Source organism: Chanodichthys erythropterus, chromosome 15 (assembly GCF_024489055.1).
Source record: "Chanodichthys erythropterus isolate Z2021 chromosome 15, ASM2448905v1, whole genome shotgun sequence".
Classification (NCBI taxonomy): domain Eukaryota; kingdom Metazoa; phylum Chordata; class Actinopteri; order Cypriniformes; family Xenocyprididae; genus Chanodichthys; species Chanodichthys erythropterus.
In genome coordinates, this window is record NC_090235.1 from 34,961,015 (window position 1) to 35,105,193 (window position 144,179).

The following is a 144,179-nucleotide window of genomic DNA, read 5'->3' on the forward strand; positions in this document are numbered from 1 at the left end:
TAATTGTTAAAATAATTGCGACTGCTGGTTTCTTGAATATCCTGAAAAAAACAAAAAACAAAGTTTGAACATGTGACACTGATTTCAAACAACTAGTTAAATAAACTGTAAAAAGTAGTTAAAATCAAATCACTTACATTTTAGACACAATATTGACTGTTTTTGTTCTGATTTGGCAGTGAAAATAGTTCCAAACAAAGACCACCGCAGAACCACAGTGCATTTCACGACAACACAATCATGTTTTCATTAGTCTAAATGATTCAGCGTTTTGAATGAATCAGTTGAGTCAAAGATTCAATGACCCATTCATAAACAACTGCTTCATTCTTTAATGAATCATCCGTTTGAACTAATCGTTTGAATGAATGATCCAATGACTCCCTCATTAAGATGGTCACCTGCCGCCACCTACTGGTGGTTTAGTTTTATGTTTAAACTTTAAACGTTTCTTTCCAACATTTCTTATTTATATATTCAAAAAATATTTTAAAACAATCGCATACAATTAATGTTATAGTTGTGGTGCTCCTAAATTTTTGCTGGTGCTTCTAACTTTTTTTGAAGTATATATATATATGTATTACACATTTATTTTTATACAAAATATTTTTATTTTTGACATCTCACATCACTATAGTATACAGGCAAACCTTCACAAGAATAAACAAATTGGCGTCAATGAGTTTGACTTCAGGTGCTTAAAAAGCAGTTCAAATGGAAAGAGAAAAGGTGATAAATTTTATAATGTTTTATACTACTATTTCATATAAAATTCCAGCTTTTCTTTGGGGAAATGACTCAGTGTTTGTTTTCTCCTTTGTAATCAAACAAAGTTCAGCTAAAAATACAGCTGGAAATTGACCTTATCCAACCTCAGCTCCCACAGCAACCAGCGGTCTTAACTGCAAGCCTGAATGGTTCTGTGAACCCAGATAGCCTGAGGCTTGTGCTTTGGCTGCAGAGAGATAGCCACAATGGCAAATGGCATGTGTTGTTTCTATTTTATTTGATACATTTTATGCACTAATTTTATTTAAGTATAATCTTTCTCTCCAGAGTGCTTATTTTTAGCAAAAAGGAAACAATGTCAACATGAAATGACATCTGTGAATGTCATTTATAAATGCTGCTAGGCAAACAGTATAACGCCCAGGGTTAGAGTTTGATTTAGGGTTAGTTGCATGTAATTATGTATAATTTACTTTTAATACTACAGTAAATACATGTAACACAAGAACACTGTAAAATAATGTCTTACCTCTTGTTACAACTATCCCCAGTGGTTAATTTGCAGAACCTGATTTTACAAAGTGCAAAATGTTCCTGGATATATCTTTGTTGATCCTGGAACAACATTCCAATAAAATAAATTTGAGGGACAAGTTTACAGTTTATGTCAAGTTTAGCCTTACAACCAGGGTTAGGTGCTTCTGCATCAGTGTTATTTACCATATGTTGACGCCAAAAGGTGCAATGACGTTGCTGCCTATATGTAGATCGGATACCCTTGGATTTCATCAAAAATATCTTAATTTGTGTCCCGAAGATGAACAAAGGTCTTACGGGTGTCGAACGACATGAGAGTGAGTACTTAATGACAGAAATTTAATTTCTTGGTGAATTAACCCTTTACATTTTTTTTTTTTTGATTGCTAAACGACAGTGGGCACAACTGGAGTCACATGTGCAAAACTCTAACTACAGTCTGCACAGCAGCAGTTCATGTGGACCAAACTCTAGTTCGTTTTTCATTGCTTGAACACAGTTTTCAAAACTCTACACACTTATCCCATGACTTTAACTAAACCTGTGGATTTACAGCACTTTGTTCAAATTCTGACAGCACTGCTGTCAAAACTGTGAACCACACATTCAAAACAGAATAGATTTTACGTACTTTTAGTTTCTACCTTTTTTTTCTCATTACTGTAATTCCGTAAATTACTACAGACTATTGAAGCAATAGACTGCTCATTTTCATTTACCTTAAAGAACTGTTATGTTCTAAAAATTTAAATAAATCATGTGAAAGAATGTGACTCTTTTCTTTGAAGAAAATATTACTTTGTATGAAGTCACTGAAATTGTTCAAACTGTAAAGATGAAAAGTTTTTATTTTCTGTGTTGGTGTTTGATGCTAGTGTTTTTACTCAGCGTGTTCTGAGTGACAGTGTGTGTTATCTCAGTGAGGGTTGTGCATAGTGTTTGGCTGCACTGAGCCTGTTTTGAGCCATGTGTTAAGAGTTGTGTTGCTTGGAATGAGTTTTGCAGGTGATGTGAACTGTTTAGCTCAGGTTGGTAGTGCAGGCTGTAGTTAGAGTTTTGCACATGTAGCTCCAGTTGTGCTCACTGTCGTTTAGCAATCGAAAATAAATGTAACTTGTTTATAACCTGGAAATGTCCTAAAAGCTCCACTGACCATCTTCTTGTTTTTAGGCATTTTTCAGAGCGGCCTATTGTTTTTGTCCTGCGGCATTATGAGGAATGGACATATTAGTTTAGAGTAGTGATGCAATTGAGATGTAACAGTATGAGTATCAATGGCTGGGTGAAAAAGGAAAGAAAGAGTAAAACTGAGTGTGTGTGTGTGTGTGTGTGTGTGTGTGTGTGTGTGTGTGTGTGTGTGTGTGTGTGTGTGTGTGTGTGTGTGTGTGTGTGTGTGTGTGTGTGTGTGAGAGAGAGAGAGAGAGTAATAGCATATAGAGTAAGGCCACTGCAAGCTGTCACACTTTTGACTTGAAGAGGCAGCCTGCAGTCTGGAAACACAACACTCACTGGATAAAAGATCTATTGTGAGCTCCAGCACTCTGTAGGAGACAAAGCAGCATTGTTACACACACACACAGTCTAAGATGCGGTCCATCATTACAATGCCAAAAGAACCGTAGAACAACAGGAGTAAAGTAAAAGAATGAATAAGACGTTTAAACAGAGAATATGAGGGACTAACTGTCTGCATTACTCTATTCATGCTCCATAGCCATTGGCTATTCTGAGTGTTCTCCCAGTAGGGTTCCCAATGGCATTACACAAGGAGACACTGGTATTCCAGAAGTAACCAGAGGCCCGTTTTATCTGTACAGAAACAGGGATGTCCCTGGACAAATCCAATAATAATACAAGTGAATAACAGTATATAGCATGTGACAGAAGAAATGGCTGTTGGTAGGATTTTGCTATAGTGTATATACCACAGTTGATACAGTCTATTTATAAGAAAAAAACAATGATCACTAGATTTGATCCATACCATGTCCCACAATATCTCAAGTTAGCACAGACCCAACCAAATCTAACATTCAGGGACTTCCATCTATCTATCCAATGACTCTATCCTATCTCTAAGGGCCTGGAGATGTTGGCACCTATCCCAGCATCACGGGTCGCATGTGGGGGAACACTCTCTGTAAATGTATACATAGGACACAGAATAGAATGCCCCAGGGATGGCGCGTTTTTGTAGTCGAACCCGGAAGTTAGCGGCGCACGGGTTCCCTCGACTAAAAGCCTATTCATTTTTCCCATAGACTTTTGGAAAATCTGAGAAAATAAGCTCTGTGTTTAACAAAGGGTTATGACACTTACACGTTTTGTCTATCAAGATAATCTTTACAAGTTAACACAACATTTATAGATTTTGAAGCCTAAATAAAGTCGTCAGATATAAAAGGCTAACAGTAGGATATAAACGGACTACAGCACACCATGGTCGCGGAACAGCGTCGTCACCACCAAGCGTACTCAAACTTTATTTAGAAAACAACTCTATTTAAAAACATGCTCGCTGATTATGATCTGCGCTGTGTATGAGTACTTATCCACTTTTTCATGAGAAATGCTGTCCAAATGTCCCGTTTTTAATGATGACGTCTAAAGTCCCTGCCAAAGGAAGTAGTCCCTTTTAGCAATTTGTTAGCAACCACCGATTTGAAGACACAGTAAAAAAATTTAAAAATCACACGTGGGTTATAACTGGTGTGTTTTATGTCATAGATCAAAACGTGAAAGTATTTAGAGGCTTTGTTAACCACAGACCTTATTTCAGGCGATTTAGCAAAAACCCATTAAAAAAACCCATAGACTTTACGGCGTTGGAACCGGAAGTCCTAAAATGCTAACTTGCTTCCGGGTTTTGCCTACAAAAACGCGTCATCCCTGGGGCACTCTATTGCAATTCACATTTAAATATAAGAAAACAGAATTGAACTGAAATGTAAAGAGATTCATATGACTCATTTTAATTAGAAAAACAACCAATTTTGTCTAAAAAGCTAACAAAAGATAAATACATTGATCCAGTAAAACACTGCTTCAAAGCTTTACTAATATTTTGTTTAGAATCAGTGGTCCGGAGCACCAAAGTCACGTGATTTCAGTAAACGAGGCTTCGTTTACGTGATCCGAACCACTGATTCGAAACAAAAGATTTGTAAAGCTTCGAAACAGTGTTTTAAAATCGGCCGTCACTAGATATTGTTGAAAAGTCGTTATTTTGTTGTTGTTTTTTGGTGCACAAAAAGTATTCTCGTCGCTTTATAATATTATGGTAGAACCACTGAAGTCACATGAACTGAGTTAAATATGTCTTTAGTACCTTTCTGGATCAGTGACATTGCTGGCAAGGTCTTACGGGTGTAGAACGACATGAGGGTGAGTAATAAATTACATAATTTTAATTTTGGGGGGAACTAACCCTTTAAAGGTGCAATATGTAAGATTTATGTCCACTAGAGGTCGCTAGAGGCCTATTCAAAACAAAGGCATAGCTTGATGAGCAGAACAAGTTTGAGCGCCGAATCTTGGGAGTCTTCACATCACAGCCAGTGGAAACAATCGGTACAGTACTCAGGAAGAAATCGTGTTCATGGATGTGATTGTTAACGTTACTATAGTATGAAGCAGAGCAGGACCGAGTGTTGTGGGAGCAGAACGAGGCTGATGGAGCGATTGTGCAACACACGCCTCACAAGCAGCGGAACTTTTATTATGCCACAGTCGCCGGCGCAACTTCCACTTTTCCGGTCATGAATATGAGGTAATGCAGCTCTGTTTATCATTTTAGATACATTTGAGAGTGTTGAAAATAATGTTATAAAGTTACTCTGTGCATTCGCTTGGCGGCTGCTGTGAGACACTTGTTTGAGACACACTGCAGTAAGATAGATCAATTTTAGAATATCATATTAAATACTGGAAGGCTTGTGTTGAGAAATGGCATTCAATTAATTTTAAAACATATTGTATCATGGATTCTGTATTACTGTTATTAAAATAAATCTGCATCTGATAATGCTATGTTAGCTACAAAATAGTGTTTTTCTCTGAGGCATGGTAAAGCGTGGTACTCACAAAAAATCAAGAAATTTAGATTTAAACAATAAGACGTGTTGAGCTATATAACAACAATTAGTTTTCTGTCTATAAACGTAACCAAACAGTTGTTCCCTTGTCTTTTAAAACATGTAATATATTAAAGCGGCTTTGGTGTTTCCATGGTTTTTACAAAATAAAACTGGAAACCGAGGGTAACGCGTGTATGACGCAATTGACAGGCGACTCCTCACACGTCCCGGAGCCTTGGTTAAAATTGCAATTTTCTCACAATGTACAAATAGTTGGAAACATTTGGGATATCGTAAGTACTCAAGTGAACAAAATATATAACACCGTCCTAGTGGTTTTTGGATATTTTATTGAAAATTTTACATATTGCACCTTTAAGTCCCCGATATAATTCAAGTGAAGTCGGAGAACAGGTGTGATGTCATTTCGAACAAAATCAGATCAAAAGGAAGTTAATTTGCTGTTTGTTTCAGGAGTTTGAAACAGCTTGCCAAAGCAAACATTCCGGAAATATGTAGATGTGCTCCACCAGTTTAACTCTTCTGTTCAGTCCATCAGACATCCACTGGTCTTCTTGTTGTGTTTTTCATCTAAATGCCGCTCGCAGCAGCATGGGCGGCATCGGAATGATTGCTAACAGTATACCGCTGGTCACGCATTTTGAACTTATTTTTACCCCTAAGCAAAGCGTGAAAAAGAATTTTGCTGTGAGTATATCAGGGCCTTTAGAATTAGGTTAGTTAACACTCTTCATTTATTACATTTAGCTTTTAATGCTAAGATCGTGTGATGCTCCACTACCGCACATGCGTTTATGGCTTCATCAAAATACACCACAGTACATGCATGCTACATCCACTACATATTGGTTTTAATCCAGTACATCATTGCGCTACAGGCTGCAGTGAGGACAGTCTCAAAAATTTAGTATAAATCAGCAAGAATTCCTTTACCATGAATTGCTGGTATAGTGCTGCACTTTAAAAACACCAATTAATAAAATGTTGGAAGAGCAAAAATATCTAAGCTGAACTAATATTCTTGCTTTGGTATATTCTTATGTCGACTGTGCCAAAACAGTATTTTCAGTTTAGTTTAGATTTAATTCTATCATTCTTAGTTTTAGTGCAGTTTTAGAGCTTTTCTTTTAAGGTACAATCATATGCATACATATATCCATATGGTGAACGTGATTCCACCAAGTACAACATGTTCCTGGATCAACATCTTTGTTGATCCTGGAACAACATTCCAATCAACCAAACAGATTTGAGGGACAAGTTTACCATTTATGTCAAGTTTAGGCTTACAACCTGGGTTAGGTGCTTCCACAACAGTGTTATTCAACTATCATTTCCCTCTGATTTTAGGGATAAGTTATGGGTAGGGTTAGGTTTTGGGGTTGGGTAAAGGTTTGGACTAAATTTTCGGTTAGGAATGTTGTTCCAGGATCAACAAAATATGTTGATCCAGGAACATGTCTTACTTGGCAAAATCACAGTGACCATATATCTACACATATATAGTGAGTGTAGTACACATATACATATAGTGAGTGTAGACAATGGACTGATAACGGAGTGCCTCTGGGGTATATGCTTGGCCCATCTTCCTTTTTGTTTTGTTTGTTTGTTTGTTTTTCTGTTAAACCATTAACTGGTGAAATTCCGTAACTCATTTACTACCAGAAAAAAAGAAACACACACAAAAATACTGTACACAAATCTTACCACTTCAGTTGCATGTATATGTTTAATTCTACCTTCATGTATTAGATGCTGATTGGGTGAATCATTTGAAAACGTAATGTTGTCATAAGACAGTGACAGGAAAATGGATAACACTTGGGCTATTTACAGTTCCACACACAGTCTGTCTTTCCATTCCCACACACACACACCCATATGCACAGATTTTCCCAGGATGCAACAGCAAGACCTGGCACGCTTAGGCTTCTAGGCTCAATCCACTTACGTAATATTTCTCTGAGCTGTAAAACACGGGCCATCTACACCTCATGCAATTCTCCTGACTACGCTCTTGATTACTTTTCCCTCAGATGTTCAACACAGGGTCTAGCCAAAAAAGAAAAGCACACAATCTCCACTTAACCAATGCTAAAGATCTGCATCCCTCACCTCACACTCTGCCTGTCCCAGCATGCATCATTAGCATCTGATTGATTAAAGCTCTTATTGGCCTGGTTCTACTCACCTGCTGTTCGAGGCTTAATGAGGTGATGATAGAGAATAACACACACACACACACACACACACACACACACACACACACACACACACACACACACACACACACACACACACACACACACACACACACCTACACACACACACACACACACACAATTGTGGGGACATTCAATAGGCGTAATGGTTTTTATACTGTACAAACCGTATTTTCTATCACCCTACACCTAAACCTACCCATCATAGGAAACTGTGCACACTTTTACTCTCTCAAAAAAACTCATTCTGTATGATTTATCAGCCTTTTGAAAAATGGACACATGGGGTAGTGTCCTCATAAGTCACCCTGTCCTTGTACTACCTATGTCATACACATGTTATTATACAAATTTGTGTCCTGATGTGTCACAAAAACATGCGCGCACACACACACCCACAGCAGTCCTGTCGTAACATAGGAACTTAAGGGAAAGTGTTTGTAAGTTAAAACAACACTCAAAATCTATTTTATAAATGTTTTTAGCAATAACAAACCTTTTAAGATGACCCTTTAAGATTATGCAATATATACTTTTGTATAGGATATTGTCAACTTGATTTTAATTTAATTTATACAAAAATATAGTATAAATTGCCAAATTCACAGTAAAATGCTACACTGCCCCACAATCAAGTGAAATTCACCTGTAAAAACACCTGTTATTGTAGCGATCGTGTGGCATTAGTGAGATTTGCAGGCAAATATAGGAGACAAGTAACATGACCTAATGTTAACTAACTTTGCTAGCTAGATAACACTGTACCTAGGCAGTTTTAGTTAATGTGGAATGTTGAACCATTACAAGTCATAAAATTTTGAAGTGAAAAAAAAATTAAAATGTATTAGTTTAGATGAATTATTTCACAATGCTTTATGGGATGAGTAGTTAATTCATTCAAAATTAATTGCAATAATTATTAATGTGATAATCACAATAGCTGTCAACTGAGCCTAACTTGTACTAAACCTGCAATATTCTTTAAAAAAGTGGGCAGTCAGTGTTGAACTCTATTGCTACCATGATACAACAAATTGTATGTATCTACACTGCTGTCTCACCTTGTGGTTTAGTCATTAAAAGGAAATGCAAACATATTCAGTTTTGTTTGTCCATCGTAATAGAGTTTTTCATAAACACAGGAGTGTTCCTGACATTACATAACAAAACTAAGCCCAGGTGGAAGTAACCCTTATTTGACTACATTTGCTTGTGTTTAAATAGTGTTGTGTAAGGATGCAGTCAGCATTTTCCAACTTGGTTTGATTGAGGAACCTGCATGGAATTCCCTTTCCAGTCAAAATTTGCCTGCCACAGTGACACACTCCTGGGTTTCCCTCAAGGAATTAATGAAAATTTAGCCAAATTCTGTCAGCGGAAACCCAATGACATCTCTTCTCTTCTGTGCTGGCACAAGTGTGGAATATGGGGTTCCTTTATTCCAAATAAATAGATTATGATCCACAAATAAATGTAGAGAGATTCACAAAAATGACACATGTTTACAAATAAATAGAATGAGATCCATAAATATGTTAAGAGTTTCACAAAAATGAATTAAATTCATTTTTGTGAAACTCTTAAATGTTCATTTGAAAGTGAACTAATTATTTAATTCATTTTTGTGAATCGCTTTACATTTATTTGTGGAACAAAATCTATTTATTTGGAATAAAGGAACAATTCTAAGCTCATATCGGAACAATCATGAAATAATAACAAAAGCAAACCACAACAATCTAATCCAATGGACAAAGTCTCGTCCTACTTTTTTTTTTTCTCTCTTGGATATACATTACAATAGGGAAGTCTATTTCGCAACTTCTATTTCATTCCAACTTTAAGGACTGTAAAAGATTAAAGATTATAATAGATGTGAAAGCTGTTGATTAAGGTCCACTATCATTGCTCAAAGCTCACTCTACCTCAAAAACACTTCAAACAGAAGCGCTGCATGTGGCAGAGTGCAGGTTTGATTTCTGAGGGGGGTCGTGACCCCGTCTGGCCATGTTCTGGTGCTGCCACCACAAGCTGCTATGTCTGCCTGTGATGGCAACAGAGCCGCCTGTCTCTCCCAACTGCTGGAGTCCTTATCAAAAGAGCACTCATTGAAAACAGAAGGACAAAATGGCGTCTTTTTCAAACAATGCCAAAAATAAAAAAATACAAAAAAGAAACTGAGAAAGAAGAACAGAAGATCAATGGCTGTGTATCAACTAAAATCTGTTATCTCTGCACAAACAGGCATATTTGCAAACAGTGCAATTATACATTCATCAATAATACAATTTTATGAGCTAATAATAGTAATGGTTATGCTTGCTTTACCTAACATTGTGGAATTTTAAGACACTCAATGTCATGATTTTGCAAAGCACTTACTTGATACATGTTTAAAGATCCCAATTTACATTTAATTTGTTATCAGATCTCTTTCTTTTGCAATGTCAGAACAGTCACAATATTTACTAAGGAATGTGCTTTCAGGTGGAATAATTGGTTTCAAGGGAGCTTTCACCATTGAGCTTGATCTAACTTGTCTCTTTCAATAAAATCAGGAGTCAAACATTCACACATTTCATCTTTATCACTTTCCAGGTTATTAAGCAGTACTGAAATTACATGGACATGTAAATAACTGTAGTATTTGTGCTTCACTGAGCTTCTTTATGTAACAGTCATAAACTACATTTCCCAGAGCAGCCATTAATGTCATTGCATTATGGGACAACAGCATGAGAATAAAAGACGTACATGGCATAGAAGTTCAACTTTAAACCACTTTACATTTTACTATAAGTGAGCAATTACACGATTGTAGAACACAAAAGCATATAGCATCGCTTTACAACTTCAGAGCTATATGTAAGCTTGCACAATATTGTTGAAGCCAAAATTTTTAGAAGAACAGTAGAAAAGAGACTAATGTACAAGACTATGAACTGTCTTTTATAAAGAAATGTATTAATCACTCAACTAAATGATAACCAAATTAATCTCCAAATGGGTGAAACCATGGGTGAAACCATTTGTTCCATTTCAGAGTACCTTTAAACTGTCACTTTATAATAAGAATTTATAATAAGTCAATGTCTATCCATTTAGGATGAACCATTTCATGGAATGAATCAGATTTTCCAAAGCTATACACATGCAAAAGAGAGCTGTTTAAGACAAACAGGACAGACAGCTTAGTTTTATTTCCAGACCACCAGCTCGTTTGACCAGTTATCTATAGGGGCTTTCGTGCCAAAAAGTTCTAGGAACTCAGTTCCCATTCAGTCGGTCACGTTCGACGTACGTCGGACAGACCGACGAATAGGAATCTCGCTAGAGAGGCCAATCTACTTCGAGTGTAACTAAACGAGCCAATGCACATTGGCATGCAATCATATGCATCAGCTGCTTGCCTCGCAGCGCGGGTATATAATGAGCAGCAGGTGCGTTGCATCTTCAGCTTTTCGCTTCGGAGCCAAACCTTCTCAACACTGAAGAAGATAGCTACTGAAACCACGAGTGTGAACGAGTCTGCTCTTCGAGACGTCTCTTGGTTGCGGTGCAGGCGGACAGCGCAGCAGCGGGGCCGATTTCTCCTTTGTTTTTCTTTGCCTTTTTTATTTGAGCAAAAGCTGTAATCAGCGTGAAGGCCGTTCTCACGGCTGGTGAAACGGTGCGCCTAGAGCGCTAAAAAGCTGTTATTACAGCTGGTAAGAGAGCGCCTTCAAGGAGAGTGCACACGACAGGCTGCACATTTCCCTGTCTGTGCTGCAGCGGCTTTTCCCCTGCGTGCTTCAGCACCTAAAAGAGTCAGTCCTTGAAAGAGCTTACACGAGTAGTTCGCGTCTTTTTAAAGATGTCGTTCTACTTGTGTGTTTCTGGATGCGGTCGTTACCTGGCGCCTCGGGATGGTCACCAGCGCTGTATCGCGTGCTTGGGCTTAAGGCACGCTGAGGCGGCGTTTGTGGACGAGTCATGTACCCATTGTGGGAAGATGACCGTCGCGGAGCTGCGGTCGAGACTCCACTTTCTGCAAAGGGGTGGAGTCCCGGTCCCGACGCCTCGTTCCAATCCTCCTCAGAGGGTTGCTTCGGGCGCGGGGCTGGTGACTTGAGGATCACAGTGAGCGCGTTTCCTTCGGGGAACCAACCCCCTAGGAACCCTCACCCCTCTTGCGCTCCGCAGCCAGTAGAGCTGCCGGGGGAACGCGGTGGACCACCCCAGAGGTGTGTACCATCCGTATCCTTCGGAGCTCCCCAAGACGACCGGATGTCGATCGCTGCATCGGAGGGTGAGCCTGACGCTTCTGGGGATGACGATTCGGCGCAGCTGCCTCCCTCGGGAGTGACGACTGTGCCCGATTCAGACCCGGAAATGATGGCTATGCTTTCCCGGGCCGCCAACAGGGTCGGGCTCGTGTGGAACCCTCCACCGTGTCCCGAGCCCCTCGAGGTTGGATGATTGGTATCTCGGGGTGGCAAGGGCTGGTTCTCAGCCCCCCACCCCAGTGCCTTTCTTCCCGGAGGTGCATGAAGAGCTCACTGGCACGTGGACGGCACCTTTTACTGCCCGAAGCCGTGTCGGTGGGTCCTCCTCCCTCACCACCCTTGATGGTGGAGCGGCTAAGGGTTATACGCGCATACCCCCTGTGGAACGGGCCGTTGCTATGCAACTGTGCCCTAACTCCACCTGGCGGGGGGAGCCGTCTCTCCCTTCCCGGGCCTGTAAGTACTCGTCGGATCTTACCGGCAGGGCTTATCAGGCCTGTGGGGAAGCCGCTTCCGCCTTACACGCTATGGCGTTGTTGCAGGTCCATCAGGCCAAGGCACTGAAGGACCTGCACGAGGGTGGTCACGATCCGCAAGTTCTACAAGAACTTCGTGCCGCGACGGACCTCGCGCTCCGAGCGACGAAGGTTACGGCGCGGTCAGTGGGTCGTGCGATGTCCACCATGGTGGTCCAGGAACGCCATCTCTGGCTGTGTCTTGCGGACATGAGGGATACCGACAAAGTCAGGTTTCTTAATTCCCCCGTGTCCCAGACCGGCCTCTTCGGCGACGCGGTCGAGAACTTTGCCCAACAGTTCTCGGCTGTACAAAAGCAGTCAGAGGCGATCAGCATCCTGCCGAGGCGGTCAGCTGCTGCACCTCCACCGCCGGCGGCACCTCAGACTGCCCGTCGCCGAGGGCGCCCCCCTGCAGCCGCCCCCGCTCCGACGCCCCAGCAGCAGCAGCCTCCATCCAAGCGGCGTCGTGGAGCCGGTCGCGGGCGGGGTGCCCAGCCCGTCCAGCCACCCCCTAAGAAGAAGGGTGGCAAGGCCAAGTCCAAGCGGCCCTAGGACGGGCGACCCGGAGATGGACGGGACTGCTCTTCAGGAGATGGTGACCGCACCGCTCCTTCCCCCGGAGGAGGGCCGGGTGGAGAATCTTTTGTTTCCCCTTTTTGTTCCGCCGCTGGCTCAACGGCCAGCGGTACCCAAATTTTCAATAAAAGAGCAGTTTCCTCTATCTCCGGGTCCGAAGAGGGCTCGGAGAGCAGTGGGAGGGCTAGAACCTCACCACTCTCATCCACCTCTTCTGTCGCCAGCGGACAGCAGCGAGCAGCAGGTAGGCAAAACCTCGACTGCTCCCTCTGTCCACCCGTGGAAGCAGGTAAGTGTTGCACAGCACACTGTGACCCCGCTTCGGGCCGCCTCACACAGAGAGCCTCCCGGGCCGCGTCCCTGCGTTCCACCTCGCTGCCCCGCGGCGGGTACGCCGGTGGTCCCCTTGGTGCCGCTTGCGCGGTCTCTGGGAGCCTGGCTAGCGCTCCCCAGTCCGTCTCGCTGGCTCCTTCGGACCATCAGGCTCGGCTATGCGATTCAGTTCGCCCGGCGCCCCCCAAGTTCAGGGGCATCCTCTTCACTACAGTGAAAGATGCCGATGCCCCTGTTCTGCGTGCGGAGATCGCAGTCCTACTGGCGAAGGACGCGATAGAGCCGGTCCCTCCAGCCGATTTGAGGTCGGGGTTCTACAGCCCCTACTTCATTGTACCCAAGAAAAGCGGCGGGTTACGACCGATCTTGGACCTGCGAGTTTTGAATCGGAGCCTTCACAAGCTACCGTTCAAAATGCTCACGCAGAAACGCATTTTCGAGTGCATCCGTCCCCAAGATTGGTTTGCAGCGATCGACCTGAAGGACGCGTACTTCCATGTTTCGATTCTTCCGCGACACAGGCCATTCCTGAGATTCGCGTTCGAAGGTCGAGCATATCAGTACAGAGTCCTACCCTTCGGGCTGGCCCTGTCTCCCCGCGTCTTCACGAAAGTCGTGGAGGGAGCCCTTGTTCCCATGAGAGAACAGGGTGTTCGCATTCTCAACTATCTAGACGACTGGCTTATCCTAGCACAGTCTCGGGATCAGTTGTGCGAACACAGGGATTTGGTGCTCAGTCACCTCAGCCAGTTGGGGCTTCGGGTCAACTGGGAAAAGAGCAAACTCGCCCCAGTGCAGAGGATCTCTTTTCTCTGTATGGAGTTGGATTCGGTCGAACAGATAGCACGCCTCACAGAGGAACGTGCTCGGTCGGTGTTGAACTGCCTGAATACGTTCAATGGCAGGACAGCGGTCCCACTGAAGTTCTTTCAGAGGCTCCTGGGGCATATGGCGGCTGCAGCGGCTGTAACACCGCTCGGTCTGCTTCATATGAGACCGCTTCAGCACTGGCTTCACGGCCGAGTCCCGAGATGGGCGTGGCAACGCGGCACGTTCCGGGTGCCAATCACTCAGGAGTGCCACCGAACCTTCAGTCCGTGGTCAGACCCTTTGTTTCTTCGGGCACGAGTGCCCCTAGAACAAGTGTCCCGGCATGCTGTGGTTTTCACAGATGCTTCTGCCACCGGCTGGGGTGCCACGTACAACGGGCATGCAGTCTCAGGGGTTTGGACGGGACCCCATCTGCATTGGCACATCAATTGCCTCGAGTTGCTGGCAGTACGCCTTGCTCTGAGCCGCCTCAAAGGCCTGCTTCAGGGCAAGCATGTACTGGTCCGTACGGACAACACTGCGACCGTTGCGTACATCAACCGTCAAGGTGGTCTACGCTCCCGCCGCATGTCGCAACTCGCCCGCCATCTCCTCCTGTGGAGTCGGAAGCATCTGAGGTCGCTTCGCGCCATTCATGTCCCCGGTGTGCTCAACCGTGTGGCCGACGAGCTATCACGAGCTGCGCTGCCCGGAGAGTGGCGACTCCACCCCCAGGTGGTTCAGCTGATCTGGAGAGAGTTCGGAGAGGCTCAGGTAGACCTGTTTGCCTCACCAGAAACCTCCCACTGCCAGTTGTTTTACTCTCTGACCGAGGGAACACTCGGGACAGATGCACTGGCTCACAGCTGGCCCCGGGGCCTGCGCAAATATGCGTTTCCCCCAGTGAGCCTACTTGCACAGACCCTGTGCAAAGTCAGGGAGGACGAGGAGCAGGTCTTGTTAGTTGCGCCTTACTGGCCCAACCGGACCTGGTTCCCAGAACTCTCACTCCTCGCGACAGCCCCTCCCTGGCCCATCCCTCTGAGGAAGGACCTCCTCTCTCAGAGACGGGGCACTCTTTGGCACCCGCGTCCAGACCTCTGGAAACTCCATGTCTGGTCCCTGGACGGGACACGGAGGTTCTAGGTGACTTACCCCCTGAGGTACTTAACACCATCACTTCGGCACGTGCACTGTCTACGAGACGTGCTTACGCCTCGAAGTGGAACCTGTTCGTCGAGTGGTGTTCTTCTCGTCGAGAAGACCCCCGAAGATGCTCGATCGGAGTCGTGCTTTCCTTCTTGCAGCAAGGGTTGGAGCGTAGGCTGTCCCCCTCCACCCTCAAAGTCCACACTGCTGCCATATCCGCTTACCACGACCACATAGATGGCAAATCTGTTGGTCAGCACGACCTGGTCATCAGGTTCCTTAGGGGGGCGAGACGGTTAAATCCTCCTCGTCCCCCCTCCATACCCTCTTGGGACCTTACTCTGGTGCTCAGAGCACTCCAGATTGCTCCCTTTGAGCCTTTGCTGTCAGCAGACTTAAAGATTCTCTCTATGAAGACTTTGCTGCTGGTGGCATTGGCCTCCATCAAGAGGGTAGGGGACCTGCAGTCATTTTCGGTCGACGAATCGTGCCTAGAGTTCGGGCCGGGTGACAGCCACGTGGTACTGAGACCCCGGCCTGGCTACGTGCCCAAGGTTCCTACCACTCCCTTCAGGGACCAGGTAGTGAGCCTGCAAGCGCTGCCCTCGGAGGAGGCAGACCCAGCCCTGGCTTTGCTCTGTCCAGTTCGCGCCTTGCGACTGTACTTAGACAGAACTCGAAGCTTCAGGACCTCAGACCAGCTCTTTGTCTGTTACGGAGGCCAGCAGAAGGGAAAGGCTGTCTCCAAGCAGAGGATGGCCCACTGGATAGTGGATGCCATCGCCCTGGCTTACCAAGCTCAGGGCGTGCCCTGCCCGCTCAGGTTGCATGCCCACTCCACGAGAGGTGTGGCATCCTCCTGGGCGCTGGCTCGTGGCGCCTCGCTAACAGACATTTGTAGAGCTGCGGGCTGGGCGACACCTAACACGTTCGCTAGATACTATAGCCTTCGTGTCGAGCCGGTCTCCTCCCGTGTTCTCGCCTCAGGTCAGAGGCACGGAGAGGCCCCGGCTTAGTGTCGGCTTGCTGCGCTACATGCGCATTCTATTCTCCAGAGAGTCCCTACGGGCAGACCCTGTTGAGTCCTCCGGTTACCCTTCGGCAGCCGACGTGGCGGAGCGTCTGGCGCCAGGCCTATACTCCGTTGTATCCTTGAGAACCGGATTTAGGCTGGGTTCCATTTGTGTGACCCTACGGGGATCCCATATGGCTTTTTCCACGGCTGCTCCTAAACGAAGCCCGTGTCTTTCCCTCTGGGAGAACCCATCTCTCATCGAGTGGAGTCACCCCAGTTCTTCCATATGTTGTACAACCTACAAGGTTAGTCCATATGTACTTATCCATATAACTCCTTCGGGGAAGGATATGGCTTCCGCAGCGTTCCTTATCGCATGTAAGGCTACGCTTTCCCAGCGTTATCCAATTGTCGCACTGAGTGGGTTTTGGGAACAACAGTGATCGACCCTCTCTGCGTGAGCCTGGTCCCACCGTCCTTAGGCAAGGGGGTTCAGGTGGCTCACGTCAGAGCGCTGGAAGAGGGCAGCTCCTGTGGCGCTTTGGTAGGGATTCCTATTCGTCGGTCTGTCCGACGTACATCGAACGTGACCGACTGAATGGGAACGTCTCGGTTACATAGGTAACCCTCGTTCCCTGAAGGAGGGAACGGAGACGTACGTCCCGTCGCCACAGGCGTTGTCCTGCTGATGCTGCCGCCTGCTCGGTTCGGCTCCTCAGCGAAAACCTGAAGATGCAACGCACCTGCTGCTCATTATATACCCGCGCTGCGAGGCAAGCAGCTGATGCATATGATTGCATGCCAATGTGCATTGGCTCGTTTAGTTACACTCGAAGTAGATTGGCCTCTCTAGCGAGATTCCTATTCGTCGGTCTGTCCGACGTACGTCTCCGTTCCCTCCTTCAGGGAACGAGGGTTACCTATGTAACCGAGACGTTATAAGAACTAGCCACTAGGATAGCTCCCCGAGAACTAATTTCTCCCGGGCCATGTTCCTGGTTGCATTCGCACAGGGAATAGGAACTGTGAAGCAGTCAATAGCGGCATCTTTAAAGGGATAGTTCACCCAAAAATGAAAATTTGATGTTTATCTGCTTACCCCCAGGGCATCCAAGATGTAGGTGACTTTATTTCTCAGAAGAACACAAATGATGATTTTTAACTCCAACCGTTGCCGTCTGTCAGTCGTATAATGCATGGCAACTCAATCTATAGGAGTCAAAAAAAAAAAAAAAAACATATACAGACAAATCCAAATTAAACCCTGTGGCTCGTGACGACACATTGATGTCCTAAGACATGAAACGATCATTTACAAACACTAAAAACCAGTGGATGGAAGACGCCTTGATCGGAGCTGTGTTTGTTGTGTGTTGTGGGTTTCGAGATAACTAAGATGGAATATAAACACAATTTACGCGACTGAAAGAGCAAAAACTGGGGATAAGAGACAAAATCTCCATTGACAACTTTCAGTATTACATATCATCGAGGCGGAGAAAAGAACACAACCCTGCAGACAACAGGTACATGCTGTTATTGCTGTTTTCCATGTTTATTAAGTAAAAATGTTTACACAAGTTAAATGTTACACTGTTAAATGTTAAATGTTACAAAAATGCCGGGTGCCGGTGTTTGACATGCGTTTGACCAATTAACGTACATTTGCATCACCGGTAGTGCTGGTTTAGACCCTACTCTGAAGTAGGAGGTAATTTAGTTTCCCCAAAAAGAGTTTCAGTCCCACTTTATATTAAGTGGCCTTAACTACTATGTACTTATTCATAGTACATTTAAATTAATCATTTGATACAATGCTCTTATTGTGTACATGTTTTTACATTGTACTTATATTTTAAAAACACCTGCATGTAATTAATTTCACATATATGATTGTTGACCCATCCTTTACACCTTAACCCTACCCTTAAACCTACCCATACCACCAAAGCTTTCCCTAACCTTACCCGTATCCCCCTCAATAGCAGCAAAAGTGTTTTGCAATACAATATGAACCCAATAAGTACATTGTACTTGTCACGTTTCCAGCCATTTCCGGACTCCAATTCCCAGAATCCTCCCTGACAATCACTCACACTCACTCATCCAATCAGTAATCACTCACACCCAGCTGCAGCACATTACCCAGACTATATAAGCCAGTCACACACACTCACACATTGCGAAGTCTTGATTTGCCCCGGTGATCACTACTGAGCGTTTTCTTGTGGACCGTTTATTCCCTGATCTTTGCCTGTGTTCTGGACTGTGTTTGCCTGCCGCCTGCCCTGATCTCTGCCTGTGACCTGACTCTGTTTATCTGCCGCCTGCCTCGACCATTGCCTGTCCCAGTTTATGTCTTTGCCCCTGTCTGCATTGTTCATTATTTAAATAAAAGCTGCAAATGAATCTCCATTCTGTCGACCCATCATTACAGTACTTATTTTTTTATGTAAGTACAAAGTAAGGCCACCTAATATAAGAACTAAAATGATTCCTAGTTCCTGCGGTGCGAACACAACAAAATCCGGTCATATCTCACTGTGATTTTGCATTATGTTTTTACTCTGGGAGCCGTTGAGCTCTGTAGGCATTTTATGAAGCATTTGGTAGATAAGAGAGAGACTAAATTAAAAGTGAATTAAACATGAATAAAATGTATTTTCCTTAGGCTTTTGACTCTGGCAATGAGAGAAGAGTGACAGTAACACTCAGAGAGCAGGACAGATGATTATGTTTCCTGTTTTGTCAGTTCAGCTCTGAACAGCTGTGTCTTCACTTTAATCATGTTTCACCTGCAATCAGCGACATGAAGAGAGAAAGAGAGAGTTGAAGAAAGAGGGAGGAGAGACACATTCACCAGGGATGAGCTCAATCAAGCTTCTAAGGATCAAAACCAATCATGCCACATCATTAGCATAATGAATGAAAACAGTGTGAGATGGGGAAAGTGTGATTTTTCAGCTCCACATTAAAAATTATACATTTAGAATATTTAAAAGATGTTTCAGTCATTTTGTAGAATAAATCACTGTGTTCCAAGTTTTAATATGAAATTAGTGCAGGCTAGGTCCAGTTCTATCATACAACAAATTGCTGAAAACGGACAAAATAATCTAAGCTTAGAGTCGGCATGAAACAGAAGTAGCAATAGTCTATTGTGATGTATATCAGAGTGAAATGGCTTTTTTCAATTGGGAACTGATTGGATCATTTTGGTTTGCTTTTGCTGTGATCTCATGTGAGCGAGAGTTTGTCCCACCCTTGCGCCGTTGAACACGTCATCAAAAAAAGAGAAGAGATGTCATTGTAAGGGGGAGGGGAAGTTATTTTCATTAAAGATCATAAGAAAAAATGATGTCCATGGATTAATCATTTATAATAAATACTGCACTATTTCATTTTTAATTTCATTTCATGGTAACTTTAAAGGGATAAAATTGTGTATTCATTTAGTCACCATCATGCTATTCCAAAGCTGTATTTCTTCGATTCTTCTGTGGAACATATTTTGAAAACTGTTTTAGTGGTTTTTATATCTATATCTTTAAGTCAATGGTTTGGTTATCAGCATTTTTCAAATTTGTTTATTTTTTGTTCCAAAGAAATGCATACAAGTTTGGAACAACAGAAGTTAATGATGACATCATTTTTATTTTTGAGTGAACCATCCCTTTAACGATTGACTGTCAAGTTTGATAACTTGCAAATTTACCCTATATGTGACAATATTGTACACAAAGTACACAAACAATACAATCTTTTATAAATAGTTGCTCAATTATTAAACCCTTAAACCCTGAAGGGAATTAGCATTCTCAAACCATAAGTTCCCTTGAGAATTTCCTATGGTATGGTTGAACAATAATTTTGTGGTTATAACATAACTTGATGAGACTTTCCTGCTACAAGGAATACAGTGATATTGTACATGCAGGGATATTGCCCTACATACTATCACATTTGAAAATTACATTGCTACATGTGTATGTTTGTGATGTTTAGTGCTGCATAGCAGGGCTGTAGCTAGGGTATCTGGGTGCAGGTTGTTCTTTGGACCCCCCTCGGCTGAAATCGTGCTGTATAGTTTTAATTGTACAAATTAAGTGTTTGGAAACTGGCTCAGGACACAAGACACAAGTGCATATGAGTGTGGGTAATCCCTGTGCTCACAACATGAACTTCCCCCTATCACAGTCCTTTTTGTGTCCTTTAAAAGACATTCAGTCTCTTTGTTTGTATTGTGTGTAAGTGCTGCCTCCCCACTGATAAAGCCAATTCTTTTTGCATCTCCCTGTTTTCTCTTGCCCTGCCAGTGGTATGTCACAGGAAACAACATTCTCAACATTCCATGTCATCTGATTGGCAGATGTATGCAGCACCCATGGAAATGGCTTCAGTTCATTGGCAGTGCCTTCTTAATCTTCAATGTGTGCACTGCACCGGAAGATCAATGTTCCTCCTCTGGCATATGCTAACCATACTTCCATATGGACCACAGGGACATTTCCATTTGAACAAGATGGTGGCTGCTATGTTAAGATCACACAACTGGCTATGTCTTGCCATTTGAGTCAATACAGATAAAACTATAGATGAATTTACCTCAAACTCCCACATTTCCCAGATAATATCAGCTTGTTATGTTGTTCACTGTTCCACTTGCAATACCATCACATTAATGGTAAAGGTGCTCCAGAGCTGGTGGGGGCAGCAGAGAGTCTAATGTTGTTGTTTTGAAGTCTTATATTATTCCTATTTTATATACGAGAAAAGATATAGGAATATGGGGCTGAATTCGGAATTTCACATCTGGTAAAAATAGTAAGAGTACTATGCTAGTACACTCTAAAAATACTAAAAAAAAATACTACTAAAATACTGGGTTAAAAACAACCCAAGTTAGGTTGAAAATGGACAAACCCAGTGATTGTGTAAGGAAGACGGAGTTGAATCCATAATGCAGAGGTTGTTTATTGACAAAGGTCCATTGAACAACTGTCCATTGTTCTATCAGCCTTGTGCTACAATTTCTCCAACAAAGATTCTCAGATGGTTTAACTCCTTCAGCCTTGAAGGTCTATGTTGCAGCTATTTCAGCCTATCATGCTCCTCTGGGGGATTCCTCGGTGGATCGAGACCCCCTTGTTATACGCTTCCTCCGTGGTACCCTGAGGCTGAGGCCTTCAGTGCGTACAAGAACTCCGGCCTGAGACTTGGCCATGGTATTGAAAGGGTTAGCCGAGGCTCCCTTCGAACCACTAGAGGAAGTTTCAGGAAAATTCCTCACCCTAAAGACTATATTCCTGTTGGCTATTTCATCTCTTAAAAGGATAGGAGATCTTCAAGCACTTTCAGTTGCTCCCTCATGTCTGGAATTCGCACCTGGAATGGTCAAGGCGTTCCTTCTCACTAGACCAGGCTACGTGCCTAAGGTCCCTACCAATGTCCCAGGCCCTATTTTACTTCAGGCCTTCTATCCTCCTCCATTTGAAACTTCGGATCAGGAAAAACTCAATCTGCTTTGCCCAGTGAGGGCTTTGGATGCATATGTCCACAGAGCTGCCTTGTGGCGTAAAACAGATCAGTTATTTGTATGTTTTGGGTCTCCTTCAGTTCAACGAACCGAAGAGAGCACATGTCACTCCTCTCTTCATCAGTCTGCAATGGCTGCCAGTAGCTGCTCACATCCAATTCAAGGCTCTGATGTTTGCCTACAGAACAACCACTGGCTCTGCACCGCTATACCTTAAAGGAACACTCCACTTTTTTTGAAAATAGGCTCATTTTCCAACTCCCCTAGAGTTAAACAGTTGAGATTTACCGTTTTCAAATCCATTCAGCCGATCTCCGGTTCTGGCGGTACCACTTTTAGCATAGCTTAGCATTGTTCATTGAATCTGATTAGACCGTTAGCATTTTAAGCGCGAAGTAGGCTCCACTCCGGGATCTTCAGTTCTGTCTACAAGACAGCGTTCCCATAACGTCATATGACGTAGCGCCGACAGTTCCTATGAAAGGGAACGTCTCGGGTTACTTGTGTAACCCTGGTTCCCTGAATAGGGAATGAGACGCTACGTCGCGTTGCCGTACCCCCAGCATACCTGTGAGCGTCTTGCTTCAGCCATAATCCAGAAGCTAGCATTCTTTGTTCTGGGTATGCTTTATAGTTTCCTGGTCTGTGACGTCACCTGCCTTTAACGTTTCGTCTCATCATTGGTTAGATACAAGAGTGCTTCACGACACAATACGCAGAGGGTTCCCATAACGTCATATGACGTAGCATCGCGTTCCTTATTCAGGGAACCAGGGTTACACAAGTAACCCGAGATTATTTTTTTTTTTATATGTTTCTGGTGACAGACAGAAGCCAGAGAGGGCCGACATATTGACAGCAATTACTGAAACAAGTCATGTGCTGTGGCAAGCTGTATTTGTAAATTCATACACTCAGTGTTATTGGTTTATACTGTATGTGTAAATAAGAATGTTAACCAGGGATTACAAATGTGTGAAATCTCTAAACTTAATTCTCCATTGAAAGAAACAAAATCAATGTTCTTGTCCTCACAGTCATTTCTCACTTGGAACGACACATTTATTTATGAAAGACCAGTGAGAGAATCATAATAGGGGTATTTAACCTGCGAGAGAAAGGAAAGGAGAGAAGAGAGAGACTGATTCATGTTTCTCAGTATCTAAGCTCCAGGAAAAGCACCAGCTGTCTCTAAATCGCTGTGAAAAGAGAGAGAGAGAGAGAGAGATAGAGAGAGCACAAATGCAATTAGCTGATGTCTGAGTGGAGGAGAGGACTCTGTGCCCAGTGAGATGCCTAGAAAACATGGAGATAGCTCACAGTGTAGAACGCCTGTTCAAATGTCATCGGTTCTACATAATGAGATACATGTCAGCGATGGAGTGCAGGCAAGAGAGCAATAAAAGTACTAAAGACAAACAATGTACAAAGAGCAATGATGTGTTTGAGCTAATGAAACCCTCCAGAGTGTGCATCCATGTTGGCCAACACTGAAAAATAATGTATTTTAGTCTCATTTGAGCTAATTAAAAAAAAAAAAAAAGATCATTGTTTGTCTGATTAACTTTCGGTCTTTTCACATTCAAGTAAATAGGATTTGTATTTGCACAGCTGGAATATAGCTGCTTGGAAATGTTACCTAGATGACCAGCAAGTTAACTGACTTGTCTTGAAATGCCAGATACCAGATTTTTGTGAAGGTACAAAGTTAACCTGGAACTATTTTCCACAACAACAGTCAAGTGTTTTTGGAAAAGGCAAGAATAAATTTTAGTGCAGTCTATAATAATAGATTTTCTTCATTGCAAATTGGATGTACCAACAGTACCTGGCAGTAAGGACCCATGTGACTCTGCTAACTCAACAGCAGCTCTACTCTCTGAATTGATGGCATAAAGCCCAGAATAAGTTTTGTGAATTATTTTCATTATACATTGTTACTTACCATAAATAATATTTTGATAGTGGAAACGTTTCACAGTTTAGAAAGTAGCAGAGTTATAACAGAAGTGAAAAAAATCCTTGCATAATTCTATGTTATATGATCTGAAAACATTTTAAAGGGTTAGTTCACCCAAAAATTAAAATTATATCATTAATTACTCACACTCATGTAATTCCAAACCTGTAAGGCCTTTGTTTATCTGACGCAGGAGCCGAACGCAGCGCCAGATTCGTTTTTTTCTGTAAGTAGAATAGGGAAGGCGTAGAACAGTCAGCGTAAGCATTTTGAAGAATGTGGAAATGGAAAGTATGTTCAAGGCGATATTTTGTTTTTATAAAGCATAAACAGTTGTTTTATTATTTTTTTTTAATGACCAATCGTTTTGCTAGGTAAGACCCTTATTCCTCATCTCATATCGTTTAAAGCCCTTTGAAGCTGCACTGAAACTGCAATTTGGACCTTCAACCTGTTGGTAGCCATTGAAATCCACTATAAGGAGAAAAATCCTGGAATGTTTTCCTCAAAAACCTTAATTTTGACTGACAAAAGAAAGACATTAACATCTTGGATGACATGGGGGTGTGTAAATTATCAGGAAAAGTTTATTTAAAAGTGGACTAATACTTGAAGGGTTTGGGACGACAGGAGGGTGAGTACTTAAAGACAGAAATTTCATTTTTGGGTGAACTAACCCTTCAAGTATATCTTGATCAAAAGATTGAGTACAAATATAATTATTAAATATAAGTATTCTAAGTATGCTTGGGTTTAGTTGTGTTCACACTTTTGATTATGTATCTTATTAAATAATTTATTCACAGTTACATACTTTCTTATAATCTTACATTGCTTGAAAGTGGGCCAATTGAGTCCTAAGTAGTATTAAATAGTACACTTACATGTATACTACTAGTACATTGGTATTAGTATACTTATTACATAAAGTATACTTAAAATATACTTGAATTTTACTTAATAAAAGTAAAAGTATACTTAATAAAATGAAATTGGGTTACACCTTATTTCGACGATCCACTTTAGACACTCTACTAACTATAAGTATTTTGTCAACTACATGTCGACTCTCATTAGAGTATTAGTAGACTGTAGTAGACTTTTAGGTTAGGGTTAGGTGTTGGTTTAGTCCAAGTGCTTTGCAACGGTCGGTTTGACTCGTTCAGTGTAGACAGCTTTTAGCTTTTGCGGCACAGCCCGATGCGACGTGATAACTGTCACGTCTAGTGTAGACACGGTGTTAGAATAAGTATAATAAGTTGACATGTAGTTGTAAAGTTACTTGTAGTCAGTAGTCTGTTGGGGGACCATCAAAATAAAGTGTTAGCAACATGTAGTTGCAAAGTGACGTATAGTTAGAATGTCTGGGAAGTGGACAGTTGTGGACCATCGAAATAAAGTGTTACCTGAACTTGAAGTATACTAATTTTGTTTGCTTTTTTGAAAAGTTTTGCATACAGACGACAATGTTGTCAAAACCATCCCTGTTCACACAGATCCGCGAAAAACTAAAAACAATGTATTATGCATGCCAGTCCAGTAGTTGGGGATATCAGTTTGTAAAGAAACATTACACACCTACACTGCACACATACGCACTGAACACTTAATACGTATGCATATGATGTCATTGTTACACGGAGACGACAACGGTATCATTTTCAAAAACTTTAACATTGAAACCAGTTTTGAAATTTTGCGCTTTCAGGCTACCACAATGATATCATGTAAATGAATGGCCAAAATGCATAAAAAGTTTTCTGTTTATAGTTGAAAACGCTGCCATGTAAACGCCCCCCCTTAGATGGAGGCAACATTGCAGCCTACTTACTGTTTGGAACAGCTTTTGCGTCGAGAGCATGCCAATGATGCCTTAAAATGCTGTCAAAGTACAGGCAGCTCACTAGGTTTTGGGGTATTACCATGTGCATGACTGATGTAGTGTGGCAGATCTGTCTGACTGTACCTCTCCAAATATGGTTCCTCTGGTTGAGTTTTAATTAGAGGAAATGACTAGAGAGAGCTGCTGGTAGAGAAGCTTGAACCACAAGAGGGGAGGGGGGAGGGGGAGTTAATTAAATCAGCCTTTTTGTCGGAGATGGACTAAAAGAGTCTTATCCCTTACTCTGACTGTTCAGATCTGAGTGTGCTGACCATCTCCCCCATTTACAGTTAAGACCCTAACCCCAGTGTACATGTGTCACTCTAAAATTAAGTGTTTATCTAAGCACATGAACTGTCTGCCCCTTATATTTCTCTACATTTGACTTCCACCTCCACTAGAGTGCCTCTCTACATTGCAGGAGGAGATCAAAGCCTGTATAAATAAGTGAACCATCTGATGGGGGTTAAAGAGGACAATGTGTCCTCTACATGCAGGGCTACTGTGAAAATTAGCTCTGTAATATTAGGTTGAGTTCACTTGCACCATTACATATGACAGAAGATGATCTGGCTTTGTCCTCTAGTGATCTCACTCACTGCTGTGTTGGGATCTATATACAGTATGTGTTTATGCAGAAGTGGGTTGAAGTCAATATCATATCAAAACTGGCCTATTTACTTTCTTAATACATATTCTTGGTTGTATTGTGCACGATAAAATCAAGTTGTGCCATTTTCCCCAGTGAATTTTATTTTTTTTATTCAGGCATATTTGACATTATGGAATAAAAAACCATTTCAGGTTTACTTTGAGCCATTTTTATCCCATCTATTGAAATCCAGCCAATCAGACTCCCCCTTACCTCCCCCTTACCATGTCTTTAAGAACCAGTATTGATTGGTTTTAATTTTAAATGTGGACCTTTGTCTCTAAGTAGTGATAAACTGAATAGTTACTCCTGCTATTAAAACGAAAGTCTCATTAAGATGTTTTTAGATGTTTAGACAAACCTTATGGGTTGGGGTGAAGTTAGCTTAGATGATTATGAGTACTGTGCAGGCAGCACGTTTCAAGGTCAGTGGTACAGTGGTATAGTTGTGTAATAATGTGGGGAACACTGCCACCTGCCTATAAACACTGGAAAACAGGATTACATCATCAATTATATGGGAAAAAGGGCCAAACTTACAGTTTTAATCCCTAAATCAAACGCTATAGTTCTTATTACATGATAAAACTAAAGAAAAATTTAGAATATTGAGGTAATAAAAGATTGAATTATAGAAATTGCCTACAAGTCTAACATTCTGAGCCATCAAAAGGTCAATTTTAGGTAAACAGTTTTGAGGTTTAGGTGACATCTGCTGGTTTAGCCAGAAACTACAGACTCTTAGATTGAGAGTGTCTGTGGATTCCATGAAATATTATTGTGCCTTTACTGGACACTGAATGCTGCCTTTATGTAAAAAGTAAATAGTATTCATAAAAAAAAATAAAATACAACACAATGATAAATGTTTCACACAATACACTACATTTGTTGCAAACCTTACTACTTTGCATTCGAATTACGTTCAGCAATCAGCTTTATTAAAGCAGCAATAAAAATGATTAAAATTCATTAAACTCACAAAAATGACAGTAAAACAGTGAAATTAACATGTCCATTATGAGGCAATACTTGCCCCCTTAAATTTATTTCTAGGGGCATTTTTTTTTCTCAGCCTCAGACGTCACACCCACAGACTGTTGGCTGAATATCTGATGAATATGGCACACTTAACTGGAAACACTTCAGGATTTTCAAAGTCGTCATCTGGTTGGTTGAATTCTACAGGATGTCTGGGAGATGTGTGTGTTGCATTCTTTAACGGTCCACCTGGAAACAAATGCCGTGACGCCAAAGCCTCTCATGGAAGAAGAACACTGTCATGCTTACAACTGTGACGATGAGCGCTTACCAAGATCAACTAAACCCTGGATTTTCAAAAGTATGTGACGTTCACGGCGCCATTGTTGCAGTAAACTTGCACAACGTTCTTAAATTAGTTATTTATTAGATGCACGCCGGTCTGTTATAGTAGGGACATCGGCTTTACATTTTTACGCCCCTAAACATGATGCGGAACAAAACGAACTGTGATTGGTTGCGTTATATGTCAGTCAAACGTCCTCTTGGGCGGTCCTTGACCAATGAAAGCTGCAATAGAGTCCAGACCTTCTGCCGTCAGTCTGATGGTCTGGCTATGCGAGATTAGTATTTTTACCCTTGTAGCAGTGAATGTTTTTTAACCTAATGAAATGTGTGTCATGTTTTGATCAATATACATAAAAAGTCTGCACACCCCTGTTAAATGGCTGTTTTTTTTTTGTTTTTTTTTGGTGATGTAAAAAAAGAAAAAAAAGAAAAGAAACTGAACTTTTGCACATTTAATGTAACCAATATGACACATTTCAGATAAATAAATAAATAAATAAATAAAAACTTTGAAATAGTATAAGTGTGCACACCCCTGAACTAATAAATAAAGTGCCCTTTGATATTATTACAGCACTTGGTCTGTTTGAACTGTACAATTGAGCTTGATGATTAGTTAATACCCAGTTATAAAGGTGTAAGCGCAGTTTATTAAGTTTTTATTTTTTTCCTCTGAAATGTGTCACATGTGGCATTTATGCTGCAGTTACAATAAGTTACAAGATATTATGCTATAGATAATGATGTGATTACAAGTAGGTTGAGTTAAAGGACCTATTAGCCTGCCTGTCTAGAGTTTCATGCTTTGTATTTACTGAATAATCCCTCAATGCACACACACACACACACACACAATTATGTGACTTGCCTCAACAGTAGATTTGATTTGTGGTTTGAACATTATGAAATTTCTGAGCTAAAGACTGTCATCATAATGATTTGGTATAGCCAGTTAATTGATATCAGGTCTGTAACATGATTAGCTATAAAGAGATGTCTTAGAGAGGTAGAGTCTCTCAGAAGTAAAGACAGGCAGAGGTTCTCCAATCTGTGAAAGAGAACGTAAAAAGATTGTAGAAAACAATGTTCCTCAATGTCAGTCAGACGACACTGCATCACTCATCGGCATGATTGTGTCAATGACATTACTAAATTGGCCCAGGAATACTTCCAGAAACCACTGTCGGTAAACACAATCCGCCGTGCCATCTGCAGATGCCAACTAAAGCTATATAATGCAAAAAGGAAGCCATATGTGAACATAGTCCAGAAGCGTTGTTGTGTCCTGTGGGTCAAGGCTCATTTAAAATGACTGTTTCAAAGTGGAAAAGTTTGTTTGTTTGTTTGTTTGTTTTATTTATAAAGCACAATTAAAACAACACCAGGTTCACCAATGTGCTGTACAATAATAATTAGAAAGGGGAGACCAACAGCACAAGGAGAAATAAATAAGCAAAATAAAACAAACATCATAGGCAAAAAAGATACCCACTTAGTTCACTCAAGGCGTTGAGCCAAATGCCAACTCCAATAAATACAATTTCAGGTTTCTTTTAAAAGAACCTAATGTAGGTAAAAGTCTAAGATACAGAGGCAAGCTATTCCAGCGCGTCGGAGCCACTACTGGAAATGCCCGGTCACCACTCATTTTTAATCTAGTTCTAGGAACATCTAGAATCATCTGGTTTGATGACCTTAGGTTCCTTTGAGGTTTATGCAGATGCAGAAGATCACTTAAATAAGATGGAGCCAAATTATGTAGAACTTTATAAACTAAAATAAGTAATTTAAAATCAACTCTGTAGTGAATTGGAAGCCAATGTAAAGTAGCTAAAATGGGTGTTATATGTTGATGTTTACGAACACCCTTCAATAATCTAGCAGCGGCATTTTGCACCAACTGCAGACGGGTTAACAGTAATTGGCTCACACCTGCATACAAGGAATTACAGTAGTCCAATCTTACAAAAATAAAAGCATGGATAAGCTTTTCAAGATTGCTAGATGACAAAAATGGTTTAACCTTAGATAGTAATCTCAGTTGGAAATAACAAGACTTGACCACCGAGCTAATCTGTTTGTCAAATTTCAGAGAGACGTTTAAACTTAAAAAGTTTGCGCTCATCCAAAGTTTAACTTCATGCAAACAATTCAGTAAAGATTAAATTATTGTCTTGTCGTGTTTCTGTAGAGGTAGATACACCTGAGTATCATCAGCAAAACAATAAAGGAAACTCCATGCTTTTTAAAAATAGAACCAAGGGCAGCATATACAGCAGAAACCAGACCGGACCAAGGATTGAACCCTGAGGAACGCCACAATTCAGAGGAGCAGATTTTGAATAGGATTGACTGATGTTAACTGAAAAAGTCCTATCAGAAAGAAAAGATCTGAACCACTCAAGAGCTGTGTCTCGGATACCCACAGTCTTTTCTAAAAGAGTAATAAGAATATTGTGTTCTATGGTCAGACAAGTCCAAATTTGACATTCTTGTTGGAAATCACAGACACTGTGTCCTCCAGGCTAAAGAGGAGGGAGACCTTCAAGCGTGCTATCAGTGTTCAGTTCAAAAGTCAGCAACTCTGATGGTATGGGGGTGCATAAGTGCATACGGTATGGGCAGCTTGCATGTTTTGGAAGGCACTATGAATGCTGAAAGGTATATAAAGGTTTCCAGATGATGTCTGTTTCAGAGAAGGCCTTGTCTATTTCAGCAGGACAATGCAAAACCGCATGCTTCAGCTATTACAACAGCATGGCTTCTTCGTAGAAGAGTCTGAGTGCTGAATTGGCCTGCCTGCAGTCCAGATCTTTCACCTATAGAGAACATTTGGCACATCATTAAACGAAAAATATGTCAAAGACGACCACAAATTCTTCAGCAGCTGGAAACCTATATCAGTCAAGAATGGGACCAAATTCCAACACCAAAACTCCAGAAACTCATTACCTCGATGCCCAGACGTCTTCAAACTATTTTCAAAAGAAGAGGAGAAGCTACACCATGGTAAACATGCCCCCGTTTTTTGAGACCTGTAGCAGGCATCAAATTTGAAATGAGCTAATTTTGTGCATAAAATTTTTCAGTTTAAACATTTATTATGTTATCTATGTTCTATTGTGAATAAAAAATTGGATCGTGTGATTTTTCATTTTATTCAAATTTTTAAAAAAAATTCCCAACGTTCCCTTTTCCAGATTTCGGGTACTTAGTTCTGTTTTTTTTTTTTTAGCTTGTTTGCTGTACACCCTGTCACACAGCAGCTTTTAGGCATTGTTCCATGTCTGTTGTTAGAAGCAAGAAACTGCATTATTGTGTAGAATACACATATTGCTGCATTATTGCGTAGAATACACATAAAAAATATGATCTGAATGTTAATTTAGATTTCTTCATAAAAAAATAATATAAACATTTTATTTGTTAAAGTAAAACAACATCTTCATGATCAGATATTTTTATTTTTAAATACAACATTGAATTATTGAACAGTTACACATTTTTTTAACAATTAGATCTTATTTTCTTATTAACTAGTAAAACTACACATTTTGAACAATTATAGTTTTAAGCAGTGTATTGGTAGTCAGTGTGCAGGGTCATTCCACGAAATCGGTGCCTTTTCAACTTTAAAAAAAATAAATAAATAAAATAAGTTTAATTTAAAATATATATATATATATATATATATATATATATATATGGAATGAAGACAACTTATATTGACAAGAAATTGTATTGGGCCATCTCAGGCTATATAATTTTTAATTGTATTACTACTTTTCTTCCTCATGTTTTGATATTTTTGTCAACCCTGTTACAGACATAATCATCACAATATACTATAGTTTTAATTAGAACTATGTAATAGTTTTTCAATATATGAGCAGTATTTTGTCCCATTTTTCACTGGGGTTGTTTCAAATTTGGTATTTTTTAAACAAATCTTATTTTTGTCATTCAGATAACCAAAAACATCCTAATTTTGAATGCTGATCACCTGTCAGTTCAGAAAAATATATATATTTACAAGAAAGATATTAAAAGAAGGACTTTGTCCAAACAAAAAAAAAAAAAAAAAAATGTGATTGTTACAACTGAAAAACTTGGAAGGCCATTTCAAATATTATTTTTACATTATATATGAGATTAATAACAGTAACAGGATTGACATAATGGTAACAGGACTGACCAGAGTAACAGGGATGATGGGACACATTCTTCAGCATACAATCTGCTTATTTTTTTTACATAATACTGTAAAGTTTCTTACTTCTTAATTTACATTATACTGTTTCGCATTCACTTTGCATGGCTGTATTAGTGAAACATTTAATTTTAAGAGCCTTAAGAGCCTTAATTTCTAAGAGATTAAGAGCCTTATTTATAAAATGTTGCACAAAAACCGTCCTAAATTTGATCTTACGATCATTTCTCAGATGTGTGTTCGTGAGATTCTTAGAATGAATATGTCTCTCTTTCAAATGTGAAATATATAGCCTAAATTGCAAATAATCTTGAACTTGTGCGCAGCTGAATGGTTTCAGTTCTCTGCGTTGTAAACAACACCTAATTAATGTCGCTTACATATAAAAGATCATCAGCCATCATCCAAATCATTTAATTTAGAATGGCGAGCTGTAAGAATAGCTTAGATTTCAAAAAAACCTGTAGTAGTCTGACAAGGAAAAGTGTGTACTGTATGTCTGTTCAGACCCTGATGTGGCGCTAAGCACTTTTCTACGTTTTTATAAATATGAGCGTTGCCGTGGATTTAAGCATACGGACACTGTAAGATCAAATCTGTGTATACACGCTTTATAAATGTTTTAAGGCTACTGTAATTAGACCTATGCATCCATACGTTTTGTCTGTGTCAGTGTGTCCCCTCACAGAGCATAAAATATTCACTGCCCCCCGTACCCGGCCAAAAAAAAGGTTGTTATTTGGATTATAATAGGTAAATACTTAAGAACCTATGAATGGATCATTATTAGTGATTATTATGTTTCTAGCATGTTATATGTTTGGCAATGGTTTTTTTTTAACCCTAATAGCTTTTCTTTTCTTAAACATATGTGTTGAAAGATGTATCATTCATGGCCATATTCCAGGATGACAATGCCAATATTCAACAGGGTTAAAGCTGTGAACGAATGGTTCAGAGAGCACAACGAATCATTTTCACACATGAATGAACACTTCTGAGTCCTGACTTTAACCTCAGTGTAAGTCTTTGGAATGTGCTGGAGGAGACTTTACAGAGTGCTCACCTCTTGCATTGTCAATACAAGATCTTTACCAAAAATGTGTGAACCTCCTGATGGAAATGACATCAGAACATTTATTTCCATCAAGAGGTTAGTCTTACATTGAGGTTAAAGTCAGGACACAGGGCCCATTCATGTATGAAAAAGATTCTTTGTGCTCTCTGAACCATTCTTTAACCCTGATGAATATTGGCCTTGTCATCCTGGAATATGGCCATGATACATATTCCAACATGGTTGTTTAAGAAATTAAAATCTACACACTCTGTTAGGGTTAAAATATATTATATATTAAGTTTATATAATACATTTAAATAGTTCATACTTGAATTACGAGATTCATGTACCAACAATAGTATAGTAATACTACCAATACTACAAATACTAACTAAAAATGTAACTGATATTCATATGCCACCCACACTAAATGATATAGACATCAATAATACACCTGGGATGATCTTTTAAAATCGTTCGAATTACAAAGTGGCTTTCGGGGGAGCCCTATTTTCCGATCCTCCCTGACTGACTTTAACGCTTTTGGTGCATGTTAGGGCATTTAAAACAATAGGTTTACAGTAAACCTATTGTTTACTTAGTAAACCGTTTACGCAAGCGTCAGTCAGTGTTGTCAGTGTTAGGGCAAACAGCTCTGTCCACGGTTCTGAATCAACCGCGCTCAGGCCTACATCATGCAAATCATGATAAAAAAAACAGAATAACTCACATAACAATCATAAAAAAAATATATCAATATTAAATAGGATTAGGGCCAATCCTCACAAACGCACAGATCAAGTAAGTAATTCCATGATTCTTACCTTAAATCAGAAGTGACCATAGAGGCTGGGGTCTTCTGTCTTTGCTTTCCGTCCTGTAACCCAGGATGTTGAGGGTCGATGACCGGCTTTAATCCAAGATAATACAAAAGGCAGAGGGTCAAATTGCAACTTTTAGCAGCGGCGGCGGTATCACCGGCAAGCTAGTTGTAGCTGGTGCACTGTCATCACTCCTCTTCGTTTGTTTTGTAAATCCAAATTGACTGAGGTTTGGCTGCTTTCTTTTTGACATTCTTATTAGTATCTACAGAGTGTTCCAAAAAACGAATAAAGTATGTTCTGAACTTAAAGTTAAGCTAACATTCAAATACCAACTCAGTGAGAAGTTCAAGTAGTGACGTAAACGTAGTAATTTCAGTGCAGCGCCGCCACGCATGGATGGTCACAGCAGGAGACACAGCGGAAAATAGTGTTCGGAAATAGTAATGTAATGAGCGAATAAACACACAACATTGACACATTTTTAATATCATCATTTATTTCAGGAACCTTAATGTACAGAAAATCAAAATCTATATGCGACACAAAAATGGACAGTGTTTTAGAGCTCCCCCTAAATGTCTCAAAGTAGGCCTTCAGGGGAGCCGAGCTCCCCTTAGCTCCCCCGTAATTCGAACCCTTGCATTTGACACACATAAATGTTAAAGGTACAATTTGTGATATTTTTTTCCGCTAGAGGTCGCTAGAAGCCTATTCAAAACAAAGGCGTAGTTTGATGACGCCAAGTTTTAGAGCGGAAACTTGGGACATGTGGTCTCCATCTCAAGGGACGGTGCAAAAGAATAGGGATTGGAGTCTGGAAGAACTCATGTTCGTGGATGCGATTATTAACGTTAACTGTAGTATGAAGCAGAGCAGGACCGAGTGTGGCGGGAGCTGAACAAGGAGCTGGAGCGATTGATCAACACACGCCTCACGAGCAGCGGGACTTTTATTATGACACAGTCGCCGGCGCCGCTTCCGCTTTTCCGGTCATGAGTTTAAGGGAGCTGTCCTTGTGGACAGAACCAGCGGCAGATGGTAAACAGTAATTATGTTCCATAAATAAGTAACGCAATCCAGCATAAAACGTGCAAGAAGTAAATAAGGAACTGCTTGAAGCAAGCTAGTGGTTTGCTGGACGCTAGACACTACTTCCGCATTTGTCCACGACACTGTTGTCATGTGGTTTCTACGTCAGTAAAGGCGGTAACAAAGGTAACTGACGTCATTGACAGGCGACTGCACTGCCCCGTGTCACTGTTTAGAATGGGAATTTTCTCATGATTTACAAGTAGTTGAAAAAATTTGAGATATTGTTTGTAATCAGCTGGACGAAATATATAACACTAGCCTAGTGGTTTTTGGATATTTTACTGCAAAAAATTTACATATTGTACCTTTAAATACAGAGGATAAGGTGATTGTCATCCCTGTTACCCAAATGTCATGACCTGTTACCCTAAAAAGTAACAGGGTTGACGGTAACAGGTTTGACAATTTCAAGCTAATTTGATATTTGCTAGCTAACAGACCAGATCAGAAAAATACATTTTGTACACTTTAAAAGGATATTACTTGTAGATATTCATTATGTTACATTAAATAAATAAGTGTTTAAACGTATACTTCAAAAATGGTAACAGCTTTGACATTGCATGATATCCCTCCTCTGTCAAACCTCATAAATCATCAAACATATTATAGAAGAGAGAGAGAAACTTATTTTTATTTGAACTGTTGGCATCCTGGTTTAGAGATGATGTACCTTCATAGAAGTGTTGTCACTGGAATGCACCATTATTTATACAGGGTTCTTTGGTGGGGGTAACAGGACTGACATGAAATAGGAGACACCGATAAAATGATTTATATTTTATAAAAAAAATAATGTATATTTGTGCTAAAACATTGCTTGAAAAAAAGACTATACTTAGAACAATATGCAAAAGTGATTTTTGTATCATTTTGCATTCAGTTTGCAAATTAAAAGTCCTGCTGAAAAAGAACAATCATAGCAAGGGACAGACCCAAAACCTTACCCGTATAAGAATAATTGCAATTTTAATTATTTAAAATAATATTTAATTGACTTTACTTTGGTGTAATATTGATAAAACAATGCACAGTATTGATATGTTTTTAAATCACAATTTTATTTGTTGTTATAGTACTTCTATGCAGGGCTTGACATTAACACCCGCCAACCCGCCAAATGCGGGTATTTCAGCTGTGGCGGGTAAGACAGCCACTCCCACCAGCCACTTTGGCGGGTTGAATATAATTTCAGCCTTCAGCCAAATGAAAAATAACCAAGATCGTCGTATCACAAAATTACAATTCAGTCACAATTCTTTATCGATTAACTTGCGGTTAGTGAAGACGGGATAGGCGGAATCGCGCTGAATGACACAACAGTAGCGATCGCGTGCGCGCTCTCTCTGTCGCGCGCGATCAGTTCTCCTTGCGCCTGAATACATGCACACAGATGTCAAAATGCATCGTGTGGAGTATCTCTCGTGAATACAGTGGGCTATGGCTTACGGCTAAGTGGGTAAAAACTGGATATGTGTCAGTATATGACGTCCATGCATTCAGCAGCCCCCAAATAAATATCTGTCTGTCATTAATGTTAATCAAACATCAAAAATGTTTAAATAAATGTTTACATGTATGCTAAATAAACATATGTATCTGAAAAAAAAAAAAAAAAAAAAAAAAAATATATATATATATATATATATATATATATATATATATATATATATATATATATATATATATTAAATTACTATTTGTAATTTGCTTCTTTGTTCTTTTTATATAGCCTAACAAAAATAACTATACATACCCGATATATACAATGTATAGTCTTGATTTGATTTGGGTGGTCAATCTGCATTTGTAAGTTTGAAAGGGTTTTAAATCTTGTAAATCAAGTAAAATGACTCAAAATCAAGTAATTTAAGCATGCCAGAGTCAACTTTAATAATATATAATGTAATTTCCCAACAGCAAGATTCTGGCCAGTGAAAATGCTGAGTGGCTAGTAACTTTGGAAAACCACTAGCCACATTGGCTGGTGAGCAAAAAAGTTAATGTCAAGCCCTGCTTCTATGTCTGGTTATTTCTTAGGGACGCAAAAGGCACCGATTTCGTGGAATGACCCTGCTACACTCGGGTCTGTAAAAATAGGGCACAATGTCTACTGTGTTAATATGAAGGAATTATCCGTATTGATTTTTCACGATTGTTTTGCCTGTTTTAAATTACGCATTACATTTTGTGTTTTAGGGTTACACAGGGTTACATTGTAACAGATAATGTCCTGGCAGTACCTTTTCTGATTTTTCTACAATTTGTTTCTTACAGTATACGGTAACAACTCTACTCTACATTTACGAAACGCGCTTCCGGTTTGCCGTAGCTATTCCGCTACTCTGAGGTCGAGTAGCACGTGTAGTAGATGAACACAGTGCATGAGTGTGTTGTGAACACGTTTATTATCGCTTTACAAAAAAAGGCTTTTTTGTTGTCTAGATCGTTTTAGATCTGTCGCATCAGGCTAGGCCTACTTTACCAAGCATCCCAAGTATCCCAACAACGCATCTTCAAATCATTTGGTAAGTTGTTTGTTTCTTAGCTTTATTGTTGAAAGCGAAGTATGTGATTCATACCATTCCGTAATAATGACAACACAGCACAGTATACAGACTAAATAATACAATGAAGCGATCTTGTTCTTCATTCAAAGATAATATTTGAGGTTGTATCCTTTATAAATGCGTAACAAACTCGTGTTCCCATTGTTAGCACATGGTACATGTCGCGTATGAATTATGATATCTGAATGTAAATTGCCTACCAGTAATACATTTGAGGTCCTAGAAGCGGAATTCCCATACATAATTTACCATGGTTTTCGAAATTAGTACCACACTTAGCCTACTGCTGTTTTTTTTGTTTTTTGTTTTTTAAGCCGGTAACGTTAGCTTGGTATGATAACGTACTCTGCCATAAAATAATAAATTAACAAAACAGCAAGAAAGAAATATTCAGAAAGCTTCTTACAGTGATTAAACTTGTCATTTGATTGTTATGATTCATTAGCATTGAAGTTGTAGTAAGTATGGCATTTTGGCAGAAACTTATGGTTGCCATGGTGCCATAATATGATTAACATTTTTGTCAGGAATAGGATCCAAATCTTCCTCATGTCCACATCATCATGTTAATGACCAGCTGTAAATGTGTGTTGCAATGGCTCATTCACTGAAACCTTGAGAAATAGATTTATTTGTGTATCTGAAATGTTCTAATGTGTCATAAAATGTTTGATGATTAATGAAACTGTTCTTTCAGGTATTAATAGAGAACAAAGAATCCCATAGATCATTGATTTGATATCTAGTCAAAGGGTTTCACAGGCCTTTTTGTTGCTTCAGAGAATTGATATTGTTGGTCTCATCATTGTGAAGTGCTTGCTCATGAGATGGAGTTTGACCATGCAAGATTACGCTTAGAAATTGATCTTCATTAAATGATGGTGACTTTTTTCTAAACAAGAAACAATAAAATCAGTATTCCCTTTTTTTCTCTTTATTGTCAGATTAATCATATCCTATCATTTCTTTTCATTTATCCAGCATATGATTGCCAGTATGAAGTATATTCTGGTGACGGGTGGTGTGATCTCAGGCATTGGGAAAGGCATTATAGCCAGCAGTGTCGGCACGATTCTCAAGTCCTGCGGCCTGCATGTCACAGCCATCAAGATCGACCCATACATCAACATAGATGCAGGAACCTTCTCGCCATATGAGCACGGTAACCTCACACAACTCATAGAAGCTTCTTCCACTTCTGAGACTGTTTTACAATTAAGTGTTACAGTATAGACCCTTTTACTGTTTGTACACAATGATGACGTAGCAACGTATGCGCGCAAATTTTGGCAACGGAAGTGGTGTTGTTCCTCATAGGTTCTAACGTGTTAGCAACTCCGAAAGTAATATATATATCTACAGCTTCGCGAGCGGATTAAGCAACACAGACAGATAAAGTTATTTTAAAAAGTTGACTTTATCAAATGGTATCCGGCTGTCAGATCCATGTAGTCGAGTGGATAGAAGACGTTAGCAGATGGCCAGATATATATACATAAACCAGTTCTCTCAAGTTTTAAAGACCGGCAAGAATGACTAATATCCAACAACATGACATGATTTTTAAAGTGACCAATAACATCGATGATGTAATACACTATAATTTATTTAGTGCTAATAAAATTATTAAGCCTATTTGGAGAGAGAGATGTGTAATGACGTGTGATCGTGTGATAACGAAAATATAACTAGGTCTAGACTACTGAGCAGGTGTTTTCAGTGAACAGGTTGTAAAACTGTTGACTAAGTTCAGACACTCATGAAAAACTGATGCTGATTATCTGGGAAACATTCTCTAACATCAGTCAAGTTGTCATTGTTTGAGTCAAACAAGCTGTGAATTTTTTGTAACATTAAAATAGGAGATCATGACTTATTCTGTGCTCAAAGTGATGCTCAGAGCTCCAGTGTTTTCCTCTGTGGGTGAACGAGGATGATGGTGAACAATTCCAGGATATGCTTTTTTTTCATTGGTTGTTGCGTTAAATCTTACCTAGATACAATAGTGCTATTTTCTGATTGGCTACTGTGTAGCCTCTTTCTTTTTTTGATTGGCTGATAAGTGGCAGGCTACTCCAGGGGAGACGCGCTTGATTCCTGCCCGGCGCAGCGGCATATTAAATATATGAAAAATAGTTTTTCTGCGTGAGGAATACAATGTGTGGCGGGAGTGCGTGACAAAAGACCAAAATGAGTGACTGTCACGCTCAGTGCGTTACACTTGAGAGCCCTGAAAACCTTACAGAGTTGCTAACACGTTAAAACCAATAGGCAACAACACCACTTCCGTTGCCAAAATGCGCTCGCAACTGTTTGATCACGTGGGCTGTAAAAGGGTCTATATATCAGATGATTTACAAATCTTGACTATAAATGATTGTTTCTTATATGCAAGTTTTAATCTGTTTGCTAAATTCAAGCATCACTATTATTATTATTATTTGAACAAACCCCGAAACCCTAATTATAACTATGCATACTATGTTAGTTCTATGCATTTTAAATGAACAAGGTTTTGTGATTGTCAGCCTCTGCTTTTCCACAAGAGACTAAAGCCACCTTGTACGTGTTATAGCACGCCGCTCTGTTACTTTCAGCTAATAAAAGAAAAATTCTGCAATTATTTATATGCACGATAATCATATAACTCCTTGGTCTATATAAATATGATGTTTTGTTTTTTTGTAGGTGAGGTGTTTGTTTTGGATGATGGGGGAGAGGTCGATTTGGATCTGGGAAACTATGAACGTTTTCTGGACATCAGGCTAACCAAAGACAACAACCTGACCACAGGAAAAATCTACCAGTCTGTGATCAACAAAGAGCGCAGAGGAGATTACTTGGGCAAAACCGTACAGGGTGAGAAGGGAGTCTTATATTAAAGGTGCCCTAGAATCAAAAATGTAATTTACCTTGGCATAGTTGAATAACAAGTGTTCAGTACATGGAAATGACATACAGTGAGCCTCAAACTCCATTGTTTCCTCCTTGTGTAAATCTCATTTGTTTAAAAGACCTCTGAAAAACAGGCAAATCTCAACATAACTCCGACTGTTACGTAACAGTCGGGATCATTAATATGTACGCCCCCAATATTTGCATATGCTAACTCATGTTCAAGGCATTACACAAGCCAGTATTAATGTCTGGAGCTGCACAGCTGAATCATCAGACTAGGTAAGCAAGCAAGAACAATAGTGAAAAATGGCAGATGGAGCAATACACGATACACGATATCATGATATTTTTAGTGATATTTGTAAATTATCTTCATAAATGTTTCGTTAGCATGTTGCTAATATACTGTTAAATGTGGTTAAATTTACCATCGTTTCTTACTGTATTCATGGAGGCGAGAGCCGTCGCTATTTTCATTTTTAAACACTTGCAGTCTGTATAATTCATAAACACAGCTTCATTCTTTATAAATCTCTCCAACAATGTCCAATGTTAGCTTTAGCCCTGGAGCACTATCAAACTCATTCAGAATCAAATGTAAACATCCAAATAAATACTATACTCACATGATCTGACGCATGCATACAGTATGCATGACGAACGTCTTGTAAAGATCCATTTGAGGGTTATATTAGCTGTGTAAACTTTGTAAATGCACTATATTATAGTCGAGAGCTCGGGGGCAGGGAGCGCGCGATTTAAAGGGGCTGCAGCCTGAATCGGTGCATAGTTAATGATGCCCCAAAACAGGCAGTTAAAAAAATTAATAAAAAAAAATCTATGGGGTATTTTGAGCTTCTCAGACTCACTTCTCAGACACATTCAGGGGACACCTTAGTCTATATGACTATATAGACTTAACTGGTTCTAGGGCACCTTTAATTCTTGTTGTCTTGTGGCTGTACTTCTAAAACAGCCTATTTCAGTTTTTATTTCAAGTGCACTGTGACAAACCACTGTGTCGTCTGAATGGGCTTTAAACATACTGTGTATATACTGTGTGCTTTAAGCATACTGTGTATCTATGTTCTCCATATGTTTAATTGTATAATCATTTGTTCCAGTGGTGCCACACATAACTGATGCTATTCAGGAGTGGGTGATGCGTCAAGCTAAAGTTCCTGTAGATGATGATGATGTTGAGCCCCAGGTTTGCGTCATTGAGGTGAGTAAAGATAAAGTAAATAGTTGGCCTGGTTTCACAGACAGGGATTAGATTAAGCCAGGATTAGACCTTAGTTCAATTAAGACATAAAAGTAGCTTTTATAAACGTACCCTAACAAAAAAACATTCCTGATGTGTATCTTAAGACAAAACAGTGGCACTGACTTATTTTAAGATATGTCAGTGCAAGTTGCTTTTAGTTAAAACTGCTCAAACATCCATTTTAGTCCAGAACTAGCTTAAGCTTTGTCTGTGAAATTGGGGGTTTAAGTTTAACAGGTTTCTGATGTCTGAAGTTTTGTCTATCTTTTTGAAGTTGGGCGGTACGGTCGGAGACATAGAGAGCATGCCTTTCATTGAGGCCTTCAGACAGTTCCAGTTTAAAGTGAAGAGAGAGAATTTCTGTAATATTCATGTCAGTCTGGTACCACAGGTGAGAAGTTGTGCGCATTCACTTCGTCACACAGAACAGTGCATTATAGACCATATCACATTACATGTACACATGCCTTGGTAATGTGAGTGACATAGTGTCTTGATTGTGATGTCCAGCCCAGCGCTACAGGAGAGCAGAAGACCAAACCCACTCAGAACAGTGTGAGAGAGCTCAGAGGACTTGGACTGTCACCTGACCTGGTGAGTCAAGTTTCATAAAGCTAGTGTATGTTCAGAATTGTCACTAGCTTTAAGTCTACAATGAATGAACTCTAGATGAATTCTGAGAGTTTTGAGTGTTCTTTTATTCTTGCTGTTGCAGATAATGTGCCGATGCTCCACTCCACTTGAAAACTCTGTTAAAGAGAAGATATCCATGTTCTGTCATGTGGAACCTGAACAGGTTAGACCGGATCCTGCAGAACTGAAAACCACAAATGATGAGACACTTTTACCAACATAGCTGTTGGTTTAATGCCATTGATTTAATGCCATTGATGTCACAAGGACAGTGAGTCTCATTCACTAATAATTGCGTGGATTATTCAAATTTATAGGTACTGCTCAAGAAAATTCCTGCCTAATTAACAATGTGCATATGCACATGAATTTGTTCTTAACCCCGTTCTATTGTTAATAAATTTGGAGTATTATAAATGAGTGACCATGTGCTCGGGGTTAGTAATTTGGATAAAACACACCCAAACCATTTCCATATAATGGCTTTACACACAATCTTTCCTTTCTTCACTCTCAGAAAACATATTATGCTCTCTCAAAACACGCTCTTTGAGTATGTGATTTGTGTATGTATGGTTCAAATTGTTTCTCTGTTTTTTGTCATTTAAAATAAGTTTTATAATGAAAGTTATTGATGAATTATGATTGTTTTACGTACAGTTAGTGAATGAAACCCAGTAATCTCAGTTGGTCTTCTCTATAGGTGATCTGCGTACACGATGTATCGTCCATCTACAGAGTGCCCCTGCTCTTAGAAAACCAGGGTGTTGTGGGTTACTTTTCTCACAGACTGCACCTGCCTATTGAAACCAGACCCAGGAAGATGCTTGCAAAGTGGAAAGAGATGTCGGACAGGTTAGAATACATTTAAAAGTGATTCAGGATCAGTTTATAAATTTATATATTGAGCTATAATGGATCATGTAGGCCAAGATCATCTATTCCTTTTGCGATCTATTTCATATAATGAAGGCAAAAAAGACCAACAAAGCCCTTTTTTTTATGTTGTCTGCATTGTGTTTGTATGGTAGATCAGACAGGCTGTTGGAGCATTGCTCCATTGCTCTGGTGGGGAAATACACTAAATTCTCAGACTCGTATGCCTCGGTGATCAAAGCCCTGGAGCACTCCGCTCTCGCCATCAGCCACAAACTAGAGGTTAAGGTGGGTAAAATACAGCCTAAAGGCCTGTACACACCAAGATGAATATCGCACCCGTTTATCGCCAGCATTTTTCGAGACGTTGTATGTGTTCATACCCAAGCGATTTTCACTGCCGATGCGCAGAGTGGACACTCCCTGCCAGTATGTGGCAAGTAAAAATGCAGAAACAATACACATCTATTGTTGTGGCCAAAAACTGGCAACCCATAGCAAGAACTGTACCCATAGCTTGTGTCTCAATCAGCTCCTTAGTTCAGGAGTCAGGGCACTGATCTGGGAGTCGGCCACATTCATTTACACGGTATACAGATACACGACCTAGGAAGCTAGGGAGCTGTTTGAGACGCAGGGATAGTTTGTAGGGGTCTTCCTCGTCTACTTTCTCTTCGTCGTCTTGGTATCACTGTGTGCTCGACAAGACCGTTTTGTGCTTGAGCGCCACCAAGTCGTGTTTTACTGTAACTTCAGCAGCTCCAGGCACGTGAACAAAAGCCCACTCTCAATGGTCTGCCAGTTTTTAACGTGCCACGTCAAACCAAAAAAACAAACCAGAGGCGGTTTTTAAAAAATGGCGCTTTTGCGCCTCACGTTTTTCGTGTCGGTGTGCACACTAACATTGGCGCCCTTTGTTTAGTCACGTAGTCACGAGGTGTTAAACGTCAGCGATAATCGTGTGTGATATTCGTCCCCGGTGTGTACAGGCCTTAATGCAGTTGGTTCTACAGCTGGGTAACTGTAATTTAAGTCTCATGTGTCCCAGAATGTGTCTGTGAAGTTTCAGCTTAAAATACCTCACAGATCATTTGTAAATCCATGTTGTTAAATACCCATTTCTGACTACAGTCAAGAACAGGCTGTTTTCGTCCATGTGCCTTTAAATGCAAATGAGCTGCTGTGCCTCGCCCCTGTTCACGTTCACAGTTCCTGCCTCAATCAGATTCTCTGTCAAAAATTTACAAGACATCTGCTTGGTTTTGATTATCATCTATATCGCGATCACTCTCACGGATAGCATAGTTTTTCGTTCATCATTAAAGTTTATTATTCCCACACGTTTTAAAGCTATATCAGTTTAAACTTCTAATGGATCATTTTCTGAGCACACTTATATGACACGCACACACAGACAGCTGGCTGTCAGACGTCAAGTCTCATGAGTAACTTCTTTCACATTTTTTTTTTGTTTAAATTGTCAAATACACACAAGGTTCTGTAAAAAACACACACAGTTCACATAAACGGAGACCGTTATGTCTGTGAATGTAAAGAGTAAGGCAACGTTGCAGAAATCATATGTGTATATAGATCTGTGGTGCATTCCCTTCAAAAATAAAACTAACCGTTAATCCACTGCATTCAGTGGCTCAGATGTCAGTAAATGAAGATTGTTCACTGTTACATCCAACAACAAAACATCCCAATTAATTACCAGACATTGTTGTCGCTACAGCTGCTCGACCGCGGAGAAAATGGCGGACAGCACGCTGAGGGCGGAAAGTATGGTAATACAGGACTGTCAGTCAGTGGCTGTGGGCACGGCATAAGTAATGTGATGTCACATTACTCAGAAAATCAAAGTGGCTTGTCTAATGAGATTGCTTTGGTTTAACAGGGATTTAAAAAAAAAGTAGTTGGTGGATTTTTATCATTGTGGGGTGGTTGTGTTCACACACTGCCAACACAATTATATCCAAACACCTTATAAAAGTGTATCTAGCATGGTAGGTGACCTTTTAAAGAATAGTTGAATATACAATTGTATCGATAAATCTTTATCTCTTTATCTCTTTATCTTTCTTTCTCTAGTATGTTGACTCTGCTGATTTGGAGCCCAGTACATTACAGGAAGAGCCAGTGAAGTACCATGAGGCCTGGCAGAAACTCTGCAGTGCGGAGTGAGTAATGCTTCCAAATACAATTACTTAATATACATGGTTGAATTTACACATTTTAACATCTATTCTGCTTAGTAAGAGGATACTAAGAACTGTTTATTTATTGAGGAGAATTCAGAAACCGTTAAAGAACTTAATTTTGCACAGTTATCCTGATGCAGTTTTATTAATTTTATTGCTGCTGTCTCTCATGCCATCAGTGGTATTTTAGTACCTGGAGGTTTTGGAGTACGAGGGACAGAGGGCAAGATTCAAGCCATCAATTGGGCCAGGAGACAGAAGAAGCCTTTCTTGGGTAGGACCTATTTAAAATGAATTTTAAACTCCAATGTCCTGCAGCGGCTGTGAATGTAACACAACTGTACTATTCATCTTTCAGGTGTGTGTTTAGGGATGCAGCTAGCTGTGTGTGAATTTGCTAGGAACATGTTGGATTGGACAGGCAAGTTCTTCCTTCACAAAAGACTGTTGTACTCATGACTCAGTTCACACAGCCGTGCTGAATAATGTGTGATTCTTCTGTTTTACCTAGATGCTAACTCCACGGAATTTGACCCAGAAACAAAACATCCTGTGGTGAGTTGAAATGTGGATTTCTGGTTCATTTTGGATCAGAAACAATAGAGCAGATAGAACTATAATGTTTTTAACTGGTCATCTCACAGGTGATTGACATGCCAGAGCACAATCCAGGGCAAATGGGCGGAACTATGCGGTTGGGGAAAAGGCGAACTATTTTCAAAACCAAAAACAGCATACTTAGTAAGTGCATTTCACTGCCTGTAATACCACATTGATGAAATTTAATGCATGAAATCACAGATTTTTTTTTTTTCCCCTCTCGCAGGAAAACTTTACGGAGATGTAGATTATGTAGAGGAAAGACACAGGCATCGCTTTGAGGTACAAAATCTCTTCTTAAAAGCTATTTAAATGGTTTTACATGTACAGTTTATAGTGTATATAAGATTGTGGGAGTATTCACACTAAATCTGTCATGATTTTGCTGGTGGTATAAATTAAGCAATCTCTTGACGTTTATTTAGACTTGATTTTTTTTTTTGCTTTAATATGATTTTTTTTTTTTCCAAATATGTTGTTAGATATGGTAAGTTGATTTATTTCTGTAAATCAGTTCAAAATATCAGTTTCAGTAAAACATTTGACGGGTTTGCATCATCTCTCAGTTCCCTTGAGGCATTTTGCTTACTATATAACAGCCTTTTCTCTATCAGTAGCTGTTTATAATCAGATTAATGGCTCAATCAGACTTTAACAAGCTGAACACCTAAAAAAAGAAAAAAAAAGCATGTAACATTTGAATTTATTTTCTCAATCAGAAAATACCTGGCACAGTGCCGTGATGTGTATGTTAACATACATTTAAACATGCATATGTTTATTTACATATCATGTCTTAAAAACTGAGGCCCATTTCAGAAAGGATGTTATGTGAAAACTGAGTATGTTAACCCTGAAATGAGGGGAAACTCTAGGTTTTCCGTTTCAGAATGGGAGGCATGTCAAAACCGAGAAAGCAGGTTAAGTCAAGCCCATTACTGAAAGAGAGGTAACTTGTACTCAGAGTCAGTTACCATGGTAACTTACTCTGTGAACCTAACCTGGGGTGCATTTCCCAAAAGCATCGTTAGCCAACTATGGTTGCAAGTTCCATTGAATTCTTTTGGTAACAACTGAAATTGCAATGATGGCTGGCTTTGGGAAATGCACCCCTGGTCGGAAGGCATCAGAAAGGCATTTATTTTCAATAAAAGTGAGGAAAATGTTCTAAAAGTGTAAGTAAAGTGCGTAATGAGTGTTTAATAATAATAATAATAATAGGATTTTTAATTTTAATAAATATAATCATTTACACTATTATTGCATCCTGTTAATGTACAACAACTGAGGTGCAAATACTATGTATCTGCTAATATAAAGTACAAATAGCATCTAATTACGATGTAAACTTATTGCAAAGAACTGCTACTTTTACATGTAAATAGAATATCGCTGTATAAATGGCATCTGTTGCTAAGAAAATATGCTATTTCCACTTGGTGTAAATAGCTGCTGCCTTAGTTTTAGTTAGTTAACCCCATTAGCAGATTAGCAAAATAAGAAAAATACACTTTTATTTATTTATTTTGCCCGTGAGATACCATGAAAATCAATATTAGTTCAGTAACTTACCGTTCTTCCAGTTTTCACCTATTATAACATATTACAGTAGTCAACATTTGAAGTGGATCAAAACCTTTCATCAAAGTTCTCCTAAAACTTATTCTTAAGACAACTTTTTACTTTTTTGATCCACTAAAAATGTTGACTACTGTATAACAGTGATTAAAAATTAAACTTGTATTGACTCGGATGTATGCGGACATATTTTTGACGGATGCTGTTGCCATAGTGAACATTAATCCATTGATCATGGCTTTTCATAGTCATGGTGCATGCACTTAGTCTAATCTGAGTTTTCGGTTTCAGTACAGCTAAATTGAGTTGACTTGCTCTGAGATGGGAAACTCAGACTTGGTTGAACCTCCTTATTGAAATGGGCCCCTGGTCAGTAAATGAGATTGAATGTTTACTAAATATTTACTAAGAAAGCTCCTCTGACACGTCAGCTTTTTTAAAAATATATTTCAAGGCAAAAACTAGCTTCGGTAGCTTCGGTGACATTATCGTGGCAGCTTTCTCTGGTTCTAAAGGTGGCAACTTAACCTCTTGTATGCGCTGAAGTTTTGTTCAGAAATCTTGTAATGCACATGTAAACATGTGAATCAGATTGCAATGTTTAGGGTTTGCATGAACAGAACTTTCAGAATCTGAAATCAGATTGGATTCTGATTGACGAAACTTAGTGCATGTTAGCATACCTAATAAAGGTAAAAAAATATTTGTATTATCCTAGTGGCATGCATGAATCCAGCATTATTCCTTCTGAGCAGGTGAACCCAGAGCTGAAGCAGCATTTTGAGGACAAAGGCTTCCATTTTGTGGGTCAGGATGTGGAGGGAGAGAGAATGGAGATCATAGAGCTGGATGGTACGTGAGAGAACACAAGACAAACTAAAATATGACAAGATGATTTGAAATGGACACTACTTTGAAAGCATATTCGCCAGTCATTTATGTTGTTGTGAGAATAGTGTAATCACTTATGGTGTTCACACTCAGCAGGTTTAGTTACATTAAAACAAACTGGTGTGTTTGCTCTGTTAGTGCGGTTCATTTGACTAAGTGCAAACACTACCATTAGAACAAGCAGACCAAGAGGTGGGTCTCGGTCCATGTCCAAATCAACTCTGGTCCGGTTCGACTGAAATATAAACCCAATACTTACGAAAGACATCTAAACAAAACAAGAACATGACGTCACAAGATGTGACCCCTAAACAGAAAGCACACCTGGTTTTTCTTGTAATAGGTGCTAAGTTTCTCATTACAGTTAGCTACTGGTGGAAACACCATCTTCTTGCAGCAGATCTTCCCTGGCTCTATTTTGAGTCCTTTACCAGCTGAGAACTCACAAAGAGCTTATAAAATGTGTAAAGTACCATCATGTGAACGCACGCACACACAAATGCATTTAGCCCAGTCCGCAGCATTGTTTTGGATGTTCAGTAAGTTCTGTCACAAAATGTTTGTTTTGGGGTGGTTGTTTTAAATTTTTAGGTTTGGTGTTAAAAATGGCAGTGTGAATGTTAAGCAAACCAGGACTAAATGTATAATTTTTCTTTTTTGATCAAGACTAAAACAACCAATAGAAATAAAATACAAGTGTGAACACACCCTTGATAACATATTTAAATCCTGTCATGACCAGTAATTTTCTTCACAAGGATACCAAAAAAACAGTGGTACCACCACTAAAAGGAAAACACTAGCAATTTACTACTGAAATGAGAACAAAAATGTGACTCAAATTTCTGCAGTAATTGACAGCATGCCTGAGACTGCCCATAGACCTGAAATAATTTTAGTAGGAACATGCTAATATTTTTTTTAGCTATGGAATTCTTCAGTTTGACTTTTTTTTTTCAGATCACCCATATTTTGTTGGTGTCCAATATCACCCAGAATTCACATCCAGACCCATAAAACCATCTCCACCATACTTCGGCCTGCTGTTGGCTGCTGCAGGGAGGCTTCCAGGTTATATCCAGAAAGGTTGTCGACTGTCGCCACGGTATGATGTTCCCTAAGCAGCAATTTTTCCTGCCCAAATGTCATCCCAAGATCTGTCAATAAAAACTGGTTGCTGTCTCTGGGAAAGAGACCTCATATAAAAAACATCTTGAAGCTGAAAATCATTATTTTAACAGCTGTTGGAACCTAAGCAGTGGCCATTTGACAAGCTTTGCATGATACCAAATGAAAGTTGTTTTTTTATTCACAGAGACACATACAGTGACCGAAGTGGCAGCAGTTCTCCAGACTCAGAGATTGCAGATTTTAAACTCTGTTCAATTGCTCAGGAATAAATCAGTTAATGGTATGTTGTGAGATCTTATCTGTGAACAAAATTATTCCCAGACAAACTTTAATTTTAAAACCACCCATTCTTTACCTGAAAGCAATGGGATAATGGTTCGGTTTCAGCAGTCAATGGAATTGTGAAATTATCAGCTGCTTTTTTTTTTTAACTGTCATTTCATCTTGTACATGTGATCTTGCCAATTAAAGTTGGTTTTATTTTAGGTAATTGTTAATGGATTAACTTCATTGTTCTGTGGCTGTGAAGAATTTAAAGGTGCCATAGAACATCTTTAAAAGATGTAATACAAGTCTAAGGTGTCCCTTGAATGTGTCTGAAGTTTCAGCTCAAAATACCCCTTATGTTAACTACCTATTTTGGGGCATCATTAACTATGCACTGATTAAATCTCTTGCTCCATGCCCTCCTGAGCCCTCGACTATAAGTGCAGTTATACAGTGCATAAAGTTCACAGCTAAAATAACCCTCAGATGGAGCTTTACAAGATGTTCCTCATTCCCATGAGTATAGTATTTGCTTTACATTTGAGTTTGAGGCTATATGCTCTGTGGCAACAGGCTAATGCCACACTGTTGGAGAGATTTATAAAGAAGTGGTGTTTATGAATTATACAGACTGCAAGTGTTTAAAAATGAAAATGCAACCGCTTGGCTCTGCAAATACAGTAAGAAATGGTAAATTTAACCACATTTAACAGTACATTAGCAACATGCTAATGAAACATTTAGAAAGACAATTTACAAATATCACTAAAAATATGATTCAAATATTGGGGTCATACAGATTAATGATCCCGACTGTTACATAACAGTCGGTGTTATGTTGCACCTTATGTCTTTTCCACGTACTGAACTCTTGTTATTCAACTATGCTGAGGTAAATGCAATTTGATTCTAGGACACCTTTATAAAAAATAAAATTCTCAGTGACTATTCTACAGTAGTTTCTATAAACCCATTTGTAACTTAAAAAAAAAAAAAACAAATGTAAATGCAGGCATTTTGTACACTGAGAAACCGATTTATTGGGACAATCCTTGGCTATTGCAAAAGCACGAAGTGCTTAAAAAAAAAAAAAAAAAAAGCCTGAAGTTATAAACAATTTACACTTCAGGATTAGGTTTGACTTGCACCACCCGTATGAACACTTGAAATTCCACCTGCTGGTCAAAAGCTTTCGAGCACCTAAAGAAAGAAACAGGCAATACAATAAGCCATAGTACATAAACCAAAGATACAAAGTTCTCATAAGTACTGATCTCAGTCCCATATCCGTTAGTTTCATCCAGCAGTCACTACAAAAAGCTATCATCACAGATCAGGAATTACACTAAACAAAAGCAGATAGCAACATACCTGCACTTGTGCCACCATTACCACCAGTCATCAGCACCTTTAAGAGGAAAAACCATTAACACAAAGGGGCAATACAACAAGCATTAACACATACAAAGACAGTTTTCACATGCACTGATCTCAGTCCCATTTCCGTAAGTTTCATCCAGCAGTCACTATGAAAAGCTAATCATCACTGATCAGGAATTAATTACACTAAACAAAAGCGGATAGCAACATACCTGCACTTGTGCCACCATTACCACCAGCACCTTTAAGAGGAAAAACCATTAACACAAACAGGCAATACAATGAGCATTAACACATACAAAGACAGTTTTCACAAGCACTGATCTCAGTCCCATATCCGCAAGTTTCATCCAGCAGTCACTATGAAATAGACATCATCATTGATCAGGAATCAATTAACACCATCAAAAGCTAATAGCAACATACCTGCACTTGCACCACCTTTACCACCAGTCATCAGCACCTTTAAGAGGAAAAACTATTAAAACAAGCCACAGAAAACAAAAATCACCATGCAACACCACATCAGCAGCTACTGCTGAATGTTGGACAGTAGAGTGACCTACACAGACACCAGCTGACAGGAGGTCAAAGTCTCCCCATTTATTTAGCACGTAGTTGGACAATCTGGTGCACACTGAGAGCACAGATTCTCAAAACGTGCAAATGGCCCATAATGACAGTGAACTTGCACACAAACACATTAAAGCCAAACAAGGACTAAATTATAAGAGCAATTAGGGCAGTAAAAGCTGGCTCAGAAAATTAATTTGACTGTCGTAAGAGCTACTCTCAAAGAGGGCAAGTTTGTAATCATAGCCAACATAACCCAAAACAGTAACCAACCTTTTACAGAAGGTTCACTCAGCCCATCTCAAAGAGCACTATGATGGCAGAACATTATCCATCCAAGAACATAGTCCTCTTATTTCGCACCATCCAACCTGCATGAAAAAAAACAACCATTAGGCAGGGCTACACAAAATAGGACATCCATGAAGACACATTTCAGTTGTCCTTTTCCTTAAATGTTGCCGAGACAGCTACAAGTGAACTGTACAGCGACCGTCGGTAAAAGTGTTGCTATCGGCTCCTGTTTGACCGCGCCTGCTATAGATGAACAAGAGCGTCTTCGATCAGGGCCGTGAACAACGATTTCAATAACACCATTTAAGGTGCTTGAGACAGCAACAAGTTTTTTTTTTAGCTACAAATTTAGTTTAAATAGGTATTCGATAACCGCTAAAGAACTTTTCACATGTAGGTGTACTTCAGCTGCACATAAAAACATATTTAAGTTTAATATTTAATTTAAATTGAATTTTATAAAGTTAAAACAATACCTAGGCAGTAGAGATTATGGTGGAACCTCATGGTGAGCCAAAACTCCAATTTCAAAACACCTGAATTAAAAAAAAAAATAATATATGATAAGCGTCCCCATTTATTTAGCATGACGTCAGACAATCCGGTGCACACTGAGGGTGCCTTCACACTGGCAGTTTATTTCCAAATGGGGCAGTTCACATGGAAGATTTTATAATAAAAAAAAAAAACAAAAAAAAAAACAAGTGAAAGTAGTCATGCGAACCTGGGTGCGCACCGGGGTACCGAATCAGAGACGACCTGATGGAGGTGGTCCAAGTTCAGTTGCACTCGAACTGTGCTGCAGTTCACGCAATTATGAAATCAACACCAACTCTGGTATGTGCTTGTTCAAGTAGTAAGGTAACCTGCGCATGCGTTTTTGCCCAATTATAAAAGCATTTACTTAAAACATAAGAGATGGTGAGGATTCACCTTGGATTAGAGCAGGAGTTAGCCTGCAGTGTATTCACGCGCTGCGGATTGCCATCCATTTGCCACTCTGATTGCACTAGCGGTCTCCTCAAGAGGCTGCAAGCAGCGGAAAACCATCCACATGTTGCGCGCACACAGTAAATGAAAGTGTCGTTTACCCTGCTGCACATGTCGCCAAATTTGTTGACCTGTGTTTCACACGCCATGCACATCTGTAATGATGGGATGAACGCAAATGCACCAGGGTTCAATAGAATCAATTTGAGCGTGAAACCAGACCAACGCTGCGGGGATAATCACACTCAGGTGGTAAACGAGCCCAGTGTGAAAGCCCCAGAGTGTATGGATTCTCAGAAAACATGCAAATGGACTATGACAATGAACTTACAGCACACTGACCCACAGTTAGCATCTTCTCACTTGCAGCACTGCACCTTCTGGAAGACAAAATAAAAACATTAAAGCCAAACAAGGTCTAAATTATAACTGAGCAGTTAAGGCAGTTAAAGCTGGCTCAGAACGTTAACTTGATTGTCATAATAGAGCTGCTCTCTCAGAGAGGGCAAGTTTGTCATCATAGCCAACATGAAAAAGTCTAGTCTAAAAGAGAAACCAACCTTTCACCGAAGATTCACTCAGCTTATCTCAGAGCATTATGATGGCAGGACATTTCATCCATCAGAGAACATGGTCATTTTACACCACCCAACCTACATGAAAAAGTAACTGTTAGGTAGGGCTACACAAAATAGGACATCCATGAAGACATGTTTCGGTTGTTCTTTTCCTCAATGTTGCTGAGACAGATACAAGTGAACTGCACAGCGACCGTCGGTAAAAGTGTTGCTATAGGCTCCTGTTTGACCGCGCCTGCTATAGATGAACAAGAGCGGCTTCGATCAGGGCCGAAAACAGCGATTTCAATAACACCAGCTGCAAGTTTAGTGTAAGTAGGATTCGATAACCGCTAGAGAATAAGTTCTCACATGTAGTGGATTTAAACTAATTATATAAAACCATATTAAAAGTTAATCCAGTACCTATGCAGTAGTGATTGCAATGGAACCACGTGGAGAAAAAATCATGACTTGCACGAACTTACAGGCGAATAAAGAGATAGGCCAAGTATGATATATCTAGGAATAGTAACGTATAAGAAATATATTAACCGCCATTAGGTATAAACTTGCCAGGTAACTTAATAGACTAACGTACAAACATAGCCTAAAATGGCGCCGCGTTGTAAACTATTCTGCAAATAACGTTGCACTGAGTAAAAAAAAAATATATAAAAAAAATAAAAATAAAAAAATGTAAGCGTCATAAAACCCACAAATGTGACAAGCATTTTGTAAAACTAATTAATTCGAGTTAACCCTGACCGCGCTGTTTCGCACTAAATCCTGATTACTTCGAAACATCAAAATATTCAACGATGAACTCCAATAATTCACAACCAAAACAGTAGTATAATAACCAAACAATATTTTGTTGAAAACTAGCTACTGAAATATACTACACCATTTTCGATGTTACAGGATTGAAGAAAACTCACCTCCATTCTTAGAGAAAGCGGTTGAAAGAAGGAAGTTGTGAATGTGACGCGTTATTTTATACAGAGAAACTTAACGCTGATTGGTGAAGGAGCTCATCGCTGATTGGTTGAATGAGGTGGCTTGCTCGCAAAGCTTGATGGGATTTGTATTTCTGATTCTGAAATAAAAGGATTTTTTTTTTTTTTTTTTTTTTTTTTTTTTTACATAATATGCAATATGGATAACTGACGACTCTTTTATTTAACCAACTGTATGTTTTTATTGTGAAATATATTTATACTTAAAGATATATGTATATAAAACGAAGTAATAAAGTCATTCTCATGTTGTTGTTGTTGTTAAAATCGTGCTCTAGCAAGAACTTGCTTTTACACAACTACTAAATACTGTGATCTTAGCTCAAATAAACTATGCAGTTAAAAAAAATCACATTAAACTAGGCTACTAATTCTATTTGTTTACAGATTATATCATGCAGGAATTTATAGCGAGAGAATCCGTGACAAGAAGTGGGATACGCTACCGGTCAGATGATTAAGATAGTCTCAGTGAGCGCTTTATCTTCTTTTCTTTTTACATTACAGGCTAATTACAAGCATATTTTGGGTCATTGGCTTCTTGAGTTGTTTGAGGAATCCCCCGGCTGCCTCAGTGTCACTATTTCAGCACCACGGACAGAGTCTGTACAGCCTCTGCTTGGACCGAGGCAAAATCACCGGCTAATATTCTTCACTAACCAGTAACCACAAATACAAATGTAAATGCACAAAAAAAAAGAAAAGCAAAAAAAAAAAAAAAGTGGTTTGGCCTAAGACCGACTTCCTTAATAAAATAATGCTTCAATGAAAAATATCCTTGCAATATATTTTTTATGAATTATTTACTCCGAGTATTATTAAATATATATGAAATTGATTATTGAACACAGGTGCTTCTATCATATTGCTATTTTATACAGGCAATAAACCGCCAGAACTTGAGTTACAGGGACTTTACCCTTCACTCTGATTCACATCCTGTTTACTCGTAGTAAAATCATTGTATCGCACTGTTTTCGTGGCTTATTGGTTTATAAGAACGAATATTATACAAACTTATAAATACAGGCGTAGTATGCCTGTTTATTAGCAACATTATATAATAATGTGTAAGGAAAAACGCTTACGTCGCAAAACAGGTTTCGCTTCCTCCAGTCCTCAAATGAAAGTAATTCAGCTCATTTGCTGTAGTTACACATTAGTTAGAACTGAGATGTGAGAATGAGTGCATCACATGACTGCAGCACATCCACCTCACCACCCCCGCCGCTCCGCTCCATACACTCAATGTAAACACCGTTAGCGCTACTGCTTTGTCTTTGAGCCTGTGGCTGGAGCTCCCGACTCGCCATGCCATGGATATTTTATGGCAATACCAGTTCAGGATCATTTTGCTGGGGGACTCGACGGTGGGCAAATCATCTTTGCTCAAGAGGTTCACGGATGGCATATACAGCGATGTAGCGGATCCTACGGTCGGTGTGGATTTCTACGCCCGTTCACTAGACATCGAACCCGGGGTTAAAATCAAACTACAGCTATGGGATACAGCCGGACAAGAGAGATTCAGGTTAGTGCTCTGTTTATTATTATTATTGTTATTTTTATTATTATTATGTTCTGTCTGCTGGCTATGTCTCCATGCACAGTGATATGGAATGAATGCGTAGCCTACATCACTATATGATTTTATCACACATAATGACGACAAGTATGCTTTTGCGATGTCATTGGTTGTGTAATATTATGTAGAGCAGGGTTATGTTCTAGGTTAGTCCTTTATATCAGTATTTTTACTGTAATATATCATTCTACCTTTATATGTCTGTTATATCATTTACCTGGTGGGTTCCGTGTAATACAGTTCAGGCAGACATTCACAGGCCTACCAGACTGTTTATGAATGACTTAAACTGGCTCATCTCATTGATTTATATTTTAATGTCATATGCCTCACCTGTTTGGATTCATTACTGAGCGTGTTTGGTTTAGTTCTGTCACTGGGCTCAGATCCTGATGTCTCTGATCATGCCCTATTTTTGAAGCACCACTTGCCTTCAGGGAAGCACAAACATCCACCCTCAATGCTTTAAAGGACCATTCATGATATTTAAAAATCAACCACCACAAAAGCTTTTCTTCTTTTTATTAATGTATTCTGAATGATCAGACTCCCCACTTGATTTCCATGCAATATCATGGAACACTCTATGCACAAATGGACACACAGGTTGTCAGCTCAACATCCTTTCAGGTATATGATCTAATAGCATTAAATGTATAATTACAATATTTTAGTACACCAGTCCAATGGGGCTCAAGAGCTTCTGAATGTCCATCTGACAGACATAGACAATTGAATAGAACAGACAATTGAAATTAGGACAAAGAAATAAAATACATTTCTAGCCTCAGTGCCTCACTGAACACCCATTTTGCAGTTTTAAAGGGTTAGTTCACCCAAAAATGAAATTTCTGTCATTAATTACTCACCCTTGTGTTGTTTCACACCCGTAATACATTCGTTCATCTTCAGAACACAAATTAAGATATTTTTGATGAAATCCGAGAGGTATATGACTCCATAGACAGCAACATAATCACCACTTTCAAGGTCCAGAAAGGTACTAAAGACATTGTTAAAACTGTCAACGTGACTGCAGTGGTTCAAACGTAATTTTATGGAGCGAGAGAATACTTTATGTGCGCAAAACAAAACAAAAAATAGGGACTTTATTCAACAATATCTTCTCTTCTGTGTCATTCTCATACGTTTTTTACTTCCAGTGCTTCCAGTTTCTACGTCAGAATGCTGGCTCTGGCCGGCTGGCCAACTCCTGCGTCAGCATCACACGCTGCTCACGTGATCAGCTTTGGCCAAAACCGAGTCGGCATTTGGTTGTAAACACGGAAGCCTTCACTGTGCTTACTGCGGCAGCTATGTAAGGATAATGACAGGGAAGAGAAGAGATTGTTGAATAAAGTGTTTTTTTGTTTTGTTTTTGCACACAAAAAGTATTCTTGTCTCTTCATAAAATTAAGGTTGAACCACTGCGGTCACATCGACTGTTTTAGCAATGTCTTTAGTACCTTTCTGGACCTTAAAAAGTGGTGATTATATTGCTGTCTATGGACGACTCATATACCACTCGGATTTCATCTAAAATATCTTCATTTGTGTTCCGAAGATGATCGAAGGTCTTACGGGTGTGAAATGACATGAGGGTGAGTAATTAATGACAGAAATTTCATTTTTGGGTGAACTATCCCTTTAAAGCTATATACTAGTCCTGATACGATTTTGTGTCTTGTGTAAGGGATTATTCCAATAGTGATTTTTTGTAAATGTAACTTGGATGTAACTTATAAATTACTTGATTTTTCATATTAATTGATTTTTATACTATTTTCTGTTATTTGGATATTACATCTTGCAAAATCCATCCTTCAATTCAGATGTCCACTAGGTAGCTATAAGTTAAATATATTACACAATGAATTAAACCATTAAACCTCATGGTTTCTGGTTTCAGATGTATCACCAGGTATTTCTTATGATGTATCAGGTTAAATGATTAAAGTAATGCATTGGATATTAAAGGAACATTCTGGGTTCAATATATATATATATATATATATATATATATATATATATATATATATATATATACAGGGACGGATTATGGGTTGTGTGGGCCCCTGGGCAAAACGTTCGCGATATCATGCGCAAGGCCAGGAACAAATAAATTCATCTGGTGATCAAAATAAAAGCTCAAGGATTTAGAAATCGTACAAAAGTATTGTAAAAAAGATGTTTGAACCCTTTTTAATGTCCAGGTACAAGTCAATGCTGTTTCTTTGTTCAATTTGCACACTGTACATGTGTTGAAGCTCTTAATTTTGAGTTTCCAGAGAGCACCAGATTGATGCATTTAACCTTAAAATTTTCAAAATTTTCTTTCGGAGGGGCATGCCCCCGGACCCCCCTAGAGCTGGTACATCCAACAAAGTTTTACAAATTACAGTGTCAAATAATGTACATTTTCTGAACAAGAATACGTCAACAAAAGCTCCTTTCATGTCAGTAAAGCTGTTAATAGAAAATTATATTGTCTTTGGACAAATATAGATTTGGTCTAAGCCCCGAATGTTTACAATGTCTGGCTCCGCCCCTGATCATCCCATTTCTATTCAGCAGCCTGGTTATTACCATGGGAAAAGATAGTTCTCTCCCCATGATTTACGCATTGCAAGGAGTCCAATGTGAAAAAAACTGTTATTAACACCAACTTTCTCAAATTAATTCAAATATTTATTATTTGTAGTGTCATTATTGATGTCACGTACATTCACATCAGAAGAGACCAGAGCGACGAAAGTCATTATTTCTCGGCAAATTGGCCAAACAAAGCAAATTCACTGGCAGCGAAGAGAATTGGGTGGGCCAGAGCGAAAAAGAGAAGTTAAAAGTCAGTTAACCTTATGTAATGAGTTATGACGCAGTTTGGTGAAAACCAATTCTAATATATAGATTTACCAACGCCCCACGGTAACAGGCTAAATCAAACATTCCAATGAGCGAACACAGTGAATAAAGCAAATTCAACAACAAAGCTTCTTCAACGACCTTGGCGACGTTTTCGCTTTGGTCTCTCCTGGTGTGAACGTACAGTGAGAGCCATGTTGGGGCACGGTTAGTGATCACACTACATGTGTACCGTGTCCAGCTGAACCATGCCAGAATCCACCTGTGTACCATATCCCCCTACAGAACGGAATGATCAGGGGTGTAGTGGTAAAATAAGAATTCTGTGATCACATTTTGTGCATAAACTATACTATGATGTGCATTTAGATCAATTGAGAAGTGGGTAAACTCTAATTCTGAAATTTCAGAGGTGGGTAAACCGTGTTTACTTGCGTTTAGCCTCCACTACAGCCCTGGGAGTGATTACACTGGTCAAACTCTTACACTGCTACACTGGTCTGGGGGCCACTCAGCGGGCAGGTTAACCGCCTCCATCCCACCATGCTACCGCTCCCTAGTCAGAGGGCCTTCTGTAAGGCTGTTAACACGTCCCCCTCCCCTCCCCCCAGAAGCCAGGGGCCCCATGGTAGGGGCCCTTGTAATCAGATGGCCCTCTAAAGGTACACTACACCCTCCTCCCTAGCCTAGGGCCTCCTAGTAGGGCCCTCATAATCAGAGGGCCCTCTAAAAGCCCCCAAAGCCCCCATCCTCCCTATGGCCCCCTGGTAGCCAGAAGCCAGGACCATAATAGGAGGGCCTAAGAGGGCCTTCTAAAAGTAGGCTCCCATGCACCAATTTCCCTTTAAAGTTCCTATAGCAGGGCCGGGGGCCCCCTGAAAGCACCGACCTCCCCCCCCACCACCACCAGCACCACCACCACAACCACCACAATTCAAGGGCCCTTGGCAGCCAAGCGCCCTCCCTATAGGGTCAGGGGCCCTTGTAGGCAGAGGATCAAAGAATGTAGGCCCTCTAAAATAGACAAACGAAAATACATTGTTGATAAGCGTTGCAAATTGTTTTGGGCTGGGCCCCACGGGCCCCTGGGCAGCGGCCCCGCTGGCCCGGTTCGTAATCCGTCCCTGTATATATATATATATATATATGTATGCCAGAAGAATTGATGTAGCCAACTGATTTGACATGGAATAACTCAGGAACACAATAAGATTGCTAAAAAATATTTTTTGGTGATGCTCTCCTATATGTGAGCTGCATCTGGTTCAAATTTCGTGGTGATAGCATAAAGAATAGTTTAAAAAATTGTTGTTCATTTTTTCCGCAGCCAGGTGGCGCCAACGGGCGGTAAACTCCGGTTTAGAGGTGCTTCTCAGCACTCGTAAGGATTTTTTCTAAATGGTTAGATGCATTAAAATGATGAGATTCTAAGCTTTAAAATGATATCTATTATGTGTTATTCCACGTTGGAAAACGAACATGGATGGGTCCGGGAACATTGGATACACACTGCATCCCGGAGAGATGAGAGACATGTTTTTAGCCAAGTATGTTAAATCATTCCGTGAGATCAACGCAATATATTATATTGATTTTGGATTCATTTTAATCTTGAGAGTCTGCTTTAAATATTGATGTGCGATTTTTATGAATTGTGCATTTTTCATGAAGTTATGAGCACGTGAAATATACATACTTGTATTCAGTTAGCTGCTGTGCTATTTTTGTTGTAAACACATATTACTCACTCATTAGAGGGTGAAAACAACGCAACAGAAGCATGTTGGAGGCTTGATATGAAAGCTTAAAGTCTTTGGTTTTGTATGCAAAAGGAATTTTTGTGCTACCTATATGAATTAAATTTTTATTGGCTTTTAAAGAGAGACACGCAAATGGGAGTTTTATTTTATAATGCGCGCTAGTCTGACAGGGGATGGCTGGACCGATCGCGTGCCTGTCAGTCGAAACGGGGCTTCCCATTGTTAAAAATCAGCGTTTAGGTCAGTGTGTTTACATTTCTAAACAAACATTTTTGATTGGTTCTATACAACGTGTAACACCATATTTGTAGAGCAGAGATAATGACGTTTCAGGGGATACTGGGAAATGCTCATAAGCGACGAGAGGAGTTGAGAAGTTCATTTCCAGCGAATTTAGTAAAACAATGTCAATTTTAATAGCCATTTAAATACCTTTACTCAATTATCTGGACTACGAAACTTTGGGAGATTAGTTTTGAAAGTCTGTTCTTTGAAATTAGCTTAAAAAACGTTTTTTTCATTGTTTTTCCACATTATTGTCCCATATCTTAAAATAGAACGTTGCGACTTCCGACTCATTTCGCCAGATCGGGTCACACACACACACACACACACACACATATATATATATAGGCACGACGTGAAGCAGAGTGCCTGCAACCCCTTCAGCCGTGACTTATTCACGATACAGCACTAGCCTCGAGTACCTTATTGCTTTTATAAAATGGTTACCATACAATACAAATATTAAAGCCAAAAATATATATATATCAGTGCAATCTTCATTAAGTAAACTTTCAACAAAAGCCTTCCTTCCACCGGAAAAAAATAGTCCCTGACCGTGAACAGCAACAGAAGTTACATTATTACGTCATTAGATGGCGGCAAAGACTGTCTTTATGAGTGTGCAGTCAGTACCGAAGACATTTACATTGAAAAGACTGAATTGTTGTGAACACGGAACAAGACGCAACTGACAAATGCTTTGACTAGCGCCGTCAATCACGGGAAAACCCTTCAACTGTTAAAAGGGCAAGATAATAAATTTAAACAGTTTTTTTTTATTATTATGAACATAGGACTGAACTGAAGGAAAATGCTAAATCTGAATGCAGGTAATAAACTCCCTCAATCAATCTCTTTCTCACACTCTTCTAGTTCTACATAATACAGTAAGCTTTGATTCAATTTACAGTTGCTAAGAATGGTTGCTAAGGGTGTTGTGTAGTGATACACAGAACCGTTTAAATTCCTTTAAAATGGTTTGGATCTAAGAATCTCTGGAAATTATTTGGTTTGTCTATGTAATCATATGAGCCTTGAAAATATCATCTTTTTCTTCCCCTCAGGTCCATCACCACTTCCTACTATCGCAACTCTGTTGGCGGGCTCTTAGTCTTTGACCTGACGAACAGGAAGACCTTCGATCACGTTCGAGAATGGCACCGAGAAGTCAGCGAGCACATCCTGCCTCATCATATGGTCTACATCCTGATCGGCCACAAGAGCGACCTGAGCCGCGACCGCAAGGTGACACGGGACGAAGCTGAGCAGCTGGCGGCCGAACTCGGCATTCGCTACGTGGAAACTTCAGCCAAGTGCAACAGCAATGTGGAACGTGCTTTCGAGCTGCTCACACGGGACATCTATGAGCTGATGAAGATGGGTGAGATCTCCACACGTGACGGCTGGGATGGGGTCAAGAGTGGCCTCACCGCTAAAGTTCTTTATCCAGCCGAGGAGGAGGCGGAACGAGAAAAGAGCTGCAACTGCTGACTTCCACAATCCACCTGTAATTGCTCACCTGTATATCAGTTGGTTGTTGCTCACCTCGGCTTTCACTAATGTGTCGCATCATGGTCACTGCCTCAGAGCCTGGACCGCTGCACTTACCTTGTTGTTGCTGTCTGAGGTTGATGGTACAAGCCACTCAAAAGTGTTTAGTATTTAGGCTTGCATGGAGAGGTCCTGCTTCATATTGTTGGAATTCACCCCATGTTTTGACGTTTGCAGCAATCTTGTGGATAAAGTGTGGATAAACATTTTTACATTCTAGTTTGAGCTGTATGTCTCATTGTACTTCACATAGTCTGGAGATATTAAGGTTTATTTGGCTTGTTCCTTTCCCTTTAACCATTATCACTGTGGTACCATTACCATTTAGAAAAACATTTAATGATTACGATCTACAATGTCTGTTCACTTACAAATTTAAAGACCCCATAAAATGGCTTGACAACATGGTTTTCTTTTCCTGTGTTGACATATTTCTTATTGAAGCAGGTAGTTGGAGTTGGACAATAGCTTGTCCTTAAAAATACTCATTAGCTTTTAGCTTATGTTAGTGCTGTGAACCATAATTTGCTACTTCCTATTGCTAGTCAGTTGACAGGTGGTATTAGGAGAAGAACAACTGAGAGCATTTGACTAGGAAAATGTGTCATCCAAACGTTTGATCCGTTTCCCTAGTTGCAGTAAATAATTTTCCCCAGTATATTTTTCTCTTTTAAATGTTTTTAGGAGTGCACATAGCATATATATGCCTTTAAAGCAAGAGACCTGGACTGAAAGCCACAAAACTCCCATTTTGGTTTTCTTGATTCTTTGGTTAAGATGAATTTGAGACAGTGAGGACAGTTGTTGGCTAGTAGACATCATTTCTTGGTAAATAGGCCAGACTAAACCTCCTTTATAACGGATCGCTGGATTTGTAGTTTTACACATTAAAATTCTGATCCATTTTTATACCACTTTGTTTGTAACAGCCCAATTTCTGCATACATTATTATGTGCACAAAGCCAAAATACTTTACTGTAATAGATCAGGAAATAATCACCAATGCAGCATATTTTAAATTGTTTATGGATAAATACATAATATTTTGTCAAAACTGTTGATGTAGTATTCATTCTCTAAAAGCATATAACGTAACCACATCTCATTCTAAAACCTAGTGATCTACCCATCTTGACAGCATTGTAGTGCATCATAGATGAATTCCTGACACAAAGACTGTTTTGGCAACATCACATGTATCATCCAAGATTAAGTCAAAAGAAATGTTGATTATGAATATATCTCATTCAATACTAAAAAATATCAGTCTAATTAAATGGACTATTCCACCCCAAATTTGTGTGTGCTATGTATGTTTGTGCTTTTTACTATCCAATATCCATAGCTCAGTAACACGCTATCAAGTGTACAAATTGCTACTTATGTATAGCATTTCAAAGCAGTCACTTATAAGGTTCCATTGGTTAGCATGTCGCCTTAACCCCAAAGTATCAACTTTACAATATGAATAGCATATGCAGGAACACATAACATTTCAAAGTATACTTCGTATGTAGCGTGATAGCGTGAACACAGGCGCTCGACAAATTTTATCCTTTTTCAGTGTCTGCATGATTTCTCTCCAAAAGTTATGAGCGATAAAAATGTATTCCTACTCGAATTTGTAGTTTGTATTAGAATTGCGGGTGTCTATCCCCCAGATTTATTTAGTGAAATGTAATTGAGTTGGTCCAACTTAATTTGATCAAATACAGCTTAAATGAAATGGATATATTTATAAAGTATTTTTATGCTTGCCCAACTCAGACTAAAACATTTAATTGAAAAATAAATTATTAGGTAGAAATGCTTCCAATTTTAATTTTCAATAGACAAAACTTGGTTGAGGTGTTTTTTTTTTTTTTTAAAGTCAGGTATAAACAGTTATTTACTGTTTATAATATCCATAGCTGTCAAAACATTTAATAGATAAATAAACATCTTCTGTATGTTAATGAGTTATTGTATTTAGAACATTGAAATTTTATGTTTACATTTAATCATTTAGCAGATGCTTTTATCCAAATCAGCTTACAAATAAGGAATAGAACAAGTGATCAATCTTAAGGAGCACAAGAAATGCTACAAATATAAACATTCAAACATTGTTCAGAATAGTACAAGCTAGAACAGAGAGGGATTTGATAGTGAAAGCATAGAGGAGATTTTTTTTAAGAGTCAGCAGGATGCCATTAAGTGCTCATGGAAGAGATGAGTTATCAGCCGTCTGGATAGAGGGTTGGAAAGATTGCACATGTTGAAAGTCTAGCCAGAAGAGCATTGCAATAGTCCAGTCGGGAAATGACAAGGGCATGGGTGGGAAGTTTTGTTGCATGCTCCGTTAGGAATGGCCTGATCTTTCTGGTGTTGTGCAGTGCAAACTTGGATGACTATGCTGTCTTTGTAATGTGGTCTCTTGAATGTTAGCTGGTCATCAAAGATTACCAAAAGATTTTTTGGCGTATCAAGATGGAATTATTGTTGATGAGCCTAGCTGTATGGTGAAATTATGCTGAGTGGCTGAGAAGACGTGAAGTACTGTCTTTGCTAAATTGAGGTGATGTTCTTTCATACATGCTGAGATGTCCACCGGGCAGTACAAGAAATTAAATGAAAAGTAAAGCTGTGTGTTATCAGCATAGCAATGGTAGGAGAATACACGTGTCTGTATAGAAGGTCCCGTTAATGTATATGAATATGTGGAGAAGAGGAGAGGTCCTAGCACTGACCCTTCAGGTACCCCCATGACTAGTTGATGTGCTTTAGATTCCTCTCCTCCCCAAGCAACTTTGAAAGACCAACCTGTGAGGTAAGATTTGAATCAGCAAAGTGCAACAAATATTGAACAAATATGACTTACTATCACTAGAAGGTTGTCACATTGATATTCAATGATTCCACATCAAGCTTTTAAAGTCCCTTAAGACAAGTCATTTCACTCGGTGGCCATCTTTGAAACGCCTCTCGGGCATTCAAGTGCAGCTCCTATTTCTTTGAATAGGGACACATAAACTTATCCAAAGCTGTTTGCCAAGCTTTTTTAAATTAAATTTCATATTTGAAATCCCCAATGAAATCTGACAACAACTGTCTCATAAATTTCGTTTCTAAACGCGAGATTTAAGAAAAAAAACTGTATTTTTCAGGCTGGATCAAGCTAATGCGCATGCGCAGTCCTAAATGCGCGTCTCTTGTGCCTCATTTCGGAGGCTCGCGTCTGACTGTTTCTATAGGAACCGGAGCTTCTAACGGCCGCTGCAGTGACGCAATGACTTTACCAATCGGCGACTGGCTCTTATTTAGAAGACGGGACTTATTCCGACATATTGCGCGTTGCACTTTCTCCCATTCAAAATAATGCGAGTGACGCGTCTTGTGAAATCAGATGCTTTTGTTTACATTTTTATAGTTATCATTCTTGGTGTCAGTGGGCCTTTACAATAGAGGAGGGACCCAAGCCATATCTTCAGACCAGAATATCATACAGACTTACAGGTGGGCATACTTTAAAATAACTGTATAGCAATGCCTTGGCATCCACCCACAAGCACCACTAAAATTCTAGTTTTGTCTACTTGTATGGAGGTTGAATTCACCAACACCAAGATCGTGTCTCAGGCACTGACTGTATATAAAACAATAGTCTCTGAGTAACGAAGTGCTACTTCAGATCAGTGCACAGGTACAGATATAAGACCCTCATATCAGACACTCTTTATTTCACCAGCATGTCAGCAAGACTTCAGTTATGCCTGCTGTAAAGAGATTTTGCATGCAGCATAGCTGAGCGTCTTAGCTCCATCATGTGGCGATGGCTTTACTGGGTGTGTTTGTATGTACATTTCTGTATGGCTAAATTTATTGTAAATAGCAGCAGGGCGCAATGTACTTAAATGTCAGGTGAGGCTTTGAAGGAACCTAAAAGGTTTGTGGCTTAACCGCAGTCAACGTTAACGTCTCCTTTCATACCACACATACAGTATGTAATTATGAAAGCTATATGAAAGAGTATGGGAAAGTCTTCTTTGGGTCAGCAGAACATCAAAATACTACTAAACACACTGATTTTACAGATCAAGTATGAAAGTCTCCCATACATGATCTTCTATGTAATATGTTGGTATTTAAACATAGTTGATCATATACATTTTGCAGACCTCCCCTCAAATGCACAGAAAAATAGGAAGAAAAAATGTCAGATTTGGTTCCTTTTGAACCACATGCTGTAGGACAATCAGGTTTCTGTGCTCATTTACAGTGAAATGAGTAAATTACTAAATCCATTTAAAGTTGTAATTGTAATATTAACACATTCAAGGGTGTCTTTTCTCATCCAGCATTAGAACTTAGGAAACACTGGGTTTATTTAGTTCTTTTCTTAATAAAGTGTAATAATATATGCTGTAACAATTGCTTTTTTGAGACATTGCAATGGCTGATTTTATGTTTATTGGAATGGGAAATCAGATTGGATTTTGAAGCACCAAGAACACAAAGAAAAGGACTGTGGACAAATTACTGACCAATCTGCATGTGAACAATTTTAAAAAAGTTGGGAGCTGTGGAGTTTACATGAATGGAAAATGATGGTGATGAGAGATATATGTTAATATGCTGAGAACGAGGTTAAGGTTACATTTACCAACACAGTCCACACATGAAAATAGCCAAATGCAATGTGAAAAGCCTTGTGGAATCACTTTCTGAACATGATATTTCAAATTCCGATGAGTTGAGTCAATAAGGTTCTTCTACATTAGTAATATTTAAAGGAGTTTGTATGTATACATATATGAATATTCAAAAAATTGACTCAATGGACCGACATATGTGACCACACTGCTGTTGTGTTGTGGCCACTGAATGGTTTTGCACAATTTGACAATGAGTTTCTATGGTAACTGCATTAATTAAATATGTACGCATGCCATATTTAACTGCACATTGCTCCTCACTTACTATTTCACAGATAAATGCATTTTTAATGTAAATTTACCACAAATCTTTCAAAATGGTGGTGCCAAATACTTTTTACACGCCCCCTTGTGGTCAGCTCTGTGACTTCATTTTTAGAAAATGGGATGCAGTGAAATAAATCACAGTGTAAATGAAATAAGATAATTGTGAATTATAGATAGAGAATAGGACATTTTAGAATAAGAGCAGGACATTCATTAGTCACCCACTATCAGCCATTCACTGTTAATTCTGTTCATATAAACATGTCTGTACATGCCTTTAGGGGCTCATGGTGTGGATGAGCAGAGTAAAATGTAAATTTTAAATGTTAAATCAACTGTAATGAATGCTAAAGCCAATGGTAATGATGTACATCAAGCTTTGGGCATTGTAAACTGTCAATATATTTGCATTGTGATTTGGTAATTATATAAGATTCATTATGTTTAAATAAAATTAGCATTAAGTTCTGTGTTCTCATAATCTCTTGCAGGTTTTTTTTTTTTTTTTTTACCATTCTGAAAATGTACCATTTGTATATGTGAACTTTTAGTTATTCTTTCTGCAGGTTACATTGTTGAACCAGTGGCAGAAAATGAAGTAGGTCTGTCTCAATTCACATACTTCTTTACAGGCTGCATCTAAAATCGTGCCCTATATGCTTATTCACTATTCCCTACACTACTCCACTAATATAGTCCACCGAATGAGTGAATGAAAACGAGTGAGCGATTGAATGAGTGCACTCAGTATGCACACTATGATTACAGACACTGCTATAAATTAATGCCTCCACAAATAATAGGGAATAGGGGCGAATACAGACACATCCATTTGTTTAACCAATTCATTCAATTAGGGGTGTTTAGTTCCAGGTTTTTCAGAGTCGACTCCAACTCCCATCACTGACTCCATTTACTTTACATCATAAAGGGCCAGGAATGAGATTGCAGTCATTACACACTTTTTTTTTTTTTTTTTTTTTTAATTCCCCTACACAAAGCTTTCAATTACCCTTATTAAAACAACACACTTTTAGTATGACCATCCAAGTTAGTCCAATTTAGGCAGTAGCTCCTCTCTGCAGAACATGACATCCAGGAAGTGGAGACATGTAGGTTTAGGGATATTTAAAGTGGGAGGAGTTGGATCCAGATCCAGGGGGTGGAGATGGGTAGGCTTAGGGTTATGTCAAGTGGGAGGAGCTGGATCTGGATCGCCCCCCTGGATCTCGTGTTCTGCAGTGAGGATCATCTAAAGATGACAGTTAGGATATCATCTTTAGAGATGACATTACATTGAAATGATGAGTAGCTCTTGTTACCTAGCTGTTGCCGATACCTGATTTTACAGAGAGAAAAGTCATGAGAAACAACCGTCGAATATTATGTCTTTTATCCAAAGACGCTTTTATCCAAAGTGACTTATGAGGAATCTTTATGATTCATCGTAAAGAGGCAAATAAACAAGTGCTCACAATACAAGTTTCAGACATTGCTTAGAGTAGCATAAGCTAGAATATGGGAGGATTAAAGGAAAGTGAAAGCATCTTTTTTAAAATGATTAAGTGATAGGTTAAGTGCTTACGGAAGAGATGTGTTTTCAGCTGTCTTGTTGATTATGAACACACTGGATTAATAGCATAACATCAAACTACAAAGCTGGCATGGAGGTATGTATAAAGTAAATATGACTGTTATTTATTTCTAAGCTACATGTAGGATAAAAGTATGTGACAAAGTTGTTTCTGCGACATGGTAATGCATCAGTGTCTGAATTCCTCACTTCATCTTGGTAAGATATAAGTCTACATCTAAACTGTGAAATTAATTCTGTTATCTATGTCCCAATTCAGAGGCTGCATCCTTCGAAATCCGCATTCGAAGGGTAATTGTGTTACCGCAGCACATCAGTGGCTGTCCCAATTCGAAGGCTAATTCAAATGCGTCCTTCATTTCACAGGCAATGAAGGATACAAAGGACGGATCCTTCACACACTCACATCCCCCAAGCTGTCTTACTTGATAAAAACATACATTCTCAAAACTCAAGTTTTCCCTATGGTTGTGTGTAATTTTACACAAAGTATTTTACACAAAAGTCGAAAACCCCTTTATAAAACCCCATAGTATATGTTGAAAGGAACCAGCAGCAAATTAGGCACCGTTTCCACTAAAATGAAATGAATAAAATGAAAACGATCCTGGTCTACACTGGCGTTTCCACAGTTTTAGAAACGACCTCAGTCAACACTACACAACCGAAAACGCATGCACACTGGGCATGCGCGTACAAGTGTAAACAGTTGCTACTTGCGCATGCTGCAGTATTTAAAAAAAATGCTGAGTTTAACTGCACAAGATGCTAAAAATGACAACAAAGCCAGCAAAGCTTGCAGTTCAGTCTCCATGTTACACGGTCATCAAGGATACGCAAAGAGAACATGCCATCGTTTTCAAAGTCGGTCCATTTGCACTGAAATGCAACCCCGGCGTTTTCAAACTAAAACGGGCTCTGCAGCGTTTTAGAAATTCTCTGTTTTCGAAGGTCGAAACGCCGGAGTAGCTAGCCTAGTGTAAATGACAGGCGTAACTGTAGCAAAAGTTATGCATTTTAAAACTAAAGGGCTGTTTACACGACACTGTCTTGTAAGTTTTATGAGGTTTGGCCATTCATTTACATGACAATGGCATTTTGGTGGCCTAAAAATGCAAACTTTTGAAAACAGGTTTCAAAGTGCAAGTTTTTTATAAACGTCTCCGTGTAAACAACAAAAACATGAATCTGTGAAAACAATTACATCATGCACATGCGCATTAATCTATAGTCTTTTATCGCCATCTAATGGCCTGCCAGCAGAATACAGCGTTTTTAGTCGTTTACATGGATTCGTATGAATGGGGATCACACTACTTGATCGTTTTGACAATGGTGTCGTCTGTATGCGGAAACTCGAAGGAAAAACTTCTCCGTTTTCTGTAGTGTAAACGTACCCTCAAACACATAGTGTAAACGGGGCCTTTCTGACATCATACCTGCAAGCAAGGTGTTCCAATAAATATTCAAGAATAAACCTGGTGTTCTGTATTATTCCTGTTCTTTACGACAACAAAACACTTAAATGCGGGCTCGTAATCACGACTTCAGAAGTGGGAAGTAGGACATTTCCGATAGCACGTTTAGGCGGTATTATAGTTGGACTCTGCCTCAAAACGTGATGAATCTGGAAAAGAATGCTGACGAAGCCAAGCAGTTTAGCATAATGTAACAATGCTTCTTAATGCTATAGTGTTACCAAAAAATATTCTAGCATTTCATTCCTGGGTCATGAATAGATAAAACTTTGCTGTATGTATGACTATGCATTCTCCCTCACACAATCACAATATGAAAAACATTTACAATAGAAGGAATTAATAATACTCAACGTTTTTACATCTAAGATATTTTAGCTATTGTTAGTTTGATGTTTAATGCGTGTAATTATTATATTTTTTCTCGTTTAAACATTGTCTGTTATCCACTAGCCAATCAGACAACACCGACCAAGCATCCACAGTGATGTTATTGGCCAAAGTGCTTGTCAATCATCACCGTTACCGCCCCAATCCCATGATGCTTCACGTTAGAATACATTTCTACATTTGTGTTTCGAGTTAATTTAGCGTATTAACCAAAAAATATATCTATAATCTTGTACAATAGATTATTCAGTATATAATGAATTGGGAAATGTAAAGCATACTAAAACTAATCGCTGTTTTGACTTGCCATATATTTGTTACCCTCGCTGAGACACCATGTCTCCCAGAATGTGAGGTCCAGTCTAAAAAACAACGGATTAAAAAGGGTATCTGCCGTGACTGGCATAGCTGTGGAAGGGATTCTCTGACACAGTTACGGAATCGCTATCAAGAGATTTCGGATGCACAATTTTTAAAACTCGGAGCTGCCAATGACCGTTGTTCTTGGCGCTCCAATCTTAACATGTTAAAGAGAGATTAAGCATTGCAATCTATTAGAAGAGATTGTTTCCTTTTATAGTTTCAGTGAACTATGTATGTATCTGTTTGTCCATAATCTGTTTATTTTCCCCAGTAGAGGTATTAGATTTACACTTTAAGTGTGAATTGTATAGCGTCTGTGAATGTTTTTAAGTGATAAATGAAAATAGAACCTTTTGAAAGATTACTGTAATTGTATAGGGTGATTTTATGAGGGATTACCATATTCATATACAACGCATACATACTCTTATTGTACTCCAGCTACTCAGTTTTGATTATTTAATGGAGATTGGGGTGGATTTCCAATTTGTATATTAGTGCCTAGTTGAAACAAACTCCAAAAGGTAATACAACCTAGTTATTGTAATTCTTCTTATTAATATTTAATGGACTTTCAAGTGCTTGTAGATACCAGGCTAAGGAATTAATACGTTTAAACAATGATGCTGATATCAGTGTACAAAAATCTCCATTCAACTGAAAACATGTTTTCAAGTTGTACTCCACACAAGCAGACGCAGTATTTAGCGGGTGAAATGCTTTACCTCAGACTTATTATCGAAACAGTGTTTTTTTTAAGTTTTAAACTGTACCATAACATCACAACTACTTTATACGACACTGGCAATCCCATGAACCGTGTTTATTTTAATACGAGCAGTCCTGTGTGTACTGTAAAGTCTCTCATGGCTAGAGCTGGAACAGGGATGAGCTTGAGCAGGAAGTGTAGCTCAACAAACTGCGCATGTTCACTCAAAGCCTCTCGCTATGTAAGGATGACACCGACCGCGATCTAAACGGTAAGGCCAGTCCAGCGCATTTCATCATCTCAAATGTAACGGTTAAACGTGACTGCACAGCGGAGAACTTCGACAGAACGTCGACTAGAAGTGTTCGCGGCTCGGGTGGCAGCAGCAGCCCCCTCGAATGGCGGAGGAGCGTCTTGTCGTTTGTGTGTGTGCGTCCCGCCGCACGGGAGACGTCATGAGAACAGAACACCGCGGCGCGACGCCAGCGCGTCATTTAGATACAGTCCGCCCGTACGGCCAGTGAATGCTTCATGAATAAGCCGCGCTTGAGGTGTTTTAGAGTGGGATGTTTGTTTGTAAACACGCATTCACCCACAAACAGACAAGCAGTGAAATGAAGGTGTGTGTTAGCATAGCGCGTTAGCATCACGAACAGCAGATGAGTGAGAAAGAAATGGCGCAACATGAAGAGCTAAAATGCTAACTGAATTAGCAACCGAAGAACACAACACTTCTAAAAGTGCAGTCGCTTAGAAACATTCACCATGGCAACCAACACAGTTTCCCCACAATACGATAGTTAGCACGGTTGTTATCGCTACTGTTAAGTCTTAATAAATACATGAGTGGTCTCTTTCAAACAGCGCAATACTTTATTCATTTAGGTAAATACATTTTTAACCACAGGTGGTTCTTAATAACAGTCACTAACTATGTTATTTTGACGGAATCTTTTGTTACCATGGTAAACAGAAGAGGTAGTCGTGTCATGGTTCAGTGATGTCAGATAGTAAGTACTAGTACTATGAGGCTGTATTATGTCAATATTAATGTACCGTGGTATTTACTCCAACTTACTTAAGAATACCATGGTATGCGACTATGGGTTAAATCAAAACGTGGTACCACCATGTGCCATCGTTTCGTTTAACAGCCTTCATTAGACAGATGAGCAATAATTTGATAAACTGACCTGTACGTGTATATATATATATATATATTATATAATGTGTGTGTGTGTAAAAGCACACTATATCCCGACAACAGTAGAAATTGTTCTTTTAATTGAAAATGTTTCATATAAAACATTTATAAAAAATATTTAGTTGATATTAAACCTTTTTTTTTTTTTCTTAAAGTGTATTTTAGAGTTTTCTATTTTTTTTTTTAAATATGGAAATACTTGGTCATGTTACAGTGACTTTATTTTGAAAGTCACTGTTTAAAGTCATTTTTCGTCTCTGTCCATTTTAAACATGAATGGACCACTGCGTTTGGTTAACTTAACTGGCTTAGTCTTGGCATAAAACAATATATTTGAATGGACATTTTCCTTATTTGAATATTATGTTCTTAAACACTATCTTGTAGTTGTAGATTGGCCTTATCATATAGTACACATTCACTTGTCCATACTGAATTAATGTTACAGATGACACCACTGTATAATCTATTGTTTATTACTGTCTGAGATATGAGTTACCCTCATGGAGATACCCTGACACATTTAGTGGGTCTTCCAGTTAGGGGTTGTGAAAGATTAAAAAGGGTATCTGCTGTGACTGGCATAGCTGTGGAAGGGAGTTTCTGACACAGTTACGGAATCGCTATCAAGAGATTTCGGATGCACAATTTTTGTAACCTGAGGCAGCCATTGATCGATGTTCTTGGTGCCCTGGTTTATTACTGTAAAGAAAGGAACAAAATAAAAACATTAAATGCTGAAGTCCACGATGGTGCTGTAATGGTGTTGACATTTTCCATTCCGACTTAGTTCATCTTTGTTTGTGTGTAATGTTTTATGTGGTTCTGTTGATTAAGAGGTGGAGCAAGTATATAATGTTTATGTGATTGACTACTTTTTTTTGAATAACAATGAAGAAATGAATTGTAAGGCCAGGACCTTGTATTAAAGGGTTAGTTCACCCAAAAATTGAAATTATGTTATTAATTACTCACCTTCATGTCATTCCACACCTGTAAGACCTTTGTTCATCTTCAGAACACAAATTAGGATATTTTTGATGAAATCCGATAGCTCAGTGCCAGCAAGACAATTATCACTTTCAGATGTCCAGAAAGGTACTAAAAACATATTTAAAACAGTTCATGTGACTACAGTGGTTCAACCTTAATATTACATAGTAGGGCTGCACGATTAATCGCATGTGTTTGTCATGCGTGTCTCATCAGTAAAGCCGGTTCTGTGATTAGCGGTAAATGTCCATCACCTGCTTTCAAATGGAGCGGCACTTAATATACAGAGCCGTAGTTCGCGGACAAGCTACGCATTATCGCGTTCATAATCGAAGGCGATTCATCTGCGATTATGAACGCGATATTGCGTAGCTTGTCTGCGTGCAGCCCTATTACATAGTGACGAGAATACTTTTTGTGCGCCAAAAAAAAAAAAGTATTTTCAACAATGTCTAGGAATGGCAGATTTCAAAACACTGCTTCGAAGCTTTACAAATCTTTTGTTTTGAATCAGTGGTTCAGAGCACCAAAGTCATGTGATTTCAGTAAATGAGGCTTTTTTACATTGTAAGTGTTTCGCAATTTCAGTAGTTCACGTGACTTTGTTAGTTTGATATGCAATCAAGCTTCGAAGCAGTGTTTTAAAAAAGTATTCTTGTCACTTGGTAACTGACATTCTTCCAAATATCTTCCTTTGTGTTCAGCAGAACAAAGAATTTCATACAGGTTTAGAACTACTTGATGCAGAGTAAATTACGAGTTTTCATTTTTGGGTGAACTATCCCTTTAAGAAAATTAAATATGGTCAATGTTGAGTTTAAATGTGATTGACATATCAAGCAAAACATCTTCTGAAATATAATCAGTAGTTTAATTATTATTATAATTATTATTATTATTATTACTACTATAAACACTACCGGTCAAAAGTTTGTAATAATTACGATTTTGAAGAAAATCTCAGTTGAAAGAATTCTGTTATGCTCACAATGGCTGCATTTATTTGATTAAAAATACATCAAAAATACATCAAAAATGCATCAAAAACTATTATATTGTGAAATATTATTACACTGTTTTATAACAGTGTCTTCAGTGTCACATGATCCTTCAGAAATCATTCTAATATGCTGATTTGGTGCTTAATTGTTATTGATACTCAGTTATTATAATAATAATATTAATTATTACAAACCTTTGACTAGTATAGATAAAATATTCACCAGGTATTTCATATTCCTCAGTGTTGAAGGAGAGTGCGGGCTATGGCAGAGACAGAAGTCACTGTGTCCGTGGAGGACATGGTGGTGATGAAGAGCACAGAGGAAGAGGATGTGGAGCCTGACAACCAAAGCAAGACTCAAATGATCCTACAGCTGCAGCCCATCACAGCTGGGTAGGTGTGAGGACCTTAAACTAGACAGCTAGGTATATCAAAACACACAAGCATGCAATAGACAAACACTTTACATCTGTCATATTAAACAAAGGACCAAAACAGCTTAATTCTTGGGAGTATACAAGTGGAGCTTGATGTTATAGATGGATGTTTTGTGTTTTAGGCTTGGAGATGAAAGCAGTGAGACAGATGCTGCAGTTGTGGCAGTGGAGACACAAGGTAAACATGTCCCAAAACTTATTAGTGATACTTTTCTTCTTTGCATTATGACAGTGGGTTTTGCACAGCCAAGTATCACTCAATATGTTCTGTATAAAATGTAGTCAAGTAATTTAAACAGTCATTAATTCACATAATAACTAGACAGTAATCTCACTGTGGTTTCCTGCAAACGCATCTTAGCTGTAAAAATGCTGTAAGGTCTGTCTGCTCAAATTTATCAGCTCTCTCCAAGCAGCGGATTACGCTTCAGTTTGTGTCATAAATGCACCTTATGCAGTTTTCCCCATAATAAACTGTTGTATGTGTGTTATGTGCAGATGAGGCATGTGCTGAAGGAGAGGATTTGGAGCTTGGTTATCCCATTACATGCGGCGAGAGTAAAGCCATCCTTCTATTCAAGAAGTTTGTCTGCCCAGGAATCAATGTCAAATGTGTGAAGGTTGGTGTTGTGTAGACCTTAATGCTGCAGATAAGAGTTGTTAATGTGTTTTAATGTGGCTTTCTCCGTTTCTCTGCAGTATGAGGATCAGTTGATTAGTCCAAAGCAGTTTGTGCACATGTCGGGTAAAGCCACCTTGAAGGACTGGAAGCGAGCGATCCGGATGGGTGGGGTTATGCTCAGGTAATAAGCATTCTGGGTGTGTTCAGATCAGACCTCAGTGTCAGCTATCAATGTTAGTAGTTTTTAATGTGTCCCATTACAGTATTTATAGCCTTTTTCAGGCATATCATATATTTTGAATGTATTTATTTTTTTGGTGCCACTTTATATTAACTCTTTCCCCGCCAGCATTTTTGAAAAAAGTTGCCAGCCAGCGCCAGCATTTTTGATAATTTTTACTAAATTTTCAGAATATTTTGTTTTATGAATATCTGAACATGCAATACATCAAAATAAAGAACAGAGCCTCTACTTTTAATCAAAAAATCTGTTTAATTCTAACTTAAAGCATTCTTTTTTTTTATCCACACCTGAATATTGGTAAGTTTCATTAAAAAAAAGAGCAAAAAGCAGAGAAAATTGTATTTTTATCAAACACTACATCTGAATCATATTCAGTACGATGATCAAAGCATAGATGCAGTAGATCCCTTCCTTCAACACCCCCAAAGCTTGCATAGTTGTATACCACTTCCTGGATTGACATTTTACTCAGTAACATTAGGCAGTTTTTCATTTATATGCTGTTATTGTTGATGATCTCATTATTTTTAGAGATTGATCGTTTCTGCGCCTTCCTCATCTGTGTTTTTGTTCGGGAGAGTCTGTACTCATTCAGATGATGTCTAATAGCACCCCTAGTGTATAACAGTGAAAACATGGAAACCCGGAAAATTCTGTGTTTGGCAGGGAAGCGTTTTTCTTATAAATAATGGAAAATTCCATGTTTGGCGGGGAAAGAGCTAAAGGGTTAGTTCACCCAAAAATGAAAATTATCCCATGATTTACTCACCTTCAAGCCATCATCGTCTTCCAGACAAACACAATCAGTGATATATTTCGATATAAGAGAAGAGGAGCTTGAATTTGTTGCCCAGCCATATTTTTTTAAACCGTGAGAGGCGTCTAAGCTTACGCTACTCCTACATCCTGTGTCATACATCGCGTCAGGGGTTACTCATTTGCTGTGAGTCGACATGCACAGTATACATACGGTCTTCTAGCGGAAGCTAGTTATTTTGCGTTATAAAGTTTTAAACAAGGATATAGTTCTTACAAAAATGCATTGCTCCTTTATTAACCACCTGGAACTGTATAGATTATATTTATCATGGATGGATGCATTTATTTGGGGCTTTAAAACACGCCCCTGTTCACTACCAGTTATAAAGCTTGGTAGAGCCAGGATATTTTTAAATATACAGTGGGTACGGAAAGTATTCAGACCCCCTTAAATTTTTCACTCTTTGCTATATTGTAACCATTTGCTAAAATCATTTAAGTTCATTTTTTTTCCTCATTATGTACACACAGCACCCCATATTGACAGAAAAACACAAAATTGTTGAAATTTTTGCAGATTTATGAAAAAGAAACACTGAAATATCACGTGGTCCTAAGTATTCAGACCCTTTGCTCAGTATTTAGTAGAAGCACCCTTTTGATCTAATACAGCCAAGTTTTTCACACCTGGATTTGGGGATCCTCTGCCATTCCTCCTTGTAGATCCTCTCCAGTTCTGTCAGGTTGGATGGTAAACATTGGTGGACAGCCATTTTTGGGTCTCTCCAGAGATGCTCAATTGGGTTTAAGTCAGGACTCTGGCTGGGCCATTCAAGAACAATCACAGAGTTGTTGTGAAGCCACTCCTTCATTATTTTAGCTGTGTGCTTAGGGTCATTGTCTTGTTGGAAGGTTAACCTTCGGCCCAGTCTGAGGTCCTGAGCACTCTGGAGAAGGTTTTCATCCAGGATATCCCTGTACTTGGCCGCATTCATCTTTCCCTCGATTGCAACCAGTCGTCCTGTCCCTGCAGCTGAAAAACACCCCCACAGCATGATGCTGCCACCACCATGCTGCACTGTTGGGACTGTATTGGACAGGTGATGAGCAGTGCCTGGTTTTCTCCACACATATCGCTTAGAATTAAGGCCAAAAAGTTCTATCTTGGTCTCATCTTATTTCTCACCATCTTGGAGTCCTTCAGGTGTTTTTTTAACAAACTCCATGCAGGCTTTCATGTGTCTTGCACTGAGGAGAGGCTTCTGTCGAGCCACTCTGCCATAAAGCCCCGACTGGTGGAGGGCTGCAGTGATGTTTGACTTTCTACAACTTTCTCCCATCTCCCGATTGCATCTCTGGAGCTCAGCCACAGTGATTTTGAGTTCTTCTTTACCTCTCTCACCAAGGCTCTTCTCCCCCGATAGCTCAGTTTGGCCGGACGGCCAGCTCTAGGAAGGGTTCTGGTCATCCCAAACGTCTTTCATTTAAGGATTATGGAGGCCACTGTACTCTTAGGAACTTTAAGTGCAGCAGAATTTTTTTTTGTAACCTTGGCCAGATCTGTGCCTTGCTACAATTCTGTCTCTGAGCTCTTCAGGCAGTTCCTTTGAACTCATGATTGTCATTTGCTCTGGCATGCACTGTGAGCTGTAAGGTCTTATATAGACAGGTATGTGGCTTTCCTAATCAAGTCCAATCAGCATAATCAAACACAGCTGAACTCAAATGAAGGTCTAGAACAGGGGTCATCAACTATATTTGTCCAAGGGCCAGAATTTTTCTCTCCAGACACTGTAAGGGCCAGATACTCATAATATAAAATAAAATTCGAATTGTATCCTAATATGTTGTTATTATTTGATATACTAATTCTAATTCCAAATTTATGATATTTTTTACATATTACCTGTACTGCAGCAAACCACCAGGGGGCGATAGCGATATTTTAGGCTTCATATTTTTGAGGCTGTCAAGCTGTCCATCACTGTCACGCAATTGTGCGCAAATCCCAGGCAAGGAAAATGTTGACATTTGTGAAAAAATGAGCATGTGAAACAATAAAAGATGTTCAATGAGAGCAACGCGTTTATCGTCATTCTTGACTGAAGGCAGGCTATGGCACAAGCTACTTTTCAGAAGGCTTTTTTTTTTTTTTTTTTCGTTAGATTTAAAAATAAATAAATATGGAACGGACCCGAATATTCGAATATTCGTTCGGTGGGTTGGTATTCGATTTGAAAATTTGACATTCCAATATTCTTCTTTTTTTTTTCTTTTTGCACCCCTGGGATCCCCCACGAAACGGTTCTCATTCCCCCTTGAATAAGGCCGGCGACACACTGGCTGCATGAGCGTCTCAGCTGCGTGGCATGTCCGTTTTTATTTAGGCTCCCATAATTAACAGGTTGGAGTTTGCACACTGCCTGCGTGAGACACGCGTCTCAGGCGCGGCTCGAGCCACGCGGAAAACGCGTGCATGCTAGAAATAGAACCGACCCCAGTGTTCCAGCAACGGGAGTGTTCTCTGGCTAGAGCGCAGAACAGTGGAGTTTGTATGGACCGAAGTGCATGCCTGAGCTTGTGTTTTGGGTTAAGCTGCGTTGCTTTGACATTGTGGAAAATAGAATAATAGAAACAAAATGTATTAGCCTTTTTACCCGTTATTATCAATCTAAATTAATCTCGTTTTTAATTTAACTTAATTTCGTTTTTTCTTTATTTAAATTTCATTTTTTTCTTTATTTAAATTTTGTTTTTCTTTATTTAAATCTACCCTTACTGTGCCAATTTGTTAGTCAGGAAAATATTAGACTACCTTAAAAGTAGCTATTGCTTAATTTAACAGACCTGTGTGTGTGCATTTTATATCACTAGTGCAGTGGTGCGCCGCTTCCCGCTCGCAATGTTCTGACTGTAGTTTACTAAAAGTTTACTTAAAAAGTTTATTAATTCTGAATGTGTCGCATCTCACGTGTCCATCTATATTGCACCAAATCCGACACTGCACTCCCTTGTGAAGTCGATTGGATGAACGGTTCTCGAAATAATAAAAATGAAGACGGACATACAGACACAGATTCCTGCCTTTATTAGAGAGAAAAATATGTTCAGCCCCTCTCTCCGAAGAGTCGATATTCATTACTACCGAAGCTTCGAAGCTCAAAAAATGGTATTCGGACCAGCCCTAAACTTTTTCCTCTTACAAGGCTATTCCTGAATTCAGTATTATTCTGGGGGCCGGATGGAAATCTCTGGCGGGCCGGATTCGCTAGTTGACGTTGCATAGTCTAGAACCATCTCAAGGATGATCAGAAGAAATGGACAGCACCTGAGTTAAATATATGAGTGTCACAGCAAAGGGTCTGAATAATTAGGACCATGTGATATTTCAGTTTTTCTTTTTTAATAAATCTGCAAAAATGTCAACAATTCTGTGTTTTTCTGTCAGTATGGGGTGCTGTGTGTACATTAATGAGGAAAAAAAAGTATGCAATATAATATAACAAAGAGTGAAAAATTTAAGGGGGTCTGAATACTTTCCGTACCCACTGTATCTCAGATTGTGTCTGTTTGAAAGAATATAGTCATATACACCTTGGATTGCTTGAGGGTGAGTAAATCAAGGGATAATTTTCATTTTTGGGTGAACTATCCCTTTAAAGGTGCAATAATTTGTGAAGTAGCTAACATAGCATAATCAGATGCAGCTTTATTTTTAGTAACAATAATACAGAATTTTCTCCATCATAAAATACAATTTAAAATGAATTGCATGCCATTTATCAACACAAGCCATCCAGTATTTAATATGATATTCTAAAATCGATGTATCTTACTGCAGTGTCTCAAACAAGTGTCTCACAGCAGCCGCCTAGCGAACGCACAGAGTAACGTTATAACATCATTTTCAACACACTCAAATGTATCTAATATGATAAACAGAGCTGCGCTACCTAATACTCATGACTGGAAAAGCAGATGCGGCGCCGGCGACTGTGGCATAATAAAAGTTCCGCTGCTCATGAGGCGCAATCGCTCCAGCGGCCTCGTTCAGCTCCCACAACACTCGGTCCTGCTCTGCTTCACACTATGGTAACGTTAATAATCACATCCATGGACACGATTTCTTCCCGAGTCCTATCCCTATTCTTTTGTACCATCCGTTATGGTGAAGACCACATGTCCCAAGATTCCGCGCTCAAACTTGGCGTCATCAAGCTACGCCTTTGTTTTGAACAGGCCTCTAGCGACCTCTAGCGGACAGAATTCTTACATAGTGCACCTTTAAGTGGCTTTAACTGCTAAATTAATAATTTGATACAATGCACTTGTTGTGTACATACATGTTTTTTACATGGTACTTATATTAAAAAAAAAAAAAACCTGCATGTAATTACAGCTGTAATTAATTTCTTTAGCTACATCTATAATTACGCTGTTAACCCTTTCCTTACACCTTAACCCAACCTTAAACCTACCCATACCACCAAACCTGTCCCTAAAACTTACCCATATCCCACCTTAATAGCAGTACATTGTACCTAACATTTTTTTAAATACAAGTACAAAGTAGTTAAAGACAGTTAATATCAATTGTGACCTTTTTTCTCCTTTGTAATGTTATGTAATTTTTTTTCTGCTTCAAAGTCAGTCATAATTTATTTTTTCATGGCCATGAGTAATGGCACTTTGCAGTGCTGTTTCACAAGTTGTTGATTTACTATGAGTCCAATATACAGCCCTAATGTTCAATAGTAACCTCATAAAACAATTTCCTCCAGAATATGCCATGCAATTCAGACTGTTCAGATCAGACTGAAAAGATCAGAGATCTTGTTAAAATGAACTTCAGCTAATCCAATGTTTTCTAAAGGAACAATCACAATAGCAAAATTAGCATTAGCACAGTGCGGCAAATTCACATGACCAAATTGAACATCAGTGAAGTCTGTGTAGGGAACTTTTTATTCGCCCTCATGCAAAACGATCGCATAGTTTTTCCGTGATTTTGTGATTGTTCCGATGGATCTGAAGAGCGGTAGGTGCTATACACGGAAAAGAACAGCACAAGCTTTGACAGCTGTTACTATATTTTACTCTTATCACGAGTTATTCCAGATGGATCACTGCCTGACATCAGTCTTTTTGCATTTTTGGGAGGAAAAGTTGCACAGTTTTCACAGTATATCAAACTGATTTGTTACAATAGACCAATGAAAATTCCCCACTTTGACCCCTTTAGATTTTTTAATAAAAACAAATATTCTTCAGCTGAGTGTTAGTCATAACCTCTGAAAGCTCTGTGTGTGTCATGTAGGAAGATGATGGACTCGGGTCAGCTGGATTTCTATCAGCACAGCACTCTCTGCACAAACACCTGCCGCAGCACCAAGTTTGACCTGCTGATCAACAACACACGCTTCCCACCGGATGGCAGTGGGCTCAACACACCCACCACAGCTCAGGGTTAGAACACACACACACACTCACTCCAGCTGGGTGACATAGTTAGAAAATTATTTCTTGATATTTTTCAGGCTTTTGATTATTTTCCAATATTTTTGTTCAATATTCAATATTTATTTTATCCTTTAAATTGACAAAGGACTTTTTTAAGTAGTGCCATCATTTTGAAAAGTAAAAAGTCTAGTCAAAATAGGGCTGGGCGAAAAACGATATCATATCGAGATCGCAATAAAATGTACATGGAAAACGATAAGCTCTGGACATTTTTACTCAATATGGATCAATCTAACAGATCTATCACAAAGCAGATGTAAATCTGTGTATATCAGTGCATGTCCCTAATAAGTGATATTTACGTGTCTCTGTGTGAATGAATGGCATGGTTTCACCTAATACGCAAACTCACACACATGTGACGCTCATGGTGTTTTCAGCGTTTGCCGTCCTTATATATGAGAACATGAATTCATGAACTTCATCTCTAGAGCTGCTTTAGGAGTCACTTCACAAGCTTTTCACTGTTTCATTTGAGTAAAACTGCCATCAAATACATGCTGAAACCAAAAATCTAAAACTGAAAGATCTCCACAACAAGCAGTTAAAATACTTTTTTTTTTTTAACTTCAAGAAATTATGACAGAAATGTATTACTTCTGTTTTCTATACTAAAATTAACTTCTCAAAGTATTATTAATAATAATAATAATAATTAAACCTGCAAGCAGCAATGAAAGGGCCCTCGCACCCAGGCCCACCACCACCCGTTGGATTTAGGAAAACAGTGGGCAACATGCATGTAAGCAAATAAATACAGGAGAATTATGGCCAAGTCATTTCAAAGTGCCACACTTCCTGCTGCCAACAGGTGGCGCTTTGACCGTAACTGAATATTGCACTGTAGATGTCTTCAGGCCAGGACTATTATCATACATGTGAAGTTTGGATTAGATCGAACATTGTATGCCTGAGTTACTACAACTTACTGTTTCATGGCGTTAATCGCATTAGCACTTAGCTAAGTGTTTCATGATTTAACATGTTTCTATTATGTTTGGTACTTCATGGCATATTGAAATGTGTTTCTGGGAGTGAATTAAAGTGTAAAGAATGCCATTTCCTGTTGTCAGCAGGTGGCGCTATGACTGAACTGAATATTGGCATGTAGATGTCTTTAAGCCAGGACTCTAATAAAACGTGAAGTTTGCGGCAGATCCAATATTGTATACCCAAGTTACAACAACTTCCTGTTTCATGGCGGAACATTGACCTTTGTCAGGCCGCCTCGGACACGCCCTTCAGCGAAAACTCAAGATCTTTGAAATTTAATGTCTCAAAGGCCTTTAGATTAGACTGACCAAATATGATGATGATCTGATTAAAGCTCTAGGAGGAGTTTGTTAAAGTATAACGTGTGGAAATGGCAAAAACCTTTGCAGAGAAAATTCAAAATATCTCACTTCTTTTTGGGTTTGCAGATTTTGCACCCAGGGGCTTTTTTGTAGGTATTGGGCTGTTACATCTGTCTACCGAATTACATACCTGTACATGAAACAAAGTGTGAAGGGCGCTTAATTGAAATTTTGTAGGTGGCGCTATCGAGCCATTTTGCCATACTTAATTCTGAAACCCATATTAGATGTAAATTTTCACCACTTCTGACGCGTGTGCAAAGTTTCATGAGATTTTGAGCATGTTTAGGCCCTCAAAAATGCAATTAATTTCGGAGAAGAAGAATTGGCCGAGCAATTACAATAGGGTCCTCACACCATCGGTGCTCTGGCGCTAATAATATTTCTAAGGAATAGCATATTTTTTCATCCATGTTTTAAATTTATAGTTCTATTGTGCAGCATCTTATTTGACAAAAAATAAAAATGCAATTTTTTGTTGTAAATTAATTGTTATATCTTTATTTCATTGCATTTTAAAAGCTATAGAAACAATTTAATTAAATCAGTTATATAAGTTTATATAAATTTGAATTAAATCATGAGGCCTTAAATTAGGGTTAGTTCACACAAAAATAAAAATTCCGTTATTAATTACTCACCCTCATTGCTCCAAACCCATAAGACTTTCGTTCATCTTCAAAACACAAATGAAGATCTTTTTGATGAAATATGAGATTTGTCTGTCCCTCCATAGACAGCTATGCAACTACCACTTTGACGCTTCAAAAAGTTCATAAAGAGACCTCAGAACTAATCCATATGAATTGAGCGGTTTAGTCCAAATTTTCTGAAGAGACTCTTTTTATGAGAGACGCTTTTTATGATAAACAGGTTTAATATTGGTTTTTATTCACATACATACATAAACATTGATCAGCGAACATAAACAGAAGCTCAACCAAACCTGCTTCATGTGCGAGTGTTTTTGAAATCATGCTGAATGTGCTCATTGGTGCTGTTATCATTGCCACAAGCGTTCTCTTGTACTCGTGCACACTGCACAGTCTTCACAGGGTCGAGCGCTTCAATCTATGCTATCGCTTAACGCTGTTGCAGAGACTCTATCAGTTCCGGTGAAATCACAAAACAAAATGCACACAAACGTGTCCCTGCTCTTTGTATACAATCACTAATGAACATCTTTGGTTTTAATGAGGAAAAAAAATAAAACAATGGGGGGTTAGAACCCAGAACCTGCGGCACGCTTGACAAAAATTCTACCACCATGTTAGACCATGTCCACGGTCTTAAAGCGGATCTACGTATTTATTCACTTACAATATATCGTAAGTCTATAATATTGTATTATAGTAAACGTAAGGGTGAAACTATCACATTAATCACGCATTCTATGTCAAATTTTGTGCATTTATTATTGTACATTTCGGATATTCAGGGCATGTTTCTGTGGGTAACGGAGGTCAGATGGCCACAGTAGAGGAGAAGAAAGAAGATGTGATTGGTACTGTGGAGTGGAACCCAGCCACCGTAGAAGCCTCAGAGAAAAGAGACACAGCTGATATCTCAGGTAAACACAGCAACAACAACAACAACAACAAAAAATTACAGAAAGTCCTGTGGTTAGTACTGCCCTCTTGAGTGCCATACCAGAGATGTTCACAAGTCTGAAGTCTTTATCACTGAAGTCTGAGTCAAGTCTGGAGTCTTTTGTCACGAGTCCGAGTTGAGTCTCGAGTCATTAAACAAATAAATAAATAAATAAATAAATTATCATACTCAAATCCTATTTTTTTTTTTTTTTTTATCCTAGTTGTATTATATAGACAAAATAATATGACCTTTCTATCATCTGTTTTGTTTGAAATTACGGTCCTATGGTGTAAGGGATAATGTACATCCAGCTTGTTACTTTATAATCTATTACAATGTACAAAACAATCGTCCTGGCAACACGAGTAGTCATTTTCAATACAGTCGCAAAGTGGACGCAAGATGGCGCCAGTGAGTCACGGTTTCTTAAAGACCTTATAAAATTGTCTTGAAACTTCTGTTTTGCGGTAGCTATGTACATTTCTATGGCATCGCTGTCAAAGAATAATTAGCTGGTTAAGTGGATTTACTTGTTGTAGAGTTAATGAAAGTTATCATGAACATTGTAATGTTTAAATCAGATGTCTTAACACATGTCAGTAGACCGGGAAGATTTTAAATGAGCAGTTCATTCATAAATATGTAAGATCGCTGTGGAAATACAAACTGGAAGCGCAACGCTGAAAAGGGGTGGGGCTACATAAGGTCTATACAGCAGTTTGTTATACAACGCCGTTGTTATTGACGACAGTCATTATCAGAAAATATCAAATCTCGGAATGTTTAAGTCAATAGAAAAGTGTACACCTGCTGATTGCGATACATTAAAATATGAGCTTTAAGTAAAAAGTGGATTAAAATCCCTTTCTATCTTTCTCTTATGGACACACATTAAGAAAGAGAAAAGCTGCATATACTACAAAAAGATTGATAAAACATAGTGCTAGGTTTAAAGGCTAGATTTTTTTGTTCATATTTTAACAGTCTGGCAATCCAAATGAGTCATGCAGCAACACCACAGTATAATAGCTAGCCGTGTGAGTTAATGTGACTAACCTTTGTGGATGCTATGTCTCATAAAATTTGATGATGTTGTTCCGGTGTCTTTAATTGTTTTCCAACATTCTGTGCATCTAGCCAATCTGACGTGTTAATAAACCCAAACGTAAGAACATAAGGCACGGTGGCTCCCGTCATGTTTCATGGGACTTTATGACATTTCGGAGCTTAAGCGCAATACACGGACATATGTAATCAAATTCTATGACAAGAGTCCGATCTACCACGACACGTAAGGAAATATGTGACGCAAATGTTATAAAACCATTCAAATAACACATATTCTTGAGTTCGAGTCACTAACTCGAGTGCCCAACTCTGTGTCATACATTAATGATGTTAGCTTCCACAGATGTAATAAATGCTATACTGTGTGTGTTGACCCCTAGATGAGACGCTGAGTTTCTGGAGGGGTATCGCTGAGGTGGGGATGATGGGGGAGGTGGTGCCTAATATCCGTTCAGAGCTGTTGGGTCTGCTGAGAGGAGTTCAGCTGCGCACTGATCAGAGCTCTCTACAAGACGCAGGTCAGTATGTCAGAATATGATCTGTGCCAGGTTTGTCCAGTCCTGTTCATGGATTCAGCTCAGCTCCAGCCCTAAGCAAACACATCTGAACCAGCTCATTAAGACCTTCAGGACAAAAATACTCTTAAATAGCACTGCTACTGAAGAAAGTGTATCAGTCAACTTAGATCACGTGTGCCTTGATAAGATCACATGACTTTATTGATTCTCTGTAAGAGTTGTATAACTGTCAACTGGGATCCTGTAGCCTGTCGTTTAAATAGAGGATTAGAAATCCATGAAAAACACGTCTAGTATGTCAATTTATTTTGTTGTTTTGTTATTCAGGTGCAGTGGTGAAAGAGTAATGTGGCTTAATATGTTGTTTGTCTTTTGTATATGTACATGAGATGTGATCACATGGTCTGTCTTGCAGAGATTGCGGTTCTGAGCAACCTGGCACAAGTCTTTAACCTGTTGGACTCCATCAAACAAATTGTGAATGTTCGACGGCAAATGACGGACCCAGAGCAGACACAGGTCCTCCGAACACTGACAAGTGAGTGAAGAGGCCCAAGGGAAGTAGGGACATTTTCACAATGGAACTTTTAGTGTGGCCTGTTGGACATGCTGAAACTGTGTTCCTATTTAACTAATTCGCTGAAGTGATTTCCTATCGTTGAAGTATACTTTGTCTATTAGCAAATACAACTGTCGTCCCGTGCAAGTTACATTTTTTATGGTACTACACTTTTCTGAACCCAGCAAGTAACTACCTTTTAGTTTTTTTTTTTTACAAATTTCCATCATTCCCATCAATGTATTTAAAACATATTGCACAATTTAATACAGTTTATGAAACACCCTACTATAGTTCCTCCTATAAATTCGAATTGTAGGAGCCGTGTATACACATTTGGAATAGCTGAAATACACGTGTGATTGGTCGGAGAACATGTTGTATGCAATACAAACTTTAAAATGTTTTTGTTTACAAACATCCAATTATGCAAAGAACCGTTCGAAAATAATTCTTTATTAACTGATGATCTCCCTTCTGTAATTATAATTTGTGTGAAAATGGCAAAATGTTAAAGTTATTGGCACAATTTCCATTTCATGCTGACTTTATGTGGGTTTTAGACACTGCTTTGCAATATGCCAATAAGAGCTCTCATTACCATTGTAACGCATAGATTATTGCTTTATTTCTTTGAAAACAACAGTGTCTCTTGTGTTTCTTTAGCATTGGAGCAGCAGGTAGAAGAGCAGAAAAGGCAGCAGTCCCTCAGCTGGTCAGCTCAATCACAGGTCCTCAGCAGTCTGGTTCTCCCCTCCACCCCTCCAGCCAAACGCGCTCCCAAACGGCCCCGCCTCCAACGGCCCGCCTCCACCACTGTGCTTGGCACATCTATAGCCCAGCCTCTCACCCTCCAGCCCCAGCAGTTCACTGTCATTTCCCCCATCACCCTTTCATCCATCGGCCATTCGTTTACAGTGGCCGGCCTCAATCAGCCATCTAATACGGTCACCCTACATGCTTTACCCGCAGGCTCGCAGCTCTTCACGCGAATCGCTGGAGGTTCTGATGGAAAAACCGAAGCCATTGCCCTCCATCCCGCATCTGGGCTCACGTTGCTGGGCGCCACAGCCATGCAGGATCACGCACAGCTCGGGACAGTTATGAGCCCCGTCGAGCTTGTCCACTTGACGCAGAAGGTGACTACTGCTGGTGTAGCCCAAGACGGTCAGGTGGTCGCAGGTACGGTTGTGATGCAAGACGGTGTTGTCAGTGTCATGCAGGAGGACGAGAACCAGGATAACACCACTTTGATTGAGATAGACCCGGCAACCGCTGACCACAGCGTGAGTGTAATGGAACTGCAACTTGAGGGAGATGAAGCGGGGGTTGGTGCGACCATAGTGGAAGAAGGCGAGGAGGTGGTGCAAGGCGAAACGGAGGAGACAGGGGAGATACAGCTGGATGCCAACGGTCAGTTCCACAATTTGCCCGTTGTAGTGGTGGAGGAAGAGACACAGGACGCCGACAAAGCCAAGTGAGATGCCGACACACTCACACAAACCGCCCTCAGAGACTGACGGACCGAATCAGACAGGGACTGGGATTGTGTCGCCCCAGGTGGAGTGTGTGTTTGCCCTTCCAGCTGTCTTGTTTTTTCATTACTCACTTCCTACACAGCCAAGCTCAGCTCTTCAAGCCTGCCGTGTCATGTATTTGTAAAAGCAAATTCAGTATTCCTTTTTTACATGTGAAAAGCAACAGTTTATGATGTTTTGTTGGAACACATTCAGTATTTGCTTTTTAAGTGTGGAAGTTTAGGCACTTATTTTTCATTTTCCTTTTGTTTTGGTGCCAAAATGTTACGTAGTAGCCATATCCAGATTTCAAATTTCTGATCTGAAGGTGAAGACTCACAGTTCAACTGTTATTTAAGACACTCCCATAATAAGAATTTACACTGTCAGTGTCTTTGTGTGTTTTCTGACATCAGGGTAAATGGCACTAATGCAGAGGTCTTCAACTTTGCTCCTGGAGAACCACTGCCCTGCAAAGTTTATACCACCTGCTTCAGCTTGTGATTTCAAGCGATCCTGAAGATCTTGATTAGCTGGTTCAGGTGTGTTTGATTTGGGTTGGAGCTAAACTCCAAGGACAGTGGGTCCCCAGGAGCAGGGCTGAAGACCTCTGCAGTGGTTCTCAACTCTGGTCCTGGGGACCCACAGCACTCCCTTATCTGACAGACTGTGTTCAGTTCATGCAGCTCTCTGCTAATGATCTGATGATCTGAATCCCGTGTGTAAATAAGGGAGACAAATGAACAGTGCTTTGGGTCCCCAGGCTCAGGGTTGAGAACCACGCTGTTAGTACCTACAATGAAAATGTGTTAAGAATGTTTGTGAATGGATCATGCGTGTCCTTCACTGAAAATAAAATAGATATTCCTTTCCCTATGAGTTATATTGTAAATGATTGTAGGATGCGGGATTGTGCATTTAAAAGTCTGTTACAGTTTCAGAGTTATGTTTTGAACAAAAGTAAGCAAAAATACTTGATTTGGTAAGTGCACTGTAATTAAATTTTGCAAAACAAGTTAATTTATTATATTTAAAAACATAGTTCATGAAAAATTTCAAATTATTATTTACTCACCCTCATGTTATTCTAAACTCACAGACGAATGGAGATGTTTAGCAGAATGTTCACACTTATGCAGTTCAGTCAAATTATTTTGCTGCTTGTTTGAACAAATTAAAATGAGGTAATATCACAATTCTTGAATATTTTTTCCAACTTTAATTCATTACATGCAATCAACTTAAATTTGTAAAACAAGTTTGTATAATTAATTTGTGTTGTGTTTTTTGGTGAGATGAGATTAAAAAAAAAAGGTACATGGTAAGTAAAATATATTTTTATTTTAAAAGAAATTAATATTTTTACTCAGCAAGGATGGATTGAAGTGATCTAATGACAGTAAAAACATTTATAATGTTTCAAAAGGTTTCTACTGAAAAAAAGTACCACGTCCCCCCAAAAATAAAATAAAATAAATATTTAGCAGCAAAAACTGTATCAACATTAATGTTTCTTGAGTAGCAAATATGCATATTACAATGATTTCTGAAGGATCATGTGACACTGAAGACTGGAGCAATGGCTGCTGTCATCACAGGATTAAATAGGTTACACTTTATTTTAAGGTGTCAGTATTACAGTGTAATTATACATTTAAGTACTGAGTAATAATAATTATCTGCATGAACATAGGTTTAGGGTAAGGATTACGGTTTGGTTTAGGGTTAATTGCATGTAATTATGCAGAATTTCTAGTTATTACTACAGTAATTACATAAAACATGCATAACAATGACACTAAAATAAAGTGTTACCCTTTATTTTAAGGTGATGCAGTTACATTGTAATTACTTACATTGTAATAAGTACTGATATTAACTACTTATAGGGTTGGGGTTTGGTTTAGGGTTAGTTACTTGTAATTATGCATAATTTACTGTTATTACTACATGTAATTTGTAAAATAAAGTGTTACCTAAATGTCTATTTTAATATATTTTAAAATGCAAACAGCTATTTTAAATTGTAATATTTCACAATTTGACTTTTACTGTATTTTTTTTAATCAAATAATTTAAGTTAGTTTGGCATGTGTAACTTTTTACATGTTTACTCAGTTCAGTTAAGTTTGTTTTGCACATGGTAATTTAGTTGAGTTTGAGTTTCTTCAGATATTAGCAAGTTTATTGTTTTGTTGCATCGTGTCTATTTTTTTTGTGAGAGCTCTTGTGTTCAGTTTTACCAGGAATTTCAGTTTTACACTCCAAAACAGACAAAAAAGCATGATATGTATGGTAATTGTATGGTAAAAACAGTAGTATTTCATAATGTTATAATCTGATAATGTTAATATAACAACCTACTGAAGCTCTAAAATCGGTTTTCTATCTTTATAATGGTGGTGGTAAAGACAAAAACCACATATAATGAATTAACAGGCTGAGGTAAAAACCAATAAAGGTGCACACAGTACCGTAACAAATATGAAATAATGCAATTAATTTAACAACATAAGACGTAACATAAAACCCTAATGTACAAAACTAAGAAGAAACAGTTATTTCAATGAAAAACTTTCACATGTGAAGTGTCACAGAGAATTCTTTTTCACTTCTAAGAACTGTAAATTTATTAATATTTTACTGTAAAATTACATGAAATGCCCCGTTGGATTTTTTACAGAGTAATGGAGCTTCAACACAATAAGCAGGTTTTTACCATAGCATTTTTTACAGTCTTTTACTGTTAAAATTATGATCATTTTTAATTCTTCTGTTTTTGAGCAGAGGCGCCTTCAAAAAATCTCTGGTGCAGCCAAGTGGGGACCAGAAAGGCTGTAGGAGGCCTTTTTTTTTTGTTTTGTTTTTTTGCATTTGCCTTTCAGTGAATCATTGCCAAGTAAAATGTTAATTGCCGGCAACACTATCATATAATTTAACAAATTACATGCTGTAGCTTTCAAAACTCCATGGTTACAACACATGGTTCCACACCAAACCTTCCACTAAATGTGTTCATGTGGCATATGAGTGCTGCAGTCAAGGAGGGGAAGATTTTTTAGTGAATAATTGAAATTTGGTTATGTTCTTCACACTATAATCAAATAACTTCAGTAGAGAAGTCGAATGGACCATCTTTGGTCCTTTTATGGTGGTTGTTTTGACATTCTCTCACACTGATGGCACTTATCAGTCAGTCTTTATCAGAAATCAGTCCAGCCCTTTCAATTGATATTGCTGTGACTGTGATTGACAGGTCATCCAGCCAATCACAGGGTTAATAAACATAAAAACAGCAACTAAATTAATATTTTTATGTATCAATAATGCTTGTTTTCCTTTGATCAAAAGTGTCAGTACAGACATGTATGATGTTAAAAAAGATTATATTTCAAATAAATGCTGTTCTTTTGAACTTATCAAAAAATCCTGGTGGGGAAAAAATGCATCACGGTTTCCATAATTGAGTAGCAAAAACTGTTTTCAACATTGATATTAATAACCATTACTTAATTGAGCACCAAGTGTTTCTGAACCCTGGTCTTGGTCCATCTGCACATTTTAGATGACTTGCTTATCTGACAAATGAATTTCAGATCCTGGAGTTTCTTCAAATGAGCTGATGATGGGTTGAGAAACACTGATAGAGAGGAGCTAAAAGCAAGACAGGAAAAAGGCCAATTCCAATATTGATATCATGATGTGTTCAATCAAATGAGCATATTAGTCACTAGGGGGCACTTGAGCTCCACCCGGACCGTTGAGAGAGGAATTCGCTAAATATGTAGTAATCCTCTTTGTAAGTGGGTATCATCTTTCTGTGAGTGTGATTATGAAAATCTTAACTATGTGTGGGTGCATCTGCTTTAATGAAGAGCAGAAATAAGTTGAGTAGACTGCTGTAATCGGCATGTCCCCGTCTCTCTCTCAGTGATTCGGCGGCTCTAAATCAGGGCTGTCAGCTCTTGTATCTCTGATGGGCGGCTGCTGTTTCTGGTGCTGACGGCCTGTTTGAGCCACTCGTCATCACAGCCGCAAGATCTAAACGCCCTGAGACAGCTGAAGTTGCACTCTGAGGACGATCAGGACTTGAATGTCTCTCCTCTAGGTGAAATCTTTTCCTCTTACATCTTAAGTTCTTTATGAAGCATTTTAAACTAAGTCAGGTTAGATTTATGGTATTTACGAGGTGACATGAACGCCACCAAATATTCGTAATTAGCCTACTGGCGGGAAGCTCAGGAGCCCACACATTTCTTTCACAGAACAAGCGAACTGCTAAAGCATCTTTTACTCATCTAATGCTTGTTTTTTTTTTTTTTTGCTTTTCATGTTTGTAGTTGCACTAAAAGGCTTTCTGTCTTTTGTTGAGAAATGTAAAAAAGATTATTTTGTGTGGTCATGACAACCAGCCACTTTTGCAAATGACGGGTAAACAGTAGTTTTCTGAGTAAGGATGTGCCCATTTACCGGACATTATGTCATTATATGCCTTTAACCAGAACAACACCTGAAACTTTTTAGTTTTCTTCACATGAATGAGCTGAATGATTCTGCAATTCTTTACAGCGGGTATCATTACATAATTATGAGTTTTGTGAAGCATTCTATAACATTCTCTAACGAGCATCATTCACATAGAAAGGAGGTGTGTTGCGCTGAGAAAAATGATAGTGAAATAATGTGCACTGAAGTGGCAACTGTTAAGTGAACTTGCCCCAATGTGAATGAAAGATGGCTGGTTTATAACCGCAGTAAAGATAGTTTGCGGTTTGATATTCAGATTTCTTTTGGCTATAAATACGCAGTGCGCTGTCATAGACATGCAAATAATACCAAATATCGTTCTCCATGATTTGTGAATTAAGGTGACGCTGTCCTTTGGGCCGAAATCAGGTTTTTTTTTCGTAGCGACTCTTAATTTTATAATGGCTATAGCTCCAAATGTTGGACACTTAGAGGAATGAAACTGGTGTCATCTTCACCAGCTTGATCTGTGAATTTTTTCACAGCAAAGCTCTTGTCCGTAAACCCCTTGGTAAGACCGCCAGTAAGGAATGTGAAATAAAAGCGTTCTTCATGTTTAACGTCTATTACCAATGAACAGGCAGACTGCTGGAATAAAATAACATTGTTTTAGGTCGAGCTCGATTTGTGAAAACTTTCACAAGAGCATTTTGTCTCGTGGTCGTGTTTCTCTTTGCTCTGCCCCCCGTTTTTTGTATAATATGATATATATATATATATATATATATATATATATATATATATATATATATATACAAGGGTGTAACTTTGGTTTGAAAAGTGGGGGGGACACACACCCTCTAGGGGGGTCCGGGGGCATGCCCCCCCGGAAGAGAATTTTTTACATTTTAAAGATAAATTCATTAATCTGGTGAACTTTGAGAGTTCAAAATAAAGAGCTCCAACCCATGTTCAGTATCCAAATTGAACAAAGAAAAAGTCATGCATTGGGTTTTACCTGAATCCACTGTTAAAAATAAATCATCCACCCGCCAAACGCCCAATGATATTCTCTGATTTAGATATCTGAACCTGATCATCCCATTACAATTGTTCACATGCCCCCCTGTAGGAAAGCTTTGTACATTTTAAATTTAAATGCATAAATCTGGTGCATTCTGAGAGCAAAATTAAGTGACTAGATCAATGAAGAAATTTGTAAACAATTTTGTGCTCTAATAGTATCTATTTATTGGTGATGGTACGGCACATTGTTCACATACACAACATATAGTAGGCTAAATGATAGTTCATAAGTGGTCAAACATGTATAGTACACATTTAAACCATTAAAAATATGTAGCAAAAGAGGTTACCTTTGTTGAATTAATTTATTAGCAGGGGCCTGTATCCATACATCTGTATTTGTGCAACTAGTGGTCACTCTTTGACAATCCAGAAAACAACAAATGAATAAAAATACATAATCATAAGCTGAACAATAAATAAATAAATAAACGGTGAGTATATAATTCAGCAGCACACTTTGCACAGTAATTTTATAAAATCCAAATGTTAACAAAAAGTTTAAAATTACTATTTGTATTCTTATAAAATGAAGGGGAAAAAAATAGATTAGATTTATATTTATATGTAGGCTATAGAATTATATGTATTTATATTAAAGTAAGATTAAAAGACATTTTTAAATGTATTGTGCAGCTTTTTAATGGGGCAACAATATATGATAGATACGACAGAAAAAAATATGCTATTAATAATCTTTCAGTGTGCAAAACCATAATAATATGAAACGCTTCAAAACAGCAGTAAAAACCGCTTGAAGCAATATCGAGTCAGAGCGCGCAGTTTCGCTGAGCATTATAAATGTTTGGCACAAAGAGAATCCCTGTGTACATCTGCATCTAACAGTCATGACATCGTTTAGAAACAGCATTAAACTCCAGCAAGATCAAGTTAGTTTATGCCAATCCACAGCCCTTTATCTACATATCAAGTATTATAATCGGAATAGTTTTACCGTGCTGACTGTCGTTACTGAACGCGACGCGCTGTTTAAAAGTTAACGATGCTTAAAAGTTAACGATGTACATATTCTTCTGTCCCTCACATGAAGCTATGGAATGGCTTCAGATGACTTTGAATATAGTACACGAAAACTTAATTGGGGCTAGTCTATTTCTTTAGCTCCATTACTCCCACTTTTGCCGTATAAAATACCTGCTCATTAGAACCTTCACTGAGCTATTTTTAGAGTGTGCACGCAACGTTCTTGGACGCGAACGCGCGCATCGACACAGACAGGCTCTCTGTGTTCTGCCCCTCCATGACGGCGTTCGGTTAAAAAAAATCATAAATTAATTTGAAAGTGGGGGGGACACAAACGGGATTTTGAAAAGTGGGGGGGACATGTCCCCCCTGTCCCCAGTGGAAATTACGCCCTTGTATATATATATATATATATATATATATATATATATATATATATATATATATATATATATATATATAATTGACCTTGTACAGATAATGTACATCACTATTCTCATCTGTGAAAACTTTCATAGTTCAGTACGGGTCAGCTGACACTTCCCTGGGTACCTAACATCGCTATTTTGATCTGTGAAAATTTTCACAGTTCAGTACGGGTCAGCTGTCCCTTCCCAGGGTCACTAGCATCACTTTTCTGATCTGTGAAAACTTTCACAGTTCAGAAAAGTGATGCTAGTGACCCTGGGATGGGTCAGCTGACCCATACTGAACTGTGAAAGTTTTCACAGATCAGAATAGCGATGTTAGTGACCCTGGGATGGGTCAGCTGACCCGTACTGAACTGTGAAAGTTTCAAAAATGAGAATAGTGATGTACATTATCTGTACAAGGTCATTTATATAATATATATATATATATATATATAAATATATATATATATATATATATATATATATATATTATAAATATATATATGGCGATATTTTAATATATATTCCTCATATTATACAAAAAACGGGGGGCAGAGCAAAGAGAAACACGACCACGAGGCAAAATGCTCTTGTGAAAGTTTTCACAAATCGAGCTCGACCTAAAACAATGTTATTTTATTCCAGCAGTCTGCCTGTTCATTGGTAATAGACGTTAAACATGAAGAACGCCTTTATTTCACATTCCTTACTGGCGGTCTTACCAAGGGGTTTACGGACAAGAGCTTTGCTGTGAAAAAATTCACAGATCAAGCTGGTGAAGATGACACCAGTTTCATTCCTCTAAGTGTCCAACATTTGGAGCTATAGCCATTATAAAATTAAGAGTCGCTACGAAAAAAAACCCTGATTTCAGCCCAAAGGACAGCGTCACCTTAATTCACAAATCATGGAGAACGATATTCGGTATTATTTGCATGTCTATGACAGCGCACTGCGTATTTATAGCCAAAAGAAATCTGAATATCAAACCGCAAACTATCTTTACTGCGGTTTATAACTATGTTTTTAATATTCTTCCTATGTAGCCAACTATATCAGCCAGAGTTGGAGTCCATTATCAGCCCCCCTAAGACCCAGACTCAAGACTACATCCCTGAAATCCCACCATTTGCTTTGAACACTGAACCTCTTCCATTTAAAGTTGGCATGAAACGGAAGTTGTGATAATCTTTTACTATTGTGATGCATATTTGAGTGAAACAGCTTTTAGAAAAAAAAAAAAATGAAGGACAAGACTTGATCTTGCCCATTGATAATGGCATTCTTAGATCATTGTGGTTTGCTTTTGTTGCAATCTCATTCGAGTGACAGGTTATCCGGTGACATGAATAAATTATTTATAATAAATAATATAATATTCCACAAAAAAATATCAATTTTGATTTTACTGTGACTTATCTGACTGAGTATCCATTCAGATGCCTTTTCATTTTAGTAATTCCTCTGTAACTGTGTCCACCTTTAACCACCATTAATTGGTATACTTATTACCTTAAGCACTTCAGAAATAGACTAGGGTCTTGTCAAGATCCACCAAAAAAAAAAAAAAAAATAATAATAAAAAAAAAAAAAAAAAAAATTCACACCCTCTGAAATACCATATTTCTTCTGATGAAGACACTTTTGGAGCAATATACTGGTTAGTCCACACAATCACAATGAATGCTGTAGCTTTCAACCTTTGAAAAGTTAAGTGTCATAAAAGTGGTCTAAAATACAGTAGTCAACATTTGAAGTGGATCAAAACCTTTCTTCAAAGTTATCCTTTTAAGGCCCCGATACTTCAAACGAAATCGAAGAACGAACTGATGTGACGTCATTTTGAACAAAATCAGGCCAAAATCAAGTTCGTTTTGTGTTCAGATTCAAAATAAAAGATGCGTAAAGCTTTGAAGCTTCATAAGGAAGTGATTTGAAATCGCCCATCACTAGATATTGTTTTTTTGGCGCATAAAAAGTATTCTCGTCACTTCATAACATTAAGGTTGAACCACTGTAGTCACATTAACTGTTTTAAATATATCTTTAGTACCTTTCTGGGCATTTGAAAGTCTAAAAAACTTGCTCTCAATGCAGGCCTCACTTTATCAAAAATATCTTAATTTGTGTTCTGAAGATGAACAAAGGCCTTACGTGTGTGGAACGACATGAGGGTGAGTAATTAATGACAGAATTTTCATTTATGGGTGAACTTACCCTTTAACAGCCTCAGTTCCCATTTACTTTTATTATTAGTTGATCTTCAAAGATAATTCACCTCTCAGAAGAAAGTAAGGTTTGAAACATGTAAATAATGTTGACAGCAATATTGACAGAATTTTAATTTGTGTATGAACAATTTCTAAGTTTTGAGAACCAGACCAACTAAGGACATGTTAATGTATGGATGTCTGAAAACCACAAGGTCAAAAATTTATTTAAGCAACTCAAACTCGCCTGAAAGTAACATTTCTTGTGGCCATGATTCTGTTTGAGGTGAATCTGTGGTCACAATTTAGATATTTTTTGTTTTGTCAGATTTCTATTCAGTGTACATTATATACAGCTAGTTTTTTTTTTAAACTTTTGTTTTCAAGCTTGTTTAGAAGATACACAGCTTTTAGATTATATATTCTAGATTATTTTTCGAAGTTCCAAAGTTTTCAAAGTTCATGACATTGTGTCTTAATAAAAGAGTTTCACAAGAACCTCAGGACGTCAGATTCAAGTATCAAACTCACTGAGTGCAAATTCACACTCAAAGTTAAAACTGTGAAATATCAGCTGCTAGGATAGTGGGTTCCTCTTGTTTCTTTAGAATTGCCTTCAGAACAGGCTCTGCAATATTTTAAAGTTCTTAACTATAAAATATGTGCTAAAGTGCTAAATTTTATAAACAACACTACTCCTAATTTATAGAGCAAACTGCAAATTTTAGCCCACCTATATGTTTGAGTGTATGTGAGGAAATTGATTGGCTGTCTATGTAAAAAACAAACAAACAAACAAACAAAAAAAAACTCATATGAGTTTGTTGTCACTTCATATCATTCCTCACATAAATCATTTCAAACCTGTCTGCAACTTGTGATGCATGAAATGTTATGTATGGGCTAAATTTAACCAGCTGTGAAAGTAAAACCATTATCAGATGTTAACATTATGTTGTAACAGACTGTACATCATTTGTACACTAATAATGTTTTTATAACTATGATTTATAATAGATGACATTGGAAAACTAGAAAAGCAAACCTACAACTTCTTTGATGTTGGTTCACTCGGTGTCCATTTTGGAATTTGAATGTTATATTACAATTTTTTTGTCATGCTTATGATGTCAAAAACCCCAATAAATCTTCAATGCTTCTTAAGCACAAATCATGCTAGAAATGTTTTAGCATGGCTAAGCTAATTCTCAGTAATTAACTAGTTAATAACAACCTTTAAGTAAATTATTATAATTAGTGGAACTAGTCAAACTTTCCAAGTTAAGATTTACATTACCATTCAAAGTTTTTTAATTAATACTTTTACAAGGATGCCTTTTATTTAATCAAAAATGAAAGTAAAGACATTTATAACGTTACAAAAGTTTTCTATTTCAAATAAATGCGTGTTGAACTTTCTATTTATCAAAGAATCAAGGAAAATGTATTCCATGATTTCCACAAAATATTAAGCAGCAAAAACTGAAATGATTCTTGAGCATCAAATCAGAATGATATCTGAAGGATCATGTGACACTGAAAACTAGTGCCATGTCTGTTTTGGGTTTTGTTTTCGGTTTTGTTTCATGTCTTTTATTTTGAAATTAATCATTGTCTTATCTCCTGTCCGTGTTGTGGTAGTTTTTTCCCTACGCACCTGACTTAAACCTGGATGTCCCTGACACCATAAAAACAATAAACCTGGGTGTCCCTGACACCATAAAACCAATAATTTATACTCTACTGAGCGTACTTCAGTACCTGTTCGAGTCGGCCGACATCTCGGCCTGTTTTGGGGGCCTATCACCTGATACTAAGCTCTTTAGTGCTCCCCACCGGCACTATCACCTGATAATAAGCTCTTTAGTGCTCCTCACCACTAAACACTATCACTATAGTATGGAAAGAGTTCTCTAGTGCTTAGTTGTTTGCTGCAGCCTAAAAACCAAACAGACTCCAGTCTATGCCTCAGAATATGCTTTAATCACGGCCGGGAGAGTTCTCATCATTCCAGAGAATCTCTCTCCGAACAAAGGAATACAACAGGTTTTATAGGATTTCAGGTACACTTCATAGTCAGTATGGCATGATCTATTACTCATTATCATCAGTCTCAATATGATTGGTTTAGATTTAAGAAAAACATCTCAGTTCCTCTGTCCCGCTTACTGCCGGAGTAAATTTAGATTAGAACAACTGAATCACAAGATCATCAAAAAATGTCTCAGGGTTAATAGTTCAGATTACTCAATAGGTTAAAACAACCTCTCAAAGACTATTTTTTATCTCCAGAAGGATGCTGTCTAGCCAGCACAGCAGAATGTTCTGAATCAGAACACTCAGTCCTAGTGACTGTTTCTCTGTTTCTAAGTTAGATTATTATTATTAGGCCTGTAGAAGAAAAGAAATGTTAGTTCATTATTAATTAGTTGAAAAATTCCATCACAATGTCAAGTGATTTGGTGTTCTACTTCATGCAGCACTATGCAGACCGATTGGCGTCTGACTTGAAACAATGCATGCCGGTTATAAATTTTGACCAACTTGGCACCCAAGTATTGCGAGAGCGATTCAAGAGCAGTTGGCTGAGTCAGCAGACGCAGCTTCTCAAGAGCAGCTGCACAAACTCTGATGACGACACAGCTGTTTCACGGCTGTTTTTCATGCTGGCCGGATTCACAGCATGACCATGATCATATGTGTTTCGTGTTTATTCTGAAACATTCAGTTCCACTAATGCTCACAAATCTACGGTGACCAGGAGGGGACATATTCGGTTCACTTAGTTTTGTTGTGGCCACAACATATTAATTACTCACCCTCACCCTGTTTCTTGCAACATGGCGCTCTCAACTTGGGACAGTAACCAAAGCTTCTTCCATATTGCCAGTGAACAAAGGCTTCTGCACATAACCCTGTGATCGTATGGAATGGATTTCCCCTTCGGGAAAACCCCTTGGTTTTCAAGCACCACTGCAGGGGTCTCATGTGCAGAAGCCAATAGCCTCTGAAAATGCTTTACAGTGATGGCCTGCCCTAGCTTTATCCTGAACACTGTGGCCGAGATGGACTCGATACATGCAGGAGACAATCATGCCCACGTTGTAATCAGTTCCCATGACACCCCCAAGAATGTCATTCTCTGCACAGGTGTCAACACACTCTTTTTCGTGTTGAGTCTCAACCCCAGGCGTTTTAAATGGCCAAGGATGACATCTCCATGCCTAACTGCCATATCTTGAGACTGGGCTAGTATGAGCCAGTCATCAATATAATTCAACACACGGATGCCCTGGAGTCTCAGCGGAGCCAGAGCTGCATCCATGCATTTGGTAAACGTGCGAGGGGAGAGAGCTATGCTGATTGAAAGAACCCAATATTGGAATGTTTTGCCCCCGAAAGCAAACCTCAGGAACTTCCTATGTGAAGAAAGGATGGAAATATGGAAACATGCGTCCTTTAGATCTATCGTGACAAACCAGTCCTCGGACCTGATTTGACTCACGATAATAGGAATAGTCAATGTCTTGAACCTGAATCTCCTCAAAGAACAGTTCAGATGCCACAGATCTATAATGAGACACAACCCCCCATCCTTCTTCTTAGCTCCCTGTATGCCGCTATACTCGTTAACAGTTAGAAAAAGTCTTTATGCAGACTGGGGAAAAATGGTAAGCCCCAACTTGGAGGTTGCGCTCTTGTTTGCAGGAACTGCTCATCCAGCTTACTTTTCTTAAGCGCATCCTGCAGGGCCAGTCGATATTTAATTTTGCCACAGCTCAAGTTACAGCCTCCATGTGCTCCTCATACGCAGGGGCATGAGGTCAGGTAGCGAGTCCTCAAAATTCCCCACATCGATGCTCAGCACATTCACATCCTCAGATGCAGAGAGCTCAAGAACCAAGCTCTGATCCCGGGCAGAAGAAGCTGCAGAGTGGGCTTTCGCGTCAGGATTGGGAGTGTCAGAGCGTCATTTGCAATCCACATGACAACAGACGCTGCACCGCCTAGGCAGACGCGAGACCCGAGCCACAGGGAGCACGAGCCTGTCCTGCCTCATCGAACACGGTCAGGCGGGAGCAGAGCACTTTGAGCAGCAGCAAGTCACAGTGTACACAGGCAGCCCCCTCAAGAGCTGCCCGTGCATGCTCCACTCCCAAGCAGTGTACACACAGCTCCTGCGTGTCCTGTGTGTCCCGTGTGTCCTCACCCATGATGTATCTGGTGATGCCTGTTGGTCAGAACAGTGTAAATGCAGTGACAACTTAACTCAAACATGCATAAAAACACCTTTTACAAAACAATTGCAAATGTTTTACAGCAGATGTAATCTATTAGATGCAATAAACAAATCATCTAATACCATTAAATATGAAGTGTCTTTACGATATGTGTTATTTTATCAAATTGAACGGCTTTTGTTTATTTTATGTAGAGCTTGGTTAATTATACCAAGAGACATCTCATCCTTTTTATTATACAAATGTGTCATTAAATGTCTACAAATTTAGAATATTTATCAGAGATCAGGTAAAAATAATATAGACACTGGTTCATGGGTTCACATAGATCATCGCCCCCTATAGTGGCAATCCATTATAATTTCGAAACATTTAGTTTACCGAAATTACATGAAAAAAACATCACTATTTGCCATAATAAACTGCACTTGGGCTCTACTTGACTCAACTACAGTGGACTTTATTTGACAACTAGAGTAATGGCTGCTGAAATTTCAGCTTTGCCATCACAAGAATAAATTATTAAAAAAATATATTGAAATAGAAAAGTCATTTTAAATTGTAATAATATTTCACAATATTACTGTTTTTTATGGTATTTCTGATAAAAAAAAAAATGCAGCTTCAGTGAGCAAAAGAGACTTGAAAAAAAAAAAAAAAAAAAAATCTTGCCAACCCCAAAACTTTGAATGTTGTTGAAATTATAGTAAATACTGACACCTAGGAGTGTGGATGTATCAAGCAAATGTTTTGTTACTAATACCATTGTAGAAATGTGTTATTTAAATTTAACCATGATTAATTTATTTCAGAAATGAAAATGTCTGATATTAGGGAGTTACTATGATTGAGTATAGCATTTGGTTGGTCATGTGATCTCAGCATGTCTGCCACCATGTCATGTAAATCACCTTAGGCCACTAATATGACTGGAGTCTGTTTAAACAGGTTTGTTAAAAATACAATTAATTTCTTTGTGTGAAGGGAAAAAAGTCCTGAGTGTACCTTTAAAAAGATGAAATAAATGTTATTAACAGCAGTTCAATATTTTAATAAATTCTCAGTCCTGCTTGTGATGTGGCTTCTTCATTGACAAGTTATAGATTTCTCTCCACACTGCTTCATAAATTTGATCTTGCTGAAGGTCTCACTGCAATTTAAACAGTGAATTCATCATGTCTCAGTGTAGACGCTGTAGTCAGATGGTAGTGAGACAGCAGCAAGAGCCTTTGTTATGAAGGTCTCTGGAAGGTCTTCGTCACACTAGAGATGAACGCTTGAAAAGAGACTGTTGGATCAGAACTCCACAAATGTGTGAGCCAGAGCCAGAGTCAGCGTGACATTACAGCTGATGCGCTGTCACAATGGCAGCCACATCATTGTGGTTGCAGTGCTGGCAGCCATTGTAGACCTTTTTCAGTGGGCTCTGACAGCAGGTGTGACTTCACATTTGGTGCTTTAGGAGGATGAAAAGAGAGAATGAGAAAAATGGAAAAAGATGGACAAAGGTGTGAACCCCATCACTCAGGTGGGAAGATAGGAGTTCACTTGTTTATAGAACCACAGTGGCATGGCAGAACTGAAAGAGAAAGTGGAGGGGGGGGGGGGGGGTAGTGAGGGAAAAAGAGAAATACAGATCATCACCTTGTCTTTGACAGGCCTTATCTTGCCCACTCACGACAGGACATGCTGTGTGAGTGCGCACAGAACTGTCATCCTAATCATCATTTCATAATTCATTAATCTCCCTTTCTTGCTCAAGTTTTCTTGCCGTAATCCTCAGATATGTGACATGAGGTGGGAGTGTTTAGATACATTCCCAATAGTCATTTTTAGAAGCGCCTCTATCAAGCTTCAACCACCTCCATAAATCAGGCGTAATCCACACAGAATTACTGACAGTGACTGCAAACATCAGACTGCTTAGAGATCCAACTAATTAATGCAACACAAACATGTATTTGCAAGTTTCTAAGAGAAGAACAGTATAATACTTAATTGGACAATCTCTGGAAAATAGTGATCTCAGTATTATGTTGAATATCATTTTGTGTGTGTGTGTGTGTGCGTGCGTGTGTACCTCTACAGGGTTTAAGGGATAGTTCATCCAAAAATGAAAATTATCCCTTGATTTACTCACCATCAAGCCATCCTAGGAGTATACCTTCTTTCAGACGAATCAGATCAGAGATCCTGATAATCAGAGAACACAATATCCTTAGTCCTCCAAGGTTTATAATAGTTGTAAATTGGGGGCTGTGTTTTGAAGCCAAAAATAATGCATAAAAAAAGTAATTCATACGACTCGTTTTTGTAAGAAAAATATCCATATTTAAAACTTTATAAATTCAAATAACTAGCTTCCGGCAGACAACCATACGCAGAATACGCAAGTCAACTTGCGCCAAATTAGTAATCCTCTGACGCAATGTATGACGCAGGATGTAGGAGTATTGTAAGCTTAGACGCCTTTTTACGATTCAAACAAATAGGGCTGTGCAACAAATTTAAGCTCCTCTTACATCGAAATCTTCCGACATTTCTCTTTAAAAATGATCGTTTTAGACTTTTAATCCGATTTGTTTTGCTCTGTCCTCTGCGTCTCCGCATTCATCATTACATTGTGCATCAGGTCAAAGGATACTCTTCTGACTTGCGCTTTCTGTGTATGGTTGTCCACCGAAAGCTAATTATTTGAATTTATTAAGTTTAAAATATGGATATGTTTCTTACAAAAACGCATCGCTTCACTTCAGAAGACCGTTATTAACCCCCTGGAGTCATATGGATAACTTTTTTTATGGATGGATGCATTATTTTTGGCTTCAAAACATGGCCTCCCATTATATAATTTTCAAAATTTTCAAATAAATAAAAAAAAAAAAAAAAAAAAATATATATATATATATATATATATATATATATATATACACACAAACACACTTACATTGAAGGAGAATTGCGAGTCATATCTCAGAATGTCAAAGACTTGACTCTTTTGACTTGGCTAGTAAGCAAAGGTGAACGTGATTTCACCAAGTAGAACATGTTCCTGGATCAACATCCTTGTTGATCCTGGAACAACATTCTACTCAACCAATCAGATTTGAGGAATAGGTGTATAGTTAATGTCAATTTTAGGCTTACAACAAGGGTTAGGGGCTTCTACACCATTCTTATTCACCTATCATTTCCCACTGATTTTAGGAACAAGTTATGGGAAGGGTTAGATTTAGGGGTAGGATAGGGTTAGGACTATGTTTTTAGATAGGAATGTTGTTCCAAACAAAAGATGTTTGATCCAGGAATATATCCTCATTGACAAAATCACAGAGACCAGTAAGCAAACATCTAGAACACCCTATAAAAACTGTATGGTTATGCAATGTCCTGGAACCTTCAAGTGAGGCTCTAGCAGCACAAAATGGTTTACAGCATTAATAACCATTTTAAGAACACACCAAGATTGTACTGTGGTGGTACCTGATCCACGAATATGACAATGGCACAAATTGGCAACACATTGTTATTTGTATGAACATGCAGAAAAAAAAACATCTTTATTATGTATGACAAAGTCCATAAAGTCCACACAAGGAATAAAATGAGAATGTTCAATAAGAAGAAAAAGTTACAAAATGGTGCAATACAATCAATAAGGAAAGGCATGTTGTACAATCCAATCCAAAGAATGCTGTGAAGTGTGCTGTATTGATTTATGTATGTTTAATGTTCCTTTAGGAGATTGTTCAGAACAAAGAGAGTATATTGTGATCTATTGATCAATCATATGCTGTATGACTTGGTGTAAAAGCTGTTTTTTGAAACTAGAAGAACTAACAGTTTTTATGGTTTGGAACCATAAACCTTTGCTCTATCTTGACCAGCCTTTGAATGGCTCCTCTATACTGCAATAACCAGTATATCTGTACCAGACAGAGGTGGCACTCAGCTGCTCAGCTAGATGTGAGTACTTTTGACCCTCCCTCCTCCTCCTCCTCCTCCTCCTCCCCCTCCCCTCCGTGCTTCCTGAAACAGTCATGAACGTGCATTTAAAATCATTCTTGTCGGTTATTGGCTAGAGCATGTTTATTATGATTCGTGGTCCAGGCTGCACCAGTTTGTTTTTATTGCCATTTTCGGAGCTTGTGGTGACTACAGAGACCGCATTTTTTTTTTTTTTTTTTTTTTTTTTGTGTTCAGGGGACAGGCAGCTAGCGAATAGTGAGGAGATGTTTGCTGTATGTGACAAAAAATGTTTTGGCCTAAAAATACGTGACATCACTTAGAGTACCTTTAATGTGTGATTGATTTCAGATGCACACAGTCTCTTAGTCACGTTCCTGTCATTCATTTATTGCTCTCAATGGCTTTTTTCACTTATTGAATAGGAGTATGGGGGTTATGTCAATGATTATCAAATTACTTAAATTATGATACTGCTCAGGTGGTTGCTGGCTTTTCTTATCTCTATCAGCTTGCAACATGATATCTATTGGTAACAAGAACACATAGTGCGCGTTTCTACAGTTTCTACAGCAATTCAGCAGGGTAGCCCAGACACACATAGTCATAGGCCACTAGTGTTAAGCCATTCGGCAAGGTAGCCCAGGCACACAAATTCATAGGCCACTAATGTTAAGCTATTCTGCAAGGTAGCCCAGGCACACATAGATAGTAAAACATGTGGTCCCATGGAGAAAAAAAAAAAAAAAAAAAGAGTAGTACATATGTATTGGTGGTAGATCTGCTTGTTTGGGGGTGTTTTTGCCACTTGTTGTCTTGCACTCATCAGCATGCATATATTGTATTGTCTTGTCTTGTCTATTTCTATTGTCTCCTGCTTCGTTAGGGGGTTATTCATGTATGTTATATGTGCAGCAGTCTCTGTACTTGCTCTGCAGCAGCAACAGCAATAATCAACAGCAGCAGTGTAGCAGATTTATTCCCCCAAGACCAAATACATTACATTGCCATATCCATTACCATGCCAATCTCTCTGAAAGTTGTCATGACAGAAATACAAAGTTCTGTCATGAAACTCTAGATATTGCAGCCCAGGGGCGGCATTTATGCATGGCAGAGTATGGCAGTTGCCATACCCTGGCATTCAGACAAAACAGGGGAAATAAACAGCTCATGATGCTGCTCGTTGGTTCTGTAGGTACTCGTTGGTTCTCGCAGGCTGAGGGGTACCCGCGAGACTGTGCTCTACTCCCCCCGGGGCCAGTCTCGGCGGCCGCAGCACCTGGGGGTAAGGACAGATGAGATGAGAGAAAAGGAGATGGAAGCACAGGGAGCGACAGACAAGAGGGAAGAGAGGGGGAAAAAAATTCTTGTTCCGGTTCCCAGACATACTGCCGCTCGGTCCTCAGCCAGCCGTAAGTCTCTTCCTCGCAGTGCCATGCGATGGTACCGGATGCTCGGTGGACGGCTCAATCATCTTCCGCCCCCCTGGTGGCCGGTGATGGCTCCTGAGGGCAGCTGGCAGCGAGTCCCCCGTTCCCTGCTCCTCCCCTTCATGGTGGACGGCAACAGGCTCCGGCCCATGGCAAATAGCGGCGACTCCACCACTCCCTCTCGGACGGCAGCCACCCCACCTCAACCCAGGAGCACGGCAGTGAGCTCTCCATCCCACTTGTTGATCAGTCGCTCCAGCACCACCGCCTCGGGCAGCCACTCGCGGTTCTTCCCGTACTGCCCAACCTCCTCAGCACCGCGATACCCCTCAGCAGCGAGGGCTCTCCGGCAGCATGTCCCTCCTTCCTCCTGGGTTGACACCAATGTAACACAGTTCATAGATACGGGAAGAAGGACGTGGGAACCGGTGAACGTTTAACACTTTAATATATAAATAAATAAACATACAACAAAAGTAAAGTAATGCCGGCAGTCCCTCACGGATGACTGCCGGCCACAAATACATAATAAAAACCGTTCCCTCATGGCTCTCGCCCGCCCTGCTCGTCACACTATGTTTAAAAAAAATATATTGTTTCATTTACACAGTATGTATTTTCAATCATGTTAGAATACTGTAAGATTTAGGAATTTGATAATGCACTTAATGTAAAATGTAAAACACAATCGTTGCAAGGGAGAATCATACCAGCAGGGAAATGAGGAACTTGAGTGTGAAAATGCTTCCGACCACGTGATTGGATGAACGATGAGGGAACTTGGAATGATCGGTTCAGGTTCTTCAGATCTTTCTTCAGGAGCATGGAGATGGGAGAGAGCATCAGCTTTCACATTTTTTGATCCAGGGCGGTAGGAGATGGTAAAGTGAAAGCGGGAGAAAAACATGGCCCAGCGGGCTTGTCTAGGGTTAAGTCTCTTGGCAGCATGGAGATATTCTAGGTTCTTATGATCAGTTAGTACCAGGAAAGGGTGTTTAGCTCGCTCCAACCAATGCCTCCACTCTTCCAGGGCTAGCTTTACAGCGAGAAGTTCTCTGTCACCGATGTCGTAGTTGACTAACGCCGGGTTGAGCTTGCTGGAGAAGAAGGCACATGGATGGAGTTTGCTTGGGGTCCCCTGCTGCTGGGACAGCACCGCTCCCACTCCGGTGGTGGAGGAGGGGAGCGGTGGTGAAGGCTTCCTTCAGGAGACTGAAAGCATTGGTGGCAGCTGGTGACCAGGACAGAGACTTGGGCTGGTGGCATAGCAGACTTGTGAGAGGATGAGTGATGGAGCTGTAATTCTTGATGAAACGGCGATAAAAGTTAGCAAATCCCAGGAATCTTTGAAGTTCTTTGATGGTGGTAGGTTCTGGCCAGTTGGTGATGGATTCCACCTTCCTCTCGTCCATCCGGATGCCACTGTTGTCGATGATGTACCCATGGAAGTGTACAGATGGTTGATGGAATGAGCATTTTTCGGCTTTCAGGAAGAGATGGAACTCATAGTGGCCGGTGGGCGTGATGAAGGCGGTCTTCCACTCGTCCCCCTCGCGTATCCGGATGAGGTTATACGCGCTGCGGAGGTCCAGCTTCGTGAACACAGTGGCACCACAGAGATGTTCCAGGGCCGCTGGGACGAGAGGAAGGGGATAACGGAACTTCACTGTGATGTTGTTGAGGGAGCGGTAATCTATACAGGGCCTCAAGCCTCCGTCCTTCTTGGCCACGAAGAAAAAGCTGGATGCAGCAGGGGACGTGGATGGACAAATATATCCTTGATCGAGGGCCTCCTTGATGTACTCCTCCATGGCCTTCTCCTCCGGGATGGACAGAGGGTAGATCTTACCCTTAGGCACTGGTTCACCCGGAAGCAGATCTATGGCACAGTCCCATGGCCGGTGTGGAGGCAGCTTAGAGGCTCTCTGGGGGCAGAAGACATCACTGAAGGGGGAGTAGCACTCGGGGATGTCGATGGAGCGTTTCTCAACTGGACTCTCGATGGAGGTTGCACAGAGGGGAAGTTCTTTGGAAGGAGCTCGTGGATGGTCGGGTTGTGCTGCTCCAACCAGGGCCGCCCTAGAACCACGTCAGTGTTGGAATCCTCTAGAACCAGCAGATGAATACTTTCAATGTGAAGAAGTCCGACTTGCAGTTGAAGGGATCCTACCACACGGCGGACATGCTTACGGCTGAGAGGTTTTCCCGTTATGGAGCTGATCTGGTAGATAGTCAGAGACGGAGAGGTCTTGAGGCTGAGGTGCCGGCGGAGGGCGCCGGAGATGAAGTTGCCAGCTGACCCTGAGTTGAGGAGCGCCACCACTGTAAGTGAAGTATCAGCAGTATGAGTGGTTTCATTTTATGAGTTGAATGAAGAATGGCACTCACCATGGGACGAGGTCGCGTGGGGCATGCGGAGATGACATGTACCGCAGTACAGACAGAGATTCAGGGTCAGCCGACGTTGTCGCTCAGTGGGGGTGAGACGAGAGTTTTCAACCTCCATAGATTCGTTGGCTGGTTTCTGGGGAGCTGACGTGTTCAGACCGGCAGAGGATTGAGTTGGAGAATGACTGGCCCTGGTGTTCTTGAAGACACGCTTGCATACGAGTGGCGCAGCGGATGGAGAGCTGGATGAATTTCTCTAGGCCGATGGAATCCTCGTATGCAGCGAGATGCAGCCACATCCGAGGCTCCAATCCTTGGCGATAAGTAGTGATCAAAGCTTGTTCATTCCATCCACTTACGGCAGCCAGCGTTCTGAATTGCAAAGCATAATCATAAATAGACATGGAACCTTGTTTTAACACTCTGAGGTCTGAAAACGCGCCGGCGCGTTTTGCAGGGTTTTTCTCACATCGCAGCAAAACAGACTTAAAATCTCCGTCATTTTTTGTCATAGAGACATAAGTAATATATCTATTGAAACTATAGAATATCTTCTTTTATTTGTGTACACTCAGAGTAAAAACACAATGTTGTGCTTTTTGTAAAATAAAGAAAAAATAACATGATATGGAAAGCAGGATTGAACATATGAGCAATGGTAATGACTGATGATAGTTACGGTCCTTTTGTGATTGCAGATGATAGATTCTTTGAACTGGATGGAGCTGGAGAACGTAGGAGACGTAGGAGCACTCACACACAGACGAGGAACACACTGGGAGATCGGGAAGCACAGGAGACAGGTAAGTAGCGAGCGAGGAGTCCTTGAGGTAAGCATACGGGTAAGTATAGCTCAACGAAACCGGACAGTGAGTGCAGGGTGTGAGTGCTCTATATACTGCTGGTGATGAAGGGGATAATGACGTGCAGGTGACGGTGATTAGTATTCTGGTGATTGGGAGCGTTGTGATTGGTGCATGGTGGAGCCTGACGTGTCTGTGACACCTTATTTAGCCTTCTTTATTAATATTAACACAAAACTAAGCAAAGCCCCCCAAAAAAACTGCCATCAGCAATGTCCTGTCTGCTGTGGGAAACTCCACGTCATTTCTTAAAAGCACACACTGCAATTGGAAATGCTTGTCAATTGAAAACAACTCATTTCCATCATGTTGGATTTATTCAATATTCTTTCTGTTTGGAATTACTCAATAAGAATAGATAAATCCTTAACAACAAAATTAAGTCGATTTTGTTACAGACAATTTTAATTAATTTTAACACAAAAAACTGTCCAAAAAAAACAAACAAATAAATTTTGTTAAATAAAGTTTACATATTAAATTCTATGAAATCTACAAACTCACAGAATGATTTTTTACAGCTTGCCCACTAGGAATTTGTAAGCTACTATTTTATTGTAATTTTATTATTTTTAACAGAGGTCTTTAACCCTGCTTCTGGGGACCCACTGTCCTGCAGAGTTTAGCACCAAGAAAGAACATATGCCTATACAGTAGGTGCAGTCACATTTACTGTTGCTCTACAAAATTAAATTGGGAGAAATCTAGTAATTTCAATATGAATTGCATGAGGGTGAACAAGTTCCCTATGCAGATTTCGCTCATGTTCAAGCTGGTCATGAAAATTCACAGTGCTGATCAACAAAAAGCTGCTTGGTTTAAAAGTGCTTTATACTCTATTGACAATGCTTTTGTTTTTGTTGTTGTTGTTGTTGTTGTTGTTTTTTTCAGCATTTGCTAATAGCCAAATTTGAAACTTATAAATATTTAGTAATGAATACTTAGTAATATTTCATAAACATACTCCTGTATTGTTTTAACATGACTTCTGAAACAATCTGTGGCTATTCAGAAGTTTGCTGGTTAAATAAAAAAAAAAAGTCTAGACCTGCAACTTTGATTGAATAACTCAAGAAGAAAGGATAAGGACATCAATACATTTTCTGTAAAGAGAGACTGAGTGAAATGTTTCAGAAAGGTGAGCTCTTGTTAACATACTTGTAACAGTTTATTACACTTCCTTGGTGATGGTGTACACAGTTTTAGAAAGGTTTGAGTGTTTGTGCTTAAAGTGATAGAGAAGGATATTTATGTGTGGAAGAAAAGGGATAATGATATCTGACTTTCGTGAATGTCTGTTTAATGGATTCTTATTTTAAGCACAATTAGTCATTTTATTAATTAATGCTGTTAAAGAAATGAAAATTTGTACTCATAGGCAGAAAACCTACAACTAATTCCACAAGTATACATTACAGAGTAATAATGACAATTTGGTTTTTACCTAATTATTAAAAAATTCTCAGCTTGAGATCATATAATTACATACAGATGACTTTTAAGTGAGAAAACCCTTGTAAAAAAAAAAAAGATAATTAAATGTGCACTTGTAGTGTACATAAAATCTTAAGTGTATTAGAACCTGTAATTACAGATAATGTAATATTAAGTAAAATGCCAATCAAATTTACTTTACACTTGCACTTTGTAATTATGTCAAATTAAAAGTTTTACTTTAGGGTGTAATGGAAAGATGAGAAGCATCAAAGGTAGACTACACAGGTAAGGATATATGCTGCAGCTGAACACACAGTCTTTAAAACTATGCAGAGTAAGAACGATCAATATAATGAGTATAATATAATAGTATGGTAAGTACAATAGACAGGTATAGTTATTTATGTTAACCAACAATAATTTAACTTCTCTCATTCCACTGAAAACAATAAATCACAAGCAAAGAAGGTAAATGGGCAGGATGAAAATGAACAGGAAATACAGGTAAACAGATTCAATAGGATCAGGATATCTCAGAGAAACAATCACTTACCTTCCAGGGGTAAATACAGGAATAAAAAAGGCCTTCAACTCAACAAAAACGAATCCAATGCAAACTTCACTTCCTGTCTCCTGATACTTTGATCTGGATATCAAAGGATATGCTGCCTTTAACATCCAACAAGCCTGTGCTTTCCAATATGTGACAGCTGCGCAAAAAAAAAAAAAAAAGAATCTGAAATCTGAGAGTTGTATTTGGCGGTCAGTTTGTTTGTAAATATATATTTTTTGACCAACATTTTCCACTTCTGATGTCATTTCTAGCGAGAAATTAAGATTGTAGTAATTAAGTCTTTTGTCATGCTTCAAAGGAGTACATTTACTTTAATGTGCTGACTAACATACTGTATGACCATAATTTAAACTGTAGTGCATTATTTGATATTTCATTTAAAGTTAATTTACTTTAAATGTGGTCACATAATATTAGGTATCTTTAACTACTTCAGAACACAAATGAAGATATTTTTACTGAAATCTGAGTGATTTCTGCCCCTCCATTGACAGCTACGCAACTACAACTTTGACATTTTAAAAAAAAGATTGTAAAACTAATCTATATGAATTGACCAGTTAAGTCTAAATTTACTGAAGAGACACAATCCCTTTATATAATGAACAGATTGGATTTAGGATTTTATTCATCTACAAACACTGATCAGTGAACATAAATAGAAGTACAACCGAACCTCTTGAAGAAGCTCAAACGTGCTGCATAACACTGGAATGAATTTCAAACATGCTTGAGCTTCTGTTTACCATAACTGATGTGTGCACTGATGTATACCCAAACAAGTTTTTACTGAACCCATGGAATGATGAAGATGACGCGTAATTTTTGACGGATGCGACATCCAAGACACGCAGCTCAATTACAAGATAAAGTCAAAATAATCACACTGTGGAAACTCCCGCTCATATTTCACATCACTAGGAGGCCAGAAACTGAAAAACTTGAAATTTCTTTGTTTTTGTTGTCCATAACTGGACTTTTAATTGTACTTCGTCTGTAGGTTACAGCAAAATAATAGTATGGCATAGCAATAAACACAATTAAACCGGACAAAATAAAACCATTTAGCCATTAAAAACATCAAAAACGTCAGACAGGCAAATCTCGTGGTCGTGTGAATCCAGCCGCTTTCGCTTCCGAAATGCTTCTGGTGTGAGTTGACACTGCGTAGAGGATGGCACAAAACCTTGCCGGAGCCGTAACGTGCCACAGATGCGTGCAGTGTAAACAAGACTTTATACTGTGGTTGATGAGTGAGCTGATGAGGGACAGGTGCAGGTGCAGGTGATTAGAATGGTAAGAGGTGCATTTACGACATATCGTAACTACGAGATTCTGGCTCGAAAAAAACATTCACGTCCTCATAGAGCTACCACGTGGTACCACGTGGCTACTGTACCACCTGACCATCGCTGTAGATTCAAGGTGCGTTCACGCGGCCTCGTAATTCCTGTAGTTATGAGATTCTAGCTTGTAAAAAGCGCTCACGTCCTCGTAGAGCTCGTAATTACAGCTTGTAAGCTCTGAGTTTTCTGAAAGCTCCCAGATGTACCACGTGACAGCTGTACCGCCTGACCGCTGTAGATTCATTTAGGAGTTGATGGTGGTGCCATGGAAACTCATAATTCCCAGTCCAAGGACCAAAAGGACGTGAACAGCTCCGAATATAACGTCATGTGTTGTCATTTCAAGATTCCGGTAAATACGAGGTGACATGAACGCAGCATCATTTAGGCATTGATAGTGGTTCCATAGAAATGCATAATTCCCAGTCCAAGGATGTGAACAGCTCTGAATACAATGTCATGTGTTGTCATCTCAAGATTCTGGTAAACAAGAGGTGGCGTTAACGCAGCATGAGCACTGGGTGTGTGTGACGGAGGAGGCTGGTGACACCTTGACAGTATGCTGAAGTGTATTTTTTTCACATAGGCATTAAGCAATGTGTGAACGTTAATGGAGATAATGCTACTTTTACACTACTGTTTTTATTTTTCTTGTTGTGACAAACTATTCTTTGAAAAAATATTTCTCACACTGTCAAATTTATATAACAACCAGTCTGAAACGTAGTTTGCTCCAAACAATAGGCCCACCAGGATACATAGTAAGTAGCTGCCATCTCTTGCCCTGAAAGTTCTTTAGTTACAATTTAATCCCAGTCCCAGTGATCATCTCCATGACAACCCAGCTCGCTTGTGGCCTGTTTCTATAAGACTGATGTAAGAGGTTAAAAAAAAGAAAAAAAGAAAAGGAATTAGAAATCTTCTCACAAGCTATGTACTGAAATCTTTGCTTAAAAAAGTGTTTATCCACCACCTCAGCATGAAATGAGCAAATTCATTCCCAACATGAAGTGTTTTTATATATCTGGACCCCTGAGAGCAGGTTTAATTGTGGTGTGCTGATGAGAATGCAATAGCTTAAAATACCATCTCTGCAGCAATTACTACGACATGACAGGGAGAGAGCAATTTATGTTGCGGAACAAGTGTTGCTTGCCAAGTCCCTGCTTGTTGTGCATCTAACAAGTGACTAAAGTTTTAGCTATTTCAGTAGTTTGTGAAAAATAGAGGAAGGTTAAACATTCTTTCAAAACTTAAAAAAAAACTTATAAGCTTTGTTCTAAAACCTAGTGAGCTGCAAAGCCTTGACATTATATTAGCAGCGTTGATTTAAATTCTGTTTTAAACAATATAGGCAGCAACATAATTCTGACTAAGATTCCTAATGAATCTCAAGTCTCACACATTTACATATTTCCATGTTTAAAAATCAGGTGAATAACCTCACATGTGGAGGTTGATTTTTCCAGGTAATATGAGAAAACAATTCATTTTGCTCCTGTCTAAACTAGGAGATCATGGTTGATGTCTCCCTTGGGACTGTGCGGAGAGGGATGAACCTCTTAAATGCATCGAGGTCCCTTAATAGGTTGGCCTGGTACGCCTGCATTTTTAAAAAAAAAAAAAATGTGCAGACATGCACCAGACTGACCTGCCACCATATGCTCTGCCCACCACATTAGGTATAGTTCAGCAGGGTTTGGTGGGCAGTGTTGGGGATGACGCAATGTCGAAGAAGGGAAAGATGCTAGAGTCTTTCCCACTCGAGCCGTCATCCCATAGCCATTCTCCTTCAAGGCTAGAATCGAAGAAACTCGAAATTCTAGATGAAAACGTCTTTTTCCACAATCTCAATACCTTGGTATGGAGATCATTAAAGAAAAGGCAGGCCCTGGACCTAGAGGCTGTGCTCTGCAGGAAGCACTCATCTAAATAATTCTCTTGTGTGCCTCCTGCTTCATGGCTAGCCATATGACATTTAATCTGGCTACAGCAAGAACGCAACCCCCAGGAGCTCCTATAAGTGAGAGACGGAGGTGGCGAAATTTCCCACTTTGATGCTAAGGATATCCACCTCCTCAGAGCTGGACTGACACAACATCAGGCTCTCACTTGAGGTGGAAGAAGCCGCAGAGTGGGCTTCTGGATCCCTTGCGAGAGCACTGGAGCTGGTGGATGAAGCTTACTCGAACTCCTCTACCAGCTCCAATTGCGACCTCCACAATCTGAGATGCTGCGCCACTTTGGCAGATCTGGGACCCAAACCACGGGAAGCATGAGCCAATGAACATGGCCAAGAGGGAGCATAGTGTCATGAGCGGCAGATGCTCAAATTGTACGCAGACAATCTCCTTGACAACTGCCTGTGTATGCTCTGCTTCCAGCTTAGTCAGATGATTATTCCACCTTTTTAATTAAATACAGCCATAAACACCAGACAAGTGAAGCACAGTCTGAATGAAAGGCTGAATATACTATATTAATGTCTAAACTTCTCAAAGTCAGATGATTATTCCACCATTTTAATTCATCAGAATTAAATACAGCCATAAACACCAGACAAGCTAAATATACTATATCATTATTTATTTATTTAAAAAGACTCGTAATCTACGTGTTCCCTTGGCAAACACAAGATTCAAGCTGTTTATATTACATATGACTTTCTCCCCTCATGAATAAAGTCAACTGGCATGAGGCTGAAACATCTGAAAGCACATAGTTGTATGCATCAAGATATTTCTCAATGAACACAGACAGTCCCCTTTAGGAGTTGACTGTGCATGCCCCGCACGTGAACAGTATCACAGACTGATCGTGTGTCACCTCCCGAAATTTTAAAGTGGACACATGCTTTCAGCTGTGCTTATTACTAACATTTCGATTGGACAAACAGGCTTGGGAAGGTTACTTTAAAAATGTATTATGTTACAGTTACAAATGACTTTATAAAAAAAGTATTCAGTAACGTAATCCAAGTACCACAATATGAAAGTAATGTAATCTGATTACTTTGGGATTACTTCAAGGTCACATATAGAAAGAAAGAAAGAAAGAAAGAAAGAAAGAAAGAAAGAAAGAAAGAAAGAAAGAAAATATGGGGGGGGGGGGCTGTACTGCAAATAAATTGCATTTTTTAAATTTATTTTAATTGTTTCTTCTCAATTTTTGCATTTTTTTATTGTTCTACACGTTTGAATGGGTTTCAACAATAAAATATTTAAAAAATCTGATAAATTATCTATTGAAAAATTATCGTTGTTTAGAGCTTAAAAATGTAAATAAATTGCATTTTTTAATTATTTCTTCTCAATGTCTGCAAGTTTTTAATTGTTACATGTTCTACACTTTTGAATGGGTCTCAACTATAAAAATATTTAAAAAATCTAATAAATTATCTATTGCAATATTATTATCATTGTTGTTGTTTTTTAGAGCTTAAAAATGTAAAAGTGACATTTATAACTGTAATGATGGGAGACTCACGCAGGGGATCCAAGTGCAGCGTTTTATTAAAAGTGAGCGTGGTCGTACAAGCAGGGTCAAACAGGAACAAACAGGAGCAATAAGGAACAGGCAGAGTCGTAGTCAGGGTACAGGCAAGGGATCGAGGCAGGCAGCAATGGGTCGTAAAACAAGAATCAGGCAGGAACAGTAACAAACAGGCAGACAGGGAAAATAACGCTTAGAATTGTACACAGTGGCAACAAGACTTCACGATCAGGTGAAGAGTGTGTGAGTCTTTTATAGTCCAAGTGATGTGCAAAGCTGTATGTGGCGATAGGTGATTGGTGTGGAGTGTGAGCATGTGACTGGCTGAGGGGGATGATGGGAATTGGAGTCTGGGAAGTAACAGGAACTGACGGTGATTGTGACAATAACCAAACTGAACAAGCTCGGATCAAACATTTCTGTTCATGTTTGTTCTGCTTTAATTTTAATGTTTAGCATTTTGGTTACTTTTAAAACCTATCAAAACTAAGCAATCATGTCTCATTTCCACAACATATATAAATAAAGGGCTATACAGATATCTAGTGGCTACAGTATGGTATTACAGATTATTTTTTTAGTCATTTGATAAAGTGTTTTCATAGCTGGAAGGCAGAGTTTGCACTGTAAACCATGTTGTTTGCATTTTCTTCTTAAAAAAAAAATAGCATTGAAATTTCCATGAATTGAAAGCGTTTTCCTGTGGGGAAGCATCGTTTCAACAAGTAGCAGTGATTCAATCTGCATCTGAGGAGATTGTAGACAGGTGTTATTTGCGCATGCACCAGTGGGTTTATTTAGTTTTAAATGAAACCATTGTAATCCTGATAGTATTCCCCCTTTTTTTTCAAAATGTAACTGTAATCTGATTACTACAATTTTTGACTCAACTGTAACAAATTACAGTTACTGGATTTTTGTATCCTGATTACACAACGCCATTACTCCCCAACCTTAGGACAAACAACATGAAATAAGACACAAAGTTTGACACAAAGTGCTTACTGAAGAGCACAAGCTGATGCTACTATGTTGCAGACTCCCTTTCTAGCTTCCACGGTACGCCGTCATATCACAAGCGATGCAGCACCAATCAGGATTGGACTAGTTGGACATGTGCTTCATTATAAAACCTTGGTGTCCTGACCACATTCGCTCCATTAGCCCTGATCAATCATGGCCTCCTAATAATCCCCATCAACTGAATTTGCTCAATCACTCTCTCTCCTCTCCACCTATAGCTGATGTGGTGTGTGGTGAGTGCACTGGTGCCGTTGTACTGTGCCTGCCGTCGCATAATCCAAGTGAATGTTGCACACTGGTGATGGTCGAGGAGAGACTCCTGACATGATTGTAAAGCGCTTTGGGTGTACAGTAGTACATAATGCTATATAAATGCATCATTCATTCATTCATAAATAAAAAAGGGGCAGAATGTTAATTAATAAAGACTTATTTTCAATCTTACTTTAACTTATTTTAAAAATGTAGTGCATTTCAAATCAGTCAAATCTAGATCTTTTTTGTTAGTATGTTGGCTTAGAAGGCATCTGCCTGTGTAGATAGTAGACAGCAGCAGCTAGCTTTAAGGTTTGTGTATATGTGTGTCTTGTGGAGGCTGGCTATCAGTGGAGCCATTCCTACACTCATGAAAATAAATGATGCTGATGAGAAAGAGAGGCTACAGGGTGGTAGGATCTGGTGGGCTCCAGTATTTGTCTCCTTCCTGTCAGCTTCCTGTGAAGAATGGTGCTCTGTACTGTCAGTACAACACGCCTGGTTTGCATTAAGATGCATGATACCAGCCATACACACACACACACACACACACACACACACACACACACACACACACACACACACACACACAAACTGTCCCCCTTAGCTGAGCTGGCAGACCGGGGTGTTGAGCGTCAGACCCATGACACACGTTCTCCATCAGTATTCAGAGGGTGCTGCTGCAACCAAACACCTTCCCTATCCTCTGTATTTTCAGCACAATTTATGAATTCTCTTTCTGTCTGTCTCTGTTTCACTCTGCTACTTAGCAGCTCTGCTAAGCAACATGTGCAGCTTGATACTCACTGCAGTGCATCCCAAACAGAGACAGCTTGAACCCTTTCTTCAATCAAACTTTAATTCACCATCCAACAAGAACAAGATAAAAAAGAGGCCATTCCATATATTAAAGACATGAAGAATTATAATGCGAAAAGAGCTTTCCTAAAAAGACTACTATCATAGAGCACACCCAGGTTCTCTCCTGACAATGAAGACTTGACAGAGTATCTATTGAGAGTTAGACAGTATTCTAAGTTATCACATATGGAGGTTTTTCCTGTTTTTTCCTTTTCTGAATTTATTGGTAGGAAATTACTATTCATCCATTTTTTTTTTTATTTCAACTATGCACTCCATTAGTTTTGTGAATTTGTATGTTTTGCTAGGCTGTAAAGTATTATAGAGCTGAGTATCACCAGCATAATGCTTGAAGAATTTCCCTGTCTCTTCCCTGTCCCTTTGTTGTGATACCAGATAATGCATCCAAATAAATCATTAATTACATAAACTCCAGCTAACACGTATAGCTTGTATAACTCCTGTTTTCTGTCCATGAGCTCCCTCTCTTACCTATGGCTGAATCACCGCCGTGCTGAGAGCAATATCGCACCAATACTCATGCAGGGTTGTCAATTGGGTATGACAGGTATGGCTGCCTGGTGAAGTCAATGCAACTTATATAGTTTTATTCTCTGCATGCAGGATTAACAGAGTTATATTACTATGTATAAAATATAATTTGTATTTTTAAATAAAACAGAAAAGTATGTAAATTAAATTAAAGCGATCTGGCGCTGCCATTTTGCTTCCATTGTGTCCATTCACAATGTGATTTTGCAGCGTTAAGTATTGTAGCCATTCACAGGGATTTCTTTTGACCATTGACCAATCAGTGTTTAAGTTACCCGTTGTCCTAACTAGCCGCGACGGTGATACACGACGATTCTGTTTTAGAAATGGTTTCTATTTTTATGCAACAACAAAAAGTATCGCAATGTTAATCTCAGGTAATGTTTATGTGCTTTATTTAATGTTAGAAGTGTGTAAAGATTTTACTTTGAATATCATTTAGTGCTCTCAGCTTTGTAGCCGTAGTAAAAGCAATAAGGATAATTCACCTCAGATCTTGAAATTAAACAAATGGAAGCAAGAACGTTCAAACCGTGAACAAACAAATGTGTATTCTATGACAAAGATTATTTTAGAAGCTCAGTATGTATTGAAATATGAATAATGTTTAAATGGTGTAATATTTGTGAATTTGATTATGTACTTATCAATTTCCTTGCAAGTGCCGTCAAGTTTAATCTCTGGTGCAGTGCAAATGCCACGAGAGCCCGCCCACACTGTGTTCTGATTGGCTTTGGTTTTTGATTGATTTACTTTTAGTTTAGTTAGGATCATTTTTGTAGGATGGACAAAAATCGATAATCATATTAAAAAAAACACTTAAATTGGATAATATTCAGACATTTGAGCTTTGAACTAAGTGCTGGAAAAAGTTAAAGTAAAATTGAATGACGTCATCAGGGTCGTACCCTTGGGCACATTCAATTGAATTCAAACCGGTGCGCAATGTTTTGCGTTGGTTTCCGGGTTGAACGACATGTTTCCTGGAAACGGTGTGCCAGAGATCATATTATTATAGGGAGATAAGAGGGACTGTATCTCTTACCATTGGAGAAAGCGTTAAGCTAACTTAATCACGTGCAGCATCTCTCAGCCTATCGTGTCGGCGTTCAAAACTCCTCCCTGCGTACCCCCAATGCATACCGCCTGTACCACCAGTTAGCATTAGCCGTTTCACTTTTTTGGCTAAAGGTTGCAGGCTTGCCTTCCAGTGGCTTTGTGGTATACAACGGGTTTGAGATACGTTTTCTCTTGTTTGGTGGGTGTGTCAAAAATGTCAGCCCAATCAGCATGTGCCCTGGGTCTGTGCTCTATTGTCGTCATATGAACTCCATTTCCCACAATTCCCAGTCTACGAATCAATCACACACTCACACCTGTTTCCCATCAGTCACACTTTGTAAGCTGCACTCAAACACACACTCATGTCTGAGTATTGTTTAGCCTTGTATCCGACCTTGTCTCCGTGTTCCTTCTTCTTTGCCTAGCCTAGCCTGTATTTTTGACCCTGGACTATTTCCTTGTATGATGATCGTTTGCTGCCTTTTCTTGACCTCTGCCTGTGTTTTGGATAACTCTTCTGCCTTGCCCTCTTGTATCTGTTTGCTGGTGTTTGACCTCTGCCTTTACGACTACGCTCATATTATTAAAGCCTGCACGTGGATCTCCAACTATGTTGCCCCGTCCTGTACGTTACAAATATAAACCACGCGGTATTAAAGAAACGGCTCATAAATGTAATTAACATCAAAATGAATTCACAAGTGCAAAAGTATATTGTTTGCACATGTTTATTTACAGTAATGGCAAAAGAACTTAAATAATAAGAGCACAAGTACAGATCTGGAACTTCTTTAAGTCTGTCAAATATAATTTAGTAATTGCAATGTCTTCTGGTCTATATCCTTTCCTTAGGAAGGTGTGCTAGACACTGATTAATGTAATATAAAAATACTTTACTTATATATGTTGCTATTATATTGTGAAGTGATACTTTAATAAGCTTTCATAAACATAAAAGCAAATGTTGGATCACAATAATTAGGAACCACAGTTTCCACAAATCCCTTCACTCTATTTGGATGTTCTCTTTTATTCTGGACGGCAAGGGCAGTGACTGTAACATTGAGTGTATTTTGCAGTATTAAACACATATTTATACCGATTTCATCTGGCTCCGAAAATTCTTCAAAAATAAAACAAAGAATGGCCTTCTCAGCTGCCATAGTTGCAACTCTTGCGTCATCAGAACAGGGTGTTCAACGCACCACCGTTTCTGTTTAAAAAACATTTTGCAACGTTTTGTCAGCCCTGGCTTGTGGTGAAATGACGCCACTGTACTCATGGGATATTTTTTATAGAATATGATATAAAAGGTTTGTGTTAAGGTTAGGTGTAGGAGTATAGGGAATAGACTCTTCACTTGGAAAAACAAATGTAGGTTTCTGTTTGAGTTTTAATTAGCTGAATTTTGAGTTTTGATATTTTTGACCAAAAAAATATTTTTAGTAGTAGATATCCCTAGCTCAATAAATAAATAAATAAATAAAATAAAAAAGTTGTGCAATCAAACAGTCCATGAATATACTGCACTCTCCCATGAATCTCAACGGGGGAAACGGCTGCAATTTCACAATTTTTTCACACAGTAAAGTGTGTTATAAAAATGTTCCATGTGTTTTTGGACTCTTATTTTGTATTTTTGCTCTGCTTTGTTGTTTCCTGTTCCATGTGCTGTGCTTGCATTCCTTTGTAGTTTTCCTTGTTGGTTAGTGTGATTGTTCCTAGGTGTGTCTTGTTAGCCTGTTACCCCTTGTGTATTTATAGCTCTTGTGTTTCCTTTGTTCCTTGTCGGTTGTTCGATGTTCCCTGATGCAGTTGTTCTTGTCTCTGTTTTCTCTGTGTTCCCGTTTTGGTTTTTGCTTTGTTTTCCATAAATGTACACCTGTGCTTAGATCTTCCATTTCCGTTCGTCTTCCTCTGTCCCCTCACGTTACATATGTCTTGTAATGAAAAACATATTTGCATGCGTGACTAGAGTGTTCTAGCATGTTACAGTTTGATGACCAGATCAGCCTGACCTTGTTTCACAGTAATTTGTTTAATAACTTTACAAAAGGTTAAAACAGGTAAAAGTGACCTTCAGCAGTACAGAAAGGCAGCGTGTTTCAGGTCTTCATGCTGTGGGAAGTGACCGACACTGGGCTGTAGTCAATGCAGGATGTCAAAGCTTTCATCAATCCCTGAGAAATGGTGAACATATGCTGAAGAAGCACAAAGAGCCAAGTGGCACAGGTCTTAAGCCCCCTGCAGTTGAGACGGGTCTCAGTGGAGGGTGAGGAGGTAGATTATGTGTTTACCAGTGCTAACAAGGTTTCTCTATTTATTATATCCTCAGCTGTAATAATATAGCCTCCTGCATCCTCCCATCTTCAATTTATTTTTGTAATTCCTCCTTTAATTTCTTCAAGCTGTCTCTTAATGTCACTGAATATCTTCTTCAGTTCTTGAAAAAAAAGTCCTAATAGTCACATTTAATCATTATCATGGATACTCACTTGTGAACTGTTGTGAATCTGCACAGCTTCATAGTTATGTTTTTGTGGATTATATATTTTTATAGTTCTAAACCTAACTTCCTACTCTTTACATCTCAAAGGTAAATTAATCCATAAATTGCGTCATCTGATTGATAGTTAATTTTAGTAAGTAAAAGGCATTTTAGTATCATTGTAAATACGTCTCCCTTCAGACCATGGTACACATCTTTTTGCTGTAAAATCTCTATTGATTTACTGATTTATTCTCTACTGTAATCTAATATTTATATTCTATTTTATTTCAGATTGTTTCAATTAATAAAATGTTTTAAAACGTTTTAGTTAACTATAATAACTGTTGTTTGTTCTCAACAAATAACTGTCACGGTACACACGAAGACGAAGACAGATCCAAGTGCAGCAGAGGTTTATTAAAGGGTAATCCAAAAACGTAATCCGCAGAGCAGGCAAGGGTCAAAATCCATGAAATCCGTCCAAACAAACAGGTACAAATTAACACAAAGAAAAACCAGAACAGGCAACCAGGAATCAGAAGACACATGACATAAACAACGAACCAACACCAAAGACAGAAACAGCTCACTATAAATAGACAGACACTAATGACATGATACAAAACAGCTGGGTGTAATGACAATGGATAATGAGTCCGGTGAGTGTGTATGGGAATTGTAGTCCATGTAACGGGTGGCAATAAGAGTCCGGGATGGAGTGCCCTCTAGTGGGTGATAGGGCACTCTCACTGGTGAACATGACAATAACAACATAGTAAATAATAAAAACACTACAGAAACAGCATAAATTTAGTCCATATAGCTTATGCACTATATTCTTGTATATGCTGTAACCAAATATGATGCACCATATATAATCATTACACTATAATTACACTTTTCTTTTATGGCCACTTTTGTGGTGTGTAAAACTGTGTAAATATTCTTTTGTGTTCCACAGGTTACAGGTTTGTTACAACACAGGTTGTGTAAAAGACGACAAAATAATGTGCATATATATTTTTTTATAGGTGAAGTACATTAAAAAAAAAAAAAAAAATCTTCATAACTTGGTTATTTTGGATCCACACAGCATACTGCTGATTCCTGAAGTGTCATGTCTATTATTAGTGCTGTGCACAGTTGGATTCCAACTTGAGGATCCTGAACTGTTTTGACATTGTTTGTACCACTCTAAATGCAATTGTTACGGCTGTAAGAAGAGCCGTGCTCTAGGGACGGCACAAAATGAAACTGTAATTAAACATCTGAATAGCATTTACTCACCCGTGCTCAGTGGATTTAGATTCTTTTGTTCCATCAAGCAGAACTAGAAGTGATTGAAAAATTGATATTGCTGCCTAACAACATTTTTTGCAATGCAATGCCTGTTATGGTAGAAATAGCTGTGACCACGTGCTGCGCCATAGAAAATTCTGAATCCTATATAACTCATTAACCTATTTCACCTTCAATATGTATTGTGTTATTGTGCAAATATATTCAGTGACAGTGAATGCTCTAACTTCCTCCAGATGGCGCAAATGCAATTGATGCAAGTTGATTCTTTTCCATAACTTGCTGGCCCTGATTTGCAATATGCATGAATTCATATTTATGTTAATGCCTGTCGTGCCCATAAGCTCTGTGCTTAAATATGTGAGAGTGCAGGATTTCATGCAAAAGTTCAGCATATTTTACTGAGAGTTTATGTCAGCATTCACTCCACTCATTACTGATTCTGACATGCTTCGGTCAAGGTAATATTTAACATAGGACACAGCGGCTCATGGTGCATTCAAACCTCAAACTGCAGAATTCAGCTCAGCATTTGAAGTGATCATGATGGGGTCATCTGATGGAAGTGAAGAATTAATGCTTCTCTTTTTTTTTCCCCCCAACTGAAGCCTCTCAGCATGTGAGTTGATAAGAGCCAAGTCAAGGTTAAGATTCCGTGTAGACATGCACTTCAGACTTTAAAATGTGCATTTACCTATATAAGCTATTGGCAGAGCTCAACTAGTGCTCACATAAACACAGAGGATCTTGGAATATTGTCAACATTTTTAATGACAATAACATAGAATGTCACGGATGGTGGCTATAAAGAAGCGCACAATTACAAGGAGTATCACAGAAAAGTCTTTAATCCTCAATCCAACATGGAGCACTCATTAGAATCACAGGGAGTAATAAAAAAAAAAAAATCACAACCACGTAACACAAACGAGATCTATGCTGGCCCTGGACCAGCTTAGGACCAGCATAGGACCAGCATAGGACCAGCACTTGACCAGCATAAACCAGCTCAAACCAACATGCCAGCTTCAAAACCTACCTTAACCAGCATATGCTGTTTTTTTCAACTTGTAAAACATACACAAACCTGTATTTTGGCAAATAAATGCAAGTGGTACTCACTGCAAAGTCTATGATGGCCAGCTCCTCCTCTTTGGACGTCCAGTGGGGTGGAAAGATAGAGTTAATAATAATAATACATTTTATTTAAAGGCGCCTTTCAAAACACTCAAGGACACCGTACAGTAAAAGGTAGTTATAAACAAATCGAGACACAATACAAACAAAGCAACAGCTAACATACAATATTTAAAACTGGTCAGAGAAAGCTAATTTAAATAAGTAGGTTTTAAGACGTGATTTAGAAGTAACAAGACAATCACTTTGTTGTAGGGATAGTGGTAGAGAATTCCAGAGACGTGGAGCAGCACAGCTGAATGCCCTGCACTCAAAAAAATGATTCTAGCTGCTTGTTCAGTTTATTTAAATAAAATAAGCTGAACCAACACAAATCTTTAGTTTTTTACTTAATTGGCATTCACACTCAATTGTATTATGTTAAATGAAATTAAATTTGCAAAATGTTAGGTCAACCTAAACCATTTGTGTTGGGACTACATGAATCATTTATGTTGCATTGATTGAACCTGGGCAGTGGATTTCTAGTTCCCAGCATGCTTTGCATAGGGAAAGATTGGGACAGTAAATGTTGAACTTAAGTGCTGTTTAATGTGTTTTTTAGTAAAGGGAAATACCTTTTAAAGTTTGAAGTTCAGTTATATTTGACATTTAAAAGAGTTTATGTTATGTCGATTTTTTGAGGTTACCATTATGCTGAAGTGTAGACCTTGTGGTTAGGCTCTAGGTGGCTATGTAAAACAAATTTATATTGTTTTCAACGAGCATTAACTGTGCTCAAGCCAGTAATGAGAAGTTCTTTATCTGATCATTACTTGCATGCTATAAATGTTACTTAGCATATGAATAAGTGTTATTTTAGTTTAGTTTTTATAGAAATATAAATAAATTACTTGGAGGGCCAGCACAAATTTTACACAGTCTACATATGGTCATCAGCTTTTCCCCTCTCAATGGTAATGAAACATGTATGTCTGTGTACAACAGCTACTCAAAACCTAAGCACAAGCGCACATCTTCACCATGATGGTAACAAAAAAAAAAAAAAAAAAAAAGCACTGGTTGGATCAACAAGAATGAATTATGTTCAGGAAACATACACAGAATACGTCAAATGAAACTGGTGTGATCTCATTCAATTAGGATGAATTTCACTCATTAGTACAATTAACCTAGCTTAAGTTCAAATAAATCAGTTCAACTGTGTGGAAATAGGTGTCATAATTGAATTAAGTTAGACCAACAAGTTATTTTTTTGAGTGTGGACCCCATAGTGACTAAACGAACAGAAGGTACAGCAAAAGAGACAGAAGAGGAAGATCGAAGTGTACGCATCGGAGTGTAGATGTGAAGCAGTTCGGAGAGATATGAGGGTGCAAGATTGTGAAGAGCTTTGAAAGTGAGAAGTAGAATCTTGTACTCTACCCGATATTTAACAGGAAGCCAATGTAAATGATAGAGAACAGGAGAGATATGCTCAATGGAAGAGGTTCTAGTAATTATGCGGGCAGCTGAGTTCTGGACCAACTGAAGTTTATGAAGGAGTTTGTGGGGTAACCCAAATAAAAGAGAATTACAGTAATCAATGCGTGAGGTGACTAGAGCGTGTACAAGAATGGCTGTGGAATTAGATGTGAGAAATGGATGAAGACGGCTGATGTTACGTAGGTGAAAATATGCAGACCGAGTAATATTATTGACGTGTGTTTCAAAAGACAAAGTACTATCGAGGATGACACCCAGACTCTTAACCTGAGAAGATGGAGAGATTATAGAATTATCAATTGAAATTGAAAAGCTATTGGATTTGGACAAATTGGATTTAGTGCCAACAAGAAGAACCTCTGTTTTATCAGTATTCAACTTGAGAAAATTGTGTGAAAACCAGGATTTAATCTCTTCTAAACAATCTGAGAGAGAAGACAGAAGAGTAGAATTTGGCTTGGATGATAAGTAGAGCTGGGTGGCGTCCGCATAGCAATGAAAACTAATGCCATATTTCCTGAAGATGTAACCAAGGGGTAATAAATAAATGATAAATAAAAGAGGGCCCAGAACAGAGCCTTGAGGAACACCAGTGGTAACAGAAGAAGAGTAAGACCTGAAATTTTTGAGCTGAACAAATTGAGTGCGTCCGGAAAGATAGGATCTGAACCAGGAGAGAGGAACACCAGTGATACCTATAGAGAGTAATCTATTTAAGAGAACTTGATGGGAAATTGTGTCAAAGGCTGCACTTAAATCAAGTAAGATAAGTATAGTTAATAGTCCAGAATCAGCTGCCATCAGCAGATCATTAACGACTTTTACCATGGCAGTCTCAGTACTATGCATTGGCCGAAAACCAGACTGGAATTTTTCAAACAGGCTATTTTTTAAAAGGTGAGCATGAATCTGAGATGCAACAACTTTTTCCAAGATTTTTGAAAGAAAAGGTAAATTGGAAATTGGGCGGAAGTTGGAAAAATTGTTAGGATCGGCTCCCGGTTTCTTGAGTCTTGGAGTTATAACAGCAACTTTAAAAGATGAAGGAACAATCCCAGAAGTTAGAGAAGAGTGTATAATATCGGTTACTATACCAGATAAAGTGGATGAGCAGGCTTTAACCAAGTGAGTAGGGAGAGGATCTAACTGACAGGTGGAAGACTTAGATTGTCGTATAAGACATAATATTTCATCAACTGTCAGAAGTTCAAAACTATTAAATGAAGAGAGAGGTGAGTCATGATAAAGCAGAAAAGGCAGATCACATGCCATGCTATTTTGAGGCGTCAATTGTTGATGTATATTGTCAATTTTAGTTGTAAAAAAGGTCATAAATTTGTTACACAAGTCACTAGAGTATAGGTGGGAAGGAGGGGTATCAGGAGGCCGTAAGATGTTATTTACTGTGGTAAACAAGGATCTGGTGTTCCCTTCATCTGACCTAATTATAGCGGAATAATAATTGGATTTAGCAGTCAAAAGAGCATTCTTGTAGGAGAGCATGTGATCTGCGTACATCTGTTCATGAATAGTAAGACCAGTTTTGATGCATAGACGTTCCAAGCGACGTCCCTTAGTTTTAAGTTGCCTCAGTCCTGATGTAAACCAAGGTGCAGAATGAGAAAAATATACAGTTCGAGTTTTTAGAGGTGCAAACTTATCGAACACACAATGCAGTCCCTCATTATAGTGGGAAACTAAGTCATCTGGAGTGAAAAATACATCTCTCATGAGGAAATTATCAAGCCCATCAGAGAGAGCAGATAGATCAATGTTCTTAACATTCCGAAATGAGATGGAACGACCCATGTTGGTTTTTTCTACCATTAAGTTAACACTGAATGATATTAACTTGTGATCTGATGCGGGCAAGTCCGATGCTAGACAGTTAGAAGGGGCTACACCAGAGCAGCAAATAAGGTCAAGAGTATGACCTTTACAGTGGGTCGGAAAATCAACAAATTGTTGTAATCCAAAACTGTCAAGACATAATATAAAATCTCTGGTGAGAGTGTTATTGACATTATCCATGTGTATATTAAAATCACCCAATATAATAACATTGTGAGATGCAGAACACAGTATAGTTAAAAATACAGAAAAGTCATTTAAAAAATTAAATTGCTCCTGGGCGGGCGATAGATAGTAGCTATAACAGTAGGAACAAGTCCATTAATTTGTAAGACAGTGGATTCAAATGATTCATACAAAGGCACAGTTATGGGAGAGACTTTCCATTTCTCATTATAAAGGATCGCAAGCCCTCCTCCTCGGCCAGAGGCACGGGGTTGACAGGTGTAAGCAAAGCCGGGAGGAAGAGTTTGATTAAGATGAGAGAAATCGTGAGGTTGTTGCCATGTTTCAGTCAAGCAGAGGAAATCAAACTTGTTGTCATTCAAGAGATCGTATATAAGAGGTCCTTTATTTGTTAATGAGCGAATGTTGAATAAACCAAAAGTTAGATCGTTCTTAACTGATTTGGTACTAGTTGTCCTGGTTACGTTGGCTAACACACTGTGATCAACAGTCCGTTTTGATTTCTTTGGTGGATGCGAGGTAGATGACCAGAACGATCATATTGGACCAGAATCGTCATAGATACAATTCCGTCGTGACCCGCGATGGATGTACTTCTGCCGAGGATAGTATATAATATCCTGGTGAGACTTAAGGGTCAGCGGAGGTTCGGTGACACAAAATCGCAGTGAGAAAAGTTCTGCCGCTGTATATTGAAATATCGATGTCACTGGATGGTAAATGAAATAAAGTATAATCCACAAGAGAAGTCGGCTGATCCACATTGTTGCAAACAAACTCCTGGATTGACTCCTTGAGAAGTAAGCGACACCAAAGGCCGTGATCAAACCGTCAGCCCAGTTAGAGTTACTGAAAAGTTGAAGTTTTCTATTTGGGAAAAACAGTCCTCAGGTGCAGTTTGTTAAAACGACCAGAGAAATCAGTAATCAAACAACGGAATAAAATAGATGAAGCCGTCAGAGAGCAGCGGCAGCAGTTTGCGCAGACATTCACTCATAAAAGTATTCAGCAGACCCATATATCAACTGTTGGTTTAACTACGTTAGCCAGAACCGAACCGAAACACAATCCACACAATCCACAGAAGGGAAGGCTACCCAACCATACCGAGGACTTACACCACAAATGACAGAGAGAGTGGAGACTCACCTTGCCAGATGTCGGGAAGGATGTGAGTAGGAATGGAGAGGGCTCGTAGTAGCCGATCAGTGTGACAGGATCGCGAAAATGCCAGGGCAGTCGTTCAAAACTTTTAAAGTAAAGAAAGTAATCCAGAAAAGAATCCAGATAATCAGATCTGTTGAAGTCAGTAGAAACGAATCCAAAAACGTATCGGCAGACAGTCGAACAGACAGACGAACAAGCACCAGCGTGAAGCGGCAGCAGTAGCGCGCCAGCGTTCTCACCGTTGTGGGTAGGGTTAGGGTAGAATTAGGGTGTGGTTGTACATTCGCTCCAAGCTCCACTCATTTGCTCTGCAGAGGGGACCTTCTCAGGGCGGAGGGAATAACAACACAAAAATAAATAAATAACACATTTTATATCTGTGGTAAGTTGGATAGTTATGGCAAGGCAGTGGCAGTGGGGTTCCCTTCCAAAGCTGATTTCTTACATAACATGTGCACAAAGTAGTTATTTACCATACAGGCAAAAACTTCTGAACAATTTGTAATGAGTCTTTTTGGGAGTGCAGCATATTATGCATATAAATGCATATTTAATTTCCATAATAATAATAAGTGGTGGACTGTAACAAAGTAGTACAAGTAGTTGTAAATTCACTCAAGTAATTTGTTTTGAACATTAATAAGTAGATAATAGTTCTTCAGGAGGAGTGACAGAATTAATTAGTTATTGATTAGCTAACTGTTATTTAACATAATCATAAAATTCTATTACATATTGATTAGTTAACATATCTTCCTTAGTAGTTAATAGTAGTGCCTTAAGTGTTAATGAAGAATTACCTATTCTTTAGTAATTCCTTATTAGTTATGCAATAAGAAAGAAACAGTAAGAAACAGTATTCTAAAGTGTTACCCTTTACATTAGCACTGTTTTGGACTGATTGTTTGAGTGAATTTGATTACTGGATCACTGAAAATTTCCCTAGAGTTTAATGGCTTAAGAACCCCTTAGCATTCCTAAGGTCTCTTTTGAAAGGTATGTGTACCACAGGCAGTACAGTGGAACGCTAAAAGGTTAAAATGGTCTGATCACAAACAGAAGCAGATCAGGTTAAAGAGTTAGAATGGAAATTTCCTCCTACCAGGTTTACAGGTGCTTGTAGACAATCAGTGTGATAAACTCCTGACTTCTAAGATCATCTAACTGTGTAAATTACATTAATGACACAGCTTCATGTATATTTGTAATTTATTTGCGTTAATTGCATTAAATTATTTTGTACATTGTGTACATTTTGTATTCTGTACATATTAAGTACTGTATAATGTACAACTGTATAAATATAAAAATGTATTTACATGATAGTTATTATTGCCCAATGCCTGGGTGGCATAAACACAATAAGGATATAGCTCTGGGGGTCCACTCATGATCTACTCATCTACTAGATCTACTCACATCTGATATGGTAGCTGACCCAAACCAGACAGTTAAAAAACAGATTCAATGACAGCTGAGTAAAACTGTGTCATCTGTGCCTGTGGCAGATTAAACTTCTTCAATTGATGAAAGATGTACAACCTCTGCTGGGCTCTTTTTCGCAATCGAGTCTATGTGAGTGTCCCAATTCAGGTACTGAGAGATGGTGGTACCAAGGAACCTAAATAACTGTGTGGCCACAGTGCTGCTCATAATGGGGAGTGGGTTTGTCCTGAAGTCTACAGTCATTTCCACTGTTTTAAGCATGTTCAGCTCCAGCTTGTTATGACTGCACCAGACAGTCAGTTCCCACTCGGTCAGTCACATTCGACGTTACGTCGACTGTAGCGTACATCAGCCATCAGGGTGGTCTACGCTCCCGTCACATGTCGCAACTCACCCGCCATCTCCTCCTTTGGAGTCAGCGCCGACTCAGGTTGCTGCGTGCCACCTACATCCTGGACGAGCTCAATCGTGCAGCCGACGCACTCTCACTACAGCTCACGCTCCCGGGGGAGTGGAAACTCCACCCCCAGCCGGTCCAGCTGATCTTGAGCCGATTCGGGGAGGCATAGGTGGACCTGTTTGCCTCTCAGGAATCCACCCACTGCCAGTTGTTTTACTCCCTGACCGAGAAGACCCTCGGCACAGATGCACTGGCACACAGCTGGCCCCGGGGCCTGGTAAGTATGCGTTTCCCCCAGTGAGCCTTCTCGCACAGACACTGTGCAAGGTCAGGGAGGACGAGGAGCAGGTCTTGCTAGTTGCGCCGTACTGGCCAAACCGGACCTGGTTCCCAGAACTCCTTCCTTCAAGATGGTTTGGAGCGGAGGCTGTCCCCCTCCACCTTGAAGGTTAATGTGGCCGCCATCGCAGCACATCACGATGTGGTTGATGGCAAGTCACTAGGAAAGCAAGACCTGGTCATCAGGTTCCTCAGAGGCGCCAGGAGGTTAAATCCCCCTAGGCCTCGCCTCATTCCCTCTTGGAACCTCTCTGTCGCCCTGACGGGCCTACGGAGAGCTCCGTTCGAGCCCCTTGAGTCAGTTGAGCTGAAACATCTGTCTTTGAAGACAGTGCTCCTGACTGCGCTTGCCTCCTTCAAGAGGGTTGGGGACTTGCAAGCATTTCCGGTCAGCAATTCGTGCCTGGAATTCTGGACAAACTACTCTCACATTATCCTGAGAGCCCGGCCTGGATATGTGCCCAAAGTTCCCACCACTCCCTTCCGGGATCAGGTGGTGAACTTGCAAGTGCTGCCCCCGGAGGAGGCAGACCCAGCCCTTGCGTTGCTGTGTCCCGTTCGTGCTCTGCACGTTTACATGGACTGCACACAGAGCTTCTGAGGCAGCCAGACGTGGCGGAGGCATCCGACGCTAGGTCCAGTACTCGTGTGTCTGCCTGGTTGGTCTACCCTTGTACTGGGCTAGATGCCCATATGCTGTGATTCCCTGCAGGTAATCCCATATGTGTTTGTCCACGTGTCATTCCCTGCCCGGCTTCGCTCTGCCCTGTATCTGAGTGCTAGAGTTCCTCCCGGAAGGTAGGACCTACATCAGAGATCTTCCATATGCGTTACTCTCCCCAGGCCAGTCCATATGTGTTTTCCACACGTCACCTCCCTTCCTTTCCCCTCCTCGGGGAACACTTTCCTGGTGTTTTGGTCATGGCTGAAAAATGTGGGAATTGAGTCCCGAAGCACTCTTCCCCGGGGTAAGGAACAGCTGCTTTGACCTTCTCCATTGTATCGCCCTGTCCTCTCCATCCCACTGGTATGGGAGACATTCCTTGTCTTACTCTGGGCGCTGGAGGGTTACGAGTATGGGCCGCACTTGCATTGGGCAAGCTACATCTTGCCAACATCTGCCTCCCTAACACTCGTAACGTGGTTCAGTTGCTATGGCGCTTTCCACTGGACCCCATTACGTCAGTATCGATGTAACGTCGAATGTGACTGACTGAATGGGAACGTCTAGGTTACTATTGAAACCCCTGTTCCCTGAAGGAGGTAACGGATACCTATCTCAGCTTCTCAGCAAAAATATGAAGTGTGCCGGCCTTATTTATACCTGGATGCTGGGGGTGTGGTCCGGCATGTAAATCTCACTGGCCAATTCCCATTGGCTTGTTTTATATCCTTTGGAGGTGATTGGGCTCCCAAGCGAGACCCCATTACGTCAGTATCAACGTAATGTCTCCGTTCTCTCCTTCAGGGAACGGGGGTTACAATAGTAACCTAGACATTGTCCAACGTCCTGTCTGTATGCAGACTCATCACCATTTTGGATGAGGCCAATGACTGTAGTGTCATCTGCAAACTTCAGGAGCTTGACAGAGGGGTCTTTTGCAGTGCAGTTATTTGTTTATAGGGAGATTGTGGGGAGAGAACACATCCCTGTGGAGCACCAGTGCTGTTTGTGCAGGTGTTGGAAGTGAATTTTCCCAGCGTCACAAGCTGCTGCCTGTCTGTCAGGAATTTGATGACCCACTGACAGATGGAGGTGGGCACAGAGAGCTAGGTCTGATTAGTCAGGAGGATATATCTGGGATGTGCTGTCCACAAACAGGATCCTTGCATAAGTCGCTGGTTTGTCCAGATGTTGTAGGATGTAGTGTAGTCCCATGATGACTGCAACATCCATGGATGGTAGCCTGTTTGTAGAAGGCTTTATCCCCACTCCTGTAGGCATCTACTTTGGCCTGATGAAGCTATTTGAGTTTTGCAGTGAATCATGGCTCGTTGTTGTTAAATAAGTCCTGGTGGGAACACACACAACCTCAAAAAAAAAAAAAAAAAAAAAATTGGTGTAGAGTGTCACGGTGTCACTGAGTTCACTGAGCCAGATCATTGGCTGTGGCTTCAAAAACACCTCAATCAGTGCAGTCAAAACAGGCTTGTAACTGCCACTTCATTGGTCTAAGGTCTTTACAGTCCTTACTACAGGCTTAGAAGATCTAAGTTTCTGCCTGTAGCACAGGAGAAATTGAACCAAACATTGATCAGAGTCCCAAAGCAGCCCAGGGGACAGAGTGATACACATCCTTTAAAACAGTGTAGCAATGGTTCAGTATGTTACAGTTCAGTATGTTCAGTTAGGGCAACACATTTTCTTTAACACTGTCACATCTGTACACCAGCCTTCATTGATGTAAAAACATAATCTGGTGCCTCTCATTTTCCTTGACAACTCTGCGATGCAATCCGCATCTGAACAGCTCTGAAAAGCCTGTAAGATTCCGGATGTGTTGTCCGGAATGGCTCTATTAAACCAGGTTTCTGTGAAGCAATGAGTTTACGAAGTCCTTGTTTGTTTGGGTGAGAAGTAATCGTTTGTCTGTTTTGTTTGTGAGGGAGTGGAGATTTGCCAGATGACAACTCAGTAGTGGGGTCCTAAACCCTCATTGTCTGAATTTCACCAGCACACCAGCATGCTTCTCTCGTTTACGCCTCTTGGAACAATTGTACAGGATGGCAGCTTCTCTGACTAGAATGTCTAGTAAAAAGTCTGAACACTCAAAAGTCTGCAAAAGGTCTAGGAGTTTGGTCTTAGTAAAACTGATTGGAAAAAAGTTACTTAAAACAGGACAAACAAACAAAAAGAGTAAACGTACTGAAGAGCTCCAAACAGAGGCAGCCATCCCCAGCAACATCTTATTATATCTCTTAATCTTGTTATATCTCTTCTATATCTCTTCATTTGTCCAAAGAGGCCGCATAGGCATACTTGAAGTATAGTAACACGACACAGCATCAAAATCCAGGCAGGAGGAGGCAACTGAAAGGGTTTGCAAATCTCCTAACCTCTTAACTCCCCAGAGCTGTGTGGAGTACCCGTTTATGATGGAAGTAGACTTTCTTCAGCTTATGCTCATCAGTCCCGTTCACTGCCATTATAAAGCTCGGATGCGTTAGGATATTTATTAAAATATCTCAGAGAGTGTTTATCAGAAAAAGAGAAAGACATATACACCTAGGATGGCTTGAGGGTGAGTAAATCTTGGGCTAATTTTCATTTGAAAGTGAACTAATCCTTTAAGCAACAGTAAAAACTGAGCACCCACATAGCTACAATAACCTTATAATGCAATAATGTGATGCGGCCGCTCTAATAACGGACAAAACATAAATCTCCAACTTGTTCTGCATGGTAAAACACCTCTTAACTCCATTTGAGCATTATTTTGGTAAAATGTTAATAATATAATGACATAAGTACCTGACCATACATAAAGTCACAACACTAACTTTGACAACAAGGCATTTAATTATTTAAAAAATAGGACTAAATTTTTAATAGTTCTGCAATTTTCACTGTTTTCAGAACACACCATGCTGGATATAACTTGCCATGGTGGCATATCCTTGGATAAACTCCTGAGATCCAACAGCTAATGCCAGGACATTGCCTTACCTAGGATGCCTTGACAACTGAGTGCAGGCATTTCACAAACATTGGATGTGTCAATGTCACATTTGCATAGGCTATACTATTTGAATTCATGATTGGTTGACTGCTAAATTAAAAAACAGAATGATAAAATAACGTTATTAACTGGTTAATGGTCATTTTAAGCAAGTTTTAAAATAAAACCTTTTTATGTTCAAAATGATTAATTATTTTTAACACTAACAATGTTTTTGTTTATGTTTTTTGTTTTTGTTTTTGTTTCTTGAACTGAGTCAGAGCCCTGAATCCAGTATTACAATAATTCAACCTTAGATTGTGTAGAAAGCTGGATTTTCTCCTGCAAATCTCAACTTTACTCTTTTATTCACAGGCAATACAGTTTAGCATGGGGGAACCACGAGACATTGTTGGAGCAGACAGCAGATGCCATGCAGACGGGGCTAATGACAACAGTCAGAGAAAATGCCTTGAGCAAGATGTGAATCTCTGAATTTCCATCCATGGTGCAGAATAGATACAACTGAGCCACCCACCCATCCAAGTCTTCGTTGTTTACCATCATTGAGAAGATACAGTATATGAACCAAAGCTGGGGAATAAAGGCTGAGGCTGTGTAATTAAATATGAATTGGGAGCCACACTGGATCTAAATTGATTAAGTGATTTTAGTCAACTATGAGGGTGAATCAGCGTTGATTGTAGAAGTAATTAAATTAGAATATTAATGGGATTTGCAACAAGCAATTTTTAGTTCCAGAGTATTTCAGGCATGATTTCAGACTGTCCTCCAAATATGCCATATTATTTAGTGGTAATCTGCCAAATATCAGGCTAATGTCAACCTTGAAATGATATTGTGCTTTGCGGCATTTAACACAAACATGCCTCCGGTGGCATTTTTCATATTTCAAGAGCTGTGAAAGAACCACTATTTCTGTGAACCGTTTAAAAGCGGAACCGAGTTGTCAGACAACAAAATGTCAGAAGCTGTTTTCTTCTCCCTTTAATCGCTAAACCATTTTCACTACTGTGTTTGTAGCTGGATCAGCAAATCATTTTAAAGAGCAACAAAGAAGCCCTAAGCCATCAACAGAAGAAGAAAGACAGGGTAATATAAACTGATCTGCCTGACAAGCTTTCAGCAGATCTGCTTTAAACCACAAACTACATACTGCCAGGTATATTATCTAGCCTGCAGACAAAAGCTATGTCTCAAACTTGATGAGTGCTGCCTACCTAAACATTAAATGCACTTATGATGCCCAGAAATATAGGTTTATTTGAGATTGCAAGCACCTTGATAAGAGTGAAGAGAGGAGGAACCTAAAAAGTAGAAGGGGTTAGGCTAACTTTGACAGTTAGCCCCTGCTGGTAGATACTGTAATTACACCATTCTGAGGACATTCTGAGGAGCATCTTTTCCATTGATGGACATTATGTATTCTGACTAAATAAATGTGTAATCACTCTGGGTGCTTCACAGATGGAAGGCTGCATCCTAGTGAGGCTGTCCTTCCTAGTCCAGTCCCTGGAAGGCTTGTAAGCTAGAGTCCTCCTCAGCATTAAATGCTAGAATGAGACGGTCTTGAAAGTGCGCTTGGCTGCATCATAAATGTGGAATGTGTGCAAAGGATTGTGGGTAATTATAGGACATGAGGTATACACTTGATGTATCCTTTAAAAGGATCCTTCAAACTGGGATATCATTTGACAGTTTCATGACATAGCAGCCGAGATATGCAGCCTTAGGATGCAACCTTCTGATTGAGAAGCACCCATAGTCATTTACTGTGTAGGTGGCTAACTAAGGTTTTAAGCCCGGGATACACTGCATGATTTTAGCAATCCTATAAGATCATTATAAATCACACTGTGCGACATGGATCTATTAAACTTGAGCATGACATGCATGTAGACTGTACAATGATGACACCTGTTGACTCGTAGGCTACGTAACCCGTGTGTAACCCCTCTACCCAGGTCCTACTCACCCCACTCTGCGCGGGCCTCAAACCTGGGTCTCCGGCGTGGGAGTCGGATGCTCTAACAAGGAGGCTGAAGGCTGCAAACTCTAGCATCACTCACTAGAGCATCTCTTGAGATCAGAGGAGTGAGGTTTACTTGCACAGCGACTACTAGCCTCTTCTACATATAGAAGAATAAAACGTCATCAGCATGCGCTAGTGGTAAACAAAAAGGCCATGTTGAATCACACTTTGGCAGTGTTGTAGTTTGCTGAAAATGAAAAAGGAAGCGTCAAAAGAAGAAGAGAAAAGAGCTTGAGGTAAACAAAGATGGCTGTTTTCCTGGTCTTGCGACCAAAGATAGCCTACGATCATTTACTGACAGTGTCAGAGATTCAGCATGATCAACGCACAGTGTGTTTGCTGCTACGACCTACGTCTACTAACCAGCCAATAAAAATGCGACATGAAATCAACACGACGTTGTTAAAACTTAAAACTGCTTACCTCAATCTCTTTTCCCTTCTTCTTTCGCTGCTTCCTTTTTATTTTCAGCACACATAAAAACTACAACTGCCAAAGTGTGATTCAACATGGTGTTTTGTTTACCACTAGCGCATGCTGATGACATTTTATTCTTCTATAGAAACTTGCATCGTAGCCTACAAGTAAACAGGTGTCATCATCGTACAGTCTACATGCATGACCTTCCCAAGTTTAATAGATACATGTCGCACAGTGTGATAAAGTAATGATCTTATAGGATTGCTAAAATCGTGCAGTGTATCCCCGTCTTTAGACACAGACAAAAGAAGACACTGTCAGTCTTTCATTCATCAACATTTGCTGCTGTGTCATGAATAATACTCTACTGTTCCTCTCAGCAAAGACATGATAAATAAGATAAATGTATGTTCTGAATCAGAAGTGCTCAATCATCCTCCTGGATGTCTCCCACACATCTGCAATGGCTAATTATTGGCTTCTCTTGCTGGCTTAATTTGCAGCAGGTGTATTAGTGTAGAGTTGGATCTAAACCAGGTACATGAATCTCTCTGGTAGATCTCCAGGAGCAGAACTAAAGCCGAGTTCAGACTGCACGATTTTAGCCCCGATTTTGGCTCGCCGACAGGTTTTGAGAAATTGCCGACAAATGCCCGAAATCACTGAATGAGCAAAGATGCGATCTGAGAGAATCGCCGACCAGTCGCTGATGCCCGTGAGATATTTGGCATGCTAAATATCTGGACCTGTCGGCGATTCAAAATCCTGCTGTGTGAAAAGTGTTCTGACTGAAAACTACATCGGCGATGACCGACAGCCAATGAGAGAGCAAGATACAGAGCAGCGGCGAGTTTGGGGAGGAGTTATAGACAACTCTCGTTGCACAACACACAATCCTTGTTCCTCGCGTCTCCCCAACCATTTCCTCCTCCATATTCTTCTTTTTCTTGTTTTAACTGCAAATCAGCGCACAGGCAATTCGTATTGCAAGCTTCTTGCGGGCTACCATTTTTAATAACAATCCCAGTCTCACGTGAGAACTCCGGTCTTGCACGTGTAATATCGCGTTGTTTCCTTCTCTCGTGTTTGGTTTTGAAACGTAGTTTGCTTGCCAGACAGAGTTGTCGTTGATTCTTCCTATTGTAAAGTCATGCAGTGTGAAACCTTATGTCGCCGATCCATCGTGCAGTGTGAACACAGCAGCGACTGAATGCTGGCCAAGATAGTCATGCAGTGTGAAAAGATCCGACTACTTTGAAAATCGTGCAGTCTGAACTCGGCTTAAGAAAAAAGGTTTTACAGTCTCTTAATAAGTTATACAAAATAATAGCAGGGGTTCTATTGTAGTCTAGATGCTTTTTTTTTTTTTTTTTTGCAGACATGTTTATTGAAATATCTAACTTTTTAATGATTCCCAAAGCCTTCATAATCAAGTTAAGGTGTGTCTGGGGTGGATTTAATCTACATGAACAAGACTGAGCAGCCCTGCTATAATGTATCATCAAAAACTCATCATACTGCAGCCATCTCAAGACCCATGCAGTGAAAATGGTTCTAAGTAAGAGGACAAGAAGAGGCTTATTTACTGCAAAGAGCCATTAAGAGGAGGTCGGAAAAGGATCGACTTTTCCATCTCTCTCCTGCAGATTCTAACTTTAATGTTTGCAACCGCTCTTACCTTACCTCTTGCCTGCTCTTACTCAGATTTAAAATAGCAAGAGATCTCGAATGCCACATAATGTTTATGATTTTTCTTTTATTGCTTTTTTATTTTGTAAGTTTGTGTTTTTAATTTTGTAATATCTTCCTTTTTATGCTGCATTTTTCTCGTTTAGAACTCTTTTAGAAAGAGATGATTTGCTGACTTTTACATGATCATTTAAACAACAACAACAACAACAACAAAAGTTTGTTCTCCCAAACGTTTTACGAACTGTGTCAAGAGATGTGGAATGCCTCATTTCTTTAACTTTAATTGTTTTCATTTTTATATTTTTGTATTTATTTTTTCATTCGATGTTCTGTTTGATACGCTTGCAATTGCAAACTATCATAGGCTACTCAAATGTAATTTTTTACTCGTTAAAAAGAACAAACAGGAAGGAAATGAGAACTGCTTTATGTGTTTTCAAAGATTGGACAATCGGTTTGCCTCAACAATCTGTGCAGCAGCTGACTGATGTTTTTTTTTTTTTTTTTTTTTTTTTTTTGGTGAATAACCACATAGAGGCGCCATAGCTCTTCCTCTGCACACTTGGTTCATCTCTAGAGTTGTAAGGGGGTTTAATAGTTTGTCGTGACGTCAGCGGGCAGATCTGGGGTCTGTGCTGCGCGTCTCTGGTTGAAACTCAGTGGCGCAGCAGCAGGATATTTACAACACTCTACTACACTCACTGACTGTATTTCACCTGTCTTTACCTGCTGGACTAAACGCTGCCATGAACCTGTCTGCTGTTCTGCTGTTTCTCATCGCCAGGGTCTGTGCGGAAAGTCTGGAGGGGCCAACAGGTAAGACACGAGTGTTTCAGAGACTTTGATTTCATACAACCATAGAGTCCAAATCAGTATACTCACACACAATCTGTCCTGGGAATTCCAGAACAATCAAATCTGACTTCGGAAGCTTTTTAATATCTTGTGCATGAGCTGGAAAGTTTGAGTTCCTTAAACGTTTAATAGAATATGTTTGTATAAAGAAATGAGATAGATATATCAGAGTTTTGATAAGTGTTGAGTTTTTATAGGTCTTATTTACCATTAATGGTTTGAAATGGGAGTGTATATGGAGCTTATGAACATTAATCTTTCGGATATGAAAAATCTTCATGATTCAGTTCTGAGAATGATGTGAAGACTAGGCTAATATTAAATTATGACATGAGTTTAGTGCAATATTTCGATTGGCGTTATAAGTTCAAAATAACTTAAATATGAACTTGGCAGTGTGAATATGAAGCTATATTTCATAAATGCTCAATCCATCTGTAAGGATTTACTTGCTTTTACTCATTAAAAAAGAAAAGTTCTCCTGAATGTAAATTCTGTTATCATCTAAGATACTCACCCTCATGTTGTTCCAAAACCATATGACTTTCTTTCTTGTGTGGAACGCTGAAGAAGATGTCGGGTAGATTTGAGAGTCTCAGACACTATTCATTTCCATTGTATAGAAAAAAATGCAATGAAAGTAAATGGTGACTGAGACTGTAAGCAGCCTAACAATTCTTTTTGTTTTCCATGGTGAAGAAAGAAAGAAGGCTTGGAACAATATGAAGATGAAAAAATATTCAATTTTGAGTGAATTATTTGTTAAAGAAATTCCGTGCTCACTAATGAACTGACAACAACAACAACAAAAAACGATATACGTAATAATAATAAGAAGAAGAAATGAGAAACATATAGCTTATCATTTAATAAATATAAATCAAAATCTAATATTTTGTGGCATTAAGTTGTCTCGCTATTTATCCATCCACTAATTACTATTAGACAAATCTGTTTATTCATTCATGGATTCATGGCTGTTCTAGATTAAATCTAGTATTTCATTTTGGTTCAGACTCTGTAAGTAACGGAATATGAAGAGATATGCCCTGAGGATCAGCTTCTGTCAGACTCCTGTATATTGCTTCAGTATTTACATTTTTCTGCTTGTTTAAAGTCTCTTGCCTTAACTTTCATGACATCAAATATGATCGCTGTAGCTGTTCTTGCTTTGCTTGTCAGGTTGTGTTGTGATTTGTGGAGGTATTTTTGAGCTCCTGGATCAGTTGCAACTCTGAACATATCAAATAAATGTGTGAAGACTGTTAAACTGCAAAAATCCTTCCTTCCTTCCTTCCTTCCTTCCTTCCTTCCTTCCTTCCTTCCTTCCTTCCTTCCTTCCTTCCTTCCTTCCTTCCTTCCTTCCTTCCTTCCTTCCTTCCTTCCTTCCTTCCTTCCTTCCTTCCTTCCTTCCATCCATCCATCCCTCAAACCACTTGTCCTATGTAGTGTCATGAGGATGCTAGGGCCGTAGTTAATGAATTTCATTAGACAAATTCAACTCAGAAATGATCTGAACCTTACAAATGATTTTCATATATGTAACCTTATGTATTGATTCAGTCATTATAATAAATGCATTGAC

General features: G+C 39.3%; 4 protein-coding genes, 1 long non-coding RNA gene and 7 other non-coding genes across 16 annotated transcripts in view; 6 read left to right on the forward strand and 6 right to left on the reverse strand.

Moving 5' to 3' along the window:
* Positions 1–37,135: 37,135 nt before the first annotated feature.
* ctps1a (CTP synthase 1a) lies at positions 37,136–49,881 on the forward strand. 2 transcript variants are annotated; one of them, XM_067361766.1, is made up of 18 exons: positions 37,136–37,330; positions 38,354–38,534; positions 40,061–40,231; positions 41,395–41,495; positions 41,812–41,928; positions 42,048–42,131; positions 42,253–42,333; positions 42,874–43,025; positions 43,202–43,334; positions 45,141–45,229; positions 45,430–45,524; positions 45,609–45,671; positions 45,762–45,805; positions 45,895–45,991; positions 46,077–46,132; positions 48,184–48,280; positions 49,280–49,424; positions 49,635–49,880. In XM_067361766.1, exons 2-18 carry the CDS (start codon positions 38,357–38,359, stop codon positions 49,717–49,719), a joined length of 1,788 nt encoding a protein of 595 aa, XP_067217867.1. In that variant the 5' UTR covers positions 37,136–37,330; positions 38,354–38,356; the 3' UTR covers positions 49,720–49,880. The 2 variants fall into 2 exon arrangements, with proteins under 2 accessions (XP_067217867.1, XP_067217866.1); XM_067361765.1 differs by lacking the exon at positions 37,136–37,330 and adding an exon at positions 38,116–38,253 and having other exon boundaries at positions 49,635–49,881.
* Positions 49,882–50,753: 872 nt separating this feature from the next.
* LOC137002234 (uncharacterized) lies at positions 50,754–55,643 on the reverse strand. Of its 2 annotated transcripts, none has more exons than XR_010891797.1 (9): positions 55,619–55,643; positions 53,515–53,607; positions 53,286–53,334; positions 52,441–52,500; positions 51,944–52,041; positions 51,524–51,560; positions 51,310–51,339; positions 51,089–51,125; positions 50,754–50,917 (listed from the first exon to the last, which is right to left on the reverse strand). It is a non-coding gene; the product is annotated as an uncharacterized lncRNA (long non-coding RNA). The 2 variants fall into 2 exon arrangements; XR_010891796.1 differs by lacking the exon at positions 55,619–55,643 and adding an exon at positions 54,453–54,510 and having other exon boundaries at positions 50,755–50,917.
* LOC137002304 (small nucleolar RNA SNORD99) lies at positions 50,985–51,055 on the reverse strand. The gene has a single exon (XR_010891834.1). It is a non-coding gene; the product is annotated as a small nucleolar RNA SNORD99 (small nucleolar RNA).
* Positions 51,415–51,486, reverse strand: LOC137002303 (small nucleolar RNA SNORD99). Its single transcript, XR_010891833.1, has one exon. It is a non-coding gene; the product is annotated as a small nucleolar RNA SNORD99 (small nucleolar RNA).
* Positions 52,108–52,244, reverse strand: LOC137002279 (small nucleolar RNA SNORA16B/SNORA16A family). Its single transcript, XR_010891812.1, has one exon. It is a non-coding gene; the product is annotated as a small nucleolar RNA SNORA16B/SNORA16A family (small nucleolar RNA).
* Positions 53,406–53,482, reverse strand: LOC137002277 (small nucleolar RNA SNORD103/SNORD85). Its single transcript, XR_010891810.1, has one exon. It is a non-coding gene; the product is annotated as a small nucleolar RNA SNORD103/SNORD85 (small nucleolar RNA).
* On the reverse strand, positions 53,672–53,807 carry LOC137002278 (small nucleolar RNA SNORA16B/SNORA16A family). The gene has a single exon (XR_010891811.1). It is a non-coding gene; the product is annotated as a small nucleolar RNA SNORA16B/SNORA16A family (small nucleolar RNA).
* Positions 55,644–55,658: 15 nt separating the features above from the next.
* Positions 55,659–67,876, forward strand: rab42a (RAB42, member RAS oncogene family a). The gene is made up of 2 exons (XM_067361767.1): positions 55,659–56,061; positions 62,087–67,876. Exons 1-2 carry the CDS (start codon positions 55,847–55,849, stop codon positions 62,511–62,513), a joined length of 642 nt encoding a protein of 213 aa, XP_067217868.1. The 5' UTR covers positions 55,659–55,846; the 3' UTR covers positions 62,514–67,876.
* Positions 67,877–71,376: 3,500 nt separating this feature from the next.
* LOC137002300 (U11 spliceosomal RNA) lies at positions 71,377–71,512 on the forward strand. The gene has a single exon (XR_010891830.1). It is a non-coding gene; the product is annotated as a U11 spliceosomal RNA (small nuclear RNA).
* A 726-nt stretch (positions 71,513–72,238) lies between these two features.
* gmeb1 (glucocorticoid modulatory element binding protein 1) lies at positions 72,239–91,319 on the forward strand. Of its 3 annotated transcripts, none has more exons than XM_067412172.1 (10): positions 72,239–72,340; positions 75,511–75,662; positions 75,829–75,884; positions 76,205–76,326; positions 76,406–76,509; positions 82,649–82,797; positions 85,645–85,776; positions 87,248–87,385; positions 87,801–87,923; positions 88,611–91,319. In XM_067412172.1, exons 2-10 carry the CDS (start codon positions 75,532–75,534, stop codon positions 89,423–89,425), a joined length of 1,770 nt encoding a protein of 589 aa, XP_067268273.1. In that variant the 5' UTR covers positions 72,239–72,340; positions 75,511–75,531; the 3' UTR covers positions 89,426–91,319. The 3 variants fall into 3 exon arrangements, with proteins under 3 accessions (XP_067268273.1, XP_067268274.1, XP_067268275.1); XM_067412173.1 differs by lacking the exon at positions 72,239–72,340 and adding an exon at positions 72,377–72,689; XM_067412174.1 differs by lacking the exon at positions 72,239–72,340 and adding an exon at positions 72,726–73,079.
* On the forward strand, positions 73,832–73,967 carry LOC137002301 (U11 spliceosomal RNA). The gene has a single exon (XR_010891831.1). It is a non-coding gene; the product is annotated as a U11 spliceosomal RNA (small nuclear RNA).
* Positions 91,320–142,424: 51,105 nt separating the features above from the next.
* ptprua (protein tyrosine phosphatase receptor type Ua) overlaps positions 142,425–144,179 on the forward strand; it is a 320,172-nt gene continuing 318,417 nt past the window's right edge. The window contains exon 1 of the mRNA XM_067411023.1: positions 142,425–142,555. Coding sequence (XP_067267124.1) covers positions 142,486–142,555 — 70 coding nt within the window. The 5' untranslated portion in view covers positions 142,425–142,485. The remainder of the gene's footprint in view (positions 142,556–144,179) is intronic.

Bases quoted from the DNA above. Each gene is read 5' to 3' on its own strand.
- ctps1a (XM_067361765.1), top strand. The intron at 43,335-45,140 runs GTGGGTAAAATA...TTCTTTCTCTAG, and splicing joins GCCACAAACTAGAGGTTAAG to TATGTTGACTCTGCTGATTT. The intron at 45,230-45,429 runs GTGAGTAATGCT...TCATGCCATCAG, and splicing joins CAGAAACTCTGCAGTGCGGA to TGGTATTTTAGTACCTGGAG.
- rab42a (XM_067361767.1), top strand. From the start codon at position 55,847: ATGGATATTTTATGGCAATACCAGTTCAGGATCATTTTGCTGGGGGAC. The intron at 56,062-62,086 runs GTTAGTGCTCTG...TCTTCCCCTCAG, and splicing joins GCCGGACAAGAGAGATTCAG to GTCCATCACCACTTCCTACT.
- gmeb1 (XM_067412172.1), top strand. From the start codon at position 75,532: ATGGCAGAGACAGAAGTCACTGTGTCCGTGGAGGACATGGTGGTGATG. The intron at 75,663-75,828 runs GTAGGTGTGAGG...TTTGTGTTTTAG, and splicing joins CTGCAGCCCATCACAGCTGG to GCTTGGAGATGAAAGCAGTG. The intron at 76,510-82,648 runs GTAATAAGCATT...TGTGTCATGTAG, and splicing joins ATGGGTGGGGTTATGCTCAG to GAAGATGATGGACTCGGGTC.